The sequence below is a fragment of the Dipteris shenzhenensis genome, chromosome 8 (genome assembly GCF_047967505.1).
Source record: "Dipteris shenzhenensis isolate YYH24624 ecotype China chromosome 8, Dip_SZ_1.0, whole genome shotgun sequence".
In the NCBI taxonomy this organism is placed as follows: domain Eukaryota; kingdom Viridiplantae; phylum Streptophyta; class Polypodiopsida; order Gleicheniales; family Dipteridaceae; genus Dipteris; species Dipteris shenzhenensis.
In genome coordinates this window covers 53,410,382-53,554,560 of record NC_141603.1, presented here as the reverse complement: position 1 = coordinate 53,554,560, position 144,179 = coordinate 53,410,382, and the positions used below count along the sequence as shown (strand labels likewise).

Genomic DNA, 144,179 nt, shown 5'->3' with positions numbered 1-144,179 from the left:
TCCCCTCCTCCGGCGATACACGTCAGTAGAATTGGATATCCCAAACAAGTGCAATGTGGCCTAAAATGCTTCAAAACACAAATAGGCCAAAGGACATGCTATCAGGTTTGATGCTGTGTATTATGAAATGCAATGACCTTTGGCATGTTTATGAGCCATATAGCAAGCAATTGCATGGAAAAAGAAACAATTCAAAATTATAAATAGTGTTTGATTTATTAAAGGATCTTTGCACATGCACAAATTGTACTTTTTTAACTTCTTCCATTTTAGGGTGAATCTAGATACCAATACCACCATGCAGTAGTCCCACTAGTTTGGATTCCAAATTTTCAATCCGTTTTGGTTTTCAACAAATCAAAAAAAAGTTATGGAGCGTGCCCTCAAATGGGTATGCATCACTTTAGCACAACATTGGAGGCCCGTTAATCCATGCCTAATGTTCTCATTTAGGTGTGTCCTTGGGTTGATGAGGAGCTCATGTAGTGTAATTTTGAATGATTACTTGGTTTCATGTATGTATAGAACAAAATTTTAATGTTTCTGGAATAAATTGCTATGTCCTATAGTCTTCAGCATGCATGCTTCTTCACATGCAACGTAGCGCTTGTAATGCTTTAATGGTCTCTCGTTCCAAATCCTTATTCCATACTTTTTTGCTCTCATGTTCAAGTTTGGAATGTTTACTACAACTTGAAGACACAGTTTGCCGAATTCTGTTGAGCAATGCATAAGTTATGGGTCATGCAAGATACCTATATACAAAAAATTCCTTGAACCTCACAAAAAATGGCTACACCCAAGCAAACAATGACCCATCCTCAAGATGATTTTTATTTATTTAAATGGTGTATTTTAGTACAAAAAAAGGGTGTAGATATACACCGTCTTTTTAGATAATCTCCATCTTATACTATATTTGTAGTTAAAAATGGGCATTTAAAGTAGGAATTTTGTAATAGTTTGATGCCTTTTCTTGTAGCTATCCTCACAGAGACTTCCATATGTTTTCAAAACTAAGCTTGTTTCTCTAGCGCTTAGAAAATGGTAATTTGAGAGTAATTTACACAAGTCCAAAATTGTTGATTAGTATGCTATTGGTAATTTCAGGTATGAGAGTGTTAAAGACTGATGGTTTCACCAAATATAAGAGGTTGGTAATAACGAGGTAATAACAAACCTAAAAGCTAATTAAAAAGTCCAAGATATACTATAAAAATTTACAAATGTGGTGCTTTTGAAAATTGAGATTAGTCATGATAGTGCTAAAGCAAGCAAGGCCTAACAATTGATCGTAACACTTGAAATTTTAACAAATGGTAGCATGCATTAAAAATTATTCTAACTTCATTGTAACTGTAACAATGTTGATCCCCCTCACTTTCAATGAGTTTCATGAATCTTCACCAAGAAGATGATTGTAATGACAATGTCAATTCCCCTCACCTGCAACGAGTTTAATAAATCTTCAACAACAAGAAAAAACAAACAATATTACCATCATAACAATATCATGGGCTTTGGACTTTTGAAAGTACGGCTAGACATTCAAACTCCATGGATGCTAATGCAAACGGTGATTAGTTTTTGAAGTACATGAATATGGCTTGTGGACGGCCTTGTGGACGTGGATAATCCAAGTGGTTATTACAAGAACATGCCTTGTGGGGGAAAGTTGTCAAAAAAGCTTACTTGTAAAAGGGTTTAAATAGGTAAGACCATTTTGGGGGGGGGGGGGAGGCAGATGTCACCTAGCCTAACATAATCTACTATTTATTACGTTTCAGACCTTGTCATAATGTCCTTTGGTCTCATGAACACTCCTTATATATACAACAAATTATTGATAGTTTGATTCTCTGAAGCTGCTAACACAATTAGCAAACCATGGGTCCAATGACCCATGAAAATGTTTCAAACATTCAAAAACCTAAATTGTGCCTCCTTGAACTCTCCAAATGCTTCACATGTTTGACTTTAGGTTTAACTGTTCGGCAATTTTCTGACCCAATGTTTTGTCGGCCTGTATATATGACGCACAGTTAGCTCCAACTCACATAGGACTTAAAACTAGGTCAGCAACGTACAATTAAGACTATAGAGAGTTAACTTTCATGGCTAGTATTCTTGAAGTCCATAGAGCATCGATACTCACTTGAGACCAGTATGACAACCAGGTATTACGGACATCACGAGTAACCCTTGCATTAGAAAGTGCATTTGCCCATATATTGACAAAGCGCCCTTGCCTGAAATATTAAACCAAATAACTCAACAAGTAACATTTTGATGATGCACCATAGTCACAAATAATTTTCTTGAAGTATTTACCTGTCTGCAGGCCACGATCTAAACCTTGCTCCAGGTTGGGAGAAGTTATTTTCCTTATCAATCACCACCTGACGCAAGGACCATGATAAAGGCTCTTGAATTTACAACCCCAAACTTGTTATGAATCTTTAAGCAATACATCAAACTCAACATAAAAGTTTTCATCATCTACAAATAAGAGAGAAATAAGATCAAACCCATCAACTTAACTTAAACTAAAGCTACATCATTTACCCTTTCACGATGACCCGTAAGAACATTTACTGGAATTGGCACTCTTTCAGCATGGCGAACTGGATCGAAATGAGATGGGAAGTAATTGACCTGAATAGAAAGAAAACTTCAGAAAGGTTTCAAGCATCATCTGTAAAGTAACAGTTGTCTATGCAAGGAAAAGAACATGCCTCTTCATCCCTGTGCATGAAATTCATGAACCCTTCATGATGGTTATTATGATGTGCACACTTTGCGGCATTAACAGGTAGCAGAAGATAGTTCGGCCCTAGCCTATGCCTTTGAGTGTCTGCATAAGAGAAGATCCGTGTCTGCAAAAGTTTGTCATCGGTGTAGTACACACCAGGAACGACTATAGCTGGGCAGAAGGCAAGCATTTCATTCTCTGCAAAAAAGTTGTCTATGTTTTTATTCAACACCAGACGCCCAACAGGCTGAAGAGGGAAGAGGTCTTCTGGCCAGATCTTGGTCACATCAAGAGGGTCGAATTCATATCTGTCTTCATCAGCCGGATCCATTGTTTGTATGTACAGCTTCCACTCTGGATAGTTGCCCGCAGCAATCGTATCGTAAAGATCCTTGGTCGCATGGCTGTGATTTGTCCCACCGACGATTACAGCCTCTTCTCCGATCAAACACTTGACACCACATGTTGGCTTCCAGTGGAACTTAACATATGTCGCCTTTCCTGCTTTATCAACTAGAGAGAATGTGTTTACTCCAAATCCCTCCATGTGACGATAATTGAAAGGTATGCCAACATCATCAAACAAGAAACTGAACATATGCAGACTCTCAGGGTGATGAGAAAAGAAATCCAGAATCCTCCATATTTCCTGGATGTGTGTCTTGGGGTTGGGCTTCAATGCGTGCACCATATCAGGAAATTTCAGTCCATCACGAACAAAAAATACTGGAAAGTTGTTTCCGACAAGGTCGAAATTTCCCTGGGAAACAGAAACACATGCCATTTATAAGTCTCTTAAAGGAGTGCATTTTTCCTTTGTGTAGATTGACTAAAACATTAAACAGAGGAGCGGCTGTCCACATCGATGATCGTATCATAACTTTCCTCCTAAAAATTAGTACCTTCAACTAACATACCTCCCTAGTGTAGAACTTCACAGCGAAGCCACGAGGGTCTCTCAGTGTCTCGGGGCTTCCTCGCTCGTGAATGACAGTAGAAAATCTCACAATTACAGGAGTCTGTACACCTGGTGCACGCATGAAATCTGCACACGTTAAGTGTGAGATATCATGTGTCATCTCAAAAAAACCCTTGGCACTGGCACCTCTGGCATGCACCACACGTTCCGGAATCCTTTCCCTATCAAATTGAGCAAGCTTCTCAACTAGATGATAGTCTTCTAGAAGGACAGGGCCTGCAAAACGTGATTGCTCACATCGGATTAACAGCGAAGTCGTCCAAGTTCTAAGAGTATCCAACAAGATATGGCCTAGTAACGACTGCCGAAAGAAAAAAGTGACGCCAAAAGTACAAAATTACGCTCTGAAAGAAAACACAAAATTGAAAACAGAGAGGGGAGGGAGGTTATACCTCTGGTGCCGACCGTCAAGGATGAGTTGTTGTTCCATACTGGAGCTCCCGAGTTGGTCGTGAAGAAGGAAGAATTGTATGCACTGGAGGGACGGAACTGTGTGGGCATCAAAACTTGTATCAGGAATTATTGCAACCAGCTTTGTCTACGTCGTAGTCTTGTAACGTAAGCCGGGCGGTTTTCGCGCGTACCTTGTAAGGGTCCATAGTAACAGCTGCGCAGGGGTGGGGATTTTACAAACGGCTCCAAGATCGCAAGCAACAGCACCGTGCAACCTACTTTGCATGACCTTGCAGAGGGACCGATCTGCACATCCACAAACGATTCAAACTCGAAAAGCTTGACGAAGCTAGAGTACAGTATTACCGGCACTATCACACAAGAAAGGAGAGAACGATAACAAGACAATTTCGACGTAAAGGTGTTTCCAAAGGGCTGAATGTAAAGCGGAAACACTGAAAGCCTCGAACGCAGTCAAATTATTCTCCGAGGATTTCTGGTAGATGTGTTTGTATTTCTATGTTTGAGTGACTGCGCACGTGGGTAAGGGTGATGGCGTGTCAGCGATTGCTTGTTTTGATTTCGACTCGGTTGACGTAAATCTAATCAAGATTGATGAGTACAAATCGTCGTGCGTGAGTCTATGGACTCAAATCTGTTCGTCAACCTCCTCGAAATTCCGACCATCGATTTGTACGTGGAGTCCATGGACCCAAATCTGTTCGTCAACCTCCACCAAATTCTGACCAACAATCTAAGTAAATGATTTCTAAGAGAGATTTGACGAAATCGTTGGGTGCCCAAGATGCAGGAAATGCATCTAGGGGCGGGCAATCTTGCTCGCCCATGAGCCTTGGTCATGCCCACGGGCGGGCAAGTGTGTAAACACTCTCATAAGATTTCCCTAGAAAAGGCGGCAGTGGCGGTGGTTGCAAGATTCAAATTTTGTGACACGTGCATTGGTATCTCCAAGGTTAGTATGCACATTTACGGTCATAGAAAAAGGCATTGTAGGCAACTTGTGGTAACCAAGATGTCGGCCGACCAATTCAACATCAAGGTCCAGCCGCAAGTCAAAGGTCGTTTCAGATGTTGAAAGGGAGACCTTCTGTTGGTACAAAAAGCGACCACAAATCCGTTTCTCACTGTTTTGCTCGTCATATTGGCTAGTGGCAACCTTGATCCAATCCTTTTAATTTATCAATTTTCACTGATCAACCATGTCAAATTCATACGGGAAAATGGTAGTTGACATTATTTCCAGGACAACATATTCATTCATGGGAATGTGTAATGTAACAACTACGTAAAGGAAAGTGAGATCGCCAAGATAGAGAGTGTAGAGAGCGCATTGAGGATGAGAAAACTAGCGTCAAGCAAGATCTGCCTTCTTCATATGCATATGCATATGTATATGCTTCAAGCCTATAGGCTTTGCAAATTCAACTAGTTAAACACACATTTGTTTCAAAATAAAGGAAAAGCCTCGAGAAGCATATAGGCTTGAAGCATATGCATATGCATATGCTTGAAGCTTTAAATCTTTATGCATATGCATAAAGCTTTAACATATGCATATGCATATGCTTCAAGCCGTTAAAGCTTTATGCATATGCATAAAGCTTTAACATATGCATATGCATATGCTTCAAGCCGGGCATACAACTTTTAAGCTTTAAGCATATGGATATAGATATGCTTCAAGCCTATTTCTATTCAAACAAGCATAAAATTGAGAATGCATTTTATGTAAACAAGCATGTTTTCAGCTTGTTTTTAGACAAGGCGATGATGTCAAGAAACACAATGGTGTAGTCTCCATCCACTTCAGCACTATGTTACTTGGTATCATTGCCCTTGAATAAATCTTGCCATAATTTAGCCTATGTCCATAAAACATACATTCAAGCATATGCATACATTCATTTTGAAAGAAAAGGAAGGGGAGGGGAAGCCTCAAGGAAGCACATAGACTTGAAGCATATGCTTAAAGCTTTAAAGCTTTATTAAAGCATATGCATAAAGATTTGAAGCATGTGCATAAAGCATATGTTTAAAGACTTAAAGCTTTATGCATATGCTTCAAGCCGGGCATAAAGATTTTAAGCTTTAAGCATATGCATATAGGCTTGAAGCAAATGCTTCAAGCCTATAGGATTTGCTTCAAGCCTATAGGCTTTGCAAATTCAACTTATTAAACACACATTCATTTCAAAAGAAAGGGAAAGCATATGCTTCAAGCCTATTTCTTAAACACATACGTTCATAAAGCCTAACACGCATTGCAAATTTAATTAATTAAACATATATATAGCTTGAAACAAAGGGAAGGGGAGGGGAAAATGGAAGATTAGAAGATTGGGGGAGGGAATGAGTAAGAAAAGTTGGAGAAATAAAAGAGAGAAGAAAAAGGAGAGGGAAAAAGTAGAAGGAGAAGATTTATGGGAGGGAAAAGGGAAAAAGGGAAGGGAGAAAATGGAGAAAAGGGGGAAATAAGAAGAAAGAAAAAATAGAAGGGAGAAGAGGAAGAAGGAAAGGGAGAAGAGAGAAAGGGAAAAATAGAAGAAGGAGAAAAGAGAAGAAAGAACTTAGGAGAAAACAAAAGAAAAGGGAAAGGGAAGGGAAGGGAAATGGAAGGGAAAGGGGAGGAAAGGGTAAGGGAAAGGGAAGGAAAAGGGAAGGGAAGGAAAGGGAAAGGGAAGGGAAGGGAAAGGGAAGGGGAAGGGGAAGGGGAAGGGGAAGGGGAAGGGGAAAGGAAAGGAAAACTAGAGAAAACCAAAGAAAATCAACCTACCTCGTATAATTGGATGCTTGCAAGATGTGGTCATTGTCCCTAGTTGTGGAGAGGTGCTTCCAAGCTATGAAGGTCATGACAAGATGTCCATGAAGGATGGGAGAGAAGAATGAACACAACACAATATGGGATTGGGTTTTAGTTCCCATAGCATCGGTATTACCATCGATATTACTATTGCTAAAAGTGTCCAAAAATGATTGCATCTTTTGGTGGGGTTTTTTTTTTGTCTCAAAATTTAAATGCTTGTCCTTGTTTCAAGTATCCACAGAGTTGGTAAGATGATAGCATGAAATGGTTTGTGAAGTTTTGAAGCCTATGAGCATTGTCTTAGGGTCCATATACCATTTTAATTGCACCAAGATGTTGTGGGTCCAAGATGTCAGTTTTCCATGCATTACGAGAAATTTGGGCTCAAAAAGGGCCTCTTGCATTAGGCCCTTAAGAATTTGGATTAAGTTACAGGCTAATGAGAAGGCTCTAGCATTAAAACCATGGAGGATGTTTTCTCCTTCCTCATTGGTGGACAAAAATGGTTCCACTCTAAGTATTTCAAGTTACATGGTAAGAGGTGAATATGAGTCAATGGATCATATATGGTCCATGGGATCATATATGATCCAATGGCCATGGGGAGTTGAAGATTTGATTGGCATCAGGACTTAAATGCCAACAGCGGTGATGACAACCGCTTGGGTTATAACCATTAGATCTTCCCATGATCTAATGGCTCACAAAAGTTGGAGATCACGGGCCCTTGGATGAACACATCAATACCACAGTCTAAGGTCCGACACTTAACATGTGCATCGATGGAATTCTAATCATGTGCCCATGCGGGTTTAGAGGCTTGGAGGAGGCTTGTGTATAATTGCTCTCTGCTGCATCAATATGAATTGTTAGATCTCATGAAGATCTAATAGGTAGAAAATGGCACTATACACCCTTATATCAAGATAGGAGATCGGATGGTGGAAATTCGGCACTGCGTGCACATCGTCGATTTTCTTAAGATCCAATGGCTTGGAGTTCCTTACGATATGGTCAGATGCCACAATGCCACATGTCATAACGCACTGCCACAATGCCACATGTCCTTACGATATGGTCGAATGCCACCATGCCACATGCCACGATGCTACATGTCTAAGGGCTCCTATTAGGTGTGATTTGTGAGCCCTTGGATGAAACAAGATCTAAGGGCCTTTATTCATGCACATAGTCGAGGCATTTTATCCCTTAGATTAGAACTTTGATGCATCTCAACCATCCAATCTTAGTTTTAACACCCATAAGTCGTAAATCTCTTTCACTTAATGCATTTTACATATGGATTTACCCCTCAAATTTGAAAAATTTCCCTCAAATTAAGGAGATTACCCTATCCCTAATCCTCCCCTCATGAGGCCCTGCCATGTTCGGCATCCATTCCTGAAATGGGATGAACGTTGGCAGTCTGCTAATTCAAAATGGTACAAATATTCTTGCTAGCTATTCTTTCATTTGGTGTTAGAAAATGGAATAATTTGAAGGGGCCGTAAGACTTTTTCACCATGTATAAAAAAAATGCACTAGGGGTCTTCTAGTCATGCCATGATACTTTGCAAGGCACTTAAACTCACCTAGATTGAGGCTCGTGAAAAATATGATGGCCATCGGTTCCCCATGAAAATGGGACCCGATTGCCATGATTCTTTGCAAGGGATCTAAAATCACATAGATTGACACTCGTGAAAAATATCATGGCCATCGGATCCCTTTTGCATGGTCAAGAATGAACATCTCCATGTTTTTGCCCATGAATCCTCTCTAATGCTTCAAAAAATGCACCGGTGGTCTTCTAGTCATTCAAATGATCAATAACCATGATACTTTGCAAGGCCCTTAAAACCACATAGATTGAGTCTCATGAAAAAATTGTTGAGATATCGAGCTCCACTCGTGATATGCCAGGGTGATCGTTGTTCATTTATGTCACCGACTTGTTAGCTACAGATGCGGTTGGTACACAGCCCATGAATAATAGCTGGATGACAGCTATCTTTATGTACTCTAGTTAGTGGCTCAGTTAGTATGCCACCTAGGTTAGTTGAGTTTGGTTTGAGACCCACATATAGGGTTCATCTATTCCTTTTTGTAAGAGAGAGAGTTTTTTGGCTTTCACAACTAAGAAGAGGAAAACTGTTTTTAGCCTCCACCTTTGTGTGTATTCCCCCATTATGTATGTGAGAAAGCTGCAAGTGAGACTCCTTACCTCTCTCCCACTCTCTTCACATGGTATCAGAGCTCGGTTCGTGGTAAGGAGCTCAAGGAAGCAAACCAAGTTCGCAGTGTCTTGGTAAGAGGATCAGTGTTGCTTTTCTTTTTCGAGTTTGGGAGCAAATCTCTGCAGGTAGCACAGCCGGAAAGTGCAAGAGTGCACTGTCTCAAATTGAGATGCCCTTCGCGGTGCGGTGAGAGGGTAGTATATGCTACGGGAGAGGGCCCATTTTGGTGGTGGAAGTTTTTCCGCAGGAACTCAGAAAAGTGGCATGCTTTGGCTGTGCGACCATTGTTCTACAGGTCCGTGAAAAGTTGCCATAGAAATTGCATCGTATGCCTATGCACAGAGATATTGGGAGTGACAGTATCATTCTTATTGCCTGTTGATGCAAAATCGTGTGGTCAAATACCACTTTCGTCAGTTTTGCAGATTTGGCTTATGAGGCAGAATTTGTGTTTTTTGCAGTGAGAGAATATTTTGCAGCGTTCTGTAATGGCGTCTGACTCTCTTTCACAGATTGTCACTGAAAAGCTTGACAAGAACAACTTCCAAGCATGGAAGTTTAGAATGACGAATTTCCTTATGGGAAAAGGCTATTGGGAGTTCATTACAGGAAATGAAGAAGAACCAGTTCTTCCAAATGTTCCCAATTAAAAGGAAATGCAGGCATTTAAAGCCTGGCATGAGAGACCCAGAAAAGTTATGTACTGGCTGTCTATCAGTATTTTAGATTCTATGATTGTGCATATTCAAGATGCAAGCACGCCAAAGGAGGCATGGGATACTTTGGCAAAAATGTACACAGCACAAATATGCAAGCCAGGAAAATGCAGCTCAAGCAGGAGTTGCACAATGTGCAGAGAGAAAATATGAGCATCAATGACTACCACATGAAGGTGAAGAAGATTGCAGATGCACTTGCTTCCATTGGGTCGCCAGTGGAAGATGATGATTTAGTTTCTGTGACCTTGAATGGTCTAGGAAAGGATTATGCACAGTTCCGGACATCCATTGCCGTCCATGAAAAATTTCCTGATTTTGAGGAGTTGATTGCTCTTCTAATTTCTGAAGAGCAGAGAAATGGTGGTGCATCTTCTTCAGGAGGAACTTCAAAAGAAACTGTCTTCTACTCAAATACTGGAAGAGGTAGAGACAGAGGTAGAGCAGGCCCGTGGCAGAAATCAGAATATGGAGCAAACTCAAGAAAACCAGTCCTATGGAGGAGGAAATGGTAACCTTAGAGGCAGCAGGAGCCAAAGAGGTCGTGGTGGATGGCAGAGAGGCCAAAATGCAAACAGCAATGTTGAATGCTACTATTGTGGTAAAATGGGTCATATGGCTAAAGACTGCTACAAAAAGCAGAATGACATTATGAATGGAAAAGTGCAGTAAAGCAATTATGCATCGTCTAGTACACACGGTGATGACAGAAATGAGCATTTGTTTATGGTGCAGCACATGACCAATTCTGTGAGAAGTGAAGAAGAAAGCAATGATGTGTGGTATGTTGACTCAGGTGCGTCAAACCACATGATAGGTCATGCAGAATGGATGCAGCACGTAAGGAAAATGGAAAAACTAGGATTTGTGGAGATTGGTGATGATACTGCACATCCTATTATGCAGATTGGTAAAATTCCTTTGTCTATGCAGGATGGGAAAAAGAAATACCTCTCTGATGTATTTCATGTTCCGAACATCACCAAGAACCTGGTTTTTGTTGGTCAAATGGTTGAGCAGGGCTTGCAAGTCAGATTTAATCCTCATGGATGCTTTGTTGAGGATATGAAAAATAAAGGTCGCCTGATAGCAAAAGGGAAGAAGAATGGTAGGATGTTTACGTTGGATGCAGACATGCCTAAATTGAGTGCAGCAATGTTTGCACATGGGACCGGTGTAGTTGTAGATATTGAAATATGGCATAAACGCATTGGTCATGTTAATGTACAGCCACTTAAATTAATGCAGGCCCAAAATATTGTTGTAGGATTGCCCAAGTTCAAGGTTGCAGAAATGCATAAGATATGTGAAGCCTGTCAATTTGGAAAACAAGCAAGGAAAGGAGGCTATCATTATTTTGTCACTTTTATTGATGACTACAGCAAAAAAGTTTGGGTGTATTTTATGAAAAAGAAAGTGAAGTGCTTGGGCATTTCAAAGCTTTTAAAGCTATGGTTGAAAAAGAAACAGGCTTGCAAATAAAATGCCTAAGGTCAGATGGAGGGGGAGAGTATCTCTCAAATGAGTTTGCAAGGTTTCTGCAGGAGCATGGCATAAAGAAGCAATATTCATGCCGTCATACTCCACAGCAAAACGGACTTGTAGAAAGGGAAAACAGGCATATTGGAGAGGTATCTCGTGCCATGCTCAATGAAAAAGACCTGCTAGATTTTTATTGGACTGAAGCTGTTGCTACAGCAGTCTACATAATGAACAGGACTCCCACTACAGCAATACATGGCATGACGTCAGAGGAGAGGCATACTGGTAGGAAACCAGATATTTCTCATTTGAAAGTTTTTGGTTGCATTGCCTATGTTCATGTGCCAGATGATTTGAGATCCAAGTTGGTTCCAAAAGCTGAGAAGTTCATCTTTATTGGTTATTCTCTACAGCAGAAATGGTATAGATGCTATAATCCTTCTACTCGTAAGTTTACAGTAAGTAGAGATGTTTTTGATGAGATGAGCAGCTGGTATAAACCAATAAATGTGGTTGATGATGTAGATGCACAAAATGGTAATGCTACACATAATTCAAAGTAGCAATCACAAAATATTAGTGGACTTTAGTGTCCTCTAGTAGTGGTTCACATACTTTGCCATGGACAGGTAGATTGAGATCAGGAGAATCTCTTAAAAGCAATGCAGATAGTGGTATGCAGGTATCACAAAAAGGAAAAGAGAAAGTAGATCAGCCCATGGTTGATGTGAATGCATGTCACTCTTATGTGGATGGTGAATCTAGTGGCTCAAAACATAGCATTGATGATTAGTTGGGTATTCCTTCTATTGTTACACGTGGAATAAGGAAGACTAGGGATGTTTTGAGAGCACTTGGTAGTGAGCCTATTTTGCGCAGGTCTACCAGAGTTAAGTATCTTGTGGGTCTATAAGGTGAAGCACAATGCAGATGGTTTTATGAGTAGATACAAGGCAAGATTAGTTGTCAAGGGGTATGCACAGACATATGGCATTGATTATAAAGAAACATTCAGTCTAGTTGCAAGGATGGCAACTGTAAGAGTAGTCATTGCTATGGTTGCATTGAAGGGATGGTGTTTACATCAGATGGATGTAAAGAATGCCTTCTTGCATGGTGATTTGCAAGAAGAGGTCTGTATGGAGCAGCCACCAGGTTATGTGCATGATGTTCATCCTGAGTTTGTTTGCAGGTTGAAGAAAGCCTTGTATGGCTTGAAGCAACCACCTAGAGCATGGTTTGACAAGATACGACAGTATCTTGTCACTATTGGCTTTCAGATTTCCACGGCAAATTTCTCACTTTATGTGAGAAAAATAGAGAAAGGTATTATGTTGCTCGTCATTTATGTTGATGATTTAATCATCACAGGTGATAGTGATGAAGATATCCTTCATGTGAAAATGCTATTGAAGCAAAAGTTTGAGATGAAGGATTTGGGAGAGCTGCGTTACTTCTTGGGTATTGAGGTGATTAGATCCACAAGTGGGATATGGCTCTTGTAGAGGCAGTATGGATTGGACATGCTGTCCAAATATGGGATGATAGGCTGTAAGCCTATTTCAGTTCCTTTGGAGCAGAATGTGAAGCTGAGTGCAGATGCAGGTGAGCTTCTGGAAGATCCCACTATGTACAGACGCATAAAAGGAAGTTTGATTTATATGACTATTACTAGGCCAGATTTGAGCTATGCTGTTGGGTTGGTAAGTCAGTTTATGCAGGCTCCAAGGAAACCGCATTTGGATGCAGCTAGACACATACTGGGGTATGTGAAGTCCACATACTGGGGTATGCAGCTAGACACATACTGGGGTATGTGAAGTCCACATTGCAATATGGACTATTTTATGAGACTGGGGTTTAGATATAGTTGCATGGATACACTGATGCTGATTGGGCTTATTTCTGATAGACGATCTACCAATGGATATGTGTTTTCTTTTAGGAGTGCTGCAGTCATTTGGAGCAGCAAGAAACAGCCTACAGTTACCTTATCGAGCACAGAGGCTAAATACAAGGGTGCAGCAATGGCTACGTGTGAGGCAGCTTGGTTGCATAAGCTGCTTTATGATATGCATCAGTCTATAGATGGGCCAGTTGTCATTTATTGTGACAACATGAGTAGTATACACTTGGCAAATAACCCAATCTATCATGCTAGAACAAAGCACATTGAGGTGCATTACCACTATGTGCGAGAGAAGGTTCTAGTAGGCTTTATTGATCTAGTTTTTGTCAACACAGAGGATTAGGTAGCTGACATATTTACAAAGGCATTGGGTGTAGAGAAGCTGCGCAAGCTCAAAGACCTGCTTGGTGTGCAGGAATTGGGATTGAGCTCGAGGGGGAGTGTTGAGATATCAAGCTCCACTCGTGATATGCCGGGGTGACTGTTGTTCATTTATGTCATCGACTTGTTAGCTGCAGATGCGGTTGGTACACCACCCATGAATAATAGCTAGATGACAGCTATCTTTATGTACTCTAGTTAGTGGCTTAGTTAGTATGCCACCTAGGCTAGTTGAGTTTGGTTTGAGACCCACATATAGGGTTCATCTATTCCTTTTTGTAAGAGAGAGAGTTTTTTGGCTTTCAGAACTAAGAAGAGAAAAATTGTTTTTAGCCTCCACCTTTGTGTGTATTCCCCCATTGTGTATGTGAGAAATCTGCAAGTGAGACTCCTTACCTCTCTCCCACTCTCTTCACAAAAATATAATGGCCATCAGATCCCATTTGTAGTCAAGAATGAACATTTCCATGTTTTTTTCCCATGCATCCTCTCTTCTGGTTCAAAAACATGCCTTGGTGGTCTTCTAATGATTCAAATGGGACCTGATGGCCATGATACTTTGAAAATACCATACACTCACCAAGATGGATCCTCATGCAAAATATTATGGCCATCAAATCCCATTTGCATGGTCAAGAATGAACATTTCCATGTTTTTTGAAGTTAAATTCTTGTAGAAGTAGAAGCCACCTAGTTATTTGACTAGTGGTACATGGTCAATTAGCTAGATAAAAAAAGGATTGATGATTAGTGTTAGAATACAAATTTGATGGTCAATACATAATATTGGAATTTCTTCACACTGTAGACCATTGCTAGGGATTCTCTTTATATGGTGTGTAATTAACCTCTGTATCATTCAATTTCCTACCTACAAAGTATTTTGGGTAGTCTTTGTTGTATTTTCCAAGTTGACACAGGACACTCCCCACTACATAGTTGGAACCATAGTTGAATTTTACTAGTAGCTTATATAGGGATCTTGCAATCATGGCCTACCTAAGGATGAATCTTCCATAGTATCTTGGATGGCCTAGGAATACTTGGACACCCTTACCATTTTGTGGAAGGGGAATTTCCATGATGATCTTGATTTTATGCATGTTGGTAGCAATCCCATGTCTATAGACTATGTGTCACAAGACTACTCCATGTGTGACTAAGAATTGGCATTTTAGAGGGTTCAAGGAGATCTAAATTGTTTTTACTACACTTGAAGGAATTTTAAGTTATCCTTTTAGCTTGAATGCATGCAGAAGCCATCTAGGAGGACTTGTAGAAATCTATTGAGAAATTCTTTGAAGGTAGTGTACAAGACCCTTTGAAAAGTGGTTGGGGCATTGATAATTTAAATGGCATGACTCTATATACAAAAATACCCCATTCTATCTCCAATTCTGCTATGGCTGACTACAATGTTTCTATTTTGCTCAATCTTGAACATGATTTGTGTTTATATCCATCAACATAATCATAAGCATGATGTAATGTCTCAAAAAAATCAGCCAAGTTGCTTTTGGATTTTTCCAATTTCTTAGATGAAGAAGCTTTTCTCAAACCTTGGATGATGTAATACAATTCTTCAACCAATTCGACAAAGCAAAAATACTTGCATTTATCCCCTTTTCAACATGGTTTGCTCAAATATGAACATGTGGAAGTCCTATGATCCTTTTGCAAACAAAGACTGCATTTTTTTCCTTTCCATTTCTCCAAAAAACAAAAAACATTGAGGTTAAGAAAAAACTTAAACAATTGATGCAGTAATGACCTTCACTCTTAGTTTTCTACCTTAGAAAATTGTCTGAATTATGTCGGAACATTGTCTTCCCTTCCAACACAGGTAAAGTTCATGCCAAGGAGGTAGCTCCCCTTCTAACACAAGTAGAATTGCTGCAACTATCGACAAGATTATGAGCAAAGCATCTTCATATGCTACAATCCTTTAATGACTAGCCAAAGTTCTTTGGGTCATATGCATCTCCAATCTTTTTTTGCTTCAACTTGAACCAAACTATGATCCACTCCAAACCATGCTCAAGATTCAGAATTTTCTGGAAGGGTGTTGGAGGCATTCAAGCTCTCTTTCTTTAATTATGAACTTCATCTTCAAGATCTACATTTTTTTTAAAGATGTAGGAAGCTCCACAATGATAGCAACCACATACATTAGTGCCCAGCTAGCCGCTCTACTTGCTATCTTATTGGGCTCTTTGAAAAAGATTCTCTCATCTCTTCACTTGTTGGAGAAAAAAAAGGACTATGCTTTTTTGTCCTTTGCAAGAGCTTTTTCGTTTTTGATCACCAAGTCAACCAAGGCATCTAAAATTCAGAGATACTCAATGGAGGTGAATGGGGGAATTAATCGAGCAATTGATAGTAGAGGGTTGTTGTACTTACTCAGACCATTTGATATATACTCGTCAATCACTTCTGATAGTGCCAAGGCTTTTATTCTGAATCATGCAAAGGCTAAGAAGTGGTTGAAGGATCTTCATATTTCTCAGCTATTGATAGTTCATATGGAGCCATTGGAGATATCCAAGTCCTTCGTCAATCACTTCTGATAGTGCCAAGGCTTTTATTCTGAATCATGCAAAGGCTAAGAAGTGGTTGAAGGATCTTCATATTTCTCAGCTATTGATAGTTCATATGGAGCCATTGGAGATATCCAAGTCCTTCCTTCACAAGTATTTTGATTTGGAAGGCAGATGCTTCAACTTAGCTCTAAGAGAGAATAGAGACACAAGCATTGCCTCTATTGCTCCAACAGAGAAGTTCAAACACCGCCTCACTGGATGACATTTTTCTGTCTAGACTCAAAGATGCTTGGCTACTCCTTGAGGTACTAGTTTCTTTGTTGAGTATGGAGCATTTTTAGGCATTGCTAAAAACTACATCTTCTCATTTTTCATAGAAGCTGGCAAAATGAATTAACGGAGCTTGGGAACAATGAAACTTCCAATATATCTTCATGAAGCAATTCTTGCTACACAAACCATCTTCAACTAGTTGCTTATATTCCACCATGCATTGGGCTGTGTTTTCTTCATACTCCCAAATTCTTCAAAGACCTCTCCCCAAGACAAAGTCCTATCCATTTTTCTTAATGGAAAGGCATGAGTTCAACCAGAAACAATGGGAATTTGAATAGCAAAATTGCCAAGGTGTTGTAGCTTGCTACATCATAGAGAAAACACTGGGACATGGAAGAGGGAGGAGAAGGGGGAAGCACCATTGCATTGCTTACTTGTTGGAAGAAGACGCCAGCTCCCCAAAAGATACAAGTCCCAAGAAGATACCCCCAACAGTTACATGTACACAATCTCCAAGATGCCCCACAACCCATGACTATTGTAACTTCCTCCACTACTCCACTAGTGCTAGGACCTTTGACCAAGACCACAGTCGTACTCTATGTCTGTCCTAATTGTGGTGCATAGAATCTCCTTAACACTACTACAAGTAACCACACTCAAATTTCTTTTCTCTATTTTACTTTAAAGCTCTTGAAAGCAACACTTTTTAAAGTCCTTACATAAATTGAAACTTCTTTTAGCAAAATGTATGGGGTTTCCTACACTTGAAAATACACACATAAATGTGCTTTCAAGCATTGGAAAGAACACTTGGGAAGTAGAAAGAGCTAACAAACACCTAAAAGTCCTTCCAACTAATCAAAATTTCTTTCATGCACCTCAAATTCCTTGGAAGGGATTCCAGTCATTTGAAAGTGCATTCAATCATCTGAAAGTTCTCTTTCTTTATTGTTCATAGCACTTGAAAGCACTTACATATGCTAGCATGCATGTTTTAGATCTTAAAATCACTTCAAAGTGCTTTTGGCCCAATTCTGGGCACTTGAATGTGCTTTGATCATCTGAAAGTGCCTTTTCAATGTATTGGAAAGCAGGGCACTTGAATGTGCTTTGATCATCTGAAAGTGCCTTTTCAATGTGCTAGAAAGCACAATACTTGAGCATGCACCTCAAATTGCTTGCAAGGGATTCCAATCACATGAAAGTGCTTCCAATCATCTGAAATTGCTTTTTTTTTATTGTTGTTCATAGCACTTGAAAGCACTTAAATGTGTTAGCAAGCACGTTTTAAAGCTTAAAAGCACTTGAAAGTGCTTTTTTCCCAATTCTAGGCACTAAATGTGCTTTCAACCATCTGAAACCGCCTTTCCAATGTGCTTTCTGCACATTAATGTGCTTGAAAGTGTTTTCATGCACCTCATATTCCTTGGAAGGGATTCGAGTCACCTGAAAGTACTTTTAATCATCTAAAAGTGCTTTTTCTTTATTGTTGTCCATAGCATTTGAAAGCACTCAAATGTGCTGCCAAGCACGTTTTAAAGCTCAAAAGCACTTCACATTGCTTTTGGCCCAATTTTGGGCACTTGAGTGTATTTTCAATCATCTAAATGTTCCTTTTCAATGTGATTGAAAGTGCTTCAAAGTGCTTAAAGCATTTCGAAAAAACTTGAAAGTGCCTTTTCAATGTGCTTGAAAGTGCTTCAAAGTACTTAAAATACTTCAAAAAGACTTGAAAGTCTTTAAAGCACTTTAAAGCACTTTAAAGTACTTGAAAATGCTTAAAGTACTTCAATGTGCTGCAAAGTACTTAATGTGCTTCAAAGTACTTGAAAGTGCTTTACAGTAATTTTGAAGGTGTTTGCAAGGTACTTAATGTGCTTCAAATTACTTTGAAATTGCTTCAATCCACTTTGAAATCACTTTAAAGAACTATGCAAGTCTCATTAGCACTTTGCTTGTTTTTCTCAGTAGTGAGTGCAAAGTGAAATTCTTTATCTGTTCTTTCTCTTTGATCATTTCTTATATTTAATATGCCTATGTAGAAAAGATATGAAGCTACTATGGCCAAAGTTACTGATACAGAGAGACAAGTCTGTTTATAGAAGCATTACTACAATAGCTCAAGGTTGGTCACATGTGTAATGTAGAGCCCATACCATTTTAAAAAACTATGCAGGTCTCATCAACAATTTGCTTGATTTTCTCAGTACTATGTGCAAAGTGAAATTCTTTATTTTCTCCTTCTCATTTCTTATATTGCCTATTTAGAAAAGATATGAAGCTCCTATACAAAGAGATTTGGTAAGCCAATTAAACACAACAACATACTTAAATCTAGTAAATCAAAGAATTCAAGTAAGTCAAGTAAATCTGGTTGCCTCTTGGATACAACAAGCCATAATTGAATTCAAACACATAAATTAATTAAACAACTCAACCGAATTTGATAATGCAATCAACTTTAAAAGGTTCACACTATAGATTCATATCAAAATCATAGAATCATACCTAATTATACATATGCAAGCCCGTCAGCCACATTCATAAGGGCAAGAGGGTGACAAAGGGAAGGAGGAAGCACCTATGAGTTGGCCAAGGGAATATAGAGTGCGCACGGAGAGAAAAGGAGGCATCACACTGGTTAACCATTCAAAAGAGAAGCCAAGGCAAAAGAAATAAGCCAACCTTGTAACTATAAAAGAGAAACCAAAGAGTAATGACCCACCAAGAACATAAGGGTGGTGGCGGTGGACATTAGGTGGCTCATGGGAGGAAAAAAGGCCAAAGGATTAGTCTATCGAATGGTTAGTGGGGATGAAAAAGTTAAAAAATAGGGGGGTTTTTAAGAAAAAAATTAAGCATTTTTATAATTAAAGGCAAGGGAAAAGATAGGGGGTTAATGGGGGCGGGGGGGAAGATATATAATGCAAATAACCAATAGTCATGTAAAGCATCTAACTATTTAAGAGAAAAAATATAAAGAAGCTTAACAATAAATTCAATACTGATTTATAGTGTAAAAATAATGTAAGAGGCGAGGAACTAAACATTTAGAAAAGGGAGCAGAAAAAAGTTTATCTAGAAGTCAAAAAAAACCTTAAAAATAAAAAGGGGGGAATTGGTTAATAAAATATTAAAGGGGGTTGGAGGGGGGGGATAGATAGTACTTAAACTAAAAATATTAAGGAGGGGAAATTTTATTGACTAGGAATTGGTTAGGGCGGCATTTAAAAGGGAGAGGAACAAAGTTAGGGGGGGTTTGCAAAGACAAGAAAGTTACAAAAGGGGGGTTGGGGGAAGGGGGAGGGGGGGGATGTGCTTGTGTAAGAAAATTTTAATGGAGAAAATTTTGTGTCTGTGTGTGTTAAAAATTAGTCTAAATGATTTTGGGGGGCAAACAATACTAGGGAAATTTGTGTAGACATCATGAGTGTAAGCATAAATGAGACCTAGGATGTGTGTGTGTGTGTGTGTGTGTGTGTGTGTGTTTGTCCTATCAAACAACTATCTTACTACACTACTGGACCAGTTTCCAATGTCAAAATAAATCAATTGTAAACATCCACTCTTGCCCTTTTCAAACACTTAATGAGAGTAATCCTTTGTTAACCAATCTCTTAACACTGCCTAAGTGAGAATAATTCATATCATATCATTCCTTCTAACAAAGTTAGAGAGTGAAAGTCAATTTTTATACTCACATTCATGTCAGAACATTGCAAAAAGTACAACAATATTGATGGCTAGTCTCCAATCGAATGTTTAATCTTATTTACTAGTACTTGGAGATACTTGGAGATAATCCGTTGTAAAGTACACTTTGAAGTTGCCAACACCATCTTCATGGCTTAGAATTTTCAATGCGAATCTGATGGAGAGGTATGCCGACTCACTTGCATCCATCCACAAACATAGCATGTTAGAACATGTACACTATGAATTGTGGGACTGCAGGCTTCAATGCCGGCACACAGTTGTTATCTGTGTCACTCGATCTAGATTAGCATAATCAAATCTTGGCATTTTACTATTCAATAGTAATTAGAGGTGGGCAATTAAAGATATGAAGAAATGTATATACAATGTTAATGAAATCCAAGTAATAAGTGGTAATCTCAAATAAACCATAAATATGGGAGTTCCAGCCAAGTCCAAGGGAATTCCCAAGGTCGAAAAATCTAGATATAGCCTCAGTATAGTTATATCTTTTCTTGATTTCCTATTGGCACTTTCCAATTACCAGTATCATAATTAAATTTATGCATACATCAAAATTATAACAATGGGAAGTACCATGAAAATGAGGTGTTATAAAATCCCAATTATCAATATTTAGGCTTAATGCCTCCTTAACGTTGGTGCTTGTCCCTCAACAAAGAAAATGAAATAAATTCCCAAGGGGAATTCCAAAGGTACTTTTGCAAAATACAATCCTACCAAAGTCACCCAAATCCTAAACCTAACAAAGTTATCAATCTCTACAATAAAGGTAATGCCATCTTCATACTATTCTTTTCGAGCAATGGACTTCATGTTTAAAGTATAGGAATCCCAAGTAGAAGGGTGCCTTAGTGCAAGTGTATGATTCCCAACAAGTAACAAATTATAGTAAGAGAGTGTTTAAAAGTGAAATTTCCCTTTTACCATAATAAACTTGCCCCACTTGCATATACTTATCAGTTTCGGAAAGGGATCTGCTAGGAAACCATATAAGAAGAATCCAATGGTAGGGGACCTTCAATGAGACCCTTACATCCTCTTACATAATCATGCTCAAAGGCTTAGGTAATGGCATGAAGCCAAGAGGTAAGATGCTTGAGTAGCTAAAGGTCAGGGAGATCATAATTACATTTCATTACAAAAGAAATTTTCCTCATACTTCAAAGGAATCACAAGGTCCTAATTCCTATGCTTAGGAATTTTTCTAACGAAATCTTTCTAATAAAGAAAAATTCCTAATTACTTTTCTCAAAATCATATATTTATGAATGCCCAAAATATACCAAGGACTAATCCAATCCAATGATTCTAAAATAGATTACCAAAATGTCAAAGTGCTTGCTACATAGTCAAGGGACCTACTAGGTAATCTACTATATCAATGAAGTCAAGGGACCTACTAGGAAATCTTCCATATCAATGAAGATTACACATCCATATTCCTTAAAGGAAAATTCCCATTGGGACTTCCTTATGTTAATGGAGGCTTTTCTCTTTTACTCCTTCCTTTTCCGTGCTCATAAAGCACAATTCGCTAAGAACTTAAATACTCAAAACTAAAAATCTATGGGACTCCACTGTTGTCAAAATGGGCCACAATAAACATGCTCCATGCAATATCCCCTAGAGTAAATATGCTATCAAAAGTGAACTAAGACACCTACATTGGAGCTCGAGTTCTTTTAGATCAGAGACCATACATTTTAAATTATCAAGTGTTTAGAAAAATGCATACCCATAAGACAATGCTCTCTTTTGTCTCCTTTCGAGATGTCCACTAGAGTGTCCCTCATGCGAATGCAACTAATTCCATTTACATGAACTAGTCCAAAATGGATCTACTTATTAATCCAACCCTTCTTCATGTTCATGTAATAGTATACAGTCTCAATCTGCATTCAAGAGGGACAGCACCAAGAGTAATCTATAGTTTCAACCCACGTTCAAGAGTGTCCCTTGCTTTCTCCTTTTTCTTGAGCGAGTTAGCTTTTATTTTCTTTTCAAGGCAGTTGTGGAAGCTATAAGCTTCTAGCAAGGTTGAGAACTATGACTTCAAAACAGGGTATTGGAGCTGCTCTTATCTTAAGCGACTCAGCAGCCAAGAATAAGCTAGATAGAATTGGTTGTAGCTAATACTGTCCTTCACAGACCCCAAGCCTTTTGCGATAGTAGTGGTTGCAGTGAATCCAAGCTTTTTTGGTGTCTCTTGTGGAAATTTTTGTGAAGAGAGTGGGAGAGAAGTAAGGAGTCTCACTTGTAGCTTTCTCACATACACAAAGGGGGAATACACACAAAAGTGGAGGTTGAAAATAGTTTTCCTCTTCTTAGTTGTGAAAGCCAACAGAACTCTCTCTTACTACAAAAGGAATAGATGAACCCTATATGTGGGTCTCAAACCCAACTCAACTAACCTAGGTGGCATACTAACTGAGCCACTAACTAGAGTACATAAAGATAGATGTCATCCAGCTATTATTCATGGGCATTGTACCAACTGCATCTACAGCTAACAAGTCGATGACATAAATGCACAATGGTCACCCTGGCATATCACGAGTGGAGCTTGATATCTCAACACTCCCCCTCAAGCTCAATCCCAATTCCTACACACCAAGAAGATTTCTAAACTTGTGCATCTTCTCTACACCCAATGCCTTCGTGAATATGTCAGCTATCTGATCCTCTGTGCTGACATAAACTAGATCAATAAAACCTACTAGAACCTTCTTTCACACATAGTGATAATGCACCTCAATGTGCTTTGTTCTAGCATGATAGACTGGGTTATTTGCCAAGTGTATACTACTCATCTTGTCACAATAAATGACAACTGGCCCATCTATAGACTGATGCATATCATAAAGTAGCTTATGCAACCAAGCCGCCTCACATGCAGCCATTGCTACACCCTTGTACTCAGCCTCTGTGCTCGACAAGGCAACTGTAGGCTGTTTCTTGCTGCGTCAAGTGACTGTAGCACTCCCAAAAGAGAACACATATCCACTGGTAGATCATCTATCAGAAATACTACCAGCCCAATCAGCATCAGTGTATCCATGCAACTATATCCGAACCCCAGTCTCATAAAATAGTCCATATTGCAATGTGGACTTCACATACCTCAATTTGCATCTAGCCGCATCCAAATGCGGTTTCTTTGGAGCCTGCATAAACTAACTTACCAACCCAACAGCATAGCTCAAATATGCCCTGGTAATGGTCATATAAATCAAACTTCCTACTATGCGTCTGTACATAGTAGGGTCTTCCAGAAGCTCACCTGCATCTGCGCTCAACTTCACATTTTGCTCCAAAGGAACTGAAATAGGCTTACAGCCTGTCATCCCATATTTGGACAGCATGTCCAATCCATACAGCCTCTGCAAGAGCCATATCCCACTTGTGGATCTAATCACCTTAATGCCCAAGAAATAACACAGCTCTCCCAAATCCTTCATCTCAAACTTCTGCTTCAATAGCATTTTCACATGAAGGATATCTTCACCACTATCACCTGTGATGATCAAATCATCAACATAAATGACAAACAGCATAATACCTGTCTCTGTTTTTCTCACATAAAGTGAGAAATCTGCCTTGGAAATCTGAAAGCCAATAGTGACAAGATACTATCCTATCTTGTCATACCATGCTCTAGGTGCTTGCTTCAATCCATACAAGGCTTTCTTTAACCTGCAAACAAACTTAGGATGAATAGCATGAACATAACTTGGTGGTTGCTCCATATAGACCTCTTCTTGCAAATTACCATGCAGGAAAGCATTCTTTACATCCATCTGATGTAAAGACCATCCCTTTGATGCAGCCATAGCGATGATTGCTCTTATGTTTTCCATCCTTGCAACCGGACTGAATGTTTCTTCATAATCAATGCCATATGTCTGTGCATACCCCTTGACAAATAACCTTGCCTTGTCTCTGCTCACAGAACCATCTGCATTGTGCTTCACCTTATAAACCCACTTGCAGCCAATTGCATTCTTGTCTTTAAGTGAAGGCACCAATTCCCATGTACCATTTTCTTCCAAGGCATCCATTTCTTCATCCATGGCTTTCTCCCATTTTTCTTTTCCCATGGCTTGCTCAAAAGAAGTGGGTTCTAGTTCTTATATCACTTTGACCATATAGGCATAGTGAATGGCTGTAAATCCATCATATTTCAGCCTATCCATAGGATACTTAACTCTGTAGACTTGCACAAAATAGGCTCACTACCAGGTGCTCTCAAAACATCCTTGTCTTCCTTACTCCAGGTGTAACAACAAAAGGAATACCCAACTCATCATCAAGGCTCTGTTCTGAGCCATTGGATTCACCATCCACATAAGAGTGACCTGCATTCACATCAACCATGGGCTGATATACTTTCTCTTTTTCTTATCGTGATACTTGCATACCACTATCTGCATTGCTTTGAGGAGATTCTCTTGATCTCAATCTGCCTGTCCATGGCGAAGTATGTGAACCACTGCTAGAGGACACCACATGTCCACTAATATTTTGTGATTGCTATTGTGAATTCTGTGCAGCATTACCATTTTGTGCATCTACATCATCAATCACATTTATTGGTTTATACTAACTACTCATCTCATCAAAAACATCTTTGCTCACTATAAACTTATGAGGAGAAGGATTATAGCATCTATACCCTTTCTTTTGTAGAGAATAACCAATAAAGATGCACTTCTCAGCTTTTGGATCCAACTTGGATCTCAACTCATCTGGCACATGAACATAGGCAATGCAACCAAAAACTTTCAAATGAGAAATATCTGGTTTCCTACCAGTATACCTCTCCTCTGGCATCACACCATGTATTGCTACAGTGGGAGTCCTGTTCATTATGTAGACTGCTGTAGCAATTGCTTCAGTCCAATAATAATCTGGCAGGTCTTTTTCGTTGAGCATGGCATGAGATACCTCTCCAATATGCCTGTTTTTCCTTTCTGCAAGTCCATTTTGCTGTGGGGTATGATTGCATGAATATTGCTGCTTTATGCCATGCTCCTGCAGGAACCTTGCAAACTCATTTGAGAGGTACTCCCTCCATCTGACCTTAGGCATTTTATTTGCAGGCCTGTTTCTTTTTCAACCATAGCTTTAAAAGCTTTGAAATGCCCAAACACTTCACTTTTCTTTTTCATAAAATACACCCAAACTTATCTGTTGTAGTCATTAATAAAAGTGACAAAATAATGATAGCCTCCAATAGATACAGCTTTAGTAGTCCACACATTAGAATGGATTAATTCCAATGGCCTCTTACTCTCTTGAACATGTCTAGGAAATGGTTTCCTTACCTATTTTCCAAATTGACAAGCTTCACATACCTTATCCATTTTTGCAACCTTGAACTTAGGGAATCCTGCAACAATGTTTTGGGCCTACATTAATTTAAGTCGTCGTACATTAATATGACCAATGCGTTTATGCCAGATATCAATATCTGCAACTACACCGGTCCCATGTGCAAACATTGCTGCGAAAAACTTCCGCCACCAAAACAGGCTCTGAAATGGCCTCGAATTTGAGTGCCTGCGAAAAACTTATGCCACCAAAACAAGCCCCAAAATGCCCTCTCATCGCACCACGAAGGACATCCCAATCTGAGATAGTACACTCTTGCACTTTCCGGGTGTGCTACCTGCACAGATTTGCTCCCAAACTCGAAAAAGGAAAGCAACAGTGATCCTCTTACCAAGACACTACGAACTTGGTTTGCTTTTTTAAGCTCCTTACCACGAACTGAGCTCTGATACCATGTGAAGAGAGTGGGAGAGAAGTAAGAAGTCTCACTTGCAGCTTTCTCACATACACAAAGGGGGAATACACACAAAGGTGGAGGCTGAAAATAGTTTGCCTCTTCTTAGTTGTGAAAGCCAACAGAACTCTCTCTTAGTACAAAAGGAATATATAAATCCTATATGTGGGTCTCAAACCAAACTCAGCTAACCTAGGTGGCATACTAACTGAGCCACTAACTAGAGTACATAAAGATAGCTGTCATCCAGCTATTATTCATGGGCGGTGTACCAACCGCATCTACAGCTAACAAGTCGGTGACATAAATGCACAACGGTCACCCTGGCATATCACGAGTAGAGCTCGATATCTCAACAATTTTATGCAAGGTGTCGTATTCATCGTATTGGAAGTGCGAGAAAGAAACTTGCAATCATCGTAGGGAGGCAAGGACCAAAAGATGAAGACCAATGCGGTTCTGTTGGCTCCTTGACATCCAGTTACTTAGGAGCATTAAGTGGAGTCATAATGCGAAGAAGGGAGTGTCTAACATGAGTGCCAGCTACTAATCATTCACAAATGCAAGCAGGGAGTATCTAACAATCAATAATAGCAAGATTACAAGCAACGTTGAAGCCACGAAGTCCTGGTGCATGAAGCTGCTACACACCGGCATGCCCATAGCTATCCGATACCACAGCTTACCAAAGGCCACGACATCATATGACTTGTAACATAAGACTAGTGCAAACAAGGAGACGACTTGAAGCATCCGGATACCACTGATTGTCCTCATACAAGGTCTCTACAAGTTGCATAGGAGGTTCGAGCTCTCTCGTAAAAACTTATGCATCAATTCTTGGATCCATGAATCACAAATCTCGAAGGATTAGTGAGGACAATGTGTCTCTAGAATGTTAAAGACGTTGCTATAGCAAGGTAGGAACTTGGAAGAGCAACTAGCTAAGTACATGGTTGCCTGCTCGTTACGAAACTACAGGTAAGCCGCATGACCTACGTTTAGTACAAAAACCATGGCGGACTCTTGGTTATTGCCCTCAACATTCTAACAATAGCTATGAGGGTCCAAACTCCAGCAACAAAAAGAACCGAAAAAGAAATGATTACCATACTTGCAATGGGCTCCATTGTCCACGACTCATCAAGAACATCTCGTGGGGTTCCATTGCTTCATGCTACGATGTTTCAAGGGCCGTCATTTCTAAGTTCATCACTCCCTTTTGACGTTCAGCTTCGATTAGGGACCATTGCTTCCATTGGTGAGGTTCCATTGCTTCATGTTATAATGTTTCAAGGCCTATCACTTCCGAGTTGCTCATACCCTTCAGACATTCAGCTTTGATTAGCTCTGCCTTGTTGCTTGGGGGGAGGAATTCCCCACCCAAACCCATATTCTACTCTAGTGGGAGCATCTTTGAGTACCTTTCTCGTCCTTTATCATCATGAACGCTAAATGTGGGAGGAAATCCATTGTCAAGCTAGCCAAATCCACTATGTCCATAGCCTTAATGGTGTTTCTTGGTTGTAAGTGAGTACTAATGGTTCCTTCACATTCTTAGTCTAGTTTCTAATGTACCCACATAGTGAGCTCGAAAGATCTCACATAGCCAACTCTTTTGTGGACCACATTTCTATTTAGCTCTTTTTGTGGACCACAATGAGAAGAAAAGGTCAATGATCAATTATGCTTATGTCCAAAGTACTCCAAGCATTCTACTTAAGGATGCCTTTGGCATCTCTCATAAATTCAAAACTTTAAATGCTCTATCTGTCCAAGCACTTAAAGCATCCCGCATTTCACGTATATATTCATTAAATGATAGTAAAAAATCCCACCATTTTATTCCATTATTGTCACGTATTTCTTCTTGGATTGATCCTAGCCTCTTTTTCATTATAATAATGCCCAAGTATAATACTCCCTTCTATAGTGTTTCAGTAGAAGAAGCGTGTGATTTACTTGTTGAGTCCTTGCTTAACCCGCCATGAATTCTCTCAGTGGTCCCAACACACTTCAATCAAGTGGTGTACTTAGTCCTCTCCAATAATGGTCCAAGGGATATCGTGGATCCAAGTGGATATTTTGGTATCCAAGGTCCGATAAATATCCCATGCACATTACACCTTTAATACCACAATATATTCTAATGAAAATGTTTATAACCTCACTTATGCCATTGATATTCTTAAGGATCTCCCCATGACCATGGGCATGCATGGTTGCTCATAAGGATCTTCCCATGACCATGAGCATGCATGGTTGGTCATAACCTTTTCCAACATGATTAAACCCCCAATGACAAATCCAAGTTCTTTTTGTGGGGAACGATGCCAATAATGTATCCCAAATTCTTCCTCTAAAGTGTTCTCATGCATAAACGGGATGAGTATGCATACTCAAAAATCACAAGGAACCCCAAGGAAATGTGTGTGTGTGTGTGTGTGTGTGTGTGTGTGTGTGTGTGTGTGTGTGTGTGTGTGTGTGTGTATGTATGTGTGAAAAATTAGTCTAAATGATTTTTTATTTTTATTTTTATTTTTGGGGGTAGGGGGGAAATATTAGGGCAATTTGTATAGACATCATGAGTGTATGCATATCTGAGACCTGGGAAGTATGTGTGTGTGTGTGTGTGTGTGTGTGTGTGTGTGTATTTTTAACCTATCAAACATCTATCCTATTATACTACTGGACCAATTCTCAACGTAAATGTAAATCAATTACAAACATCTACTATTGCCCTTTTCAAACAACTAGTGAGAATAATCCGTAACCAACCTCAATACCTCATAAGTGAAAATAATCCATATCATACCATTCCTCTTAACAAGGTGTCAAAGTGGGAGTCAATTATTATACTCACATTTATATCAGTACATTGCAAAAAGTACACCGATACTAATGATTAGTCTCCGATAAAGAATTCAATTATATTTAACAATACTTGGAGAAAATTCTTTGTAGAGTGCTTCTCGAAGTTGCCAACACCGTTTCTTCATACCTTAGATTTTCTAATGCAAACCTGATGGAGAGGTATGCCAACTCACCTACATCCATCCACAAACATAGCACATTAAAACGTGTACACTATGGATTGTGGAACTGCAGGCTTCAATGCCAGCACACAGTTGTTATCCGTGTCACTCGATCTGATTAGCATAGTCAAATCTTGGCAGTTTACTATTCAATACTATTCAATAGTAATCACAGGTGGGCAATTAAAGATATGAAGAAATGTATATAAAATGTTAGTGAAATCCAACTAATACATGGGAATTTCAAATAAACCAGAAAAAAGGGAGTTCCAACCAAGTCCAAGGGAATTCCCAAGGTCAAAAAATCCAAATATAACCTCTGTATACTTGTTTTCCTTGATTTCCTGTTGGCATTTTCCAATTACCAGTATCATAATTAAATTTATGCATACATCAACATTATAACAATGGGAAATATCTCGAAAATGAGGTGTTATAAAATCCCAATTATCCATATTTAGGCTTAATGCCTCCTTTTTGGGACTTGTCCCTCAACAAAGAAAATGAAATAAATTCCCATGGGGAAATCCAAAGGTACTTTTGCAAAATACAATCCTACCAAAATCACTCAAATCCTAAACCTAACAAAGTCATCAATCTCTACAATAAAGAAAATGCCATCTTTATAATGTTCTTTTCAAGCAATGGCCTTTATGTCTAAAGAATAGGAATCCCAAGTAGAAGGGTCCCTTAGTGCAAGTGTATGATTCCCAAGTAACAAATTGTAGTAAGAAAGTGTTTAAGAGTGAAATTTCCTTCTTGACATAATAAACTTGCCTCACTTGCATATACTTATCAGTTTTGGAAAGGGGATCTGCTAGGAAACCATATAAGGAGAATCCACTGGTAGGGGACCTTCAATGAGACCCTTACATCCTCTTCCATAATCATGCTCAAAGGCTCTGGTAATGGCATGAAGCTAAGAGGTAAGATGCGTGAGTAGTTAGAGGTAAGGGAGATCATAATTACATTTCATCACAAAGGAAAATTTCCTCATACTCCAAAGAAATCACAAGGTCCTGATTCCTCTACTTAGGAATTTTTCTAACGGAACCTTTCTAACAAAGGAAAATTCCTAATTACTTTGCTCAAGATCGTATATTTATGAGTGCCCAAAATCTACCAAGGACTAATCCAATCCAATGATTCTGAAATAGATTACCAAAATGTCAAAGTGCTTGCTACACAGTCAAGGGACCTACTAGGTAATCTTCTATATCAATGAAGTCGAGGGACCTACTAGGCAATCTTCCATATCAATGAAGACTATGCATCCATATTCCCCAAAGGAAAATTCCAATGGGACTTCCTTGTGTTTCCCAAAAGAAACTTGTACCTAAATAAGTCATGAACAGAGAGTAAAAATTATATAGATATATGTCAACGGTATGTACTTGGAATAGGCTAGACAAATAAGTTCTAGAAATAACTATGAAATATGAAATTCCATTTCCTTTTGATCGTGGCCTTCTATAGTTCAATGGAAACTTTCTATCCCTATGTTGCTTACATACCAAGATAAAAAATAAAGGGACATAATAAGAATAGAAATATCCAATACCAAAAAGGAGACCATCATAAAAGGAAACTTCTAATAAAAGACATCTTCTCCTTTTTGGTCCCATCATAACTAGGATCATAGTCTTAGTACTAGCAAACTTTTGGAACATATCCAACTAAATGGAAGCTTAATAGATAAGGGGCTCCCCAACACTTTTCTCTTAATTAAAAAGCTCAAATTTAAAAAGAAAATTCTTGCATGTCAAATCTTTTAGGGGAGCTATGATAACTAATAGCGAAACATAGCTCTTTATAAAGTCCCTCGCAAGTACTGTTGAGAGTTGTGGTGCCATGAGCACATGTAGAGCAAAGGTATGAGCAAAGGGTAAGCTGCCACATGGCATGGAGGAGATATCCCACATGTGAGCAAGCAAAATGGATGTAAGTACCCTCACCTATAAAAGGGAGGTTCATTTGAAGGAAATCAATCAAGCACTTTGCACTATCTCAAGATTCTCTTTATGAGTCCAAGCTAATCTATCTTGAAACCTAATTGACTTGAGATACATGTCATGAGCACTCTCTTCATCATGTCTCCACACAGGTTTCATCCACCTTAGAGCGTTCTATAGATCCTGAGGCACACATGTTTTGTCATGGTATCAGAGCTTAGGTCTAGTCTTCTAGATTAGTTGTAGGCATGTCTTAGGAGCTCATGTTTTTTCTCCTAGGTTAGTTTTAGTTGTAGAAGGAGAGTTCTTATGAAACTTCCGTCTTCCCATTCTGAAAGAGAGCAATTCCTTCATAATCTTCTGTGAGAGAGAGAGAGATAGAGAGTTCCTTTTAAAGATCTATTTTGTGAGATAGATCTGTGAGGAGATTGTTGAGCCTCAGAGGGTGTCCCAGCAAATAGACAATCATGAAGGCAGCATGAGTAGAAGCAATAGAAGAGTAGCGGGCTACAAAAGCAAGCTCCCACGACTGAGCCAAGTAGAGTTTGAGAGTTGAGCAAGAAAGCTTGCAGGGAAGCATGGGCTTGTGGAGAATGCAAGAATAGCCACGAGTCCATAAAGACACACATGCAAAACAAGGCTTGACTGGGAACAACTAAATAGAAGAAGCCTCAAACAACGATGGACAAGAAGATCTAAAGCACTGAAGTAGAAAGATCCGAATGATAGCAGCGACCATCGACCTTCATCCGTGACCATTGTTCTCTTTTTCTGTAGCCCGCTAATGTAGAAGTCGTTGATTTCCAAGACTATCCAAGTTCTACAGTCCACAGCGCAACCCCTCAAGCGGATGGCTCATGAGCATCTATGCCATCAAATGCCCACGTAGATCTGTAGCCGATCGAGTTCAAATGAGTGTTCTATTAGCAGTGACGCCAACATAAAAGACCATCAGAGCTTTAAAGAGACGGCTGGATCTCAAGGCTTTCCAAATGACTCAGCATTGCTCGGACTGCAGTAGCCTACCTCTACGAGCTTCACGAATAACCTATGGTTCAGCAAGACCCAGCAACCTATCTCCGATGCGACTGATGAGCAGCACCCTCAAAGCCATGAAAGCACTGCGCCATAGCCTCTCCATCGGCTACCTCAACTTCTGCTCCACTGACTGGAGCTTCAACTACAACAGCAACCAAGACTCACGCGGCCTCTCCACCAGCGACAAAACAGATGTAAACGACCAAGACTCATGTTGAGCATTTGAGTAAGGCACGCTTGCAAGGGCGAAGGAGTTTCTTGCACCGAAAGTCAAGGGGAGAGAGCAAAGAAAACTGAAATCGCAGCTCCGAATTGCGATTTCTGAAAGTTGAGACGAAGAAGCAATGCAAACGTTCCTCAGACATTTTTCAAAGGTTTCTTCTCTAAGGTTCAACCTTAAGACACGTGGCAGATAAGATTTAATCATGGTCTGGTTAACTTAACTCACCATGGTTAGAGTAAGTGTTGGTTAACTACCACATAAGCATGCACAGTCAGCAGTGCCACCTAAGCACAGAGTCCCTTTGTAAGCACAGTATGGAATTCAGCATGTGAATCCCTGTGCCACATCATCAAAGGCCCTCTTCTTCACAGAATCTTTGACAAGCCATAACTTGCAATCCAAGGGGAATTTGCACATGCTCCAAAAAGGAAAAGTGATCGTCTTTTTGACCTCTATGCGCCTGTCATGTCATAATCATTGTATGCAATTAGACACTGCCAATATTGAAAGAAATCAATTGGTAAGACCTTTGCAACAAATGACAAACAAAGCATGAATGCACACTTCGTCATCATAAGTATGCCAAAAGCACAAGTGCATGAGATGACCATAGCACGAAGCATGGCATCCACACATAAAGCATCAAGGCACATGGAAGAACAAAACATCATGCATGAAGCTACATCGAGTAAAGATGCGAATGCCATCGACATGAAACATTGAAAAGCAAAAACCTTGCCAGTCTTGCCTATGTTTTGTAAATCAAGCCTGACCACCTGAGAGTAGCAATGAAAGCACCCAGGGGAGGTATTGACATGTAAAAACCACACTTTACCACCTTAAGTAGCAATGTATGCACTAAGAGGAGGTGATGGAATGTAACTCACATCTAACCACCTTGCAGTAGCCAAAAGAATCATGGCACCAAGGGGAGGTGTTGAGAGTTGTGGTGCCATGAGCACATGTAGAGCAAAGGTATGAGCAAAGAGTAAGCTGCCACATGGCATGGAGGAGATATCCCACATGTGAGCAAGCAAAATGGATGTAAGTACCCTCACCTATAAAAGGGAGGTTCATTTGAAGGAAATCAATCAAGCACTTTGCACTATCTCAAGATTCTCTTTATGAGTCCAAGCTAATCTATCTTGGAACCTAATTGACTTGAGATACATGTCATGAGCACTCTCTTCATCATGTCTCCACACAGGTTTCATCCACCTTAGAGCATTCTATAGATCCTGAGGCGCACATGTTTTGTCAAGTACTTCTTGAAAAACTATAGGAAAGGCCCTCGTAAGTACATATTTAATAGGGAGATCTTGTTTCCATTTCTCGATATACTATATACATAAAACCCTTTTAAAGAGAAGTTTCCTTTCTATATATCCATACATAAGTGCATTGATATATCAAGTCTAAATCTTCTCATAGTCGATCCACCCTTCTACTTTCCACTTATAATACCATATATCCAACTAGTCTATGAATCAACCAATGTGGCATAAGTAACTCTGGTCAGCGATAGTGGCATAAGCAATATTCGACCTCATATGATAGTATCTTTGAGTAGGGGTTATCCTAACTCACTTCAGCAAGAAACACACGTCAACTGGTTCATATGCTTGCATACCAAGGATTTCAGAATATTGAGCTCGTCCACCCAACTCTGCGCATGGATTTGCATTTGGTGTCATGGTAGGAAGACAGTCAATGGTCCATTAGCAAAGCTAAACCCACAAAACTACATTCAATCAATTATCACTACATGCCTACGTCCTCTGATAGTGCTACTGGCTTCAGCAGACGCATGAAATATTGCATTATTGGAAGCTTCCAAGCATAAGCAACCGAACCCATAAGGTCCATAGCTCCCTTAGTCTGTCCACAAAATGTCTCCAAGAATGATTGGCTCAACTATATTGCAAGGTACTATCAAGGGAAGGTACAACGGTCAAGCCCGTTAACAAGAGTTAGTAATGCAACTCGATATATCAACAGAGAAGTGAAAAACCAGATTTGACAAGGCCAAAAGCTAGAAGTAGAACTGGGCAATCATCGACTCAAATGGACGACCTGAGCAGACATATAGTGTATAGATGACACGGCTGGACGGCTTGCCAGCCACAAAAGAGGCTCAAAGGGAATACAAAGGTTAGTTGGGTGGCGACTATGCAAGTTAGTCCCAAGAACGCCATCAAAGCTCATATGAGAACGAGAAAGATAGCACTAAGGTACATGATACCCAGTATCTTGATATTGCAAGCACAAAAGGGGACGCAGTGGACATGATACACAGTATGTCTGAGAGGTACACAGTGGACTCGGTCCATATCTATCACAGGGGAGAAATAGCGCAAAGAGATCCATATCTACTTCAGGGGATAAACCTGCACCCATCTATCCTTAGCCTCTGCCACTGATCTGATACCTCCTGGCATTACTTACAATGTGACGAAAGAAGGGGAGGCCCTTCTCTCGATACCCATCATCAATTCATCCCACTCTCCTGGGTCCCACCACAAATATTTTATTGGGGCAGCACCATAGAGCCACAATATCCATGAACCCAAGGCCAAGAGGTAAGGTCAAGCTCTAGGCACCACTGAGAATCCAAGCCATAGTCTACAGAACCAATGACCCCGATGGGCTAGAAAGAAATCTCCAAAAGGACACCATCTGAATCTGAGGAGTGGCATCCAAAAAAACAGCAGTGTCATTTGCTAGCGCATAGTCTCTGAGTTTCTCATTATGTCTTAAGGGAAGCGTGAGCCCAAAATATCAGCTTTTGCAATCTAAGAAAAATGCTTATAGCTTCTGCCATAGGTATACATGCGGTGCCACTTTAGCTATAGCCCCTTGTTTGTTCTCTCTCTTGATCATCATCTTTATGCACAGTTTGTGTTATTGTCTTTCTTGCTTCATTTGTCACTTTGCAAGAGGAGCTTGTGGCATCGAGTCTTTCGGTGGCTTGGGTTGTTGCAGCAGCTATCAACACTATAGCACAATTGTGTGAACTAATCTAGGTTGACCTTCAATGACCCTATATCAGACAAAGGAGGAAAGTTTAAGTTAAGACATAAAGGTGGTCGGTCATAAGATGAGACGATATTAGAGGGGCTTGATCAGAGGTCCTAGTTAGCAGAGTGAGTGGCGTTGCATATTCATGTTTTTATATTTCCTTCAATAAGATTTAGATATGAAACATCTTCTTGGTTGGGTGGGGATGCCATGCTATGGAATATTGCATTGGCAGTTTCCCAATCAAAGAGAAAAAGAAAAGGGACGAGAGGGCAGGACTGATCCAAAAATCTAAAATCTATCTCCCCTGGTTCCTCTCATAAAGTAACTGTCTGTGGGCTGAGCTGTACAAAGAGGAGACCCGTCTAATGCATGCATCTGAGAATCCAAAACAATGAAGCCTGTCTTAAGAAATCCCAATCTCCTCTATCATACCAAGTCCAAAAGTAGAATGGCTAATTTCTAGCAAATTTGCATAGCCATTCGGAAAATTCAAAGCTCATTTTAGTGCCTTCTAGCCCAAAAAAAAAAAACCCTCGGAGGGGCTACGTAATGTAGGAAAAAATCACAAAAAAGGAGGACATAGGAAGAAAATCGAGCTTGCATTCAATAGGGATATCTTATTCATTTATTATATCTCACGTACAATTTTTTGGTGCAAAATTTGAAATTTCTGACATCGCACATCCAAAGCAGGCCAAAACCCCTAGAACAACTTTTAAAATGCTTAGAATGGACACCCGAAGACTCGAAAAAGGCCCGAAAAACAATTGTATAGCAAATCGTGATTTGGCCAGTTGGACAATCTAACTGGCCAAATCGTGTTCTTTTGTACAATTTTTTAGGCGCCTTTTTTGGCTTTTTCGAGCCTCCGAGTATGCATTCTCAGTGTTTCAAAAGTCGTTCTACAGGTTTTGGCCCGCTCTAGACGAGAAATATCAAATTTTGCACCCAATTTTCAAACAAGTGGCACGTTTACTTAAAATACCTACCTTGTCAGTTTGCTTTTAATTTTGCTGATGCCAATCCGAAGCTTCCCAAAAAGAAAAAAATATTATCATGCTCCTTTGATGCCCAAATCCCATCTACATGTCATGGATGAGATCCAAAAGATAGGACTGCAACTGTAGGCTAATTGTTTTTGCTAGATTTTATATAAGGTGTCCAAGAGAGTGATAGGTCTCCACTGTGACACCAAAATTTGGCAACTCCCTTTTGGAATGAGATGGGTGAGACCCTCTGTAAGTGATCTAGGCATAGTACCAAAGTCCCAAACACCCTCTGGAGCTACGGTAATGCGATCTCCAATCTCATCCTAACGGGCAATAAACGATGTTGGGGAAAGCCCATATTGATGAAAGGTGCATCGAGCAAGATCCTAATGTCATGTTTCACCAATAGTGAAATATGAACCGTGGCATCATCTTTGACCAATGAACCCCATCTAAGTCAATGATCTGAGTGACACTCTCTACACACTCTTCATCCTCTTCAGAGACCAACTTCAGGCCCTTTTCCAAACTCCTCTCATACCTAAGGCCATAGGTGTCTCACGGCTTTCATTCATGAGGCAGTTCGACATAGTGAGTGTCTCATCAAACCATAGAGAAAGGGATGGGAGACCTTATCGAACCCATCTCAGAGTGCGATCATGGAGTTCTTCTAGCCAGAGCACACTGTCCCCACGGTCACAGTTAGCAGGGGAGACAAAGACCCCAAGACCAAGATGCAACACACTCGTCATAGGACAGATGTGCATATCACGCTTATTGACATCTCATCTATGTTTAGACCTGAGACACATCCGACTGGACTTACTTTAGTGCTAACCATGCGTAGAGCCACCTCCGAGAGATTACAAGCAGCTACACTTCTAGACTATAGAAATCGATCCATCACGAGGTTTTTGCCTACACAACCTAGTCCGTCAACGAGCCTGCTCTGACGTTTCGTGCCGCATATGTAATATACTATGGTGACACTGATGATCATGATATTGACTATGTCCTACACAGTTCTCTAACATGGGTTAAGATACTCGTTTAATAGCTCGACCCTTTTGCTCATTGTATCAAGTTTTCTATCAGTCTCATAGACACAGTCTCTTTAGTCATTGTACATTGTATCAACTTTTCAATAAACTTCTTTTCTTTCTTTCTTTCTTTATACTATGTCTCGGACATGTCTGAGTCCAAAAAGGGCTCTCCTACATGGAATTCATACTCTGCTCTCTCATTTAGCAATGTCTTCTGAAGAGCCCTTGCTACATCAAGGTGCTTCTGAATCGAAGCATCTCTTGCCTTTTGTATTAGCGACTGAATGATAGAAGTCACAAATATCAGAGGGGGCTACTGCCACATATAAAGGGAATGACACTACACCCTGCATATGAGAAACCCAAATCTTTAAAACTGCCTCGGTGAGGTTCTCCTTTGCATATAAGGCATCTGGAATCGTGAGACTTGCCGAGTGATATGTCTTATGAGGCTCGAAAATCATCACCACCACTGAAAATTGGTCAGAGGTAGAGACCCCGACAGCAATGCATGTCAAACCACCTCTATCCAAAGCCCAATTAGCAACATAGAATTACGATGGGGATCTTTTGAGGAACTCTTTGGAGATTGTTTCTTGTAATATAAACATACACGAATTTCACCCCCAAAGAGAGAGTGAGCGTGTGTGCATGCGTGCGTGTGTGTGTGTGTGTGTGTGTGTGTGTGTGTGATTATTTGCCGCTTCTTCCCTGGTCTTTCAAGCATTTGGCTTCCTATATGTCCCAGGCTATGGAGATATTTTGGAAAAGCAAATCTCACAAAAAGGCTTTGCGACTACTTCCAATGCAGTCCGTTTGTTCTCCTAAGACTCATGGGGGACTGAATATTCTCAATCTTCAGTTTCATACGTTGGCAAGAAAGAGCACCATGATTGCTGATTTTTTTCAGAAAAAACAGCCATGGGCTATTATGCTAGTAGCTATGTGTGGTAACATGAAGTCCCATGCATATGGGCATTGGATTACAGATCACTGGGAAGCAGTCATGTCCACATTTCAGGGGAAAATTCCTGGTTGTCCTGTTTCTACTGCTTTTATTCATGATTGGAAGAGAATTCTCTCTTATGCTAAATGGTCAGGTGCTTCTTCCCATCATGGTAATTCTCTTCGCTTGGAGAGCATCTATTGGAGCAAGGTGTTTGAATCTCCTCTTGCTTTACAGGATCCTATTAAAGCATATAATCTTATGAAATTGGGCATAAGATTTGCCAGAGATGTTGTGGATCAACATGGTTGTGCTTTCATTTCCACAAGCTTGCAGGACATTCCCCTTGGGTCTGCATCATAGGCCCATTTGGAGAATACTTACAATTATGTTGCAGCCATTTGTTCCTGTTCCTCCACTGTTTGTACAGGACAGATTACTGGACTGGAATCTGACTTCCTTGTCTCCCGATATCTGCTCACTTTCAATGCATAATCTGGCCTCCTCGATGGTTTACAGATTTCTTCTTCCACCGCCATGGGTTGATAAGCATGCCAACACGCTTTGGAATTTGGATAGACCTTTATCTTGGTGACAATCACAACTCGAGAAAATTTGGAAAGCTAAATTGCCATTGAAACAGAGGCTTTTCTTTTGGAGATGTATTGTGGGAGCTTTTTCTATTGGGGTGAAATTGGCAGCACGTCGCATTGCTTCCCCTTCCTGCCCCCGTTGTTCTCATCACCGTGAGACAGTTCCCCATTTGTTATGGTCTTGCCCGCACTCTCAGATATTGATCACTCATGTCTCTCATTTACTGCGGCTTCGATTTCCCTCTATCAGATTCGAGAAACTCTTCTGGATGTTTGGATGCTCCTCAGCTCAGATGTCTCCATTCCTCCTTTTCTTTCACTGGGTTCGTTTTTGGGTACTATGGACTATTTGGACACAGAGATTGCATTCTAGGATGGGACAACAGTTTCCTTAGGCATATGCTTTCTTCAGAATGTCCCTCAAGCAATCTCTATATATAGAAGACCATAAGTAGTCAGCAAAACAGAGAAACATAGAATTATAGTCACCCCAAAGCAATGGCACTTTTGTGGTTTGGTAAAATTACACTGACAATATATCAGTTGTTTAGAAAAAAATGGGACCTTGCCAATTGGCCATGGCTATAATATGGTATCGTAATGATACAATTTACCAGGACTACTGCAAACGTGTTCCTAATGCAGCTCACCACAAAAGATAGGACCACTATTTGTTCACCCCAATGACTCAAGTTCCATTTGCTGTGATGGACTAGGAAAACTGTTGTGTGCTTCTCATAATCCGCAGTTGAACCAAACATTATCCTTAAATTTTCCCTCCAAATTTTGATCGCCACATTTCTCAGGAGAACAGGAAAGTCTTGCTGTCCGTTTGAGAGATTCTAAAACATGATGTCACGTCTTCTCCTACGACCAATCGCGAGACTGAATTGCTTGGCCTGCTTCAGAAACAAAAGATCAGCAGCACTCAATACCATGCCATTGTGCATTTTCAAGAGAGACTAAGGTTCAGAGTTGTTATCACATTGAAACGATGCTTCAGTGCCTTTTGAAGAGAGTGGAAAGTTCAACAGACTGGCCAGACACATTACCTTGACAGTGATCTTTGAAAGTTGCATTAAGATTGCTGACAGAACAATGCTGACAATTTATGTACTTTCACATTTATGATCTTGTGATCGCAAAGATACACAGACCAAAACAATTTGCCACAGGTGTCCATGTCATACCCAGAGGAATCATATTGTGGAAATGCCTTGGCAGATAGTGATGCATTTTCTCTTACAGGGCTTGACAAATATACAGACATACACCATAGTATTTAATAAAAAGACAGTTTGAGAGTGGCTGTCAAAAACAGGTTCCCGATTCCACGCATAGATGATGTGTTGGATACATTGAAGGGAGCCAATATTTGCAGCAGGACTGATCCAAAGAGTGGCTACCAGATTCATCCCAGGATGTAGTTGCAAAACTCGACTTTAGTAAACTATCGAAAATAATGCACACCTCTTCATTCCACAACATACAAACTACCAGACTTCCTTAGTAGAATGCTTCTTAATTTAAAAGCTTTACATGGAAAAGATAGACGCATAACATTGTGGCAAAATAATCACGAAGATCTCCAAGTAACCTCCTCAGCCATAGGCAATCTACTGTTGCAGTGAGGCTGCCCTCTACTCTCAGAGGTAGAGGTAGCAACAGTCGGTTTGTCTCTTACTTAATCAAGATATGCATGACTTGCCAAGAAATAAGCTATTCCCACTCGTCGGCTGTCAGGTATGAAGATCATCTGCCCAGTCTGAGTCACTAAAAGCATATAACTGCAAGCTATCCCCCTTGGTGAAAACAATCCAAGATTCTCTGTATCATGTGGGTAACGAAGAATGCGCTTAATTGCTTGCCAATGCTTAATACTGTATTTGATTGCTAGCCTAGGAAACAACAAACTAGATGTCAAGTCTAGTGTTGCATAGATAGCTAAGACAACCATGTTATGTCAGAGCCTAACCAAGACTGGAGTGCCTAGAGTCAACAGCCCTTGGAAATTCCTGGTAATAAATGGGAAAGCATTTCCATGCATTTTATCATGGGATTGCCACGAACACGCAAGGGTCATGATTCCATATCGGTTGTCGTGGATCGCTTGACAACGATGACTAGATATCTACCTACTAGATCAACCGTTACAGCTAGTCAATTGGCTTAGCAGTTCGTCCACCAATTGTTTCTTTTTTATGGGTTGTCGGCTGACATAGTGCCCAAGACAGGGACACATTTTATGTTAATAGACATCGTTCGCCTAGAGTGTTCTCTATTGGAACGATGGTATATTTGTGTATTCCCACCAAGAGCCTGAGTACAGGACAGGTTAGAAAATTATCCCCCAGATATTGTGGTCCATTCAAGGTTATCCGAAGAATTGGCCAAGTTGCATATGAACTGGAATTATCTCCCAATGTAAGAATTCATCCAATCTTTCATGTCAATAGACTGAAGGAGGTGTTGGGTGCTAAGGATCAAGTAGTAACTCCTCAAGAACTTATAGAGGTTGGAGATTTGACCTTTGTACTGCACGAACCAGAAAGTATTCTTAGATTTTGTGAACGTCAAGTTAGAAATCAGACGATCACGGAATACAAGATTAAGTGGAAGGATCCTGTCGAGGAGCTAACCTTCAAAGAGAGTTTCCAGACTTACGAACTCAGAAGTGACTTCTTAGAGGAAGGGCAGTATGTTATGAGCATGGATCGTATCTAACGAGTGCTTAGGCACATGGGACTAGCTTTGATAGCCTAGGGAAGCTAGGGGCTAGGCAGGCGATTCTCAGGTTGGGTTGCAAGGGCCCAAGGGTTCAATTTTCATTCATGCAAGTCAGAGCAGGTTTAGGTCTTCCTTGCCAGTCTGGATCCTAGATCGTGTCGCGGATGCACACCTTCTTTCTAGCGTAGCTTGGATTCCCAGTGCAGGCCCTATGGGCGCCTCTTGGTGGTATGGGACGCCAGGATGGTTGTGGACTGGATGGATGTAGATGTTCATGCCAGCAGCCAAGCCTGCGGCTCGGGGGGATGCTCGGATTCTACGGGTCATGGACTGTGAGCATCACAATTGGGTGGTGAGCATGCATGCGCCTCTCTTTGTGGGTCTATGATCGATTGTTTGTGCTTGTGTGCAGGTCCGGATTTCCAGAGTGATAGTGGTTGTGTCACAAGGAATCTAGTTTTTCACACTCATACCATGCACATTTAGAAATTAACCTTATATTAGAGAGAGGCTTCATGCAGGCGAGATCACATTGATCTATTGCTCTACACAGGACAACGTTCTTAATCTATTCACCAAGGCACTGCCCAGAGAAAAGTTTGAAGCTTTCCATAAACCTTTAGAATTATTTCCTTTCGGGTTCACACTACCGGTTTGTTAGATTATGAGTAGTGTAAACACACCCTTGGGGAACTTTTCCCTCTAGTTAGGAGGGTTTTCTCTCTAGGGTTAGTTTCCTTTGTAGATGATATTCTTCATTTCTACTATTAGTTGAAACACAACAATTGTTGCATTCTCGATACAACATCACATTTTGGTGTTCTCTTCTCATTCCTAAACACAACAGTTCCCATCCATAATGAAAAGCTAATGTAACTTTAGACCTTATGGTTGTCCATTTGGCAATAGGATCTTCATAATCAAACCTTCATTTAGGTTCTTTGCAATCGTCGATGCTTTGATTTGACTTGTCCTTAAGTTATATGAATTTTTTGTGGCTTCTGACAAAGAATCTTGGCAAAACCGTTTGTTACAAGCATAGGCGGCTTAGTGACAAGATAACTACGACAGACATTGTGACGCATACAAGACATTGCAAAGCATGGACCAAAGTTAATATCATACATTGACAATCATAAATACCTTTGTAAGACTAGAATATATCCAATCATATAAATTTGGATTTTTTGTTGTCCTAAAGTCCAAAAATCTACACAGAAAATAAAATGAGAAAGCGAAAGAGAAGAAAAAAGAGGAAACAAAAACTTTTTGAAAAACAAAAGGAAGGCATACTTAGCTAGCAAAGCAACACTTATGTCATCATTAGTACCCAAGCATAAGCAGCCATACTGGGTTTCTAAAGAAAACCGCGGAGTCTCTCGGGCAAACCCAGAGCTTACTAAAATACATCAAATAAACAAAAGAGAAAGAAAACAAGAAATAAAGAAGAAAGGAAGAACGTGACTATCATACCTGTTTGCGTGTTAGAGGTATGCAACACACCATTCACGTCAACATTACCACCCCAAACTTCTCTCTTTTGTTGGATGTGATCATAATGCATTCTTTCTTCATACAAATCCCTAAGGGCAAGGATGCAATGTAAGATTCTAGATACAAGGTGACTCATAAGGTTCAACATACTAATAAACAACTGCAATATATAATTTTATACTTCCAACTCCTACTAGTTGAAAACATGAAAACCTATACCTAGATGAATCCATGAACATTCCCGAACTCATCCTCTAAAAACAAGATAGTGCAGTTTCAATCTCACGATAGTCACTCATAAGATTGAAAACCATAAACTCCATCATGCATAGCAAGGACTAGCTACTATGACATCCCCACTGACGTCGTAAGCGCCCAATAGTGGGTATAGAGTCTAGACCATAGTATAAAAATATGCTCTCACACATACAAATCCACACACCCGCACATACTTGAGCAACCATTTATACAAAGTCTTCGTACTGAGTTTCTGTCGGCACTCCGGAGGTAAAGGGCAGACTCAACCATGACGAAGGCTAGTTTCAAAACATGAAAACCTACTCATTTTATCCAACTACTACTCATTTTTGTCAAAACATGAAAACGGAGAAGACTAATAAATACTTTGGCTATATGAAAAAGAAAATTAAAAAATTGACTATTTTGTAAGATGCAGTTTAGTTACACACTACAGCCAACAGAATGTCCATGCAATCCATGCATTTCAACTTCCACATTCCTATACCTAGATGAATCCAGAAACATTCCCAAGCTCATCCTCTAAAAACACAACATAGTGCAGTTTCAATCTCACGATAGTCACTCATAAGATTGAAAACCATAAACTTCATCACGCATAGCACGGACTAGCTACTATGACATCCCCACTGACGTCATCAGTGCCCAACAGTGGGTGTAGACCATAGTATAAAAATATGCTCTCACACACACAAATCCACACACCCACACATACTTGAGCATCCTTTTATACAAAGTCTTCATACTACGTTTCTGTCAACACTCCGGAGGTGAAGGGCAAACTCAGCCATGACGAAGGCTAGCACTAAAGGAGAAGGCTAATCAAAAAGTAGTCCGAAATCTCTTCATTCAAGCTACAACTGCTTGTGAAGTCTAAACGATTTCATTTTAGTTTCTCCCAAACAAGCATCTAAATCTAGCAGATAGGGCAACGCACCATTTAAGATAGAAAGTATTATCACTATACCAACAGGCCGCAACTTGGATGAAAACTTCACAAGGTGAAATTTGCATGTCCGTTAATACGGCAGAACCATATAGATGAATCCGGGAACATTCCCGAACTCATCCTCTAAATGAGACAATTTGGGGTCTCTAATATGATAGATATTGTTGGTGGACAGCCAAGGGCCTCCCATTGTTGCCCTATACATCTCTCTCACAAACGGCACCGTGATGTATTTATTTTTTTGTTTTAGACATCACCTTTGGGATATGGGTGTGGCCCCACCCCTTGCCTTTGGTGAACCTGGATACCCTCCATCGCCTCTATACACCTGGCTCTCCAAATATGCCAAGCTGCAATGCTAGCCGAAATCTCCCAAGGCGTGTCTATTGAGGCATGAGCAACTCTGAAAGGAGTGAGGGGAACATCCTGTAGGCAACAAGACTCCACTAAGCGTCGCCGTACAATGAAAGCTGGATCTGAATCACGTCCCTCCAAAAACACCTATGGGCCAGTAAGAGATAACCAAGCCATTGAACCCCAAGTCATATAGAAAGGTGATGCATGAAAGATGCTAAATGTCACGAGGACGTGAAAAGTGATGTAAAGTATCTTCGTAACTCAACCTACACTTACCCAAGGTTAACCATGGTTAAGTGTTGTAATGGTTTAGCCGTGAGCGACTGGCTAGAGGAAGTGCATACTTCCTAGAAGTTCCTAAGGGCAAAGTCTAGGTGCACCACCAGGTCCTAGGGGCAAGGCAAAGGCTTTAAAAGAGGGGTCTAAAAGTTGGGCCCAAGGACAACCAACGTTGTCCTTGGTATGGGGTTAGGACTTTAATGAAGGGAAAAATGGCAAGGAGGAGATGCCATTTGTCATGCATGTGTATGCATGCCCTTCCCCCACCTTCCATCTCTCTCCCCTCACTCTCCCACAGCTGTTGGACGTTTTCAGTTGTTCTTGTGCAGTTTTTGAGCTGTTTGAGCTGTTTCAAGCCTGTTTTCAGCCATTTTAAGCCGTTTTAAGCCTATTTTGACTGTTCCAAGGCTATTACGCACTTCTAGAGAGTGCCAGAAGTCATTTCTGAACTTTTTGAAAATTTTCGTATGGACTGTATGGACGTCTGTTCGGTTGTATGGAATCGATACATACGTGTTCAGCTGCTCCAGCAGGTGCCTTGGGTTGTCTTTTGCTGTGCTGGACCTTTGGGCACATGTTTCTAGCTGCGTGGTGGCTTCTGGAGCTGTTCTGGAGCTGTTCTTGACCAATGCAGGCTACAGGAGGAACTTTCCCTACTGCTTTTGGCACCCTCTCTTAGGAGGACTCAGGCACAGATCTCGAGGCAATGATTGCGGGACAGATTTGTGAACCATCTTTCCTCTACAGCTCTTTCTTGTTCACCCTCCGCTCTCTACCTTCATTTCTCTCTTCTCCTAATTGTTGGAAGACACTTGCACCCTGCGGGGAGCCTGGACAGAGGATAGGTGTGAGGAAGAAACTCACCCCTCTGCCACAGACAGTGGGAGTTGGTTCCAGGTTCTGTTTTTCCTTGTTCTTTCTTGCTTTGCAGCTATAATATCTCCCACATTGAGATCAGTCAAGGATAGTCCCAGACCTCTGTCATCAAGTGAACCATCTGTCTCGTATGCTCAAAAATTGCCACCCTGTTTGCTCCTTTGGTGCATGTGATAGCCTTGAGGCTGCCTTGAGCTCACTTTGCCAGTGGTTTGAATGACTGAATGCCTCTAAGTTGTGTCAGATCAAAAGTGAATGCCTGAATATGCCTTGCTAGTGGAAATTCTAGTGGTGCACTTGGATTAGATGCCTTGAAGACAAGTAGAGGATTTGCAAAGAGGAACAGGGCAGGGTTGAACCCTTGTTATAAAGCATTTCCATTCAGAAGCATTAAATAAATACCGTAAGGGGCGCCAAGGCATTTGGGGCCAGTGGGTGCACTGTGTACTATTTTCATTGAGCAGGGGCATTCTAGCCTCACCTTTGTTGTTCTTAAAGCTTGTTTCTAAGTTGTGCTAGGTGATTGAAGTGACTGAAGCTTGCATTGTGGCCATTTATGAAGTTTATGACTGAGTAGAAGATCACTGCCCTTTTATTTATCGAAGGCCGATTTCACTGAAAATCCTAGCAACACCTTTCCAGATCGTCCTCGCCTGTCTGCACTCCCAAAGGCAATGCTGTACTGACTCAACTGCCATGTGACAACGAGGACAAGTAGGGTCAGCCCTGAACCTGGATCTCCACAAGTTCACTGCAATCCCTCCATGAATAGAAAGCCAAAAGAAAAGAGTGATCTTTCTATTCCTGAGCGATTTCCAAAGCCTATGCCAAAAGTTCTTCCGCACAGTTGCGGAAATCTGAAAACTATCCCAATGTGGCGCTCTGGAGGGCCTCCAACCTCTACTGTTGAGCCGAAACCTCTGGGCATTTTTAACTGTGTAGCAAGAGAAGGGAAATCTCTTCTCTCGATGCCCCTCAACAATCCATTTCCACTCGCTAGGTCCCACTACAAGAACCTAATAGGGGAACCACCATATAGCCAGAGTCTCCAAGACCCCAGCGCAAGGAGAATAGGATCAGGGTCAAGATACCACTGTGAATCCCTGCCCCACTCCATGAATCCTGCGATCCTGACAGGCTGAAATGCAACCTCCAAAAGAATATCATCAGAAGATCTGATAAGTCTGCCTCCCGACCGAACATCAAAGACAAGGGTATCCTCAAGTGCATCCTGCAATGCAATGATCTGTAATGGAACGCCCGTCCCTGAGAACGCTCAGCCATATTTATTCACAGCACCACTCGCAAATACCTCTGTCAAATAGTCACAATCACACCAACTGCAAGCCAGAAAGAAGCAGTCATAATTATTTCCGATCCACATCACTTGTTGTTGGATGTGTCAATGTTGGTAGAGGAGGGAGCACAAATGGCTCGAGCCATAGGTGGGAGTTCTTGAAGATACTGGCAGTGAGGATAGTGAAGACTAGGTTATGGATAAAAGCATACTCTGGCTCATGCAATATGAGATATTCCTACCCATATATTCAAAAAAGCATCGATAAAAGTGTCAAAAAATTGCTTTACAATTTGACACTTTGTGTGTCATTGATGGGTAAGAGACTTTGCACGGCTCTTAATCTTACTCACATGAAGGCTTTTGCAAAGTATCATACCCATTGGATATCTTTTGCATGGTTGGGCATGCATACTTCTTTGTTTCTTACCACACATCATGCATGAGCACCTTATGGACAGAGAGAGAATCCAAGCAAATAGCAGAAGCAAAATCCCTATCAAGACATGAATTTACATACGCAAAACTAACAGCAAGAAAAAGCGCACAGCAATGAAATGGAGGATAGATGATCAAACAAGAAAGGGACGTGTCCAAGGAGGGCACTTACCACGGTTCACTTAGGGAGAGAACACCCTAGATGGGGTTTGCGCAATAGAGCCAAGAAGGACAGAGATGTAGGGAACAGGGGTCACACAAGGAATTTTCCACAGCCGAGAGGCTTTCAAGGTGGTCACGCAGCAAGATATGAAAGTTGCCTAAGAGAACCACGCGTAGGGTCTCAAAAAATGACGCAAACGGAATGAGAGAACCCCAAAGGGGTCACACCGTAGGCAATGAGCACCCCTAGTAGTGCCTGAGAGAGAGAATCCCCATAGCTCACCTCACAAACCTCACCACACCAAGCCATCGTGTGTGCATGCCGGCACACACACATACATGCTTTTTTTTGTGAAATCTTTCTTTTATAGTACAAAAAACAATGCCCAGATAGGGGACATGCAACTACAACATCAGATTGGTCTCATTATATGACAAGATCCCAAGCGTGTTGGCAGTCTAAGAGCGATTGCCGTAAAGATGCCCAAAAAACTGATACTTGGCAACGGACCCTATGGTTTTGGTCCTTCCATAGAGTATATAGTGCCCAATAGCGAACCCATTTTAAGAATAGATCATACCCCTTCTGACGGGGTGAATCCGAAACACGTAGAAAAGCCTGCCAAAGCAAGCACTAGAAAAACGTGCCTAAAGATATTGCTGCCGTAGAAACAACAAGAAGTCACAAGTTTCATGGCAATGCCAAAAAAGATGAGGCATAGACTCCCACAGGGATAGGCATCAGCGACAAGTAGTAGAAGCGATATGTCAATGTGCCAAGATTAGTCTAAACGGAAGCACCCCAAGCAAAACTCGCCATAAGAAAATCTATTGACAGAGGAGGACTTTGCAAGCCCGAATTTGCAGCAACCTTTTCCTCCACCACCTAGAAGTACAATCATAGACCAGATATGATTTGCATCCGTAGACCCAAGGAGGAGGCAGCAAAATCTTGTACAACTTTGCAACAGTGACATCAAGCACCAACAACGAATGACAAGAAGGATCATCCGAGTGAAGGGTCCAGTCCTTGAGGTGGTGCATGCTTCAACACGAGATATTGGCTCAAAGCCATGAAGCATATGTGACAATATGTAGCATAGGCATCTATAATGCTGTTCAAACCAAACTGTCTAACTACTTCAGGAAAGATAACATCATACCAACATCATCAAGCACATTATCCACTAGGTGTAACACTTTTGCCCAAATAAAATAACAGCAGTGAGGCTCCTACAAGGTCAATGGTTGTACAAACACCTGTGACCAATGAAAGTACTCAGCACACAAAGAGTTTCCAACAAGGGCATTCCTGCCTTTCCGTTTAAGATGAGAGAGTATGTGCTTCCAGACAGAAAGCATGCGAGTGACAAAAGGGCATCCCTTAACTCTGCCATCAATGTGTCCTTAGGAGAAAATCCCAATGAGTAGGCTATCAATGACCAAATGCAACAGTAGACAAATGCAAAAGCAAGTGATGCATCATACACCATGGCTAATCCCTGCATAAACTAAAGCATCATTTTCCCCATATGTGGTAAAATGTACATATAAATATTCAGAACATTCAATCCCCCATGCATCTTTGGCGAGCAAAGATGATCCATAGAAAGTAAGCTGAGGGCTTTACCGCTATGATGCGACCACCAGAAAAGCTTCGTAATAGCGGACATGAAACACGAGATATCCTGCTTTGCAAACGGAAATGGGTTCTATATTCAGCTCTAGGAAGGGTCAACCAGCAGCAATTTCACCTTGATTTGCAGCAGGGGAAGGGCACAAGGTGGTCAATGGACAGCCATGAGGAGGAGGGTGGCAATAGGAGCAAGATTGGGGTGGGTAGTAGCAGCAGGGGGCTCTAGGAAGTTGCACGACCAGCCTTGCAGGGCAATAGCCTATTGCTACAAGAGGAATGAGCAATGGAATGAAGGAGGCTTCTATTTATGTAGAGGATGTTGAGGACGTTGCAGTGAGGCTCATCCACAGATGAGGGAGTGACATGCACAGTCTACATGATGCCTTTTGCTGAGATCCTTCCCTTTTCCTCAACTTTAAAGTTGTGGCCACATGATTTGGTGGCATCTTTCACCTTGAAACGAGCTTCAATTTGCATGGCCTGATTAGGAGACAGAAATGGACTATCATATTCTGTCATGCAGACATTACAGCATGCGACTGGGAAACAACATACCCATCTTGTTTAGCATAATAGCTAGCATGGGTCTGAGCCAACTATGCCCATGAATAGGTCCAGCTACCATCCACATTTTTTAACCTGGCAAATAGTGTCACTTGGCCTCTTACAATGCAAACTTTCAAAAAATCCTTGGAGGAGCAGCCTTTATCAGTGAAATCCCTCTGCTCAACCCTGGTTTCCCAGTTCTCAACCTTTGTACGGCCAATACATTGTAAAAAATGTCTAGCCTGACATAGGCAAATAGCCTCAGCATTAGATAATTCCTGAAAGTGACTGAATTTTTTAGCCTTGGCAACATTCTCCCTCAGAGTATGCAATATCAATGTGACAGTGTGCCAAAAGAGAGCAATGGCATCATGCACCATGTCTTTGTATGCCTCATGATGCAAGTAGCTATTATTTACAATAAACAGCCTTTTATCCAGCAGCCTGTCATTTTTCACTTCTTGAAAAGACAGCTTTAACCAAAGTGGAGCATGATATGAATGCGGGAATGCATCATCAGCCGACATATAGCAAGTGGATGCATCATATCATTGCCCATTAAGCATATACCAACAATCCAACTAGGCCAAGTAAGCCGACTGCGCATTATGCTGAAAAGTATAGCTAGGAAGCAAAGCCCGCGTGGCTTCCCAAATGTTGGCAAGACCCAACTGGAGTAGTTGAGTCCACTGCACACGCTTTGAGGCTAGCAAGTGTGTATGACCAGACGTATAGTCTCCTGGCTGCAGAGAATTATTGAAATCCCCACAAAAAAATGCATCGTGGTTCCAACCATATTGCTGCATAGCCTGCGAGATTAATGCTCTATGATGCAAGGTTTGTGTTGCATAAATAAAGGCAAATCCAATCATCTCTCTTTGCAGAAGACATTGCATGACAATCCATCGAACTTCTCGGCCATTGAAGGCCACAACAGGCTGAAGGGCATGTCTCACAAGAACTACCATGCTAGAAAACGAGTCGCATAGAAAATATGATATCCTGCAAAGCGCCGTGTCTGGCCTACATAACCATGCTAATTATAACGACGGCCACTTACATCCCCATACAATTTTCCATTTTCATAAGTCACAAAACACCTATACATTGTAAGTCAAGCATTTTATTTGTGCCAGCATATTCACAAATATGTATACACTCTATCACACAAAGGAGCACAATCAAGACTGCAGGCAACAGATGGTACATGCCTTGGCTTAGTCTCCCACCCGAGACTATCCATTGCTGATTAGGCATTGCTGTCCGGTGTGGGTAGAAGTTGTGGATGTTTCCCAACGCTCGAAGAAACTCTTGCAAAAAATTGCAGCATCGTTGGGAAAGGTGGTGTGTGTGCACCCCAGAAAAATGTGAATTCTAATAGATTTTGCATATTGTGAGACATGGATGTCCCCACACGGTGTCCCATCAGAATCATGTCTTGGATCCTGTGGTAGACACATAATAAAGAGGAGAATCTTCCAAAAGCATTTGCTTATGTTGTTCATCTACCATAATAACTTCCAAAAACCGCTTGGTTGCATAATGCACTTTTTACACAAAACAACCCCAAGGTACACGTCAGCCAATATTCCACATCTACTACAACAGGCATTCGACCTGGGGAAAAGATCAAAATATATCCTGACCGGATCCACAATTTCATCAACCTCAACTGTGATGGCCACTATTGGGAGGACAGGCTCCTTCAAATCTTTCCTAGCGTCTTCAACGCCCTCATACATAACCTCAAAAACCAATTGTGCATCGTGCAAGACATGAACAGGACCATCCAAACCCACTACATACTTCTGCTTCTTATTCTGAGAGACTCTTTCTCTGCTATATGTCTTGATTGGCAGCCATCTTTACATACAAAGACTCCTCAAACAGAGATAACTACACACAGTCTGGGAACAACAAGGTATGAGAGGGTATAAACAGCAGATTCCAGAGACCAGCACACAGCAAGCAGAAAAAAGCAAGGAAAATCGGCTCAAAGCAGAGCATAAGAAGGATGCTGCAGGGCGAGTATAATAAGGTGCTGCACCAAAACTACTCAAATCAGGGGTAAAAGAGGGCTGTGGGGATGCGAAAATGTGCAGACAGCAGAGAGAAACAGGAAAAGGAAAACCCCCTCTGAATTCAAGTATGAAAAGACTCCAAAAGCACACCAAAAGTGCCCCTAACACACACACACACACAGAGCAGTCCATACTCACACACACAGTGAGCAGCAGGAAAAAGGGAAAAAGGGAGGACAGTTCACATGAGAGGGAAAGCAGGCTGGCGATGCTTGCAAGGAGTCCCAAGGATTGCTGTGTGCCGACCTGTAGGCACCAAGGGAGGGCCGTACAGCAAAGGAAGCAAGAAGAGGCTATCCCAAGGGACTCGCGACAGGGCTGTTCAGAAGCTGAAGAGATGGCAAAGAAGGAGGGCATCGCAGACATCACACACGCGCACGCACACACACATGGCTGAGTCTGCTTATACTATGGTCTACACCCACTGTTGGATGCTGATGACGTCAATGGGGATGTCATAGTAGCTAGTCCCTGCTATGCATGATAGAGTTTATGGTTTTCAACCTTGTGAGTGACTATCATGAGATTCGCTCTATGGCTGATGTGATTCATGATGAAGGTACCATTATATCTTTTCCTTTCGCTACCAGACAATATGGTTTAGGGATGCATTATCGCCCTCTATGGCAAAATATTACTCAAATGCTTTCTTTGCACACAAAATAATTACTCAAATGCTTTAGACTTTTCTGCTTGTGCCACCACTTAAGCTTGAGGATAGGCTTGAAGATTAGACTCTTCATTCCTCCCCGGGTTCATCAGCCTATCCCTTGAGGCTGTCCCATATTACGGTACCTACCTTGTATAAAGTTTTGCTACCCCCACCTTGGATTTCAGATAAGGCAAATCAACTCTGGCATATGAATCACCCGACAAAGTGGTGGCGGAAGAGATTGCGACAACTTTGGAGTTCAAAGTTCCTCTTCAACAGCACGTTTTTTTGTGGTGGGTGACGCTCGGGGTTCTTCCATCTAGGCAACTCTTGGCACGAAGACATATTGCTCCAGTTATTTGTCACAAATATTTGGCTCCAAGGGAATCTGTGCCTCATCTCCTTTGGCATTGTCCACACACTCGTGATTTCTTGGATCTCCTTCCGTAGCTTTGGAGAGCTAGATTTTCTACTGCTACCTTTGGGAAGCATTTCTAGCTTTTTGGAATTCACCCATAAGGTAGCATTTTCCAAAAGCAAATGAAAAACCATCAATTGGGTTCGTTACAAGGCCCTCTAGACTCTATGGAAGGATCGAAATCATAGAGTCTTTCGTGACCCTACGTTTTACTTTCCCTTTTTTTCTACGCTCTCTGCAGCAATCTTTCTTTGATTCTCATTATATATATACCTAGATGAATCCAATAACATTCCCAAACTCATCCTCTAAAAACACAACATAGTATAGTTTCAATCTCATGATAGTCACTCATAAGATTGAAAACTATAAATTCTATCACGCATAACAAGGACTAGCTACTATGACATCCCCACTAACGTCATTAGCACCCAACAGTGGGTGTAGACCATAGTATAAAACAATGCTCTCACACATACAAATCCACATAGCCACACATACTTGAGCATCCATTTATACAAAGTCTTCATACTGAGTTTCTGTCAACACTCCGGAGGTGAAGGGCAGACTCAGCCATGACGAACGCTAGCACTAAAGGAGAAGGCTAATCAAAAAGTAGTCCAAAATCTCTTCATTCAAGCTACAACTGCTTGTGAAGTCTAAATGATTTTACTTTAGTCTCTTCCAAACGGGCATCTAAATCAAGCTGATAGGGCAACGCACCATTTAAGATAGAAACAATTATCGCAATACCAGTAGGCCGCAACATGGCGAAAAATTCACAAGATGAAATTTGCATGTCCACTAATATGGCAGAAGCATATATCTAGATGAATCCAAGAACATTCCCAAACTCACCCTCTAAAAACACAACATAGTGCAGTTTCAATCTCATGATAGTCACTCATAAGGTTGAAAACCATAAACTCCATCACGCATAACAGGGACTAGCTACTATGACATGCCTACTGACGTCATCAGTCCCCCAACAGTGGGTGTAGACCATAGTATTAAAAAAATGCTCTCACACTCCCACACCCACACATACTTGAGCATCCATTTATACAAAGTCTTCATACTGAGTTTCTATCGGCACTCTGGAGGTAAATGGAAGACTTAGCCATGACGAAGGCTAGCATTAAAGGAGAAGGCTAATCAAAAAGTATTCCAAAATCTCTTCATTCAACCTACAACTGCTTGTGAAGTCTAAATGATTTCATTTTAGTTTCTCCCAAACGAGCATCTAAATCTAGCTGATTACAATGTACACTTGTCATATACTGAGATCTTTTGTTAAAGTAATGTTGATCTCCTCATTATATAGACTACAATGTACACTTGTCATATACTGAGATCTTCTATTGAAGTAATGTTGAGCTCCTCATTCAGGGGAAGCTTCCGTGTAATATAAAGCATCAAAAATTTCACCAATATGTGTGTGTGTGTGTGTGTGTGTGTGTGTGTGTCTCTCTCTCTCTCTCTCTCTCTCTCTCTCTCTCTCTCTCTCTCTATATATATATATATATGTGTGTGTGTGTGTGTGTGTGTGTGTGTGTGTGTGTGTGTGGTATCAGGTCTGTCGTCGTAGGTTTGTCGGGCGTAGGTCTGACGTAGGTCTTCGTAGGTCCGTTGTAGGTCTCTCTCTGCGTCCGTCATAGGTCATAGCCAAGTCGGGCGTAGCACGACTCACACGAGGGCGTAGTGCTTTGGCTAGACTAGAGCGGCAGTGTTTCCAAGCGCACTTCCAAGATCCACCGACGAAGGGCTAGCTTTTCGACACAGTAGTGCGGCCGACTGTCATGTATGCAGCACCTTTCTGGGGTGCGATCTTCCGAGGACAGACTGGAGGAACTTCGAGCGGCTACAAGTGACGATGGGATCCAGGATGACCCGATCTAAGCCCTCAATTCCACATGTAAGAGTACAGGCAGAGTTCGCCATGACACCTCTCCAGGTTGATGCCATCTTTCAGACAGTGACTTTCATCCACAGAGTCTGGGACTTACCCCATTGGAGACTTCCGAGGTTGGCCCTAGAGTCATCCAGACGACTTGCAGAGAGCGAGGCAGACACATGGTATGCACGCATATCTACATGGCTTGCCAGGCACAATATCCAGATGGACAGGCTTCCGCCCTTTCAGTACAACATGGATGCACCTCCTGAGTCGATCCCGCACAATGAGATCAACCGTATCATACGGTTAGACCTTCTCCAGCTTCACACATCCCGGACTTTGGGAGGGACCAGGAGCTTCCCACCAAGAGTCGGATCCAAGACCCAGTTTTATCGCGACCACTTCCTGAGAGTATCAGAGGAGGTATTCATTATCAGACCCCAGTATCTTGAGGATAGAGGAGCATCTCACGCACCGAGGATTGCCATTGGTCAGATGCGGGTTTCATCCCATCAGCTGAGGCTTGAGGCAGGGAGAGCAGCGGGTATACCTAGAGAGTAGCGGGTCGGCACGCTATGTACGTTGGGGGGGGTTGAGGCAGAGGAGCATTTTCTTTGTGTTTGCCCAGCCTACTACGAGATTCGGGGACGCTACCACTGTCTCTACCTAGAGGAGAGTGGCTTCGGTCCCTTGTCACAACTGATCCATTTCCATGACTAGGTCTGTATCAGGCTTTATCTGATGGAGATGCGGCGACACAAGGAGATACTTCTACGATAGATCAGAGAGCAGTAGGGGATGGTCAGACCACTACAGGACATAGAGGGTGATCGGGCACAACGACACGTCACAGACTTCTATACATTTGAGTCAGCCCTCGAACACAGTGGAGTGGAGGAAGAGGAGCTAGCCCATATGAGAGCAGCCTGGATGAGCAGCCGGCACAATACCACCAAGAGAGGGGCGCAGAGGCCACATGTGCGACAGAGAGCCCCCAGAGTACACTCTATTGAGGCCGACCTATCACAACTTTCCTCAGGGGAGACCGACAGAGACGAGGGGTCACTCTAGACATAGCCCAAAGAGTCTAGAGAGCAAGGAAACCGCGCCCCCCACCCCAGCATGAGACAGCTTGACAGACGCAAATACGAGACATTTTGCAGCCCACCAAAGAGCCATCACTATACTAGGCTTCCGTTTCGTCCTAGCACCTGGATAGATTGATTGATATGATTATGATTATGATTCTGTTAGTATAGACTAGTACTCAGTAGTACTCAGCAAGGGTCCTAGCATACCCTTTGCTTCAGCCCATTAAGGCTTGTATGAGTTTGCTATTCTGTGCACTTTGTCCCATAGACCCGCGAGGTCTCTCATGGACGTTAATATATCTTTCTTTCTTTCTTTCTGTGTATGTGTGTGTGTGTGTGTGTGTGTGTGTATCTATCTCTATTGGAAACTGGCAACCTGGCCTTTGCACGTTCGTCTTCGAATAGTGCAGTCCATCCTTGTGGCATATATTCAATTTTACTTGCCATTGATCATGTTCACTAAGGCAGATCTTACATCTTTCATGTCTGTCTTTATGGAACTCTTCTCGCGATCCAAACATGGCAGAAAAAGTCTTAGGCTGCTTTCAATGCATCACATTTGTTCTCCCAAGATGCATGGTGGATTGAACATCATGGATATTCATGTGCATATTATTGCCCACAGGGGAAAATGTTGCTGCAATTTCTACAAGGTGATCAGCCTTGGGCTCTTATGATTAGGACTCTGGTCACTCATATCAGTATTTATGCGTTTGGTCATTGGCAACTCAATCACTGGGATTTCTTTTTTGGCTGCACTGATGGCACTTTACCTGGATGCCCTTTTGTCTCCCGCTTGCTTCTTGACAAGAAGCATGTTCTTTCTCATCTGGAATGTAATAGACGGCAATCTTTGCTTGGAAATTCTCTAAGAGCTGAAAGCATTCACTGGTCGAAAGTCTTTCAGCCTCCCTTGGCTTTACAGAAACCTCGACGTTCCTACTTTGTCTCGTTTAAAGGCATCACCTCGGTTGCTGATGTTATAGATGATGCTGGTACTGTGCTCCCCTTTTCTCTAGCAGCTACTACATATGGATTGGGCTCTCATTATCGTCCTTTGTGGCGACAAATTACTTCTATGCTTTCGCCCTTTGTTCCGATTCTTCCTTTGGAACTCCAGGACCGACTGAAAGATTGGACTTTGACTTCTCCAGGGTCCTCTTCTCGTCCTTTGAGGCTATCTCAGATTACTGTACCTGCCTTGTATAAAATCCTTTTGCCTCAACCTTGGGTTTCCGAGAGAGGTGATTCTGTTTGGCGAATGCATCGCCCAGCCAAGTGGTGGAGAAAAAGATTACAGCAACTTTGGGCCTATAAAGTACCGCTTCGGCAACAGGTTTTCTTTTGGCGAGTTCTTTTGGGAGTGTTTCCATCTGGATAGCTATTAGCTCATCGACACATTGCTCCTGCACTTTGCCATAGATATTCTGCTTCTTCGGAGACTGTACCTCACTTGTTTTGGCACTGTCTGTGCTCTTGTGAGTTTTTTGACCTGCTTCAACAGCACCTACGAGCGAGATTCCCATCTGTTCCGTTTGGGAAGTTCTTCTGGCTATTTGGGTTTCATCCATCCAGCAGACCGGAGTTTCATCTTTTCTTCGTTTGGGTTCGCTACTCGGCACTATGGACTTTCTGGACATATAGGAATTGTAAAGTCTTTGGTGATCCTACTTTCTCTCTGTTTGGCTTGATGGAGGAGATTAAACCGCCAACGAAGGAGCCAGCTAGCAGTGCAAGACCAAGACAGCCTCAATCGATGCGCTCTGCAGCATAGATCATGAGGTCTTTTTGGCATATACTGAAATTTTCAGTTGATGTAATTGTGGCACCTTTTTTTGAGGTTGCTAACTCATATAATATAATCAATCAAAGATTTCACCAAAAAAAAGTGTGTCTGTCTGTCTCTGTGCGCGCGCACGTGTGTGTGTGTGTGTGGCCAGCATTGTGCATGCGTGCGTGCGTGCGTGTGTGTGTGTAGCCAACATTTAGAGGAAGCTTCCATGTAATATAAAGCATCAAAAATTTATGAGTTCGCTATTCTGTGCACTTTGTCCCATAGGCCCGTGAGGTCTCCCGTGGACGTTAATATATCTTTCTTTCCTTCTTTTTGTGTGTGTGTGTGTGTGTGTCTCTGTGCGCGCGCGTGTGTGTGTGTGGCCAGCATCGTGCATGCCTGCATGCGTGCGTGCGTGTGTGTGTGTGTGGCCAGCATTCAGAGGAAGCTTCCATGTAATATAAAGCATCAAAAATTTCACCAAAAAATCTCTCTCTCTCTCTCTCTCTCTCTCTCTCTCTCTATGTGTGTGTGTGTGTCTATCTCAGTCTTCGTGCGCGCGCGCACGTGTGTGTGTGTGTGTCTAGTGGTTGCTCTAAATGATTGTCAAGGTAGATGGTTGATTATCCAATGTCTTATACAGGAGGAAGTTTTTGAGTTTGCTTCAATTTATGCGCCACAATCCTCTCATATCAAAGGTTTGATTTGGGCTGATATGCAAAGTTATCCCTGGAAACAACATGCATTTATTTGTGGAGATTTTGATAGTGCTCCTCAACCAGGTGATAACACATCAGGTCATACTCATATGTAGCATCTGAGCATCAGCATTGGTCTGCTTTATTGACTCAGCTCCCTCTTATTGATTTGTGGAAAGAATCACAGCCTATGCTGCCTGGTTTTACCTTTCAACATAATGCTCAGTCTGCTTATCGGGCACGTTTCGATAGATGGTATAGAGTTGATCCTCAGTATTATGATTCTCTCACTGTCAATTTATGGGTGGATTACACATTCACACATTCTGATCATGCCCTTTTGTGGTTGAGGATTGCTCTCCATGAGATACCTGATGACAGGCTTGTTCACAAAAGATTGCTTCTTGTCAACAACAGTTATTTGCAGCATGAAGCATACAAGAATCTAGTTAAAGATGCGCTTCAGCCACTATCTCGACAGGCTACCATTGGTATTGATTTTGCCTAGGAAGCCTTTGTTACATGAATGCAAGCTGTCATTCATAATTATGAAAAAAGTTATATGAAGACCTTGAGGGATAATGTTGCTCAGGCAAAATCTCAGTGTCAGTCTTTGACAGAGTTGAGTCACCTCAGGAGTCTTTCTTATCAAGAAAATCAGATTTTATGCCAGGCAAAATATTATTTGCAATGCAATGACAATAGGAAAATAGCTAAATGGGAAACACGTGCAAGACAGAGAGCCTTTTTGGATAAAGGCTGCTCCTCTAAAGCCTATTTTAAAGGGCTGCCCTACAGAAGGTCTTCTCAAAATATTTGCAGGGCTTTGTTATCAGATGGTGTTTGCACTTCTTCCAGGGCAGAGCTTGCTGCAGCTTGTGTTCGACATTTTTCTTCTCAGTTTGGAAAAGCAGATTTACCCTCACAAGAGGTTATTACAGAGAGAGGAAAATTATTACATGTCATTCCAATTGTCTCTTTGCGCCTTGGACTGAACTAGAACTAAATGATGCTGTTAAATCCTGTGGTAGATGGAAATCTCCTGGTTGGGATGGTCTCACGGTGGAATTTTTCTTGGCATTTTGGGATCTGCTGAAAATGCCTTTGCTGCAAATGATTTATACTGCTTCGCAGAATCAATGTATGCTGGCTGATTGGAAGAAAGGGTTGGTTAAAATTCTTCCCAAGAAGCCCATTTGTGAGTCCTTAGCTGATTGGAGGCCCATTACTTTGATGCCGATAATATATAAGATCATCACCAAAATGGTGGTTGATCGGATAAAGGAATATTTACATGATGGCCTGCACCCAGCACAGTATGGATTTATTCCACCATGCCATATTACTGATAACATTGCAAATTCTTATGTTGGAATTGAGTATGCCAAGTATACACAGCAGGATGTGCTTATTCTGTAGGTAGGTATTGCAAAGGCATTTGACACCATTCAATGGGACTTTATAGCTCAAACCATCCAGGCTCTGGAATTTAGTCAAAAATTGCAGCATGTTATCTTTTGGCTTTATCTGGATGCCATTGATTTTTTTCACTAAGAAGGATTTGTCTTCCTTCATGTCCACCATTATGGAAATTTTCTGGCGGTCAAAGCATGGCAAGAAAATCTTGTAGATTCTTCTAGTACAAAGATTGTGCTCTCCCAAATTGCATGGAGGGTTCAATATTCTTAATATACATGTGCACATTTTAGCTCATAAAGGCAAGATGATGCTTCAGTTTCTTCAAGATTATCAGCATTGGGCTGCTATAATGCGTTCCTTACTGGTTAACATCACCACTACTACATTTGGTTTTTGGCAACCCACACAGTGGGATTTTCTTCTGGGCTGTATTTAAGGCAAAATCAACGGTTGCCCTATGGTTTCTCAGATGTCTTTTGCTTGAGACTCTTTACAAGGTAACTCTTTGCGAGCTGAGAGCACTCACGGGCTTTCTCTACTCCCTTGGCTTTGCAGGAGCCTCGACGCTCTTATTTTCTTAATTCAAAAGGGATTTCAGTTGTTGCAGATGTTATCAATGATGATGGCATTATTTTATCTTTCCCTTTGGCTGCTGCAAAATATGGTTTGGGCATGCACGTCCAGTATGGCAGGTCATTTCTCGAATGGTTCAGCCATTTCAGCCAGTACCGCCATTAGAGTTTCGAGACAAGCTTTAGGAATGGACTCTTCTTCCTTTATATTCATCTATTCGTCCTTTGAAGCTGTCTCATATCACAGTCTCTTCTTTATATAAAGTTTTGTTATCACCACCTTGGGTGTCAGACAGAGCTAATCCGATCTGGGCATTGCACTATCCACTCAATTGGTGGAGAAAGAGATTAAAGCAGATTTGGCACTCTAAGCTTCCTTTACGCCAACAAGTTTTTTTATGGCATGTTCTACTACCGGTTATACCATCATGACAGCTTTTATCTAGCAGACGTATTGCTCCTGCTATCTGTCATCGGTGTTTAGCACCCCGGGAATCTGTATCTCATATCTTTTGGAATTGCTCTGAGACATAGAATTTCTTGGGTATTCTTCGCGACAGATTGAGATTGAGATTCTCTCATGCTGTTTTTGGCAAGCATTTTTTGTGGATATATCCCAAACGACCATATTTTGATTTGTTCTTTACCTAGGTTCGCTACTAGGCACTCTGGACTCTCTGAAAAGCTAGAAATCACAGAGTCTTTGGTGATCCAGTATTTTCTACTTTTGTCTTTTTCCGTCGTTCCTTGCAACAATCGCTCTTTGATTGTTTGCAAACTCACTGCATAGATCAGGATGTATATTTGTCCTACATGGACATCTTTGCTTGATGTACTATTTCCGCTTACCAGTTCCCAAGATCTGGGTTTTTTGTTCAGTCGCTCTCTTCCTACAGAGTCTCTCCTTCACACTATTTCTTAAGAGCAGCAGCTTGGTGTTTGCCTCTATTTTATGGGACGAATCATGAATCCAGTTTCGTTGCATGCTTTGACTTCGACTGCAGTTAGTGTTGAATGAATTGGCTCCTTTGTTTTTCTGGGAAAAGGCTTTTACTAAGCTACTTGTGCTGATGTAGACACGGTGTATAAGCTCGTAAACATGGGAGGCGTCCCTGGTTCAGGATTTTGGATCAATTGCGCTTTGCTCTAGTAGGCCCTGGATCACCTAAGACTGGCCCCTGGGTAAAAACGAATTTCTCTAGCACACCTTGGATCACCTGTAACTAGCCCCAGGGTAGAAACGAATTTCCCTAGCAGGCTCTAGATCGCCTGAAACTGACCCCTGGGTAAAAACGAATTTCCCTGGCAGGCTCTGGATCACCTGAAACTGACCCCTGGGTAAAAACGAATTTCCCTGGCAGGCTCTGGATCACCTGAAACTGGCCCTTGGGTAAAAACAAATTTCCTTGGCAGGATCTGGATCACCTGAAACTGGCCCACGGGTAAAAACGAATTTCCTTGGCAGGCTCTGGATCACCTGAAACTGGCCCCTGGGTAAAAACAAATTTCCTTGGCAGGCTCTGGATCACCTGGTAAAAAGCAATTTGACTCTAGCAGCACCTGGCAGGCTCTGGCAGCTCCAAACTGATGATCTGGCTTCTCTGGAATTGATTTTGGTCAACTGCATCTAAAAGAAGGACTCCCCCCCCCCCTTTTTAAGCCCTAGGCTTCAAATTTTTAATTGCACCACTCTTTTTGGCTCCTAAAAGCAGTTTTTAATTGGACCACTCTTTTGGCCCCCCTGTTGCACACTTTGGCCCTAGGAGCATGATTTAGGCATTTTCTCTAAATATCAGAGAACCCATGGAGGCCACGGTGACTGAAGGACAACTGGAATTGCCTAGTAAATGGGCGCACATTCACTATTCCCAAGGGCCCACTAGGAATTTCAATTCCCCACATCCCGCCCCATGGCCGGACCCTCGCGTCCCAGAGGCTCAAAGTAGTCACGCGCAAATTACAAGCTTTGTCTTGCAGTTGTTCAGCCGTGTTTGGCTGGTTGGGCACTTGGTTTTGTGATTGCAGGAGTGGTTCAGAAAGTGGATGCTATTGGGGTCTCTGTTGCATGCTTTGGTTGGCTGAGGATACAAGACTGTCTAGTGACTAGATGCCGTTCACTGTTTGAAGTTGAGTAGGGAATTACAGGGTGGGTTGGACGGAGAGTCTGTGGGCGTTGGTTTGCCTGTGGTGCAGCTTCCCAGAGACCTTTGTAATCAGCCGCTTGGCTTCAAATGAATGTTAAATAAATACCGCAAGGGGCGCCAACGTTTGGGGCCAATCGGTGTCCTTGTTTCTGAGTAGGAGCGTTCTAGCTCCCCTGTGATTTGTTTTGTGGTGCATATTTACTTGTCAATTTACTGTGTATGCTGTAATCAAGTGGATCCTACCACCCTTTACGTTGTTGAGGCTGGTTTCAGCATCCCACTTAGTCAGCTGCCCATATGTTTCAGAGAACATGTCCACCTAGTGTGTATCTCACATCTTCTGGCATTGTCCTCATTCCAGTGATTTCTTAAACTTCCTAGGGCAACGTTTGCGAGCTCGTTTTCCTCGCGCTACTTTTGGGAATTTCTTCTAGCTTTTTGGGATACACCCCCCTCGACAGGAGTTTGATCTGTTGATCTGTTTTTTCTTTGGGTTCGCTATTGGGCACTATGTACTCTATGGAAGGATCGTAACCATAAAGTCATTGGTGATCCAGCTTTCTCCAAGTTTTCTTTTTTCCGGCACTCTTTGCAGCAATCCTTGTTTGCTTGCTTGCGATCGCACTATATTGACTATGAGGTGTACTTATCATATAGTGAGATTTTCTCATGACATAATTGTGCTGCCCTTTTTCGGGTTAGCTTCTCTGTAATATAATCAGTCATAGTTTTCACCCCAAAAAAAAAATGTGTGTGTGTTTGGGGGGGGGGGGGGGGGGCGGGGCGGGGCAGCATCCCACTTAGTCAGCTGCCCAGATGTTTCAGAGAACATGTCCATAAGTGGTTGCAGTTAATTTCCATTATGTGGCTTCGCAGCTGTCATGCACAAAGACCACCCTCAAGCAGCCACTAAATGGACTTTTGTATGTCCATAGGTGGTTGCAGTTAATTTCCATTATGTGGCTTCGCAGCCGTCATGCACAAAGACCACCCTCAAGCAGCCACTAAATGGACCAAAAGTCTTCAAAAGCTTGTGTGCCCAAAAAACCTTTACATTATATATAGATGGCAAGCTGAGTTTGAGCACAGGCTGGGGCCATAGATCACGCAAATCCCCCTGTCCCCCAGCCAACCTACACAATCACTACATGTGTGCTCGTGCTCATGTTCGAGCCCGAACTTAGCATCACAAAAACACACACGGTTCATAGACCCTGACATAAAAGAGTTCCACTCTCAAAGCCTCAAAGCAAGAGCCTTGACAAGCCTAGCTTCAATTATAGGCTATGAGATCCATACTTAATCATCTGTGCTCAATGCTGTCTGCAGCATGGCATATCCATGTAGTGCTTATACATCCAACTTCAAACTAACATGTTGATTCTATCAGTTATTCAAGACAACGGCAGACTTATCTATGACAAAGGCTGGCACTTTTTTCCTTGAATTATAAAACTTACAGAGACGAAAAACAATAAGATAAAACCCGTCCAAAGGCCAGTGAGAAATAGATCTGAGAAGCACACTTCCTTCCAGTTGAAAATAACCCAACAAATCCAATTATGTTAAAACTTTTGTGAAGACTTACGCTAAATCAGCCAGAGTCTGACATTTGTTCACAGACTTTCCCTCTGGCAATTCCAGACAAGAATGATGCATGATCATCTGCTTCAGAGTGTGTTTTGTGCTCTTAATATCATTGTCCCACAGAAAGCACTGCATAGAGACATACAATTGTGCAGGCTCAGATAACAATCACTGAAATGAAATTCCCTAACCAGTAAGAGAGAAGGCCTCAGTAGGAGTGCCTCCAAAAATGAGCCCAAATTTTAACTTCTTCGAAATTGATACTATGTTCATGAAGACAAATAACAACGGCTTTCACAAGATGCTACATGGTAGAGACATGAGAACTGAAAACATGGCTGTTACATCTGAAAGCCTCTTTATGATTCTGCATGGTGATTGTGGACAGTCCAGTCCAGTTGACATTTTTTCAGGATGGACAGTCACAACTATTCTGCCTATTTATGATTCTAGGACAGTCCAGTCCAGTTGACATTTTTTCAGGATGGACAGTCACAACTATTCTGTTCACTGGAGACTTTCACAACCTCAAAATGTATCAAAAAACCTGCTGCATCATTTAACATGCAGCTACAAAGAATCTTCCTTGGTTAGTGCCTGCTCATTCTTTTTCAAAACCAAAGAGGAAGTTTAAGAGCAAGAATACCTTTCTTAGATACATCCGTTTCACTTCCTCCCAAGGTAATTTCCCATCCTTCCTAAAAATAGAGGCATTCCAACAAGCTCCCCGTGCCACCATTACAGATGAAGCACCTTGACCAAAATACCAAAACAGGAATTTTTTCAAAGTTTGAGGCAAAACATGAAGAAAGCATAAATATTGCTGCCTTGCATTCACCTATATAAAGTACTCAAAGTTTTAGGCCAAACAAGAAGAAAGCACAAATATAGCTACTCTGCATTCATGCCCAATGATAAACAGTCTACATATCCAAATCCAATCTCCGCATAGAACCGATAAGGATTTTGAGCTCAATGCTGCCCTTAATTAATGTCAGATTTAGTCTTCAAAAATTCCATACTACAATAAAACTTCTTTTGGTGGCTGAATTACTCAAGCAAACCAAGGCCAAATATTCAGTCTCCAACGGAAAGAAAAGAGTACTGGTTATATATATGAAACCATAAAAATCAGAAAGGGATTTCTAAAGCTGAAGAGTATGTCTAATGCCATTCCCCTTGAAAAGGAAAATGAAATTGGAGAGGTCGTGTATAGGTAAATGCTTAACCAACACAAACTAGTCACAATCTAGCAAAAACCTGCCAATGATGGCAGCCCAGTGGCAATGATGCTAATGGTAAAATCACATAGGGGCATCTTGAACATTCTTTAGGACCTCTCCATTATCTAAAGAGTCCCTTGCTAATAGTAACACCTAGCAACGTCCTCTTGAACATTCATGAGGACCTCTTCACTATTTGAAGAGCCCCTTGCTAGAACACGTGAATAGCTCATATATTTATACACATTGAGGAGTACCCAATTGCTCAATCAGCCTCCACAATCTTACCAATGTGCTCCATTTGTTACTAGCACCACCCTTAAGGCAGCGGTAATGGAAATGTATTGCAATGCATGCCTATTCTTTTCACTACATACTTCATGCCTAACTTTTATGTGTAGCCTCCTTTTTTCCACTAATCCCTTTGGCTTATGCAATGCTCCCGGTATCCCGTGCCTTTCGTTAAAAATATTCATATTTCTAAGGTAGTGTCCAATGTCATAACAGGTAGGGGCATTTTTTCCCTTTATTAGGTTTTGCCCATTGACCTCAGTTAAAGGTTGAGTTCGTGGCTGAGTTAGTCACCACACATGGTTTGACCCTAGTTAGGGTGCATCCTAGGTTTTTTCTCTATGACTACCCTAGCCTTGTAGTTCATTCTTGTTGCTGCAATTTCACTTCAGCTCCATTCTCTCTTGTTCATTTCCAACATTAGGTATCAAAGCGGGTTGCCTAGCCCACTGTTAAAGCCAATACTTGGCTCCGGGATGACCCTCTGAAAATCATCTTCATCCTGAACAAAACAGCAAATTGCAGAGCCCAAGTTCCTCTCAAGGATATAACGGGTGAAGACGGGAGGCGACCCAAAGCGCAATGAAGTAAGGGTGGGAGGCTTTTGGTTGTATGGTTCAACAAATGAGCTGTCCATTCACAAAACTGCTTGAAACAGTCCGAAACAATAACAAGACAGCTCCAAAGCTCAAAAACAGTCACCAACACGGTCGACCAGTAGGCTGAAGTCAAACCTGATCTGAAAATGACCTCGGAATGCAACAAATGAGCTGCGCCTTCACAAAACTACTTGGACAACCCATACATCTCGTGAGTTAAGTGTAATGATAGCATGACCTTTAGACTCTGAGATACGAGTTGCTCTAGCTTCATCATCATCAGCAATAGCATCGTCCTTGTCAACCGTCCAATCTATGTTAGGTATGGTTGCTTTGACATGTACTACTTGTACCATCCTTCGAGGAGTCCCCCGATTCTGATTTCAAAGCATTATCACGCCTAGCTGCATGTTCTTTAATCTCTTCCTGAATGTCAGCCTTATTTACCTTTGCATCAAACCCCACAATCACTTCCTTCTTAATGGTTTGTACTGTTAGATATGCTCAATGCCCCACCCTCCTGGTAACCACCAGTGGTCCAAGGTGCTCAAGTTGTAAGGCCCCCATATGAGGAGAAGCCACGTGTGAGCCCGAGACACTGGATGGATCCTGACTTGCATGTCAGATGACGTCTATCAATGAAACTATTGATGGTAGAAAGGTGATTGTGTGGGAGCCCCTTATTCTTGCTGGGGCCTGGGGGCTAGCTGGCCCCAGCTGGGGGGTCCTAGGGAGGCCCCCCTGGTGGGGGTTCCCTGAATATTCCATGGACGACTAGTCAGTTCCACCGACTAGGTCGACTGGTCAACTCCACCAACTACGTTGATCCGACTACCGCCTCATAGCTATAAAGAGGCGACCTCCCCAGTCCATTGTATCAGATCAGATCTTCCAGCTAGTAGCTCTTCACCTAGTATCTGTCTAGATCGCCATCTAAGCTCCACTGTGGGAGTGCACCGGTGGACGGAGCCATCATCTGTACTACATCAGTATTGAAGGAAAAGTTTGTTCCTCTCCAGTTTGCTGTGTACTCTCTATTCTTTGTTCAATTTCTGTTCTGTTGCACCGTGTAATTTAACATGTACTTCAGTGTGAACTATATCTTTGACTGTGGAGACTAGTTGGGGGGTAGGGGGGGAAGCCTTGCACGACTTTACAACCTCATCGATACTGCCTACTTACTAGGTCCTTCTAGAACCTGAATTCTAACTACAACATCCACCAGCTGCATCTTTAACTCTGCAACCTACTCCTGTAAAAATCTGTTCATGGTGCCCAATGATGTGCCGGTCCAGACCTCCTGTGTGCACACAGAGAGGCTGTCTTGGCTGTAATATATCGAGCATTCGCATACAGAGATGGTGTTGTAGCTGCAACTGTGGCCTATCGGGCCCTGTTGTTTGAGGTTGTTGGGTTGAGAGGGGGATTTTTTTTTTATTTTTTTTTCAAAGAAAGGAACCTTCTATTAATGCTTGAAAGATTTCATACAAGACAGCAGCCCCAAAGGTGCTGAGTATGGAAAAAACCGAAAAAGGCTTAAAGAAAGAAACCAGCCTGCTCCAGAGAAGCCCAGCGCACTGCCTAGGGGATCTCTGGAACTGGGGCTAACAGCCAAGTGGGGGGACTATACAGCCAGCAAATCCCTCGCGGAGTGAAGATGTAGAAAACACCTGCAGGCCAAGCCTTGCAGAAACGAGCACGCCTCTCAATAGTCGCCCTAGAGCCTGGAGTCCCACACTCCCAAGTGCACCGTAGAGTGTAGATGATATCTTGCTAGATGGCAACTAAGGTAGCCGAGGGTGGAACCGGGTGCTCTCCCATCACAAGACTACAGCGAGCCACCCAAATGTTCCAAGCCGTGATGCTGGCTACCACCTCCCAAACACTGTCCTCCCTAGTAGGAGGAGGAGGAGCTAGTGTGTCAGGGGGGGCTGCCTCGTGGAGTGCAATCCTCTCGATGCTTTAACCCTATATCCGGTAGGTTGGGGAGACTCTCCTCCCTAGTAGGAGGAGGAGCTAGTGTGTTAGGGGGGACTGCCTCGTGGAGTGCAATCCTCTGGATGCTCTGACCCTGTATCCGGTATGCGGGAGATCTCATCAATCTGAACCGCGTGTCCTCCCTCTATCAACCAAGCCACCATCCCCCAGGTGTGGTCTCTGTGAAGACTCTACATACGTGTCATGATCCTGAGTACTCTCATCCAAATCCTCGCTGCGCTACGATAGCTCCATAGGCAATGCGGGATAGTCTCCATGAGACCATCAGACCAACAATGGCACTGCCCCTCTACTCGCATCTGCTCCAACCATGGGCCGATGGGCAAGCCTCCGTGGGCTGCCAGCCAAAAGAAGTATGAGATCCTCCTCGACCGCAAGCTGAACCACAACCGCGTCCATAACCTGGAGCGCACATCCCGAGGCACTCTCTGAGTCACCAAATGTCTCTCCCTCGAGGGGGTCCACCTCGACGAGTCCATCTGAAGTCTCCTTCCAATCCGTGTGGTGTAGGAAAAGAAGGGCACCTCATCCACCGTCACAGCTAGGTCGCCCCTAGAGGGCCAGAACCACTCCCCCAGATCCCACTGGACCTCCCTAAGAAGTCTAGCCAAAGGGGCCATCTAGAGGGGTCCTGCTCTGAGCTACTAGGAGGGTCAATATGTCACTCCTTCCCCAAACGTCCTACCACTATGATCATCTGCCAATGTATCCCATCAAGACTCCCATCCATCTTAGGGTCACTCCCATTGAGGGGCTGAAGTAGGCCTCCAGGTCCTACACAGAAGAAGCCGGGGTGCGTGCTATCGTGCTGCATCAATATCCTCAAGGAAACACCAGTACGAGAAAACTGCCCCAACCATCTGCTGTCTCTCCAAACGTGAAGTCCTTCCCACCAGGACTCAGGAATGGCTAAGTCGATCTCTAGCTGCCACATAAGGGGCTGGCACTCAAACTCCTCTCTGCATCTGGGCTAAGCACGGAGGAGACCCCCTGCTACTCTCTGCCAAACCCTGTGAAGACTCCTCATCAGGGGGGAGCCCTTCCCTGTGAGGGGGGCCTCTGAGAAGATCCATCTATGTGAAGGTTGCCACTGTCCCCCAGTGCGTGGGGTGTTCCTCAGAAGCCCTCGCTATAAGAGGAGCTTCCAAGGCTCTGCACCTGGCGTGAGGCCACGAACCACCAACTTGCCCAGAAGGGCCTTGCTCTGCATCTCCGAATCAATGATACCCAAGCCTCCCAGTGCCTACAGCATGATCACTGTCTGCCAAGCTACTCGGGCTCTAGTGTTCCTCGTGCCGTCTGAACCTGCCTAGAGGAAGTTATGTATCAACCGTCGGAGCTGCCCAATGCATCCTGTGTGAAAGTACCAGGAGGAGGCAATATACCAAGCTGTGGCGAGAAGGACCTAGTTTGCCACTAAGGCGCGACCTATGAGGGAGAGTTTGGCCGAGCTCCAATAGAGAAGCTTGCGCCGAACACTCTCAAGGATCGGGGCAATCAGCTACTCTGCTGTGATGTACCCACCTAGCATCCGAGGTATCTCGCTGTCTGGCCCTGCGGTATCCATCTGAAGCCAAAGTAACTCCCCCACTCACGGATCTCCTGTGTCTCCTCAAAGCCCGTGAAGAAGCCTATGGATTTCATCCAGTTGATCCATACCCCCGAGGCCTCACAATAGATAGCCAAGGTGCCTCTGACACTCTCTAGACTCGTTGTGGTGCCCTCAACATACAAGGCCGTGTCATCTGCAAACTCCGAGTCAAGGAGCTCCTCCTCTTGTCTGATTGGGAGCCTCAACCCTGTGAGACCCGCCACCTGTGATCTCAAATAGTAGCCTAGAGCCTCCGCTACAAACAAGAAGAGGAAGGGAGCTAGTGGGCAGCCCTGACGGACCAAGCGAGAGAGAGGAAAGGCCTCACCTATATGTCCTCCGATTAGCATCTCACTAGAGCTCCCTGCGTACAGCGCTGAAACTCCTCTGACCCATCTGTCTGAGAAACCCAATCTCCTCATAGTACCCTCCAAGAAAGACCACTCCACCCTGTCGTAGGCATTCTCAAAGTCCAAGAGAAGGACAGCCAGCAGCTGTGACTCCTCCCTGGACCAATCCACTGCCTCCCAGAACGTGAAGATGTTGTCGAGGATGCTGCGCTCCTCGACAAACCCAGTCTGTGTGTCATGGATGATGTCAGTAAGATGAGGCCGTAACCGCAAACTCAAGACCTTGCCGAGGATCTTGTATGCAGAATCAAGCAGAGTGATCGCCCTCCAACTTCGCATATCTTACCTATCTCCCCCTTTCAGGATCAAACAGATCCACCCCTTGCTCAAGGACTGAGGGAGAAGGCCTGTGTCAAAAATCTCCTAGCAAGCTAAACAGAAAGGGGTGGAGATCATCTCCCAGAAGTTCCGAAAGAAGGCCGGAGTCAAGCCATCCTCCTCCGGGCACTTCTGGGTCGAGAGAGCCTTGAGGGCTTCCCAGAGCTCCTCATCTGTGAAAGGCTCCTCAAGTCTGCTGCATAAGTCCTGTGAGACTACTATCAGAACATGATTCCAAACTAGCTCTCGGGCCATAAGACCAGCTGGGGTCACCCTCTCCATCTGATCAGCCCACTTCGTTGAGCATAATTGGGCATTTTTTGCTTATAGAGCTATGATACCTCTTGGAAGAAACGTGGTATTTCGATAGTGTTGCATCCCACCATATCAATTCACACTACTTGACACGTTATCCAAGAGAGACTTTGCTTATGGCCATGGATGACTCAGATCTCTGCATCCAGGATTTTTTGTTTGTCCCTAGGATAAAAAAGAATTTGTTTTCAGTGTCTTTTTCACAAGGAGAGGCTTTCAAGTCATCTTCAAAGATGACAGATGTACAGTCCGTGGTATATATCACAATCTCGTTTTCAAAGCCTGTTGAAGGATTTGTGGTTTGCATATTGTCTGACGTGGGGCCTCATTCTCTTCCGAAAGTATTATTGAAAGCCTAAGGCCACTAATGTGAGGGGACTGCTTCCTACTTCATGACACCAAGAAACAAAGAGAGATGCAATAAGTGTGATGACTGCACAGGTACAAGAAGCGACCCTATAGTATGGGTGAGTAGGGATGTTGCCATATGACTGCGTAAAGAAAGAAATGCAATGAGTGTAGTGATCAAGTGTATTAGGACTCCAATGGCATGAAGACCTAGAAGGAATGCTTCAGGAAACAATCGTAGAAGGACTACAAAGAACATACAGAGAAAAGAGCACACCCAAATCCTACACTAGTATGAAGAACCAATGCTTCAACAAACATAAGTCCATCCCATTCACCTTGCGACACCTTCACCACTACACCGAAAGCTCCTAGCTATAACCTCTCTCCTCTTCTTTGTTGAATGACGGTCTCCTCCACCTTCACCCTTGCCTTCATCCTTGCTGGATGCATCCCTGGCCATCATCTCAACCTTCTCTCCCCTCCCTACATTCTCATTGGTTCTCCTATCTCCCTTAACCGCTCGTCTCCTAATGGCTTTGGCGACTTTCTGACTGCGCCATCCTCTGAGTCTTCGGTGCTACCTTAACTACTTCATATGCACCTCCTAGACCGGGTTAGATCACATCGATTGACACAACTTACCATCCTTCATGTGCACTGCCAATGCTACCTTAACTCATACATGTGCACCTCCTAATGGCTCTGACTGAAACTGAGATAAGGCACGTCCACGAAGCCCTAAAACTTTTTCATTCTTAAGTTCCCAAGCTTGCTTTCTCTCTCCTCATTATTGGTAGGTCTCCCTTCTATACCAAACACATTCCCCCCACAGCCCTTTCTCCATGAACAGAAGATGCACAAATAGCTGCCAAGAAGGGAAATTGCAACCATCAAGGCAAGGCAGTCTAGGAACATTTGTTCCACATATCCATTTCTACTGTCATTGAAGGATCTGCCAACACAATTCAGTAAGCACGTCGATTGAGCAGTACCTTTCTCCTTCGTGCGCTACGTGACCTTCTAAGAACGATGGGTGCCTTAACAATCTTAAAACTAGGAGACATTCAGCAAATAGTAGTCCTTGCAGTAGCTGGGGTCCTCAAGCGTATGAGATTGTTGCTTCACACTGGCCAACAATCAAGCGTCACTTTCCCTACCACGATCAAGTACCTTCGTGTGATATTCTTCACGTTTGTCAGGCAGACCAATCATATTCTCTCACGTTCACAGCGCCGACTCCTACAGAGATGCCTTAGCTGCTTCAACGCTGCACCACACAATCTCTATACACTTCACGAACCCTCTAAGAGTATCTACGGCTCTTCTCACCTACTCCAAGTTCACTGCGGACATAAACTTTTCGACCCTCACGCAATTCTCAGACAAGGGGATCGCAAATCCTCACGGGTACTCTGGCTCACACACACGAACTGTTCAGAATAAATTTGAATATAAAGATGTCGATGGAAAGCCACAAGAAGTCATGAAGAGAGCCACAAGAAGTCGTGAGGAGGCAAAGGAGTATCACCAGCAACCTCGAACCAATCATCCATCGTGGTGCTTCTTCCACACGTCATAGATGCCCTCTTCATGGATGCGTAGGGCTCCAACTCTCATGGGAAGCCAATCAAAGAGCCGCCTCAGAGTCGTCCATCCAAGATGGGAGTCACCATGTAAGAGCATGCATGGGATAGTGCCACATGGCATTAGCCTTTTCACCCCTCCACAAACCTTAGAGCTCTTCACCACCCCTTAAAGGTTTCCCACACACGCAACACAAATGCTAAAGCTAATAGCATCTGCTACCACTGCAGCCACTTCTACCACTTCTGGTTCACTACTCCCACAATGCCTGCCACCGTAGATCCTCTAACACCCGAACAGATTTGTTGGGATCAGCGAGATGCACAGGCACATGTAGTGATTGCTATGAATAGCAAGAGGAAGGTTATTCCGCACATTCGGTCTTGCAAGACAGCCAAGGACGCATGGGATACTTTGGCCAGCCTTTATCAGATTCGCAATGAGGCCCGAGTAGCCTATTTACGCAGGAAAATGGATAATGTTAAGATGAACGAAGGGGACAACATGAATGCCTTTCTCACCAAGATTAAGGATTTTAAAGAGCAGCTGATCAATGTTGATGAGACTCTGCCAGATTCACATATAGTGTCTACGACACTTGATGGGCTCCCCAACTCATACCATAGATTCACTACGACACTGAGGCTAGTGGCCATGAGTAACCCCAACCACTATAGCTTCAATCAGTTGTTGCCCTCCTACTGCAGGAGAAGCAGAGCTACTCCAAGTGTCACGATCTGTGACGTATTCCTTTCTCTATTTCTAGACTTATGGATGGTTTGATGAATGGACACTTGTGGAAGGGTATGCCCTTTCGACGGGACACTTCCTATGAGGCACAACCCTTCACAAGAGACATCCTATTGAAGAGACATTCCTATTGTTAGGTACCCTCTCATCAAGGGTCACACCCTTCACAAGGGGTACACACCTCTTCATGCACATACACTTTGGAGTACACACCTTTTCATGTGTGACTCTTCACTCTCTATATAAGAGAGGCCCAATTGTATGGATGACACAACATCTACCCTACAGACATTCAAGCAATACAATTATTCCTTGTTCTCTGCTATTTCTGTCTCCTTTCTGTTCCTTAGCACATTTCTAAATATAGTAAATCTAGGATTTCTTACAGTGGTATCAGAGCAAAATTGGCTCCTGCCTGTAGGAAATGCCCCCCACCTTCTAGCGCCGATCTGATACATCTTTTCCACTAGAAGGATATCCGTGCACATTGTGCATGGAAGAGATGGAGAGGATGAGCGTAAAAATTTTTCGCGCCAACCCTGCCTAAAGTCATCTATGGCCTCTCCATCTCCTACACATCACGAGTTGATGTGAATGGACACGACAAAAATCGTGTCTTTTCAGGTGCTTGGGCTGTCCCAAAACCAAGGGACGCACCTTTTCCACCATCGGACACACCTTTTGATGAAGAGCCTCGACTCCTCATTCAAGGGACACACCCCATCGTGGACAAAAGGACACACCTATTCATGTAGGGACACCCCTTTTAAAAACAGGGACACACCCCTTCATGAAAAGGTGCACCTATTCCAAGGGTCACACCCTTTCGAATAGGCACACCTTTTAGGCACCAAGCACCTATAAAAGGGTACCTAGAGGGGTTAAAATGGAAAAAACCCAGCCCCAAACCTTAGGTTTACCCTAGCTACCCTAGGGTTAATTAAACCCCCCAATTAAATTTTTTGGGCAACTACCCAACCTTAGGCAGCCCCCAACGAAAAAGAGGCGCACCTCTTTGATGTTCCGTACGGATTTGCACGGTACGGATTTCCACGCAGCAGCAGCAGCCGCCTCAGCCATCACCATTTCGCTGGCAGCCCACGCAGGATCTGCCCGCCTCAGCCCTCGCCATTTCGCTGCCAGCCGCGCAGGTTCACTGCCTGCCTCAGCCCTCGCCATATCGCTGCCAGCCCGCTCAGATTTGCTGCCGCCTTGGCCTCGCCATCTCGCTGCCAGCCCACACCACTTGCTGCCAGCCTTCACGCACCATTTCGCTGCCAGCCCCTCGCCTTTTTCGCTGCCAGGTTCCTTTCCTTTGCAGCCCCGCTGGTTTTGCAGCCCTGCTCCTTTCCAGCCTGCAACGTGTGCAACACCAGCATCGCCAGCCCTTTTCTGTTTCGCCAGTCCCCCATGACAGCAGCAGCCTAGTGCGCCAGCCTCTATTGCGATCCAGAATGGGTTCCTGCAGCCTGTTGCGCCATTGATAGCCTCCTCTCCTTGCCAGGTGGAGTCTTTCCATTCTGCTTTTAAGGATTCTCTTGTCATTATCAAATTACAGCAAATGAAAGACGCTCCCTTAAAGCATGGAAACCCCTGGTAATTCACCCGGCCTTTCAAGGACACCTCAGGCATCATTTACCACACAATATCGTGTTCAGATTGCACAACCAGCCCATTTCGGAGCTTTTGCATCGTGGATCTTCTGTGTCACGTGCCCTCCTAGTGATTTGGACCACATCCTCTATCTTCTGCGTGAGGCACCTCAGTTACATTACTTCCTACTAGGATTTTAAAGAGCAGCTGATCAATGTTGATGAGACTCTGCCAGATTCACATATAGTGTCTACGACACTTGATGGGCTCCCTAACTCATACCATAGATTCACTACGACACTGAGGCTAGTGGCCATGAGTAACCCCAACCACTATAGCTTCAATCACTTGTTGCCCTCCTACTGCAGGAGAAGCAGAGCCACTCCAGGTGTCACGATCTGTGACGTATTCCTTTCTCTATTTCTAGACTTATGGATGGTTTGATGAATGGACACTTGTGGAAGGGTATGCCCTTTCGACGGGACACTTCCTATGAGACACAACCCTTGCCCTTTCGACGGGACACTTCCTATGAGGCACAACCCTTCACAAGAGACATCCTATTGAAGAGACATTCCTATTGTTATGTACCCTCTCATCAAGGGTTACACCCTTCACAAGGGGTACACACCTCTTCATGCACATACACTTTGGAGTACACACCTTTTCATGTGTGACTCTTCACTCTCTATATAAGAGAGGCCCAATTGTATGGATGACACAACATCTACCCTACAGACATTCAAGCAATACAATTATTCCTTGGTCTCTGCTATTTCAGTCTCCTTTCTGTTCCTTAGCACATTTCTAAATATAGTAAATCTAGGATTTCTTACACCAGGGGGGCTGCCTTCATTCATGTAGATCACTTGTCTGGTGGGAATTAAAAATCAAAGTGCTGTAATTATTGCAAGAAGCCCAGTCATGACGTCTCAAGATGTCGCAAGTGCATTGCTTCAGAAAAGAAAAAACAGCAAAAAGGTCTTGATGTCACAAATGCTCCTGCTGCCCCTGAACACACTCATGAGGTAGCAAACATGGCTCATGATCACTGGGCATTTGTTGTGACATGTCAATACCATCCAGAGAAGCATACTTCAGCCTTATCTGTTTCAGATTCTTAGTCACATTGGTATTTTGACAGTGGTGCATGTAAGCACATCCATAGTTTTTTCCATATGCATATGGCATACAGGTACGGAAGTATGATTGGAGAATGGTTCAACCCCTGGGGCTGCATCATACGTGACCCTAATTTTACAAAAAAAAAAAGCAGGAAAATATACATTGAACACATTTAATTGAGAGGAGCTACAAAACTTTCAGCTTCAAACTTCAAACTTACAAAGTCATGATTCATGGAAGAGTCCAGGGACCAGAGTCATCTGGATTCGCATACATAGGGATAGATCAATACAACACCAAAACATCATGATCAAAGGTAGCAGATACTAGATACTAGAAAATTGAAAGTAGCCTATAGGTACTACACCAAAACATCAAAGACAAGCTGCAAACATCATATAAGAAACTAAAAAGGCTGTCAACCTTCCACAGCCGGGAAACAAAGTTGAGATGCATCACAACTGATGAGGCTCAAGCCTCAAGCTCGACTCCTTTTCCCTACAGTACTCATCACTCACAACCATACGCCACAATCCATTGTAGATTCTGTCATCCAACAAGTTTAGCTCCCGATGAGGCTGAGGAAGAGGAGCTAGATGAGATGAGGGCATCATGGATTAGCAGTGAGAGTCAATGCCACTATGCTACCAAACAAGAGACACACACTCCACATTTTTGGGGACGGTACTACTGTATATTTGAAAAGGACTTCGGGTTTGGACCACTCTCTCGGCTAATCCACTTTTAGGACCAGATTTGTGTCGGTCTCTATCCGATGAAGATGCAATTAGCACAGAGACACGATAAAAATATAAGCAAACTGATTCTATGCGAGTTTAGCCAATTCCTTCTTGTTGAAAGTTCTATATATAATGCTAACCGGTATGCTTCCGAGTAACAAACGTCACAATCATGTAGCAACACAATTCTGAATAATGCTAACACTGTGTGCTTCCAAGTAACAAACATCACAATCATGTTGGCATGTGCTAACACTGGCTTCACCCAAGCAAGCTATCCAAAGTCCTCAAACAAGAGGTCAAGGCAATGACATGTGCATCTAGTATAGAAAATATGGGGCCACTCCTCTACCGATTCTCTTGCTCACACACAGTTAGATGCATTGTCCATGCACAACTGCACCACGAGCAGAATCTGAGACTGCAAAAGCTAAATCATGCAGAGTAGGATTATAATGACACTCCACAAGAAATGCCCACTCATCGTGAGCAAGATTGGTTGCCTCTGTATTTGTGACATGAGCAGATGGAGTATTTGTGAAAGCAAGACCCTTGTTGTTCTAGCTGTCCCTGCTGCTGCTTCTCAGAAGCAATACGCTTTCAGCACTCAGAGATGTCATGACCTGGTTTCCTCCAATAATTGCAACGTTTCTTCTTCTTCCCATCAGAAAGAAAGAAAGAAAGGAAGTTTATTAAAGTCTTCAGAAGACCGATGGGTCTATGAGACTGTGAAATCCTGGTACAAATGAGCTGTGAAGGTGGAGCTACTAAACGAGCATCCACACCAATGCAAAATGCAAAGATGCAAAATGGTAGTACTAAGTACAACATAGTCATGTCAGTGGTCGACTACATATCAATCTCATCATCATCATCATCATCATCATCCCATCAAGGTGGATGAGGCAATGGAGGCATGAAAGCGGTGATAGAGTGCTATCGGCCGCTCACGGGTGCGGCCCTATGACGTCTCCTGGTCATAGCTATGCACCTAATAAGGCCTACAATAACCCCTGTCGGCCACGCTCCGACTCTGAACAGGGAGGGGATATCCCCAAGTATAATTTTCGTGTCAACCCTCTGTCTAAGTTGTAGAGTCACTGGCTCCGGGTCCGATCATGTCAAGGCCTCGTCTCGTGGGATCTCGCAGGAAGAACTCCGTGATAGAGCTTTGAGAGGGATCTGCCAAGAAAGAAGTCTGCTCCTGTCTCCATAATCGAAGTAGCATCTCGCGGTGCTTGACTTCCTCATGAATGAAAGCCGCCAAGCATCTCTGGTCTGGATAGGAGAGGAATCCGGACAAAACCCCAGAGCTATCTCTGAAGAGGCAATAGAAACGTCCTTGGATCTCGTAGTAAACAGGACACCTAAAGATGAAGTGCTCCTCCGTCTCAACCTCCTGTATGTCACATAATGTGCATAGGCGCCTCGCCCTGCGTAGGCCCTCTGCTCTGCCACTCTCGATACGAAATCTATGTGAAGAGAACTAAAACTGCACAATAGAGATCCTCAGTGAGTGGGGTAAGTGGATCTGCATGTATCCTAGTGGGTCAATGAACCTCTCCTCTCTGATATGCAGGCAATGATCCCTGTAGAAGCTGAGCTTCACTAGAAGCTCACTCGGTCCCAGCTAGGTCCGGAATGTGTGTAACTATAAGAGATCCTCATAATAGTCTTGTAATTCTTCGAGCTCATGGGATCCTCTACCTTGTGGATAGGTGAAATAGTGTTAATGGTCCAGGTGCATGGAAACCCCAAACAAACAATTTCATCGCTAAGATCGCGGCTAGGAGGTTAATCCCATGTGCAATGAACTTAGTGCATTGTTCCTCAAGATCCTTCGCTTGGCCATTATGAAGTTTCATTACGGGGTCCTCCACTCCCCCGTGAAGAGGGTACAGGAAGTGGAGCGTGGCAAATGTGAGAGGTCAGGGACTCGCTGATTTGGGATGTCATATAGTGTGCGTCCCTCTAGAAATCTCCGCCAAAAGTCCTTAGAGTTGTTACTAAACAAAATGTTCAGTAGTTTCGACGAACGAAATCTAGTTTCTTTACCAACCAATGATACTCGCATAGCGTCTGTGATTCGCTTGGAAGACTGTTGTTGGTTTTGAATCTGAGCTGACGGCATAAAGCCTTACACTCATCATCGTACCAACTATTACAGGGTACGGTCCCACATGATGATGGGCGGGTGGAGCGAGTGGTGTGAGGGAAAGCGTAAAGAACAGCCTCGTGTAGTGAGCGGGTGATCAAGGCAGCGCGGTCCTCTGATAGGGGTATGAAGTCAATATAACGAGAAGTATGTACAGACGGCCTAAGTAAATAGGTGAGTGGTCGCGGTCAAAGCATATATCATGATAGATGGATAGAGAGTGCTATGCGACGAGGAGTGTAAATGCTAAAGAATAGGTAGGTATGATCAGCCCTTGGAGGAAGAGATGCTACAGTAAATCAGTGATGCAAGATGTGAAGACAGGGGATCCCATGATGTAATCAACAACGCTAGAACCTCCCGCATGTGAAAAGCATGTGAGACCACCTGAGGCAGGCCATCTGTCAAGACCATTATAAATAATGAGATCATGCATCTTGCCGAGGTCTAATAGGGTTTGCTCATAAGATGTGACCGGACCTCGTCTGTCAGCCGAAACCCATAGCATATCTGCACCCTCAAGATCAACATCTGGCAGTAGAATAAAATCCTCCCTAAAGTCGAGGAGTTGCTCGCGTTGCACCCGCGGCTCGAGAAGTCAACAATGGACTGATAAAGCTTTGGCTACAAAAGGAGATGTCTCAGCCTCATCTCAAATATCTCTAGCAAAGTGGGATGTCTTGGGAGGGAAGTAGCATACTGCAACAAACAGATCCCGGTTGTCCATGTGTCGGATCCGGATCCAAAGAAACCTGGAATGTGTGTAAACTACTCGGTGCTTTCTATCAATTCAAACAACAGATTTTGTAGAGGCATTTGAATGAAATGATTGCGAGTTGTCAAACACATATACTTGAACTTAAGAGATTGCAATTAAGCTGGAATTAAGACTTATACAGCTTAAACACAAAGTGACATCATTGGAAATTGCAATATGATTGAGGGGCCAAGACGGCCCCCCCCCTTTATCCAGGCTCACTTTATTCTTGAAAAATGGAGATACAAGACCAAGGTGTAATACACCATCCAAATTGATGAACTCAGTGAAAGCCTAGGACCTAGATACAAGACTCAAGAGCATATGTACAAGGTAAACAACAAAAAGGAGGACTCCAAGCTCAGGTTTCAACTCTTGGCTTGCCCAATCCACAAGGAAGAAGCCTGCAACAATCACCACTTACATCCAACATTAGAGGCAAGCTCTAGTTTCTAGAAAGATAATAGAAACAACATGAAATAGTGTTGTAAATGAGATAAACTTGACAATACAGACTCCCTTCGTGACTTGACCCTTTTGTAGATGAAGTCCTTAATGCCTCTGAAGCTCCCTTGGGTGAGGAGAGTGTGGAAATGGGGATGGAATGAGAACAGGTCAGAAAAACAGCCTGTAGGCTAGAGAGAGAAAGCCTTTATGGAGTGATAGCTGTAGAGAGAGAGTGCCAATGCTGACCCCAAGGGAGGGGATGTAAGAGAGGAGCTGCTGCTGTTCCAGAGGTGCAGAGAAAGGCAGATTTCTGCAAGGGGAAGGAGCTGGAACAGTAGAGAGAGAAATTCTGCAGTAGAGAGAGAAAGACTGCAGCAGGAGAGAAAAAGGGGCTGTGGCTGCTCCAGGCTAGGAGAAGGAGAGAGGATGCTGCTGCTGTTCCAGAAGAGCTGAGAGGGGGCAGATTTCTGGAGAGGAGGGGCTGGAACTATAGAGAGAGAGTGTGTTCTATAGAGAGAGAATGGCCTGGGGAGAAGCTGGCTGCACCCAAGGAGCTGGAGAGGTTTTGCTGCATCAACCAAAAGGAGGGAGAAGAGCAGTGACAAATTTTCTTCCTGTAAGGAATGAAGGGGAGAGGCCGCCTTTTATAGGCTCAGCCCCCCCCCCCCCCCCCGGCCCAGAGTAGAAGGTAGACACTTGTCCCAGATTTTTGGTGGGCTGCAGTCCCAAAGAGGACAGCCCACAACCTGTGATTTGGGGCCAGACACTTGGCCTGTATGCCCTGCCATGCATGCTGCCACATGTGTGGGACAGGTGGACTGACCTGCCAGCTCAGATTCCACGTGGCAGTCTGCCACGTGTCACTCCCAAAAACCCTAAAATTTCAAAGTTGTCAGAATTCAATTCTGATCGCACCCACGGGTTCCTAACAGCTTGGACTATCTACTGACGTACTCTAAGGTCATAATTGAGCCATAACTGAGCTCATTTGTTTGTCGTCTTATCTTGTATCTCCATTACTCATGGCATGCAGCCAAGCCCACACCCAAAGCTCAGGGAACATTCTCTTGAATGGTTCCTAGGTCGATATATAATCGGTGCATTTGATTGGTCCCATGTTTGGGTACTCAGGTGGGGTGTGGTTTCCAGATGTCCCTCTCAAGGAGAGGCCATCACTCTTGTGGATCACTAATGCCCATAACCCCAAGCAAGGGAGTCCACCCTCAAATGCTAGACCTAGTCCCCATTGACCATAACTAAACAGTAGGAAAACATTTCATTTCTTAATAAGCATACTATTGAAAAACAAAAAGAAATATTACCAAGCAAGTGGATACATGTTGTTGAAGCAGGATGACAATGTGTATCTCTCTGCTCTACTAAAATGGTCCCCGAAAGGGTGGATCTATAAAGAACTTCTACACCTGTGTCCCTAGTCTCATCTCTATAAGCGGACTCCCATGTGTACCCGCTGACTACTGGTAGAGGGCGCTCTAGACTCTAATGTGTATCTGTGTAAAAGACTTATGTCGCGACCTGTATAAGATTCTGAGAAGTTCTTTGGTTCTGACCATAAGGTACCATTACAGTTCCAAATGGTGCAAGATAGGGTCTTGGAGATCTGCGTCTCATACACATCGCCTCCCTATATGGGTGGGGGGATTCATGCCCGACAAGGACCTGTAAGAAGTCATCCATCTCGTACTACTACCCACTTCCCCTCCTTGCGGGCATGATCCCGCTGCTATGGCAAAGAGCGTCTCTCCTCAACCTATAGTGGGGTGAGGTCCTCATCCATGGAGATCGCTGGTTGGTCTCGCAAGGCTGACCTGCATCGTAAAGCCAAAAGTCGTGACTGAGCGTCATGGAGATCAGGGGCTGCTCTTGGTTGGGGTCTCTCCTCACCCGCCATGCCCTCAGCTACACCCAAAGTAGTGGTCACAAAGGTCGTCGCATCTGTCATTGGTGTAGCCTCAGCGCGCGGAATCCCACGGACTCTGATGTTGAGTCTTATTGGCTCTCTATTGTTGCTCCATGAGGGTAGCCGAAAAGGTTGCCCTCGCAGGTTCCCGTTCGGCCACGTCGACCCATCTGGAAGTTTCCTCAATTACAGATTGCATGCTCGCAGCTACTATGCGACAAAGAAGAGGATGAGGTACCAGATGTAGGTTTTGGCTTGCTGTACTTTTCCTTTGCCCCTATGATCAGTAGCAAAGGCTTGATCTGCATGAGTAGAAGCAGCACTGTTTTGACAACTCTGCTCAACCTGTAGGAGTAGGGAAAAAAGCTGATCAAAACAATATTGGTTGGAGTTACCTATTGCCACTAGTCTAAGTGTTATAGCAAATCCTTGATATGAGTTAGGGAGTCCATCGAGTGTGGTGGACACAACTTGTGAGTCTGGTACAATCTCATCAACATTGATGAGCTACTTTCTGAAGTCCTTGACCTGTGTCAAATAGGCATCCATGCTGCCCCCTTCATTCATCTTAACATTGTCAAGCTGCCCGCGCAAATAAGCAACTCTGGCCTGATTGTGTACCTGATAAAGACTGGCCAAAGTGTCCCATGCAACTTTGGCTGTTTTGCAAGACCGAATGTCAGTTATAACAACTCTCTTGCAATTCATGGCAATCACTACATGTGCCTGTGCATCTCACAAATCCCAACAAATTTGTTCTTGTGTTGGAGGGTTGACGGTAGGCACTGAGGGAGTAGTGGTAGATGAACCAGAAGTGGCAGAATTGGCTGCGGTGGCAACAGGTGCCTATGATGAAGAGACAGGTCTAGCCTCTGATGCAGATACAATTTTCCAAAAGTTCCTGGACACCAACAAGTGGCATACCAAGTACGACCACATGGGATAATTGGCTTTTCTCAGTAGCAAGCATCCCAAAAGGTTCATGATTTGCCATTGCAAATGAAAATCCCCAAAAAATAAAAAATAAAAGTGCATGCAAATGTCAGTCTCAAGGCTACAATGCGAAGAGCTGGCTGCCCAAGTATCTGACTGCTAACTGCAAATGCAGCAAATGTCTACAAGTGTCAATGCCAAAACAGCTGCTCAAACACTGAGAAAAATGCACAAGCTGTCCCAAAAATGGCCTGCAAGAAAATGTATGTCCAATCAAAGGACCCTCTCGCAGATAGTTGTCCTGCAAATGACCAGCCCAAATCAAAGGGCAAAAATCAGCAAATCTGTCCAAGGCAAATCTAAGCTGAATCTGTCCACAAATAGTGGCTTAATGTCCCTGCAAAGCAACTTCCCAGGCACGAAAGCCAAATGCAATGCACAGGAGGCAAAAGCCCCAATTTTGAAGGGCAAATTACCTAGATGAAAGGGCAAATGCAAGAAAACCCCAAATTTAGCTGAATCAAGCAAATGTCACTACAAATGAAAGGTGACCCAATCTCACTGAGTGTAAAAATGCCACAGGGGGGGTGAGTATATGTCCCATGAATTTTCAGATTTTTTAGCAGCCTGGGGCATAATTTATCAATGCAGAGTGCCATACACAACTATGTGCTCAACAGAGTACCCACACGGGCATTGAAGACCATTACTCCCTATGAAGCATGGACTTCCCACATGCGGGTGTTTGATGAGTATATGTCCCATGAATTTTCTGATTTTTTTGCAGCCCAGGGCATCAGTGCACAGTGCCATACACTCCGCAACAAAATGGGCTTGCAGAGCGTAAACTTGGACAGAAATGGAAATGAGCAGATGCGTGCTTAGGGCAAGTCTTTGCCAAACAGATTATGGTTGGATGCCATTTTGTGTTCCAACTATGTACTCAACAGAGTACCCACGCAAGCATTGGAGACCATTACTCCCTATGAAGCATGGACTGGCCAGGCCTGTGATTTCCCACATGCAAGTGTTTGGGTCATTGGCATACGCACATGTTCTATCTCAGCTGAGGCATAAGCTATAGAGGATAAGGCCATCAGATGCATTTTCATTGACTACAGTTCACAAAGCAAAGGATATCGGATGTATCAGCCCAGCACAGGGAAGAATATCATCAGCAGAGAAGTTGTTTTTTCTGAGAATGCATCGACTTCACCAAAAAAATTGTGCGTGCATGTGTGTGTCTGTGTACATGGAAATCACTTCTGACATCTGAATAAGTCTCTTTCTTAGTGGATGTCTTTCCCCTCCTTTTATCGGTCTCTTCAGGATGATCATTCCCTTTGAGGCCTTCCTCCAACCTAGTTAGAAGTCTTTATTACTGCTACTAGTTTTGAGTAGTAGATGTTCCACTTGGGACAGCTACGTAGTATGTTTTTCTAAATGAAATATCTCTTTTTAAAAAGAGAGAGAAAGAAAGAAAGAAAGATACATTAACGTCTGCGGAAGGCATCGCCGGCCTATGGGACAAAGTGCTAAGCTCACCAAAAGGGAAGAAACCCATACAAGCCACAAAGGGCTGCGCGCTAAGGCCCTTGCTGAGTACTATGCTGAAATTTAAAAAAAGCTCCATAGCTGAAGCAAAATCCAGTACAAAATATATATCACGGGAATGGCGGAAATTGGAGCTAGGCTGAGACTGGAGCTGGACTCAGAATCCGAAACCCGGCACTGTGGTGGCACGCCTATGATCTCTGAACTCGCTGAGCTATGTGTGTGTATGAACGCGCGCGCACGCACACACATACACACACAATTACGGATGCAGCTTAATAAATCTTACAAAATCAAAGACTGCATCGAGACTTTCTACAAGTTGTTGATCAAGTTGGATATTCAAGAAGGTGACAGTATGCAAGCTATGAAGTTCATAAATGGGCTGAAAGAGTCAATTCAAAGGGAGTTGATAGTGTTTGAGATTGATACTCTTGAAAGGACTTACCAAATGGCCTTAAGACTCAGGAGAGGCTTCAGCATGAAGCTAATCAAAGGGGCAGAAATAATATGCGTGGAAGAGAGAGACAACATTCACAAGCAAGAAGTCAATAACAAAGTGGAGGAAGGAAAAGCATGAAAGAAAGAAGCCTATGCAAAGATATCAAGGATATCAAAGAGGCCATATGCTATAGATGTGGTAAGCATGGTCACAATTCTTTTGAATGCCAAACAAATAGATGCAGATTGAATTTAAGAAAAATATCATAACAGTTCAAATTAGAAAGATTTAGAATCGCCAGCCTTGTATCAACTTAATATGCAGCGAGCAATAAAACTTTAGCATCAGAAATGTCATGCTCACCACAGAAGGGAGGCTAGCTTACTTGTTGCAGCTTTGAGTCGATGGAAGTCCATATATTCAAACACGTCCCCATTAGCAATTACAGGAATTGATAAGGCAGATACAAGGTTGGCAATCCCATCCCATTGTGCAGGATCTTTTGGCCTGTCTGCTATCTTTCTGTGCTTCAATACAGCAAATCCAAAAGCCACAATTACTGGTACAAGACCATAAGAATGGATTTAGACATCATTCCTAGTCTCACAAGGAAAAGGGGTATGTTGCTGGGGAAAGTGACAGGAAGTTGATGCATTGGGAGTCACATTGCCACAAGGTATACCTCCCATGAACTGCAATGGCAGAAACCCCAGCTTTCTCAATTCTTCTAGCAAGCTCAACTGTATCTTCTGGTGTCTTTAATAGACGTATTTTGCAGGTAACGGGTATGTCTAGATTCCTCTTCAAGGTCGTCAAAATCTGAAAACTCAGAATGCCTATGTGTTAATCATCTTGACCTCACATAAGGGATATTATAAACGTAAGGCACTTTTAACATGTGTCCATTGTGTATCAATTCTACAGATAGCTGACCCAGACAGTTCTCAGTACATAAGGCTCATAATGAACTAGGTGGCAAATGATAATGAACATTAAGTTCGAAAGGATCCAAACAGATCTAGAAAATTACATCATGTACAGCCTCAGGTCGAGACAAAAGTGCTGCACCCATGCCTCCACTGATTGAGAATGACTTGGGACAGCCCATATTCACATCAATAGCAGCAACATCACGACACCTGCAAGCAGATGTTATCATTCAAAACCATCATCTTTGTAAACAAGAATAATGTGTGACCAGAATTATTGCCCAGATCCGAAGTGCACAAAAACAATTCAAAAAGTATATTTTAAATAGTGTTTATTCTTTACATGGATGATATCTAGAAAGTGAAACTTCAGCCAAGAAATTAGTTCTATTCACCAGATAGATCGGGGGGAAAAAAAAAAGTATTGAAAGCAAGATGCAGGCATGAATACCAGATTGATAACGCTTCGCACATCCACAAGGGTGTTCTAACACCCCCTTCAGACTGGCTTTGGGGGTGATCCTTGGTGTGTTGGGCAATGATGCTTAGCTTAACGAGGGCAAATCAAGAGCACGTAGTGTTTCACTGTGAGGCAGATGTGATCTTCAGAACTCCTAATGTATAGGTTTAACACTATCATGCGCACGGATTGGTATCTGACGTGTATTGGGGTACACAAGACTAGCTCCAGTAGCCCGGGGAGGCTTAGGGCTAGGCAGGCTTGATTCTCAGATTGAGTGGCAAGGGTACGAACCAGTTAGAGGTCTTCGCTATTTTTGGCACATTGGGGCCGTCCTCTCAACGCATCTTCAATTTTTTCTGAACACGACTCTGCCGGCCGGTTTGCACGACGTTAGCTAGCAAAGGGCTATCTCCTATAGGCCTGAGTCTATATAAGGGGCCCAAAGGTTCAGTTCTCAGAGAGCCGATGGGAGCAAGTCTAGTTCCCTAGTGCTAGGTCTAATCTTGGATTGAGTCGCGGACGCACGCCTGCATCTTAGTGTAGCCCAAGGCCCAACAGCAAATCCAAGGCCTCTAGGCACCACCTGGTGGTATGGGACACCAAGCTAGTTAGGATCTGGTTGGGAGTTCGTGCCAGTAGCTCAGCTCATGGCATGGAGGGGACATATCCTGATTCGGAATCGTATCTCGTAGATGTCATGGTTGGGTGGTGAGTAGCCTGGGCCTCTACGATGATTTGATTACAAAGTTTGCCTTCAGTGAATTCACCACCGCTCTCGACGAAAAGTTTGAGCCGGTTAATGCGAATCAAACGGGGTTGATGCAACAACTCCAAGGGATTCAGGCTTCTATCACACTTTTGACCAGGCATGTGGATGTTGTAGCTTCAGTGTTGGGTCTGAATATTACACCAGATTATCTCGGTGATCAGAAATCCAAGACCAAGGAGGTGGTTGACACTTGGTTGCACAAGTGGCAAGTACTCCAAATTTCACCCTTATCCCAATGAGAAGAAGATGCAACTTGCAGTAGGGTATTTATCAGGGAAGGCTTTATTGTGGTGGAAGAAACTCCGACCAAAGCCTGCCACATGGATCAAATTTGAAGAGGTCTTCAGGAAAGAGTTTCTAAAGAAAGGAGGAGGACTATGATATCGGAGGCAAGCTCAAGGCCCTCGATATGTCCAAGCTGAATTTGACTTTTGAAGTCTATCTTCAGAAGTTTCGTGATTTGTAGACCAGAGCTACAAAGATGGATCCCGTCAACTTGTTAGGTTTCTTTGTGGATGGTTTGCCTCACTCGTACAAGATTCAGATCAAGAACAACAAGTGTACTACTTTGCACGAGGCCATGAACTATGCGTGCATCTACGATGATACTATGGCCAGTGTAAAGGGAACCACTACTGCCAACACGAGTGGGAAGAACAAGAGGAAGTTCTTCCAATCAATAACTGGTACCGGGGAGTCGAACTCAGTTGACAACGCCTCCAAGAAGAACTTGACTCAAACGAAGAATGATCGATCCTGTTTCCTCCGCACCCTTAAGCTCAAGAAAGAAGGACGTTGTTTTATTTGCAAGAAGCAGGGCCACACTCGAATGATTTTCCTAAGCGCAAGAACCAGATGCAAGCGCCAGGACCAAAGCTCCATGCGAGACAAGGCACCAAAGCTAAGGGAGCTAGCCAAGCATCAATGACAAGTATTTTTGTAAATGTCATTACCTGTCCACTTTCTTGTAATTACACTTTTAATAAATTGTTATTTGGCCCCAATGACCTTTTTTGAGCTTATGGAGAAGTAAGGGACCAAAGCGTTCACATTCTCTTTGATCCGGACAGCTCTCACAATTTTGTGAACTATAAACTTGAGGATTGGGCTGTCCACGACATCTAGCGATCACACCTACGAGGTGCAGCTTTCAGCTTGGAAGCACTTTTGGGATCGTAAGGCTGACAAACTTTCTATCCGGATTCAAGACTACACACACCTCTGGATTTTAAGACAGGATAAGCTCTATGCCAAGATGAGTAAATGTGACTTCTTTATGAAGGAGATCATTTACTTAGGACATAAGATTTCTTCTGAAGGTATTAGCATTGATCTAGATCGTATCCAGAGGTTTTGGAATGGCCCATCCCTCATACAGTGAAACAACTTCTTTCCTAGTATTTACGGTCTTTCTACGGAAGTCTGTGCGTGATTATTCGCACATCACGGCATCCTTGACCAACATATTGAAAGGTCGTGGACACAAGTCTACCCAGCCGATCTCTTGGAATGATGCATTGAACAAGGCTTTTGAAACCTTGAAGCAAACTATCAAGGAAGCCCCTGTTCTTCCTGCCCGGCCTTATGTTTTAGAGGCCGATGCGAGTGATTTTGCGATTGGGGTAGCTTTATTCCAAGAGGGCAGACTTGTAGCTTTTGAGAGTAAAAAGCTAGACGACACCCAATATCGTTGGCCCACACTAGAAAAGAACTGTACACAGTTGTGTATGCTCTAAAGGTTTGGAGACACTACTTGTATGGTTCCAAGTTTCTTGTATTGACAAATATTCAGTCAATCAAGTATGTGTGTGACGCGTCGGAATTGAGGGGAAGAAAGGCTAGATGGGTAAAGCTAATGCAAGATTTTGATTTTGAAATACGTTATTGAAAGGGTTCAATGAATAATGTGGCGGCTGCCTTAGGTCGAGTCAAGTTTGTAAATGCTATGTCATTTACGGAAATATCCTCAGACCTGTTTCAATCCTTGAGAGGGCTTTGTGCAACTCATAGTCATTTTAATTCTTATTGGCAGAAGGTCCAGGATGGGAGCTCCATGGTTGACCAGGACTCAAGGATTGTGTCACCTACGGTACAAGCAGCAGGAGGTCAGCGGATTATTTGGAACGGCTTGCTGTTCCGGAATGCAAAGATATGTGTGACAGATGTTTTGGATCTTCTATCCAAGATTCTCTGGGAGTGTCATGATGCTCCTAGTGCTGGACAATCAGGTATACATCGGACTCTCTCTCTTGTGAAACATACCTTTTCTTGGCCTAAGATGCATGCCTTTGAAAGCTATGTGGTAGGTTTCCGGGTTCGTCAGGTTACTAAGGCAGAACGCCTTAGAAGCGTGGATTTATTACAACCATTGCATATTCCCGATGATAAATGGGAAAGTATTTCTAGGATTTTATTACCGGTTTGCCTAGAATGCACAAGGGTCATGACTCCATTTGGGTCATAGTTGACCGTCTCACAAAGATGGCTAGATTCTTACCTACTAGATCGACCATATCAGCTGTTCAGTTGGCTCACAAGTTTGTGGACCAATTGTTTAAGCTATATGGTTTGCCTTCCGACATAATCAGTGACTGGGACAAGTAACTTCTAAACACTTGTTTTTTAGAAGTTAGAAACTACTCGGAGTATGAGTTCCGCAAATCATGCACAATCTAATGGCAGTACAAAGAAGGTCAACCAATTGGTTGAAAATATGCTTCGGGCATATGTTTCTAAGAGAGAGTCTTCATGGTAAGATTATCTCCCCATGATAGAATTTGGTTATAACAGTGCAAAGCATTCAAGTATTGGCTACAGTCCTTTTATGCTTATGTACGGATTTCAACCTAAGTCACCAGTTATGGTTGGGTTCAAGAGAATTCAAAATGATGCTGCAAGGACATTCTTGCAAGACATGCAAGAAATGTTGCAGGTTGCCAAGGAGTCTATTTGAAGTGCCCCAGATTGGGACAGATTTTATGCTAATAGACATTGTTCACCCAGAGAATACTCTGAAGGAACGATGGTACATTTACATATTCCCAAGGAATCCAAGAGCCTAAGTACTAGTTTGGTTGCGAAATTACCCCCCAGATATTGTGGTCCGTTTAAGATTATTAAAAGAATTAGACCAATTGCATTGCCTCTTGATGTTAAAGTACATCCAGTTTTTCATGTTAGTAGACTGAAAGAGTTACTGGGTGCGGATGATCAACTTGTTTCCCCTCAAGAAATAATAGAAGTTACTGATTTGACTTTTATTCCACACGAACCTGAAAGTATTCTTGAATTTTATGAAAGACAAATCCGTAATATAACTATCACAGAATACAAGATCAAGTGGAAGGATCGTGTTGAGAAAGATGCAACATGGAAGACATTACCTAACCTCCAGAGGACATTCCCAAGTTTTCTAGCGAACTCGGGAGTGAGTTCTTAGAGGAGGGGAAGTATGTCATGTGCACGGATTAGTATCTAATGTGTACTAGGGTACACAAGACTGGCTCAGGTAGCCTAGGGAGGCTTAGGGCGAGTAAGTCGAAACATTGAGCGACTACGTTCAAGCGAGCCCAGAGTTCGAGCGATGCTTGTGAGGAACTTTGTCTAAACCTATTGTAGCAATAATTTAAATGGTTGAATCTACATGACATTATCAGAGATTGTTTTCTAATTGGTTGAAAATATGCTTCGAGCATATGTTTCTAAGAGAGAGTCTTCATGGGAAGATTATCTCCCCATGATAGAATTTGGTTATAACAGTGCAAAGCATTCAAGTACTGGCTACAGTCCTTTTATGCTTATGTATGGATTTCAGCCTAAGTCACCAGTTATGGTTGGGTTCAAGAGAATTCAAAATGATGCTGCAAGGACATTCTTGCAAGACATGCAAGAAATGTTGCAGGTTGCCAGGGAGTCTATTTGAAGTGCCCCAGATCGGGACAGATTTTATGCTAATAGACATCGTTCACCCAGAGAGTACTATGAAGGAACGATGTACATTAACATATTCCCAAGTAATCCAAGAGCCTAAGTACTGGTTTGGTTGCGAAATTACCCCCCAGATATTGTGGTCCGTTTAAGATTATTAAAAGAATTAGACCAATTGCATATAAACTAGAATTGTCTCTTGATGTTAAAGTACATCCAGTTTTTCATGTTAGTAGACTAAATAAGTTACTAGGTGCGGATGATCAACTTGTTTCCCCTCAAGAAATAATAGAAGTTACTGATTTGACTTTTATTCCCCACGAACCTGAAAGTATTCTTGAATTTTGTGAAAGACAAATCCGTAATAGAACTATCACAAAATACAAGATCAAGTGGAAGGATCGTGTTGAGAAAGATGCAACATGGAAGACATTACCTAACCTCCAGAGGACATTCCCAAGTTTTCTAGCGAACTCGGGAGTGAGTTCTTAGAGGAGGGGAAGTATGTCATGTGCACGGATTGGTATCTAACGTGTACTAGGGTACACAAGACTAGCTCAGGTAGCCTAGGGAGGCTTAGGGCGAGTAAGTCGAAACATCGAGCGACTGCGTTCGAGTGAGCCCAGAGTTCGAGCGATGCTTGTGAGGAACTTTGTCTAAACCTATTGTAGCAATAATTTAAATGGTTGAATCTACATGACATTATCAGAGATTGTTTTCACTTATTTTTACAAAGATAAAACTTACTATTGGATAACTCATAAATCCATGCAAGTCAGCAATCACTCAATGAATACCAAAGTTGGCAGCATACAAAGAGAAACCTATAATTTGATAAATAATAAATCCATGCAAGTTAGCAATCATTCAATGGATACAAAAGGTGAAATGTTGCAATGTCTACACCTTGAGGCGATCACTCAAAAATTATGTAAGGTAGCACGTGAGTTGAAGGGGTTTCTTTATTTTGTGGAGTTACATACAAACAACAATAGTCCCACCCATGAGTTGAGTGGCAAGGGTACGAACCAGTTAGAGGTCTTCGCTATTTTCGGTGCATTGGGCCCAGAGGTTCAATTCTCAAAGAGCCGATGGGAGCAAGTCTAGTTCCCTAGTGCTAGGTCTAATCCTGGATTGAGTCGCGGACGTGCGGCTGCATCTTAGCTAGCCCAAGGCCCAACAGCAGATCCAAGGCCTCTAGGCACCACCTAGTGGTATGGGACACCAGGCTGGTCACGATCTGGTTGGGAGTTCTTGCCAGTAGCTCAGCTCGTGGCTCAGAGACAGATTTTGCATATCCTCTCCTCCCTTGGGATCTTAGGTATAATCCATCTACGCTTCTCTTGTGAGCTGGTCCTTATTTTGCATATTAATTCCTTTTGACTATTGAGATGTCCTCTCCAAAATATTTATGCATTGCATATCTGTCCATCAGGTTGATTTTCTGCTTGTAAGAATTGCATTTTTGTACCTAGATTGTGCCATATTTGTGTATCATTTTCAGCGTCACTGTGTTCCTAATTTCACATGATTCTTCAGGTATATCAGCCGCCTTTATCCCCCGTAGTTCCATCCACTCCTCCCCATCTTTGTACCAACCAGTGGTCTTAGTGGCTTCCATTGCTTTATGTGGTATCCCGTGTGCATCCATCTTCTTAACCTTGTTGAGGTATCCCAGATAATGGCATAGTGCTTCACCTTCCAGTGGTATCATACTTGTTTCAGCTAACAAGATGGGATACGGTGTCTGTGTTTTAACTCCCAACTCGCCTACAATAGAGCGTTTATGCACTGTTTCTATCCTTGGAGAGCCCGGGCGCCTAGGCTGGATATCCAGAGAGAACCACTGTTTGCACAAGCCTGGTGTATAAAAATTTCCTCATCTCCCAATTCCACAAATGTGCCTTTCTGTATTTATTTTGGAAGTTGTACAATGCTTTTAAACCTCCCAGAATCCTACGTTCCACACATGCATTCCACTTGTAATTATCCGCTCAAGATCTATAGCATGGCTAGCCACTATTAACTAATAGTGGTTCTTTTACATCCAGAATGAGTATTCACACCTTGCTTTTTTGTGCTCTCTCATCTTTCTATAGTCTTTTTGCTTTCACCCAAGGCCTAAAAGAAGTTTCGAATCAGCAATCTAATTGCTCTCTCTTACAAATTTGCACCCTCTTCCTGCTGCTCCCCTTGCAAATTCGCCCTCTTTCTAGGCACCTTCCTTGTTATCCACTTGCCCTCTGGCAACTTTGCTTCGCTCATCTACTGCTCCATGATCTCCTTCTCCTATTTAACTTGGTGATTTGCTGAAATTCTGCTTCAGCTTGCTATTTTCCCACTTCCCACACCATGGACAAGCTTCAAAGTAAGTGTAATTCCCAGATTTAGCCTCCTACTACAAGATTCAATTTCAGGCTGTTTTTCTCTGTTACAAATTTCGTTTTTCACTTTGATCACTTCTAAAAGTGAATTCTTTTATTTCTAACCTAACTGACTTGAAGTATAAGAGATTTGGTCATGTTTTGGATGAAAAAAATGATTTTCAAATTTTAAAAGTGACTTTTAGATTTTGTTTTTCACCCGTGGGCCTTTCTAAAACTAGCTTTATTTATTCCTAGCATTTATCCTTAGAATTCTGAAGTTGCTAACCATGTTCAGGTTTGAATACTAATTATTTCTAATTTGCAATATGCATTTAGAGATTGAGAGATAGAATGGTGCCAATTCAATAATTTCATAGATCTTCTACAGTTTTATGTGTTGAGTTCTCCCATTTTTCATTCATCGGGGAGATCACGTATTCACGTCCTAGGATTTCTAGGTTACCCTCGGTTCTGTCCGAGGGTCTGCATTACTACTGTAATTGAAGCTGGGCATCATTGTAATAGAGAAATATACCTGGGATTAACCTAGGTAGGGGGTGTACTTCATCCATACCTCATCAGGTGCTGGACTCTTTTTTCTTCTCTTCATGACCTTTTTGTGAAGTTTGAATGATATGTGTGGATGTTCATCTCAAAATAATAGCTATTTGAAATTGAACTAGAAATTGTGCTTATGCATGACACAGAAGGTGATTCGTGATTTAAGGTTGCTTCCAAACAGCCATCTAACAAGCAAAAGGATGATGCAGGCAAAGCAAAGAAGAGAAGATGCCCATTATTGGAAGAAGCCAGGTTGTCATAACAATGAATGTAGGAAAACATTGGAGAAAGAGAAGAAGCTCTAAATTTTCCCCAAGAATATCATTTCCCAATTTAATGTAATCGTAACACCAAGCCTCCATCTAGAGAAGAATCTCCAAGAAATAGATGATTTGGAAAGAAATGGCACATGGTAGTTAATATGCTTCAATCGAAGCTCGATATTCTCTGAATTAACAACCTATGTATCCTTATCCAATTGCTGAAATTAAACACCAGCTCAAAAAACCATGATTGTTTTAACAAAAGAAGAGAAACACTCAAATAAATTTTCATTTGACTTAAGAAGCACCTTATGTGCTTTTCTAGAGCTTTCTCTTCAGTGTCCAATCACTTTCTCTCCTCCATATCAATGTTACTAGAAGAAGAAGAAGCTGATTTACACTCTCCTTTAGAATGCAATGCCAATTTTTCTTCCTCAATGCAAGTCTTTTTTCTCATATCTATCCACAAAGGATAGTTTTTTCTCTAGATAATAAGAACATGTATACATGCAACATGCTACAAGATTCATCATTGTCCAAGCTCTAAATATTGGATGCAAGAAGTAGAACTACCTAAGCTCTAGCAATGAAGAAGGCACAATAGTTAGGAGAACATGAAGAGACATTGATACAAAATGGTAGAGTATTATTACCGAAATGTGTGCAGCAAACCCTCCACTCAAACAGGCCAACATAGCAACTGGTCTCATTGTGAAGATCGGGCATGAAAAGAGAACTCCATGTATGTATAAGATGCATCTAAGAACCGAGAGTAACTTTATCATTAAAAAAACAAAATTCCTTACCTTCAACATCTTTCTTAAGTAGGTACGATTGATTGATCACGCTCTTCTTTTGCAAGTGTAGAAGTCATCTCTTTTCACTTCTCATCAAATTAGCCTTCCACCTTCCCTACAATTCAATCAACAAACATGCAATAGAGTTTTAATGCATCGCAAATATTATCATCAATGAGAAAGGGTATAAGGCATAGCTCTAGCCAAGGTGTGAGTAGGGTTAACCGTGAATCCTATAAGCATTGTCCATCACATAATACGTCCTAGTATGGCAGCTATTAATGGATCCCGAGCTCTTATGCCATTATTGCCTCAATTTGTCTCGCTTGTTCCAAGCTTTGTCTCTATTCCTTAGTAAAGCTCTTCATAAACTTTTCATCACAAGCGTTCATGTTATACAAATAGTCCCTGAGGTTTCTAATACAATGAGTTTATGTGATACAAATAGTTCTTGAGGTTTCTAATACATGTGTTTATGTGATAGAAATACTCCTTGAGGTTTGTAATGATATTGCAACTTCAACTTCATTCAAATTGCAACATATTAAAAAATCCAAGAAGTTTATAAAGGGAGTATGCAACTGACTAGAAGTGATCTTTTACACAAAACATACAAGTAAAATTCAATATTGCACTCAAATATTGATACGTTGGAGAGCATCCACCAAAAACACTCATCTTCAAATTTGGCTCAACGAATTTTGCCAAAACTCTTACATGTCTCACCTTGTTGTTTGTATAAAGTTCAGCTTTACTTTCCAACCAAGCTATAGTCATATGATTGGCTTTCATAAAGAAAAATATTTCACCTGAAAGAAATTTCCAATCATCATCTTTCTTGATCTCATTCTCAAACTCTTCATTTATCTTGGTCAAACATGGATCCACTTGCCACCAAAGACAGCTCATCATCAAATCTTGGCTCAATAAAATTGTGACTATTGTAGGCTTCTCTCCTACCGCCATTGCTCCCCTCCCCCTCGTCTCCCTCCTCCTTGCTTCAGCCCCCCCCCCTCCCCCCCCGCAGGGCCTCCTTCCTCCCTCTCGCTTCCTCCTCCTCTCCCTTCACCTCAGCTACTTAGGCGCCCCACGACCTCCCCTCCCACTCTGTGAAGCCGCTCTTGGCTGCAGCTGTTCGTAGCAGCAAAGGCAGTCCTTCCCCCCCTCCTCCCCCCTCTGTGCTCTTGGCATGCTCTTTGGAGAGGCCAAAGTAGACGCGGCTGCTGGCAAGCAGTTCATGCTGCTCCTAGGCAGCCTACGGCTGCTCCCAGGCAACTTGGGTCGTGGGCTCAGCCCCCTTCGGGCTAGGGGTGGGTAGGCGCAGCAGTTTGCTGCCCCAGACCGCCTCAAAGGGTTGGTGTCGAGGGCCCCTTCTAGTAGGTAGCCCTCACGGGCCGGTGCTTTTCTATTCGAGTTTGCTTAGTGGGCGTTACCTGCCACAAAGTGCTTGCTTTTATTTGGCATTTGCTTCAAGGAGCTCCAGTTTTTTTTTTGGTGCTCGCCCCAGCTAGCTTCACGGCTGGTTTTTTTGCATTTGGAGAGTTCTTGGCTGGGTTTCAAACAACCTTTCATCTTCGCATTCCCACTAGGAACATTCCTTTTTGCTGGCCTCTTTCATCAGCCTTCAGGAGGTTTTGAGAGGGCGCCTTACCTCTTTCAGCCTCCTTTTTCCTTTTTCCTCCTCTTCTCGCAGAGCAGCAGTTGTGTATTGTCTTCTAGAGACCGAAACTTCATAGTGACCGTTGGTCTGGCCAGAGTGGCTCGCATGTCATCACCCTCAACTTCCCAAGCTGTTAAGGTTCTTATCTCTAAAAAGGACAAACAGCAGGTGAAGAAAGCCATACAGTCACTTCAAGATAGGGTAGTGGCAGGCAGGATAGTTGGCCTCACGCCAACCACGAGCCACGTTCACGATTGGATTCAGGTGAGCTTAACATTGGATAGAGACCCTCCCTTTATCTACCTTATCCCTTGGTACCATGGGTTCACGATTGATGATATGGATTTGACTCATCATGTGCCCCACTTCCCGATGAAGCTCCGATTTCCAGGGCTCGACCTATGGCCCTCCTCAGGTGGTTTTACTTGCTTCCCACACGGGGGGGGGGCACTAGTGTAGTAGATTACATCATGGGATCCCCTACCTTCACTTCATGTATCACTAACTTCACCGTAGCACCACTCCCTCCAGGAGCTGATCACACATACCTATTCTTCACTATTGCCACCCCACGCTTAGCCACACCACACACACCACATAGGAAGCACGACAACAACATACGCTTTGATCACAGCCTCTCACCGGCCTACTCTAGACGCCTAAACAGACTCCTAACCTACATCGATCACATACCACTCATAGAGGACCATGCTGCCCTGATTAGTCGCACACTCCACGAGACTGCCCTCCAAATCTTTTCCCACACCACACGGTCCACTAGACCACCACCTCTTGGTTCTGTACCCTGCAACAATTGGTACGATACGGAGTGCAAGGCTCATCGCCGACAGCTCCGACTTGAAACCAGATGTCACCTCCCGAACACACCAGACACGGTACGCAAGTACCAACGTCTCGTACCTCGAAAGAAGCAGGCATTTCTTCGTCAAAATGAGGAGAAGCCGCTGCAGATCTTGTACAGCAACAACTCTAAGGATTTTTTGCGGAGATTCCTTGAGCGTAGGTCCCCATCACCCCTCACCGACACGAGAGTCTGGCACACGTGTGCACACCATCTATATGATGTCCCACACCAGCCCACTCCAAACCTCATACACACACCTCGCCGCACCACTTGCACGTTGTTCACCAGAGGGGGAGTCAAGGACGCAACATTGAAACTGCAGAATGGCCGACCTAAGGATCACGAGGGGCTATGCACAAAGTTTATCGCATATGGGATCGACACGTTAGCCCCGATCCTAGCAAAGCTATTCAATGACGCTATTTGCATTGGCTTCCCCCGCACTTGGACACTCAACACCATCACCCCCATCCACAAGGTAGGGGATCCCATGGATCCAAGTAACTACAAGACTATCATGATTGGACATGTGATGTCTAAGATCTATGCACTGGATGCATTGGTCAGCCTGTTCGCAGAGAGGAGAGGGCAGAGCAAAGGGTCAAGCTGGTTTCAGGCGAGACCATGGGACTATGGATCACATACTCACACTCAGGAGTGTCATTGAGGAGGCCAGATCACGGAAGGAGAGGGTATACTGTTGCTTTGTGGATTTCTGCAAAGCCTTTGACACAGTACCTCGAGCTCCTCTTATCACACACCTACAGACACTGGGATTTGAACAGGAGATCATTAGGGCAGTCATGGCACTGTATGAGAGAGTCTCAGGCCGAGTTCGTACAGGCGCAGGTTGGATAGATGAGATCCTGAGTACCATAAGGGTCAATCAAACAGGGTTGTCTCTTATCACCAACCTTGTTTGGCCTCTACATCGATGAGCTTGAGACTTTCATGGGGACGTTCGGAGGGACCGGTTGCTCACTTGCCGGGATCATCATCCGGATTCTTCTTTATGCAGATGACGTGGCACTCTTGTCGTCCACACCTGAGGGGCTCCAGCGACACTTGGATGCACTGCAGGCTTTTTGTTTATCCCATGATTTGGAGGTCAACCTTGGAAGGACCAAGGTCATGATCTTTAACACCTCTCGAGCAAACATGCAATGGAAGCAGTTTACTTTTACTTTGGGTGGGTCACCAGTTGAGATCGCATCCTCATACACTTACTTGGGGGTCATCTTCTCCGGCCCGATCTTCACAATGAGACCAGCGATGCAGGCCAGACTGAGCATGGGATACGCCTCACTGGCTCGGCTAGAGAGACAGTGCTTTCACTCCCACTTCCAGGACCCTCGGAACAAGGCTCTTCTCTTCGACTCCTTGGTCCGACCAGCCGGTATGTATGGCAGCCCTTGTTGGGGGCCTGACATGTCAGAGATAGAGTGGACACAAGTGGAGCGCTTGCAGATCCTCATGCTCTCACAGATGATCCGGGGGACACTGTCTTCACCACATCACATCATTCAGGCCGAGTTTGGTGCTTCTCCACTCCATCTAGATGCAACCTTTCAGACCATCACATATCTACACCAGGTTAGATCATATGGGGACTGCACATCAGGGAGATAGAGGTTGCCATGGTTGGCTCTCGATTCCTCCATGAGGTTGGCAGCAGAGGGAGACGAGCGATGCTGGTATGCACGGACTCACAGATGGTTTGTGAGACTAGGGTTCCACATCGATAGGATACCTCCTTTTCAGTACAATTTAGATGCCCCTCCGGTACTCCCACCCACCATCCCGATTGGGCCACATACCAACCAGGTCATTCGAGAGAATCTCCTACAGCTACACACCTTTCGGACCTGCTTGGAGCCGAGCGAGCTTCCAATGAAGCTGAGTTTCTACAGAGATTACAGTCTTCACATTTCAGAGGAGGGATTCATCACACCACCAGGGTACACTGAGCTTCATATGCCTCGCTCACTACAGATCTCCATCGGACAGTTTTGGGTATCATCACACTGACTCCGCATAGAGAGCGACAGAGCAAAGGGGATTCCTAGGGAGCATCGCTTATGCATATTGTGCGACTGTCAGGAGGTTGAGTCGGAGGAGCATTTTATTTTCAGCTGCTCAGTGTACTATGAGATCCGAGGTCGCTACCACTGCCTCTTCAGAGACAGCTCCGGGCTCCTTTCCAGATTCCTCGCCTACCCAGATCAGAGATGCCTCGCGGCCTTCATTCATGAGGGAGTCCGACATAGAGAGTACTTACTTAGGTGACGGGGCTTGGCCACATCATCAGACACCTCTCAGAGCAGGATCACAGAGTTCTTCCCATCGAGTGACATTGATCGCACAGTCTCTAGCCGCAGACGTGACAAAGACCCGACCCGATGATCGCAGCATGACACACGAGACATCGAGGGGACACACAAATCACTTTGGGGGACCTCCCGTCATTGTTTAGACCCGGGATACGTCCCACGGGAGTCACGATGGCTCTGGTCTTGCGTCAAGCCTCGTCCAGGAGACCGAGACGCACGGCACCCCTTGACAGGCACCAGCGTCCCATTACCGGCTATGCACCAGCCAGGGCGACATGACATACGGAGGATTCCGCTCCGCTCCAGTCCTTTTCTTTTCATTGTTACATCCAAACGTATTTGATTATGTATGATCAGACTTAGGATTCAGCACGGGTGATGATGCTCATTTCAGTAGCTCCACCCTTACTGTGATTTGTATCAGGTTTTCTTTCAGTCTCATAGACCCATCGGTCTTCCGAAGACTCTAATAAAATTTCTTTCTTTCTTTTCTTTCAGAGGAGTATAGACCCATCCTTCACTCGATTGGTGGGGCCTTCGGCACGGTAGTGGAGCCACACCCGCAGACGGCAACATCATAGCAGATGATGGAGTCCCCCAAACTCAAGCTGATCATGGAGTGTCTAGAGTCTCATACGGTCTTCAGACTTTGGAGTAGAGATTTCAGGTTTACCCGAGCAGTGCTTGCGGTGTAGGCAGATTGGAAACCTGGCTAGCGATTGCAAGAGAGGTCAAGGTAGGGATCCCCCTCAACCGCAGAGGACTGCTTGTCCAAAGGATGTGCAACATGTGATGGGTCAAAGGATGGAGTCCCAAACACCCTGGGTAGAGCCTTCGTGAGGGGATTGAACTAGTATGAAGCAAAAGAAGCCTAGGAAGAATGCCTTAAAGCAATGAAGACAAAGCGCTAGGCAACGAGAGCAGAGGAGGATAGAGCAAGAGACCGCTAACATAGGTCTCACTGGTTTAACCTAGATGTGAATGACCCTTTTTCTTTTTAGACTTAGAAGGGCTTTGCATAAAGTCAGCAAACTTTGGGTCCTGAGTAAGATGAGCAAGTGCTCCCACTGCACATAACAACTATGCTTTGAACAATGCATTAGCCTCCTCTACATCTTCAGCATCATTAGACTCTCCAAATTGTGTTTCATTCACATCAAGAGCATTTACATCTCACTGTCCATCATCCATCTTGCTCATCCTGAGAGGACTCCTCCAATCTTCATATGTGAAAGACATCCTTGCTGTAAATCAACTACTTAACACCAGAGACAACTTTACACTCACCTCCTTAAAGAAGATTGTGATGACCCAGCAACGGAACATGAATCTGACCTCAAGGCCAACAAGAGGGCGGTAATAGACAATTAACCAGCCAATGCTCTCACATTAACAAGTCAGCAAGTAATGAACCAATGGAATGGGAGCTAGAATCCTCCTGCTCAAAAAGAAAGACACACATTGGTCCAAACCTTGGCGATTTTGAAATCTCAAAGCAATGCTTGTCCTCCTGGTATACCGCCCATTTTCCTACTTTCTTCGCTTCTTTCACTTTATTGAGTCCAATGGATCTTTACTTGAGCTGAGTCAGAGTAAGTTCTTCAAATATCCATATCTTCGTGCCCTTCAGCTTATGAGTTTGTTGTAAAATCTTGATCTTTGCTGCCTTGTCATTCATGGAGACTTGTATCTGTGTCCTCTTTTGCTGGATATTCTAGATAGCCTCTGGATCCCATCCCACTTGTGGGATCTCCTCCTTGAGGGAGTCTATTTTGTCTTATGTGTATGTCCATGTGACTTGGCAGCCATCCCTCACGCATAAGATCAGCTTGTTAGCTTCTTTGGTTTCCTGTTCTTTTCACTTCTTTGTATAGAGGTCAGCTTTGTTCACTTTGTTGTTCACATGTGCTGTCATCTTTTGTTTCAAAGGCTATGTGTGTGTGTGTGTGTGTGTGCGCGCGCGCGCTTGTGTGTGAAAAATCAAATCATAGGACTGCAACTTGGAAAGTATAGCTGAACTTGATACAAACAATAAGGCGAGACATGTAAGAGTTTGACACAATTCATTGAACCAACATTTTGTCTTCGATGGCTGCTCTCCGACGTTTCGACCTATAAGTGCTTCCTTCAATCTTACTTGTATGTTTTGTGTAAAAGACCACAACTAGCCATCTGCATATTCCCTTTATAAACTTCTTCCGGTTTATTTCTGTGTCTTGCAGATTGAATGAAAGATGCAATTATCATTACAACTCACATAAACACATTGTGTTCTTGTGATAAAAAGGATTTTCTAGAAAGCATTAGTGAGGAAGAGAAACAAAGCTTCGAACAAGTTGGACAAATTGAGGCTAATAATGGGAGAAAAGCTTATATCCATTAACAACTACCATACTAGGATGTATGATACTTTTGTGATGATGCCTGATAAGATCCATGATTAGCCCTACTCATACCTCGGCTGTTGTATGTCTTGATCCTCTTCTTCCTCCAGCCACGTATAAAACATTTATTGCATCTTTGTTGTTTGAATTGTAGAAAAGGTGGAAGGCTGGTTTTGATAGAAGTGCAAAGAGATGACTTCTACAATTGCAAAAGAAGAGCATGATCAAGCCATCAAGCATGTGACAAACTGGTCAATCGTATCCACTCAAGAAAGAGGTTGAAGGTAAGGGTCTTCACAAACGATAAATTTACTTCGGTCCTCTCTCTCTCTCTCTCTCTCTCTCTCTCTCTCTCTCTCTCTCTCATATCATGATTTGGACATGTCATGTCCAAGATCTATGCATCAGTACTTGATAAGGAGTCAGCCGATTCGCAGAGATATAGGGGCTCAAAGCATAGCGGCACGCCAGGTTCCGACATGACCATGGGACCATGGATCACATACTTACACTCACGTGTATCTTCGAGGAGGCTAGGGCATGGATCCAAAGGGTTTATTGTTGCTTTGTGGATTTCCGCAAAGCCTTTGATACAGTACCGAAGACCAAGAGATTATTTGGTCTATCATGGCACTTTATAAGAGTCTCAGGCATAGTCTAGACAGGGGCTGGATGGACAAAGGAGATTATGAGTACTATTGGGATCAAACAAGGGTCTCCTCTCTCACCCAACCTGTTTGACCTCTACATAGATGAGCTCGGAACTTTTATCAAACTTTGGGAGGGTGATTCAGATTTTGCTGCATGCAGATGATGTGGTTCTTTATCCTCCTTTGTAGAGGGCCTTTAGAGATACTTAGAGAGATACTTAGATGCATTACAATACTTTTGTGAGTCACATGATTTAAAGGTCAACCTTGGTAAAAACCAAGGTTATGATCTTCAATACTTCTTGAGCAGCCATGCATAGAGAGCAGTTCAGCTTCGATGGATCACCAGTTGAGATTGTTTCCTCTTACACATACCTAGGGGTTCTCTTTTCTGGCCCTAATTTTACAATGAGAACGGCAATGCATGCTCATCTGAGCAGAGGGTATGCTTCTTTAGCCAGGCTGGAGAGGCAATGCTTCCAATCGCATTTGCAGGATCAAGGCCCTATTATTCGATTCCTTAGCCTGACCAGCAGGGACGTATGGCAGCCCTTGTTGGGGGCCGGATCTCTCAGATGCAGAGTGGGCTTGAGTGGAACATCTCTAGGTTATCATGATGATTTGGAGTAAGCCGTCATTTCCCCACCACATCATTCATGCCGAGTTTGGATCATCTCCACTACAGCTTGATGCCGCATTCCAAGTCATCGCGTATCTATATCGTGTCAGGGAATACAAAGATTGCACTTCAAGACGTTGCAGACTGTTGGTATGCGCTCACAAGCATGTGGTTCAAGATATTGGGGCTCCACATGCATAGACTTCCCCCCTTCCAATATAGCCTTGACGAGCCATTTCTCCCACTTAGGTATCACGAGGTCAACCAGGTCATACGTGAGGTCCTCCTGCAACTACACTAAGTGAGCTTCCGGTGAAGCTCGGCTTCTACAAAGATCACGTAATTCTAATGAGGGTTTTACTGATCATCCTAGATATACTCAGATTCACCTCCCCCATTCTCCGAGGATATCTATTGGAAAGTTCCGGGTTTCTTCACATGAGAGTGGACGAGCTAAGGGAGTACCCAAGGAGAGGCGATATGGCCTTTGTGTGAGCTACAGGAGATCAAGTCAGAGGAGTATTTCATCTTCACATGTCAAGTGTACTACAAGATCCGAGGCCGCTTTTACTATCTATTCAAATATTACTTCAGGCTCCCGCCTCCTTGCCTTCCAAGACGAGAGATGTTTGGTCACCTTCATCCATGAGGCAATCAGACATCGAGAGCACTTACTAGGTCACAGAGACAGGGAGGGGCACACTAACAAACACCTCCCAAAGTATGATCACAGAGTTTTTCCAGCCAGACAGCACACGTTATCATCCTGCAGGCCTCCAACACAGACGTGACCTAGAGCCAGTGACATGACATACTCAATAGAGGATAGACACGCATATTATATTTGAAGACATCCCTTCCATGTTCAAGGGTTGGAGGGCCAACATAGGTCACCATAGCCCTAGTCCCACACAGAGCCTTTGCTAGAAGATCACATCAAGCAACGCCCACAGATAGCCGACAGCACTCTATCTCTGATTTTATACTACCACTGTCCCACCGATCACAGGGTCCTCCATGATATTCGACTGGGTTTTGTTTTGTACTTTGATAACACATATGATGATAGTGGTGATGGCGAGGGTCATACTGATGTTATGTTATGAATTTGTATTGGTGTTCCCACAGCTATGTAGCATATAGCATGTAGCATGTGTGTTGATGCTCGTTTAGTAGCTCCGCCCTTTCAGCTTGTTTGTATCAGGTTTTTCCCAGTCTCATTGACCCCTTTAATAACCTCTCTCTCTCTCTCTCTCTCTCTCTCTCTCTCTCTCTCTCTCTCTCTCTCTTCCAGGATCCACAGACCAAGGGATTGCTGTTTGACTCCTTGGTCCATCCAGCGGGGATGTACCACAGCCCTTGTTGGGGGCCGGATCTGTCAAATATAGAGTGGGCTCGTGTGGAGCGGCTACATGTTCTCATACTATCACGGATGATCCGCGGTAAGCCATCCGTCCCTGACCATATTATTCAAATTGAGTTTGGGTCATCCCCACTACAACTGGATGCAGTATTCCAGGTTATCACGTACCTATACCGGGTCAGGGGGTACAAGGATTGCACTTCTGGGCGCAGTAGACTACCTTGGCTAGCATTGTCCTCTTCTATGGCACTATCAACATCAGGTGACCACAGATGATGGTATGCATGCACAGAGAGATGGTGTGAGCGATTGCGGCTCCACATGGACAAACTCCCTCCCTTCCAGTACAGCATTGATGCACCGTTCTCTCCTCTCTTGTCACGCGGGGTCAACCAGATCATCTGTTCTCTCCTCTCTTGTCACACGAGGTCAACCAGATCATCTGCGAGGATCTCTTACAGGTTACACACATTCTAGACTTGGTTGGGACCAAGCAAGCTTCCAGTGAAGCTCAGCTTCTACAGGGATCATTGTTTACATATCACAGAGGAGGGTTTCATTGACCCACTAGGATACAAACAGATCCACTTACCCCACTCATTGAGGATCTCTATTGGGCAGTTTCGGGTCTCTTCACATAGACTGCGCATTGAGAGTGGAAGGGCAGAGGGTCTACCTCGAGAGAGGCGCATATGCACATTATGTGACATACAAGAGGTCGAGTCGGAGAAGCATTTCATTTTCAGGTGCCCAGTCTACTATGAGATCCGAGAACGCTTCTACTACCTCTTCAACGACAGTTCTGGGGTGGTCTCGGTTTCTCTCCCATCTAGACCAGAGATGCTTGGCATCTTTCATCCATGAGGCAATCAGGTACTACGAGCATCTACTCCGGGCTCGAAGACAGGAGCAGACCTCCGCCTTAGTAGACCCTTCTCAGAGCTCGATCACGGAGTTCTTCTAGCCAGAGCATGTGGACCCCCATACTACGAGGCCCCGACATGATAGCCAGCGACACGACAGCTCAGACAAAGGGTTGACGCACAGATTACACTTGGGATATCCCCTCTCTATTCAGAGTCGGGGCTCAACCGATAGGGGTCACTCTAGCCCTTGTTAGGCGTAGAGCCATGACTAGTAGACGACACAGGACCACGCCCACGAGAAGTTGACAGTACTCTATTGCCGACTTCATGCTTCTGCTGTCTCATCCACCTGGATAAACTCATGATGAGGATGAGGATGATGAGCATGATGATGATGATGATGATGATATTGATGTGTAGTCGATCGCTCTGACATGACTATGTAGCACTTAGCACTAGCTTTTTACATTCTACATTGTGGATGCTCGTTTAGTAGCTCCACCCTCACAATTTTTTTGTATCAGGATTCTCACAGTCTCATAGAACCATCAGTCTTTCGAAGACTTTAATAATCTCTCTCTCTCTCTCTCTCTCTCTCTCTCTCTCTATGTGCTCCGCCTCCCCCCCTTGCTACTCTTTCGTCCCCCACTGCTCGCTCCCTAACCTGCCCCATAGGCAGCCCACTGCCGGGCTGTTGCTACAGCCCCTTCTGTCCTCCCTCTACGAGCGCTCCCACCTGCAGCCCACACCCCGGGGGGCTGCTGCTGCAGCCCCGACCTCGCTTGCCACACCCCCTGCCTCGCCCGGGCTTATTGGACACCCCACCGCTTGACGCTCCTCCTACCTCCTACCTCCTACCCTACCGCCCGCCCTGCCACCTGGCCTCCCTTCTGCAACAGCCTCTCCACCCAGGTAGCCCCCCTCCCTTCCGTCCGGTTGCTCCTTCCACCTCCTCGCAGCCTCTCACACCTCTCCCACCCCCTCTCACACCTCTCCCACCCCCTCTCAGCATTGGTGCGTCGTTTCTCCCACTTAGGTATCACGAGGTTAACCAAGTCATACGCGAGGACCTCTGCAACCACACATTCTGGACTTGGTTGGAACCGAGTGAACTCCCAGTGAAGCTTAGCTTCTATAGAGATCATTGCCTACCTATTTCTGATGAGGCTTTTATTGATCCTCCTGGACAGACTTGGATTCACCTCCCCTATTCACTGAGGATCTCTATTGGGCAGTTTCAGTTTCTTCACATTGACGTCGTATTGAGAGTGGACGAGCTAAGCGAGTATCTAGGGAGAGGCGCATATGCACTCTGTGTGAGCTACAGGAGATTGAGTCAGAGGAGCATTTCATCTTGAGATGTCCAATATACTACAAGATTTGAGACCGCTTTTACTGCCTCTTCACACACCAATATGGGCTACTCTCCATTTTCCTTGCCTTTCTAGACCAGAGATGTTTGGACACCTTCATTCATGAGGCATTTAAACATCGAGAGCGCTTACTCAAATCACAGAGACACGGGCAAGGTGCATTGGCAGACTCTTCTCAGAGTATGATCACAAGGTTTTTCCTTCCCGTGGGCCTCTAACATGGGCAGGACCCAGAGTCAGCGACACAACATACCCGACAAAGGACGGACATGCAAATCACGATTGGAGACATCCCTTCAATGTTCAGGGTTGGGGTGCAGCCGACTGGGGTCACTGTAGCCCTTGTCTAACGTGGAGCCTTTGCCAAGAGACCACACAGAGTTGTGCCCACGGATAGCCGACAACACTCCATCTCTGACTTTATTCTACCACTATCCCACTGGTCGCTGGGTCCTTCATGATATTGGGCTGGATTTTGCTTTATACTTTGATGACATATGACGATAGTGGTGATGGGGAGAGTCATATTGATATTGACATCATGTTATGACTTTGTATTCATGTTCTTATGGCTATGCAGCATGTAGTATGGGTGTTAATGCTTGTTTAGTAGTTCCACTCCTTCAACTTGTTTGGACCTGGTTTCTCACAGTCTCATTGCCCAATCGGTCTTCCGAAGACTTTAATAAACTTCTTTCTTTTATTTCTTTCTATTTCTCTCTCTCTCTTGAGTTTTGAGCTTATTAGTTTGGAGCTTATTACTCAGCAAGGATCCTAGCGAGCCCTTTGCCTCAGCCCATAGTAGCTTGTATGAGTTACTCTTAGATTGTACTGTCTCATAGGCCCGTGAGGCCTCCCAAAGACATAAATATGTCTTTCTTTCTTTCTTTCTCTGTGTTACTCATTGTACCTTGTCTCATAGGCCCATGAGGCTCCTTGAAAACGTCAGCCTCCACATCATCATCATCATCATCATCACCGACATCGACCACACCATCTATGGAGGGGACATCAAAGAATGTGACAACGTCACCAGCAAGATACCATGAGCATCAACATGTCCCCATGTCCTGTTAACCCGACCGGCACCATACCACTCTATGCCCCATTGCTGTACGCCTCTTTTCTGTCAGCATTACCCCTCAGCCAGCCACCTTTCATCTCTTCAATCGGACTCTACACCTTTTCAGCCCATTATATCCGGTTCTTTCAGTCTCATAGACCCTTCAATCTTTCGAAAACTTTTAATTCTCTCTCTCTCTCTCTCTCTCTCTCTCTCTCTCTCTCTCTCTCTCTCTCTCGATCCCTTCCTTTCTTCAATGTCCTTCATCTCTTCTGTCCATTATGGGTCTTTCCCTTCTGCCGTTATGTTAGGGTGAGTTTTTGTATCCATAAGGTTGGTTTCTCTTGCATCTTTTGGTGTCCTCTTTGATCCCTTCCTCTCGTCAATGTCCTCCTTCATTTCTTCAATTCATAATGGTTCTTTCCCTTCTACCATTACGTTAGCGTGCCTTGATCCCATTCCTGCATTGAAATGTCCAGCTAGAATGAGTGCATGGTCTTTTGTGTACTTGGCTATATCCTCAGAAGTTTGTTGGGCTTGAGCTCCCTCTCTCCACCCTCCTCGCTCAACCCCCTGCCACCCTAGCTACCCCCCCGCTACCCCCTCGCTCCTCCGCTCTGTCTGCTACCCCCCTGCTAACCCCCTCCGCTCTGTCTACTACCCCCTTTGCTAACCCCCTCGCTACCCCCTCCGCTAACCCCCTCGCTACCCCCTCCGCTCTGTCTGCTACCCCCCCGCTACCCCCTCGCTACCCCCCCCGCTACCCCCTAACCACCCCTCCGCTCTATCTGCTACCCCCCCCGCTACCCCTCCGCCCCCCTCGCTCAGCCCCTCTGCCACCCTCCCTACCCCCTCGCTCAGCCCCCTACCCCCCCCCCTCCAAACTTTTCCCAGCTCTCTCTCTCTCTCTCCCCCCCCCCCCCAACAGCTCTCTCTCTCTCTCTCCTCCCCCCCCTCTCCTCCTCCTTCCCCATAATGAAGGGAATAGGGGGATGAGGACAGGAGACTAGGCGGGAGACCCTTTCGATCCAAATTTACATACGCGTGGAGGTGGGGAAGGCAGGGACTCCCTATTGGCTGAGATACACAGCATGTGGGCCCGTCAGGCAGAGCTAACACATTACACTCAAGAGCAGGGCCGATACACCCATGAGCAGGCCCGCATTATACACGAGCAGGCACCCTTATCCAGGGGCCTCAGGCACGACATCACACAGCTTCAAGAGCAGCTCAGGACCCTGAGAGCAGCGCCTGGAGGGATGGAGGCACAGATAGCCACGATACAGTCGGCTATAGCAAAGACGACTAGATGAGTGGACGTGGCGAAACGGGAGCCCGCAAAGGCAACCATTTCAGCCGCCATACAGGAGCAGCAGCAGAGGGCTTCGAAGGCCCTCAACATCCGGATACGAGGGATCACGCGAGACAGCACAAGCACCACTACGACGCCCATGGAGGAGGCGATCACCTTTCTGACCATCACCATGGAGGTCCCCGACCATGGCATAGAGGGAGCATGGCGTGTTGGGAGAGACCCCAACAGAGAGCAGCCCCTAGTCATTCGCTTCAGAGATTCACATGCTCGACTAGCAACACTCCGACGTCGAGCCACTCTACGAGAAAGAAAGAAAGAAAGAAAGAAAGTTTATTAAAGTCTTCGGAAGACCGATGGGTCTATGAGCCTATGAAAATCCTGATACAACGAGTTGTGGTAGTGGAGCTACTAAACGAGCGACCATACCAATGCAAAATGCAAAATGCCAAAAATGCAGAATGGCAGTACTAAGTCCTACGTACAACATAGTGATGTCGGTGGTCGACTATATATCAATCTCAGCATCATCATCAATATCATCATCATCCCCAGCAACAGCAAGATATCAGGATGGATGAGGCAGTGGAGGCATGAAGTCGGCAATAGAGTGCTGTCGGCCACTCAAAGGTGCGGTCCTGGCATGTCTCTTGGTCGTAGCTCTACGTCTAACTAGGGCTTCTGTGACCCTCGTCGGTCGGGCTCCAACTCTAAACACGGAGGGGATGTCTCCAAGTGTGATATGTGTGTCGACCCTCTGTCTGAGCTGTCGGGTCACGGGTTCCGGGTCACGGTCATGTCGGGCCTCGTCTCGTTGGGGTCCATGTGATCTAGCTGAAAGAACTCCATGATAGAGCTCTGAGAGGGATCAACCGAGGAATAAGTCTGCTCTTGTCTCCGTGCTCGGAGTATCCTCTCGCGGTGTCTAAGTGCCTCATGAATGAAACCTGCCAAACACCGCTGGTCTGGGTAGGAGAGGAAATGGGCTAAAATCCCATAACTTTCTCTGAAGAGGCAGTGGAAACGTCCTCGGATCTCATAGTACACAAGACACCTGAAGATGAAATGCTCCATGGACGAGGATTTGACACCACTATAGATTGAGGAGTAACGAGTTCTTCTGCAACAGCGGGATGTTGCCCGCAAGGAGGGGAAATGGGCCGTGGTCCGAGATGGTAGGTTGTTGACTGGCACCTATCGGGCTCCCACCCGTACCCCCTAGGGGGTCGGGGCCTATGAGACTCAGGTTTCTGAGACCCTAGCCTACACCATTTGGAACTGTAATGGTACCTTATGGTCAGACCCAGGGAACTTCTCGGAGTCTTATACAAGACGAGACATAGTCTTTTACACGGAGACACACCAGAGCCCAAAGCGTCCACTACCGATAGTCAATGGCTACACATGGGAGTCGGCCTTCAGGGATGAGACAAGGGATACAGGAGGAGTCCGAGGATCAGGCAGGGTCGCTGTATTGTACAGGTCTTCCCTCGCTGGAGCCATCTCCATTGAGAGGAAGGACGCACATTCCCGATTCATGTGGATCCGGATCCGACACACGTGACCTTTTCATAGCAATATGCTACTTCCCGCAGACACATCCCACTTTGCCAGAGTGGCACGAGTGGGTGAGACATCGCCATATGCATCCTTACATCAGGATATCCCAGACCTTTCAGCCCGCGGGGAGGTTCTCCTTGTTGGGGACTTCAACGCCAAGACGAGCACGCGCCGGGCACCACTCCTGGACTTCCGAGACGACTCTATCATGCTACCAGACGTGGACCTAGACGGAGCAGGTATGACCAGGACCTCATCGGACCAACATGGGCCTATTACACCATATGGACACGCGCTCCTAGCTCTGGGCGAGATGCATGATCTTATCATCTACAACGGGCTGGACCTATGGCCCTCCTCAGGTGGTTTTTACTTGCTTCCCACACGGGGGGGGGCACTAGTCTAGTAGATTACATCATGGGATCCCCTACCTTCACTTCATTTATCACCAACTTCACCGTAGCACCACTCCCTCCAAGAGCTGATCACACATACCTATTCTTCACTATCGCCACCCCACGCTTAGCCACACCACACACACCACATAGCAAGCACGACACCTACCACGACATACACTTTGATCACAGCCTCTCACCAGCCTACTCTGGACGCCTAAACAGACTCCTAACCTACATCCATCACATACCACTCATAGAGGACCGTGTTGTCCTGATTAGTCACACACTCCACGAGGCTGCCCTCCAAATCCCCACACCACACGGTCCACTAGACCACCACCTCTTGGTTCTGTACCCTGCAACAACTGGTACGATGCGGAGTGCAAGGATTCGAAAGAAGCAGGCATTTCTTCGTCAAAATGAGGAGGAGATGCTACACATCTTGTACAGCAACAACTCTAAGGATTTTTGGCAGAGATTCCTTGAGCGTAGGTCTCCATCACTCCTCACCGACACGAGAGTCTGGCACACGTATGCACACCATCTTTATGATGTCCCACACCAGCCCACTCCAGATCTCATACACACACCTTGCCCCACCACTTGCACGTCGTTCACCAGAGGGGGAGTTAAGGATGCGACATTGAAACTGCACAATGGCCGACCTAAGGATCACGAGGGGCTATGCATTGAGTTAATCGCATATGGGATCGACATGTTAGCCCCGATCCTAGCAAAGCTATTCAATGACGTTGTTTGCCTTGGCTTCCCCCGCACTTGGACACTCAACACCATCACCCCCATCCACAAGGCAAGGGATCCCATGGACCCGAGTAACTACAGGACTATCATGATTGGACATGTGATGTCCAAGATCTATACAGCTGTATTGGATGCGTCAGTCAACCTGTTCGCACAGATGAGAGGGCTCAGAGCAGAGGGTCAGGCTGGTTTCAGGCGAGACCACGGGACTATGGATCACATACTCACACTCAGGAGTGTCATTGAGGAGGCCAAATCATGAAAGGAGAGGGTATATTGCTGCTTTGTGGATTTCCGCAAAGCCTTTGACACAGTACCTCGAGCTCGTCTCATCACATGCCTACAGACACTAGGATTTGATCAGGAGATCATCTGGGCAGTCATGGCACTTTATGAGAGAGTCTCAGGCCGAGTTCAAACAGGGGCAGGTTGGACAGATGAGATCTTGAGTACCATAGGGGTCAAACAGGGTTGTCCCTTATCACCAACCCTATTTGGCCTCTACATCAATGAGCTTGAGACTTTCATGGGGGCATTCGGAGGGACTGATTGCTCACTTGCCGGGATCATCATCACGATTCTTCTTTATGCAGATGACGTGGCACTCTTGTTGTCCACACCCGAGGGGCTCCAGCGACACCTGGATGCACTGCAGGCATTTTGTTTATCCCATGATTTGGAGGTCAACCTTGGCAAGACCAAGGTCATGATCTTTAACACCTCTCAAGCAAACATGCAATGGAAGCAGTTCACTTTCACTTTCGGTGGGTCACCAGTTGAGATCGTATCCTCATACACTTACTTGGGGGTCATCTTCTCCGGCCCTATCTTCACGATGAGACCAGCGATGCAAGCCAGACTGAGTAGGGGATACGCCTCACTGGCTCGGCTAGAGAGACAATGTTTCCACTCCCACTTCCAGGATCCTCGGACCAAGGCTCTTCTCTTCGACTCCTTGGTCCGACCAGCCGATATGTATGGCAGCCCTTGTTGGGGGCCTGAAATGTCAGAGATAGAGTGGACACGGGTGGAGCGCCTGCAGATCCTCATGCTCTCACGGGTGATCCAAGGGAAACCGTCTGTCCCACATCACATCATTCAAGCCGAGTTTGGGGCTTCTCCACTCCAGCCAGATGCAACGTTTCAGACCATCACATATCTACACTGGGTTAGATCATATGGGGACTGCACATCAGGGAGATAGAGGTTGCCATGGTTGGCTCTCGATTCCTCCATGAAATTGGCAGCAGAGGGAGACGAGCGATGCTGGTATGCACGGACTCACAGATGGTTTGTGAGACTAGGGTTTCACATCGATAGGATACCTCCTTTTCAGTATAGTTTAGATGCCCCTCCGGTACTCTCACCCACCATCCCGATCGGGTCACACACCAACCAGGTCATTCGAGAGGATCTCCTACAGCTACACACCTTTAGGACCTGGTTGGAGCCGAGGGAGCTTCCAGTGAAGCTGAGTTTCTACAGAGATTACTATCTTCATATTTCGGAGGAGGGATTCATCACACCACCAGGGTACACTAAGCTTCATATGCCTCACTCACTATGGATCTCCATCGGACAGTTTTGCCTCCGCATAGAGAGCGCCAGAGCAAAGGGGATTCCTAGGGAGCATCGCTTATGCATATTGTGCGACTGTCAGGAGGTTGAGTTGGAGGAGCATTTTATTTTCAGGTGCCCAGAGTACTATGAGATCCGAGGTCGCTACCACTGCCTCTTCAGAGATGGCTCCGGGCTCCTTTCCAAATTCCTCGCCTACCCAGATTAGAGATGCCTCGCGGCCTTCATTCACGAGGGGGTCCGATACAGAGAGTACTTACTCAGGCGACGGGGCTTGGCCACATCATCAGACACCTCTCAGAGCAAGATCACAGAGTTCTTCCCATCGAGTGACATTGATCGTCTAGTCTCTAGCCGCAGACGGGACAGAGACCCCGACCCGACGACTGCAGCACGACACACGAGACATCGAGGGGGGACACACATCACTCTGGGGGACCTCCCGTCATTGTTTAGACCCGGAATACGTCCCACGGGAGTCACGGTGGCTCTGGTCTTGCGTCGAGCCTCGTCTATGAGACCGAGACGCACGGCACCCCTTGACGGGCGCCAGCGTCCCATCACCGGCTATGCACCAGCCAGGGCGACATGACATACGGAGGATTCCGCTCCGCTCCAATCTTTTCCTTTTCATTGTTACATCCAGATGTATTCGATTATGTATGATCAGACTTAGGATTCAGCATGGGTGATGATGCTCGTTTCAGTAGCTCCACCCTTACTCACATTTGTATCAGGTTTTCTTTCAGTCTCATAGACCCATCGGTCTTCTGAAGACTCTAATAAAATTTCTTTCTTTCTCTCTCTCTCTCTCTCACACACACACAGAGGGCGCCAGTAGGATACCACACAAGGTGATGGAAGCTACACAAATCATGGGCTCGCACAGAGAGGGAATGAAGTGGATGCAATCATGGGGTATAAAAGCCGCTGATATACCAAAAGATGCATGTGAAATAATGAGATTGTGACGCAGAAAATGCTACAGAAACTCTGGCAAAACTCGGGTACAAAAATGCAGTTTTATAAACAAGGAATTAACTCAATGGACAGCCACGGAATGCAGAAAAGACATATCAACATTTAAACGACATCTAATCTGCAAAACCAGAACTAGTTCAAGGTAGAGAAGGGTAGATGGGCAAGGCCACGGGTTCCCAAAGAGGAAAGAACCTGCAAAATCTGCCCCAAAGGGGAGGTGGAAAGTAAACAGCATGTACTTTGAAGGTGTAGAGCATTAGCACACATCAGAGAAGGCTATGGGGACAGAAGAGATCTAATAAATCTGCTGGAGCAGCCAGCCAAAAAGCTAGGAAGCTACCTAAAACAGATTTTAGAACATTGCAATAAGATTCTAGGTCTAGCACACAAGCTAGCCCAACAAGTACTCGATACATGACAAGTTTGTCATGTTTTCTCTCACTGGATGTAAGGGATAACTATTAGTTAATAGTGATCACCAGTCCCATAGATCCTGAAGGGTCTCCCACGGACTTTAATACAAGCATATCATATCATCTCTCTCTCTCTCTCTCTCAGTACATAGGAGAAGGTACTCACACTATTTGTGATGCAAACAAGGCTCTTCTTGCGTCTGATGTCCCAATTTGACAGACTACACGATGTTTCTCCTGGTCACAAGTTCTGAAGACAACGTCTCTTGATAACTTTTCAATGAAATCAATGGTTCCCAGCACCTCTGCCGCCATACAAACACCATATGTGGTGCATCAAAATCATTTATAAACAATAACAGAGTGTAACAGTTTCCAATCTATAACAAACGAAGGGGGAAGGGGAAAGGATTCGCTATGGCCTGAAGAAAAATAAACAATAAGGAAGAAGGGTCACAAACTAAAATGACATGTCAAGCCAAAACCCAAGTTTAAAAAAGATCTCATTGAACACATACAGAGACCGCAAACCTGTCAACATCATTCAAAGTTCCCAAGCATCAATCAACACAACCTCAGAGAGACTGTTTGAATCCTTTATCAACAAAGAGGTAATTATATTCATTTTTTAAAAGAGAGAGAGAGAGAGATCAGGAAAGAAGAAAATGGATTCTCCATAGCCTGAATAAAAATAAACAATCAAGGGAAACGGTCAAAGATTTTGTTTTTAGAAAAGCAAAGGTACTAATACATGTCAAACAAAAATTAATATTAGTATCCTATCGCTACAAAACCTAGTATCATATCGCTACAAAACCAAGAGGGGTAAGTTGCAGCACCACATGCATCACAAGAATCCAAACCAGCCATCAAAGTAAAGTTCCTAAGCACCAAGACAAAGCAATCTCAGAGAGACTGATTCACAAACTTTCTTGGCCCAAGACCAGAAAGAGTATATGGCAACAGCCTAAAGCAACACCCTGAACATTCTCCTGCAGCAGTCCTGAAGCTCCTGAGAAGCAGCACAAAACCTTCACTACAAGAAACGAGAATTGCACACTTGCTTGTATGACAAGCTCAATAGCATCTTGCCTCCAATGCTAAGAAACACACCTCAACAATATTGTCTCCACCCATAAGTCCGGAAGCATACCAGTAATTTAAGTTCCTTGAAAGCACCTCTCACACTGAACTTTCAACTTTTGAATTCTACCTCATGACTAATTATGTTTCCTCTTTCCTAGTGACCTCTGCTGTCAATACAATAAGATACATGGTGCATCTAGTTCCATTATAAAAAATAACAGAGTGGTGACTATCTCATGTAAAAAGAAAGAGAGCGGGGAAGGGAGAAAAGACAAGCAAGGAGTCAAGGTTCTGTTGCTGCTTTTCAGCAGCTTCAGGCCTGCTGCAGGAGAACTTTCCTTCTGTTTGTTTTCTCCTTTAGACTGTTACCATGTATAAAACAGCAAAATTTGTGCCAAGACTGTCACTTCAAACAATGTTGCTCCTGCCAGATAGATAACCTGCAAGTAAAAGGGGGAGAGAGAGGGTAGAGAAAAAATAGAACCATTCTCTATTTTAATCTGCCAGTTATGAAGGGCCCTCAGTTTCTGATGTTATCGGAAAAAAAAATAAGCTCTATGCCGACAACTCGACAATATTGCCTCCATCCAAGTGTTCACCAATGAGTTCCAAACCATACATGTAACTGGAGTTTCTTGAAAGCACCCACATACTGACCTTTCACCTTTGAATGTTACCTTAGAACTAATCATATTTCCTATTTCCTAGTGCACGTGCTGATGCTCCTTGAGATTTGCTAGTCCAAATGGAACTGGAACAAATTTCAGCCTTAAACAACCAAAGCATCCACTGTTGCATGCAAAATCCTTTGCTTCAGATATACATAAATGACATTTTTAAGCCCAAAACAAAAAAACAAGGTGGGAGCAAGCTAGAGACAACAATACCAAGTGTTAAGAGCCATTAGTAAGAGATGAGCTCAGAAAGCTCTAAACATTTTTCTTATATGCAACACAATTCGTGGACCCCATGCATGGTTTCTAGAAATCAAATGGATCTGGATATAGACCGCATCTTCTCTATCAAACTCCATCCTTTGTCAAGGTGTTCGGAAAGTTGTTACAAAGATTACATCTTGAGAGCAATGCTCATGTAGTGCATAGACCAGCATCTAGCTTGGTGTCAACAAGCTATTGAGTTATATCCATCCATACAACATGAGGCTACAAGCCCTTTATTTATCATCCATTAGTCAGCCCCAGATCACAAGAATCTTTTCAACTGAGTTGAATCCAAATTGATGGCCCTGGGATCCCCGATTGCACTGGGAATAGCATGTAGTAGGAAGGAGGAGCTACATTGCCGTTGGGTGGTGCGGTGACCGTGACAGTGTAGAGATGGGGGCCTACATTTGTTCGCGCTACAGCCTTGAGATGCAGTAATCGTTGGCCTTGCGCAAAAGAGTGTGTAGAGAAGGGTGCAGAGATGAGGTTCATCTCGATGGACTGCGGGTTGGTGGAGATGGAGAAAATTACCTGGAAGACTTGGCCGAAGGTGAGGGTGTACGGAGCCTACACGATGGTGGGGTGTCTGGAATCGAAGATGGACTCCCCATAGGGAGGTGTCCACGCCTCCACACGGAGCTCGGTGGGAAACGGCCCTGTAAAGGTATAGAACTGGTGCGAGTTACTACCGGCAAAATCAAGCCCTTGAATTCCAAGAGCAAACCTTCAGCCTAACGAAAATATGGGACATTCAACTTGGGACCTAGACAAGTTTTCTTCAGTTTTGTAATCATTCTTCGAATCTATTGTGGAGGAGAACAGCTGGTGTAAAGGCCAATTGAAGGAGATTAGCCATAAAATTGTTGTGGATGACTTAAGAAAGATGGGAAAATGAAGAAGTGTACTTGTCGTGCGTGACTTAAGAAAGATGGCAAATGAAGCTTGGTTGGAATGAGGCCTATGCGAGGATCCCCAAGAAAGAAGACATCAAGCTGATTGAGGATCGCAGACTGATCCTCTCTAAGTGTTTCCTATAAGATAATTGCCAAAGTGCCAGCTGAGAAATTCGACCATGTCCTTGGGTAAAGTGTTTGGATTGCCTCATGTGGGCCAAATAAACCAAAAGATGTGGCCTTTGTAAAGACTTTGGAAGGCCTATGATGGGGAAGAATGGGACACACACAGCCTAGCTTTAGGCTGAGTCATATAAGGCACTGAACCAGAGGCATTCCCATTGTTCAAAACTTGAGCCTTTCCCTTATCCGGTGCTTCGTTTACAGGTTTGCTGCATTTATTTTTCTCTCCAAAAGCATCATTATTTTTCACTAGAGAAGGCATGGCATCCAGGGGAATTTTATACAGAACCAAAGGACACTGCGAAGTTATATGCCCAAACTTTTTGCACTCAAAGCATGCTCCTGCAAAAAGACCCCATTTCAGCCTATCGAAAGCACTTCCCATAGTCACATTATTAACTGTGACTGAGTAAGATTCTGAAGTGGGCAAATCCGTGTCCCAAAAAATACAAAACCTGTTAGAATTTCCATTTGGGCAAGATGGACATACCGCCTTTCCCAACGATGCTGCAATTTTTGGCAGTAATGAAGCAAAGCACTGGGGAAAATCCAATACCTCTAACCAAACGGGGCAAGTTGCAATGATGGCGAATCAATGCTTGGTAATCCCGAGTAGGCGACCAGGGCAAGACAAGCACCATTTACTGCCCATTAAAAATTGGAGAATGCTCCAAGAGCATTTGTTTATGTTGCTCATCTGCTATGATAACTTCAAAAAAAACTTTTGCTGCATAATTCACTTTACGGACAAAGCAACCTCCTAAAGTCCGTCTCAACCAATTGCCCACATCGGGAAGAAGATAATGACAGCATGCTTGGCATGTTCCCCTACCAGATCTACTATCTCAAGACTTGCCCAGCCTTGAAGGAGGCATTCTAAATGGGGGTTGCCTTTTATGTTCATGAGTGTGTTGGGAAAAGTGGAAGGCAATTATCCTAACTGTTGGAAAAAGTGATGAGCTATGGACTTAGTTTCCAAGTCAATTAAAGGTCAAAAAGAGTGGTAGTGCCTATTTTACAACAAATTTCAGCATCTGAGGTCACCATAAACCTCAGTGAAGATATGCCAATGTTTTTGAGTAGTTATAAGGCCATACAAATTCTCGTCTTCAAGTATTTCCTTCTAGCCTCGTTATTCGAGAATGCTTGCCTAAACCTAGTGGTAAAGAAAGCGCTAATGTAGCTATGCGAGAAAGCCTTAATATCTCAAAACCAAGCAAGTCTAGCCAAGCTTACGAATCATGGATTATTGACTCTGGAGCCTCCAATCGCTTCACTCCGCACGATGAGTGGTTCTCTCACTTAGAGAATAGCAATAGTAGCCATGTAGAACTAGGAGTAGGGTATTGGTAATATACCAATACGAATGCTGAATAAAGAAATTTGGATATACATAATCTTTTGTATGTTAGTATGAAGAGAAACCTTCTTACTAGTAGTGCCATAGTAAACTAAACAAGATGGTGAACTTTGATGAAGGGGAATGTCTCATTCAAGACAAGGCTGATGATTTCAAAATCAAACCCAAGGGTATTGAGAAAGAAGGCTCAAAGAAGGTCTTTATAAATTGACATCATCTATACTTGACTTTAAGGCACATATGTCAATTAAGCAGGAAAGAAATACTATGGCATGAAAGTTTTGGCCATTTGAACATGCAAAGTGTAGTCCTCATGAACAAGAAGGATTTTGTGAATGCCTTGCCTAATCCTCGTTGCAAAGGATCATGGGAAAGCACAACGATGAAAAGTTTCCAAAGAAAAGCTCAAGGAAAAAAGATATACTTGAGCTCATATATTTTGACATATGTGGTCTTTTGAATGTCCAATCAGTATCAAACTTTGTGAAGCACATGGATCTTCCTCACCTTAAGGCCTCTGCAAAGTATCATACCCATCAGAGACACACACGTATGGTGGAAGCACACCAATGCATATCATTTAATACTTATGCATTAACTGCATGCATGTTAGTTTATAGGCATACGATTTTCCTCACACATGACAAAGTCTAACCCATCCCTCAAAATGACAATCTTGTTCCTGCTAGTCTAGCTCCAACAAGGCTAGTCACTGCTTTAAGGTCCTTATTTTCCACCTTGACAGCAAACACAAAGCCCTGCCTAAGCTACCACTCTCCTACCTTTGGAAAGAGGGAGAGAAAGGGGTCCCATACAAGAAGATAAAGTACAGACCCATATTTGACACTTAATGTACGGGGTTTGTGTGATGCTTCTAAATGGAAGACAGTCTGGGGGTATCTCAATCACTTACAGCCAGATGTGATAGCTTTGCAGGAACATAATCAGCATGTGTATGCTGGACAGCATGGTCATTTTCACGGTTATGATATTTTCTATGCTGGACAGCATTCTTTTTCGGGAGTGATCTTTCTCATTAGGCATGATCTTCATCTCTCTATGGCCTTCAATGATTCACAAGGCAGATGGATGGTTATGCAATGCATTGTACAGGGTGATATCTTTGAATTTGCATCTATCTATGCTCCTCAATCCTCCCGTCCTCGAGAACAGATTTGGGAAGATATGCAGAGGTATCCATGGAGGCAGTATGCTTTTCTTTGTGGTGACTTCAACAATGCTCCTCAGCCAGGGGATAATACATCTGGCCATACACATGTTGGCCTCTGAGAGGCAGAGCTGGTCTAAATTGTTGCTTGATTTCAATTTTGCTAATCTTTGGACAGCATCTTATCCATTGCTGCCTGGGTTTACTTTCCAGCACAATGCTCAATCTACATACAAAGCTAGACTGGACAGGTGGTACAGAGTTGATCCTCAGCAATCTAATATTTTTACTACTACCTTGTCAATTGATTATGCATTTGTGCATTCTGATCATGCACCTCTATGTTTGAGGATTTCTCTGCATGACATGCCGGATGATAGGCTTCCACATAGAAGGCTCCTCATGGTTAACAATAGCTATTTGGATCATGATCATTTTAAGGCCATGGTGTATGATGCGTGTCAACCTCTTTCACCTCAGAGTTTTATTGATACTAATTATGCTTGGGATGCATTTGTTGCTTGTATGCAATCAGTTATTCACGATTATGGCAAAATTATCTCAAAACATTGAGGGATATGGTTGCTCGGGCAAAATCTACCTGTCAGTCTTTGACTGAACTTAGTCATTTTTGGTCTTTGTCTCTTGAAGAAAGCACATCTTTATGCCAAGCTAGACATTGTTTGCAAAGTAATGATCATAGAAAAATTGCCAAATGGGAGACAAAAGCTCATCAGCGAGCTTTCTTGGATAAAGGTTGCTCGTCGAAGGGTTTTTTAAAGAGCTTACATCATAAGCGACAAGCTACCAATATTGTCATACTCTGCTTTCTGATGGACATTGGACTTCCTCTCGAGCTCAACTTGCTGCAGCTTGTGTTCATCATTTTTCCAGGCAGTTTGGACAGGCTGATCCTCTTTCTCCGGCAATATTGGCAGCTCGAACTCAATTACTGCAGCATGTTTTCCCTATTGTTTCGCATGCACAAGCTCTTGAGCTTGAATGCTCTTTCACTCAAACAAAATTGACCAACTGCTGTCCGATCATGTGGTAAATGGAAATCTCCTGGATGGGATGGCCTTACAGTGGAATTTTTTCTTGAATACTGGGATCTTCTAAAGCCCATTTTGCTGCGTATGATCAACCATGCCTGGGAACAGCAACATATGCTAATTTCTTGGAAAAAAGGGTTAGTAAAGCTTCTTTCCAAAAAGCAGATTTGTGAATCATTGGCTGATTGGAGACCCATTACTCTTATGCCTGTCATTTATAAAATCATCACCAAAATGGTGGTTGATCGTATTAAAGGATACTTGCATGATGGTTTACATCCTGCACAATATGGTTTTGTCCCTCGCAGGCATATCACTGATAATATCGCAAATGCTTATGTTGAAATTAAGTATGCCAAATACACAAAGCAAGATGTTCTTTTACTGCAAGTTGATATTGCCAAGGCTTTTGATATTGTTCAATGGGACTTCATCTCTCAGACAATGCATGCTTTGGGATTTGGGCAGAAATTGCAGCATATCATATACTGGCTTTATAGTGACAGTCAAGCTACTTGCATTCTTTCTAGGGATACCTCTGAAGCATGGACTCTTCGTTGTTCGGTGCGTCAAGGCTGTCCACTTAGTGCGCTCCTGTATGCTATAGCCACACACCCTATGCTTCAGTATATGGATCATCTCGTAGCTACGGATAAGCTACATGGTTTGGAAATTCATTACAGTAAACCATTGCTTGCTCAAGCTTATGCACATGATTCTTTTTTCACTCCCCGCAATACAGAGCACGATCTTTCTGAGCTAATGCAAGCTCTTTCTTTATATGGTTTAGCTGCTGGGCTTCATGTAAATTTTCAGAAATCAAAATTGTTGCCTTTGCATTCCAAGGAATGGCACTCTCTTTTATGGCCTGGAGAAATCATCCCACCAACTCAATTGGTTCGTCATCTTAGCTATCCTTTGAGTTGGACACTTTCTCCTCGTCAACAATCTGATTGGATTCTCGCAACTCTCAAGAAAAAGCTGGAGTACTAGAAATTGGCAACTTAGCCTCTGCACGTTCGTCTTCGAATTGTGCAATCTATTCTGATAGCGTATATTCAATTCTACTTGCCTCTTATTATGTTTAGCAAGGCTGATCTTGCCTCTTTTATGTCTAAGGTTCTGGAAATCTTCTAGTGTTCTCGCCATGGCAAAAATAGCTTGCGTTTGCTTCAGGTACAGCAACTTTGTTCTCCAAAGATGCATGGAGGTCTTAATATTCTCAATATCCATCTGCACATTCTTGCCCATAAGGGAAAACTCATGTTGTAGTTTTTGCAAGATTCTCAACCATGGGCTGCCATGATTCATCATTTACTCTTGCATGTTGAATCTCCAACTTTTGGTCATTGGCAACTTTCCCAGTGGGAGTTTCTTTTTGGTTCTGTGATAGGCAAAATCCCTCGCTGTCCTTTGGTTTCCCATTTGTTAATGGATTGGAAACATATCCTTTCCCACTTAGATTGGCATGGCAGTGATTCCTTGCAGGGCAACTCTTTCAGAGCTGAAAGTATACATTGGTCTAGAGTGTTCGCTCTTCCTTTGGCTTTGCAGGAGCCTCGACGTTCGTATTTTCTGAGTCTTAAGGGGATTCGTTTGGTTCAGGATGTTGTTGATGATGCTGGATTTCCCCTTACTTTTCCTTTGGCCGCTGCCAAATTTGGCCTTGGAATGCATTATCGCCCACTTTGGCATAAGATTAATTTGATGCTCCAACCTTTTCAGCCAGTTCCTCCATTGCATCTACAGGATCGTCTTCAAGACTGAACGCTTTCTTCTGTGGGCTTGTCATGCCGTCCTCTACAGTTTGCACAAATTACTGTCTCTTCTCTTTATGAAGTTCTACTACCTCCACCATTTATCTCGCAAAAGGCAAATCAGCTTTGGCATCTTAATCGTCCTATGAAATGGTGGCGGAAACGTTTGAGACAGATTTGGCATTCTAAGATTCCTCTCCGTCAGCGGGTTTTCTTGTGGAGAGTTTTGTTAGGTGTTCTTCCTCATGGACAGCTCTTGGCACGACAACATATTGCTTCCTCTATTTGTGGTAGATGTCTGGCTCCCAGAGAGACTGTGCCTCATCTCTTTTGGCATTGTCCTTCCTCTTGTGCTTTCTTGGACTTCCTTCGGCAGATTTTGAGAGCTCCGTTTCCTCAAATTGCTTTTGGCAAGTTCTTCTGGCTTTTTGGTGTACATCCACCCAGACAGGAGTTTGATTTCTTTTTTGTTTGGGCTCGGTACTGGGAACTCTGGACTCTCTGGAAGGATCGCAATCATAGGGTCTTTGGTGATCCTGTTTTTTTCAATTTTTCTTTCTTCAGACACTCTTTGCAGCAATCGCTTTTTGATTGCTTGCAATCTCGTGTCTTTGATCATGATGTATATTTGTCCTACAATGAGAATTTATCTTGATGTATTATAGCTCTCCCTTTTTTTGTAATATAATGACCCAAAGATTCCACACACAACAAAAAAGTTAAAGTGTGTTTGTGTGTGTGTGTGTGTGTGTGTGAGAGAGAGAGAGAGAGAGAGAAAGAAAGAAAGAAAGATAAATTAAAGTCTGCAGGAGGCCTCGCGGGCCTATGGGACAGTACAGAATCAAGTAACTACTGTGGGCCGGGGCAAAGGGCTCACTAAGGCCCTTGCTGAGTACTAAAATGCTGTGAGAGAGAGAGAGAGAGAGAGAGAGAGAGAAGGAATGAAATTTGAAGTAGCTTACAAACCACTTTTTTCCTTTGTTCTTTCGCTTGTATTATTAAAAATTTAATTTGTAAGATTGGATATATTCTAGTCTTATGGAGGTATAGTATGAAACAAGATCCAAGTTCATTGTCTATCTTGAGTCCTTGCCATCATCTTACAAATGGCTCCACGAACATTACATCAAGGTAGCAGGGCTTCTATAATTAGGTTGGCCTGGTTAGAAAGTTCATGGAGTTGCTGCACCCAGTTAAGCCCAGCATGAAGAAGATAGAAAAACGGCTAATTTCATTAACTTTTGCATATACGCTACGAGAAAACCCAGTGAAAAATGGTGACCACTGAGACAATTCTCAGTTTAATAACTGCATGCAAGGCCAAATTTTCATGGAAGGCTCTTTCGAATTGCAAACTACAAACCACCTCAGCTCACCCAGAGATTTGCACATGCTTGAAAAGTTGCAAGGATGTACAGTTCGAGCCGAAGACGACCAACTAGGGGAGATTCTGTGACAGAGCACTTGCAGCAAATATGAGATCCTCTATATTGATGTATTTACTTGACCATACAATCGTTTGTACTTATAAACTTGTAGTTTTGCAAGGGCAAAGCAGTTGAGCTGTTTACCTTTACTTGCATCTGGTATTTTGTATTATTTAGCTATAACCATCTCTGGCTTGGGCCAAATTAAGGGATGAATACTTTTGGAACAAGTACGTTTTGGGAATGGACAACTTGGAAAAGGGAATGGGAATGCCATGTCATATGACACGTCATATGGCACATCATCATATGACAAAAAACTATTAGAACATGAAAGAAACTAACTGTTTGCAGCTGTTTACAGCTTTAAACTCTCCATTTCAGCTCTAGAACTTTGAAAAACACACATTTGGAACCTAGAAAGAAACTAAATGTTTGCAGCTGTTTACAGCTTTAAACTTTCCATTTCAGCTCTAGAACTTTGATAAACACATGCTTGGAACCTATGCTTCCTGCATAACTAAATGTTTTCCTATTACAAGAGAAGACAATTTCAATATCCCTAATATATGAGGATAAATTTTCTGAGCCACCAAAAGAATGGGATGCTACAGTCTTTCCGGTTTCCCCTGGCTTCACGGAACGGCGTTCCTCCTGTTCTGGAAGGCAGAACGAGGTTTCCTGGTAGCTATGATTATAATATCAAATTCTTCTGAAAAGAAATCATGATTTTCAAAGAGACAATTATGCATCTTCATTGTTTGTGCAAAACTCCGCTCATTTTTCAACCTGACTTCATAGTGCAAATAAGTTGCCATGGCCAATATACCCAATAGTCCAGGATCATATATCACACAGGCACTATACCATTCACTTCACGAGTGCATTTGATCAACTTATGGTCCACAAGCTCTTCTCCATATGTGATATCAGCACCATAGTCAGCAGCCAACAGTCTAAATGGTAGTGTTCCCTGCAACCATCACAACTAAAAGAAGTAAAAATTTCTTTCATAGAGCTTGTAGTATTTGTTTGGTTAGAACAATCTGTCCAATTGAAATTCCTTTACATAAAACGGAAGCCAAAGAGCCGAAATTTTCTGCTTCAGTCTTACAAAACACACTGAAAATTGGGTGGTTGCAAATGTGGAACAGATCCTTCAGAGGTGGTTGGGCATCTACTTCATTCTCCCTCAATAAACAATCCAGGTAAATGTTACAAGATTCAAAGGACAGTCTCAACAAGGTTCATGGCCCTACAATAAGCCCTGCCTAGACATTAATTGTCACACATGAATTTTTAACTAGAAAAGAAGATGGTATAATAAAACTATTTGCATGCATAGAGCTCTTATCTTGCATCATGTACGTGACCATCCTGTCTCACCCGAAGCAGCAATACTAAACAAAACTATGTTCAACATACACTACTGAAGGACTTGAAAATGCAATGGAATAAACAAGACCAAACTAAACAAACCTACCCAAATCAACACATGAGGCAACCTCTCCAAAAACAAATCGGGTGCTCCATGGACAGTATGAGTCTGGGAACCCAATCAAGACTATCAATGATGCTGAAGAATACATACCTGTATCATATTACCTTCCTTGCAGCCAGTCTTCAAGTCCCAAGCCGCTTCCTAAACTCCACTCACGTCACGCAATCATCTCCACTCTCTTTCAGGGTGGGAAAAGATTAAAAGTAACCCTTAACTCTGCTTACCTAACGCAATCATCTCCACTCTCCTCCAGGGCTCTTGCAAGGAAAAGATTAAATGTAACCCCTCACAAGGCTAAAAATGTTCAACTCACGAATTCAGAATTGTCGAAAAACAAGCTTAGAAGAAAGGATAAAGTCAGGCTTTACATAGCACGGTTGGTCATCTTTTACAGGTCGGATTGGGGGCCAGATCCAAGGTCAGAAGTCCATAGACTGCTGATCGGCCTGATTAGAGCCCTGGTCAACCATAAGAGGGAGTTGGACAGACTGCCCCCCCTTCTTTGTGGATATTCATGGGAGCTCAGCAAGAGCCACTAAGAGCACAACAAATTGCACATCAGAGTGCATAGTACGCGGGTTATCCAGCACCTGAAGGAGCTAGACATTGCAGCACTTTGCTGCAGATGTGAGCTCACCTGAGGGTGGTATTTTGTACATGATTTTGTTCCGTTTAGAAGCAATACATTGCATATCTTCAGTCTACATTGTGTCCATCTCTTCTTGTGTATACATTGTCTAAAAAGCATGCCGGAGTGTTGCTAGCAATCATCCTACAGCCAGCCATGGCCTCTACAGGTAAAAACTTCAGGCTCTCCATGGACGACAGGGATCATGTATACAGACCCCTTCTGGAAAGGACCCCAGCAATCTAACTCAAATCACAGCAGATCTCAAGAATTCCCAGCATATCTATTCACTGGCAGCAGATTCTCTTCACTGACCAATTCAAATTTCAGAGTTCACAAGGAAACAGATGCCTTGTCAGTTCCTCTGGTGGGAAAACAGCAGTGATTTTCTCCTGCCAATCAAATGAACTGAAAGAGGGGGAGAGGGAAGAGAAAACGCATACAATAGGGGCCAGAAATAAGGGCTGCCCCCTATTGGGAAGTGGGAGAGAAGATGGACATCATAGAAGAGAGTGTGGGAACCAAAGAGCAAAATGTTCCATTGATTTAAGAGGAAATCCTCTCTTTTATAGAGTGAGAGAGAGGGTGGCCTAGATCATAGGCACCTCTCCTACATCATAGGCAATCAGCCCTATATCATAGGGACTCTTAAATCTAAGGCACCTCCCCATGTGGGGGCCTTTGCATTACATCATCACTTATATCATGATCTAGACACATCATAGACACCCATCGATGTGTTGAATGTATGAGTCACTAAGTCCCAATGCTATGATAGCAAAGGCCTTTTAATATTGGACTATCCATTGTACTTCCCTTTTTTTCATGATGGTGAACTTCTTGTTCTCCATAATCTTCTTAAAATGTCCAAGCTTTATCTTGGTACCACAACATATCATCTTGATCATATCACATCCAAGCTCATCACTTACAATCTTTTTAGACATCAAGATCAAGGTAGAGCACCCAATGAAAAGTGATGATCTTCTATATATGTCACTATGAACAAGTAAGTACCTTTGGTCAACTTCTTCACCTTGTCAAGACATGATAAGTTCGTCAAACGAAGATTGTGTCGGCACGCACGGTAGAGGCGAGCATTCTATATTCCTCTGAGCCAGAGAGTTGCCCCAAGTCAAGGATGCCTCAGCTCAAAGGGCTTGGCAAATGGCGCAGCAAATCAAGAGAACAAGGCTAAGCAAAATTTGATGAAAACTGATGCAAAAGGGAAAAGAAGGTGGAGAGTGAAAAAGAAGATTATGAGGTGGCAATTTGAAGCTTAAATGGACTAAGGGCTCAAGGAGGGTAGAAAGGCTCTAATACCACATGTTGGGAAGTGGGAGAGAAGATGGACATCATGGAAGAGAGTGTGGGAACCAAAGAGCAAAATGTTCCATTGATTTGGGAGGAAATCCTCTCTTTTATAGAGTAAGAGAGAGGGTGGCCTAGATCATAGGCACCTCTCCTACATCATAGGCAATCAGCCCTATATCATAGGGACTCCCAAATCTAAGGCACCTCCCCATGTGGGGGCCTTTGCATTACATCATCACTTATGTCATGGTCTAGACACATCATAGCACTTAGCATGCTACACACACACATGATCATAGGACAAGCCCTTGATCACACGATTCCCAACCCTCCCCCACCAGGTTTTTATTTCAGAATTCAATAGCTTGAAAGATGCCAGAATGATCGCAAATACAATAGAACTGCATCGCTCTCAAAAATCACCTCCTATCTAGTAAAAACAAGCTGCCTTCTAAATTTGGCACTTTTTACACGTGTGGCTCCTCTAGCTGTGGACGTCCACTTTTTGCATGCCTCTTCCCATTAAAATGTGGGGGATTTTGCAACCACAAATAAAACATTACCAAGCACATTTCACTCGTTAAAGGTCACTCAAAGCATGCATTCTAGTTCTCTAGACTAATCCTAGTCCTCTGTAGGCATCCCCACCATGCGACTAAGCAAAAACATATGGAACTTTTCTAGTTGATAAAAGTCAAGTCACTTTGACCATGGTCAATACTCTTTGACCAGATTCAATTTTCTTTGACCAAAGTCAAAATAAAATGTTTTGCTCTTATTTCTAGGGAATACATGACTTTGTGACATAGAAGACAACTCACTTTGACCAAAGTCAATACTCTTTAATCGGAGACAATATTATTTGACCAAAGTCAAAATAAAAGATTTTCTCTTCATTTTTAAGGATAAATATGGCTTTATGGCATACCCTCGGATTCTATTAAGTTGTCCCCAAATAAAAGGCTTCTTTATACATCTGTAGAATTCTGAGAAATAGTCTTTATCACCCCACTTAACATCAAGTGTTGAACAATTTTTAGACATGACAAGATATATGCAGGTAACCTTGCCTCTAGGCCCTTTCTTTTTTGTGTGGTAGACAACCTGTTCTGGTTGAAGGATCTCCTCCAACTCGTCTACCTCTGGTGGTCCTTCCAAAATTGGTTCAATTGGCTCAGATGATCAGCAGCAAAAGTTTCATCCTTTGTCGTCTGGATGGGTGGTAGGGTTGCAGCACCATAAATTACCTCAAAAGGTGCCTTTTCCATGGAGCTCTGGACAGTATTATTGTATGCAAACTCCACCAACAGAAGATACCTTTCCCACTCCGCTTCTAGTCAGCCACATAACATTTCAGCAAATCTAATATTGCGGAATCGGCGATTTCACTTTGCCCATCAGATTGGAGATGAAATGAAGCCAAAAGATAATGTTTCCAGATGGTCAAAGCGTAAATTACAGCCAACAATTCTTTTTCACTAAAACCTACAAGTGCTTTTCAGCATCACGTAACCTCCTACATTCATAGGCCACCACATGCCTCTCTTGATGTAGAGCATCTCCAGTACAATCCTCACATGCATCACAGTCCACATCAAATGGTTTATACAAATCAAGAATTAGACAAAGCACTGACTACCTACCTGGTGCTGGGACTGCCACTGGCTAAGGTCTGAACTATGGGCTGAACTGCTCTAGAGGGTGATCCCCAATGATTTTTGGGCGTGCCTTGTTTTACATGTGATTTATGCGTCATTTTGCAAAAAGTGCAGCACACGTCTCCTGAAGACGTGTGCATTCTTGTGGTCAAAGGAAGGGCATACCATTTTCATCTCAATAAAATTAACTCATGCCTCAAATTTGGTGTGCCCACATATTAATATTGTGGAATGACCACAAAATATTATCATCCATGCTTTCAAAAAGTCACATCATTACTTATCTGGGAGCAAGATCCAAATCAAGACAGACCACAAGACTCTCATAGACTTTCTTACACAGCCTAGCTTGCCAGTCAAGCAAAAGAGGTGGTAAGCTTCGGTGCAGTCCTATGACTTTTGACAATGAACACAGGAAGGACAGAAAAAATTTGGTTGCCAGGGCCCAAACTATGCATCCCTACATGAAAACCAGCAACAAGAAGACCATAATCGAAAGCTAGAACAGCCCAAGCAATCAGTTGCAGTCTCCACTTTTTACCACGATTGGGTACACGATGTTGGCAGTAGCAGCCATATTTTATAAACTTCTGGAACCTGTCATGCCAAAATCATCATGAATTCAAATTTCATAATGGTCTATTGCGGTTCCACACAAAAGTTACTTGGTTCCAATCTCACAATATATAATCTTGGTGTTGACAGAAATGCATTCTTCTCCTACAGCAAGACATAAGAACCTAACAAAGACCTATAAGCAGAGTTCCTATTGAAGGACTTTCGAACAGCTGAATACCGCTGCAAGGGATATAGGCACACTAGGTATTAACTATTTGTGACTTTACCTCACTGATTTACCTTAAGTTGCTATGATGGATGAGAATCAAGAAACCAAAGTAAGTTTGGTTGCCGTTTTGTCCTACTTGATTAAGATGTGTTTAGATTCTTCCAGACAGCGCAAGGGCTTCCCTAGCCATAGGCGCACGAGGTGTTTACTGGTTATGATTTTATGCCCTTACTTCTTTTGCTTGATTTACCCTATGCTGCTATGACATATTAGGTCTTTACCTGTGCGAACCACCCGTTTAGATTTTGAAGTTGTTAACGCTACTAGGATGAGAATCGAGAAGGTAAAAGTAAGTTTGATTTCTGTTTTTCTACTTGATTAATATCAGTTCCGGCAGTCTCCAAAGCTGTGAACGATAAGATAGTCAATGTCTATAACGCAGGTTCCCTTTTCACCTAAACTTTACTAACGTGGTATGAGACAAAAAATTCAAGCACAGCAGATTTACACAATGATTTGCGGAATTCCTTGGAACTTAATGCTTACAAATTATAGGCTTTCTCCAAGGCCTCCGTAAAATATCAGAAGCAGTCAAAAAATCGGAAAGAACAGTGTAGAGGAACCCTTACCACTCTCACCATAGGAGCTAAAATATGCTTGCCTTTGTAGTCCAGCTCCATGACATGATCCATGGCAGGTTTCTTTCTCGTAAAAAGAGAAAGGTTTGTCGGAGTAGTTACTTGGTCTCAAGGTTACCTCTTCGCCAATCACGTCATATTTAGACCATATCATCCTACTTGTATGAATACATTCTTTAATTCATATAATTATTCAATACTAATGTATCTATTCCTTTGTGAATGCTCCCCATTAGAATGGTAATGTAGTTCATATAAACTATTATTTTAGAATGATAATTGTCTCAATAATCCATTCCTCTCCCTTTTCGGCCCTGCAAAGGGTCTTAGGGATCGAGTGGATTTTTGGGAGGTGGGTTGGGAAAGTGGGGGTTTGTGAGTAGTTGGTCAAGTTGACTGGGTTAGTGGGGGACTACGGTCCAATCCTAAGTTAATGGTATAGTTAGGAATGTTTGACCCCGTTAGTAACTTTCCTATATAGGAACTTTCTTGTAGCAAGTTTCATGCCCAAATTTAGTAAGTTTCTTGCCCATTTTTCACTCTGTGTGTTAAAGGAATGATGATCACTCTAGTTACTAGGCATACTGGTTATGGCATCCATCCCAACACATCCCTCTCTTGCCTTTCCTCTTGCTCCTACTCCTGCTCCCCTCTTCTTCGACTCCACCTCCAGTGCAGAACCCAGCCCTCCTTTGTGTAATTGTAAGTTCTCTTCCATTGATTCGCCTCAATGCCTTGCTTTCTCTCTTTCCAAGCTTAATCCATCACATTCACCATCGTAACTTTTTGCAATCCACCACAGTTGTGCGGTTTTGTCAACATTCATTTTGAGCGATTCATCGCAATTGTTTTTCCTTGTTTACCAAATCAATTTCTAGCCAAGTGTGGTGGCAAGGATGCATTCCTGACATTGTCGTTTTTTGTGTGGCCAATAGGCCCTCCGACAAAAGAAGTCAAGCTCATTTCCCTCACTATACAAATTACTAATGTGATAATGCTCACAACCCCTTTGCACGAACAATTGTATCCGCCAATGTAGAGTGAAAAAGAAAAGAAACCATAAGCATCCGATCATACGCTCAAATGGTCCGACAAAAATATCTACGAACCCTGTAAAACTTGTCTGACTATCTATTATCTGCTCTATAGGACTCCAAAGATCATACTCGCATCCTTCTCTTTGCTTCATGGGAACATCTACATCCTCTGCTTGTTTTGCTTTCTACCTTGTTTTCTCTTCTGCCCTTCTACTTTCCACAACTCCCATAGACACAAACTCTTCTAATCTTTGTGCAGAGTGTGGTTATCTTCGTGTCCTTGTTCCTAACATCGCTAGTTTTTGGGAGTTTGTAAATTGTTTCGACCCCTCTAATGTTACAGGATACTCAACATCGATGTCTTCACGGAGGCTGTTTAGAATTTCTCCTTCACAAAATTCAACTTCAACCTGAACAAGACTGGCCCTGGATACGACGCTGTGATAATTGAGTTGGCGAATGAGGTACGTGACCTAGACATTTCAAAATCTTCAATGCACACAATGGATTGACTCAGCAAATTCACGACCCTGTTTCTTCCCGTGCTACGAAAAAATATTATGGACGTATTGATGTCTGCTACTGCAAAGCGAATACCGTGTAGTTGTTCGAGACATGACAATTGGAGCATAGTGGGTATCGATGGTGAACTTCAGCCAACCATACCTTCAATCTGGAATTGTAATGGTGGTAAAGGCTAGTGGGCAAGAACCTGCATATTCACCGTGGACATTCTTTTTCATACCTTTCACAGCACAGATGTGGTGCACCGAGATCAGATCATTTGTGCTCATAGGAGTATTGTTGTGGCTGTTGGAGTGCAACACTCATCCCCACCAGATAGTCGCTTGGTGAGCCTCAACAGCGCTCTCAACATTTTTACTTGAATGCACCATTAGTAAGGGCTCCCAAAGTACCCACTAATAGTTAAGTTTTGTTGAATGCACCATTAGTAAGGGCTCCAAACTACCCACTAGTAGTTAATTTTTGTTTTGTGTGTATTTGGTCAACATGGTTTAAGTGTGGGTTAATAGTAGTTAAGGGCTTCTAACACCTCTTTTCTCTCCTCTCTTTCACTCATCACCTTTCCCCGTATTGCTTCACCTTCACTTGCTTTTTCTCTTTTCCTTTCCTTTCGATTTACACCTATCGTTTCCCTTTTACAAGTTATTGGAATTATTTATCAAGTAAATTTACACTTACACTCCAAGAGGCAGGGTCTTAGTGGGATCCCACCTTGTTTGCATGTCATTCTTGTGTAGTAGAATAATATATGGATGGATACTGTTGAGAATTTGGTATGTGTCCATTGTGGTGGCTCTATGCAATAGCCGCAAGTAAGAGTAGTTTATACAATGGATAGGCAAGATGGAGTGTGCACCTAGTGGGATCAATATTATACATGAGGGAGGTATTGAAGGACAGATGATGCAAGATAGACCAACATGTGAGGAAATGTACAAACGGAATGACAACTACATGGAAGAATGGCCATAGTGAAGATGACTACAAATGAGAACTAGATGGAAGAGGGGCCATGGCGAAGAGCGGGTAGGTAGAAACACCATGGGCAAGGTAGGGAAGAGCCCAATACTATAGCCTATGAGGAATGAAATGTCTACAATGCTAGCTTAGAATGGAAGGGTATGTCGCATCAAAGGAAAGCTCTCTTTTACAACCAATCTCCCCATAATGAATTGGCATCCCACATGTATAAAGTGGGTGGGGGCCTCTTCAAGTGAACATATGAAACAAATGCCCTCAATTGTGTGCTTAACCTCCTTGTCCACATAAATTAAAACCCAAACTCCTATGTTAAGATTACATGACTCGTAGGGGACTCGCATGCATCGACTTTAGCTTTAGGGTTAGGGTTGTGGGCAATCCCTAATCCTACGTGGTAACACCTCTTGAATATCTTCCTTCCATGCACACCTGCCGCCTTCGGCTTCGTCACAAGCAGCGCATAGCATCTTGTGAAGCTTCTAGACTTTAATAGATTTATCATCACATTCTTCTTCTTGTTGAAGGAGAAATCCTACTAGCATGTGAGTTCCAAAATTTGGATTGATGCAAAAGGTTTTCATCCAATCCATGTTTCAAAGAATGTATTTATTGATCTACAAGAAGACTTTATCACAATTTTCATCCCCCACAAGAACCCTTTGACATCTTTGAGCAGTGTAGTCATTGGGTCAAACATCATGGCATGCTAATCCATGAATGGACAGCAATACCTAGCAATATTGATGAATAAATGGACTTCCATTCTCAAAGAGGCAAGAGGAACTTTAAGGATTATTGGCACCTTTCATGATTTTGGTTTACCTGTGCTTCGCACCTTCTATAGACACAATGTGCCCGACAAGGCATCCTAGGCGACAATAGAGCATTTCTCAAAGTTCAAGCCTCCCTACGTATCACATCAATTTTTTGAAAAGCCAACTACACCTTTTTTGCAGCATGTTCATTTCTTTTAAAATAAACACAAAAATCATCCTACAATACCTCCAAAAGGTTTCCAAGATATGAAGCAAATATCATTTCCATCAAGCAGTTGATGCATTCATGAGGCCAAAATGCATAACTTTGAATGTGTAGTTGTCCCTTGGTGTTGTAAAGGTAACATTCAAGACATCATCATTAGTAATCTAACTCTAGAAGAATCTTGAATATCCAAATCAAAATGTATGCATTTCAAGTCCAATGACCTTCTCAAAAATGATGGCTTGAAATCAAAGTAGGAAGTGGTCCTTTTGGTGTATTCAACTTCTTCTAATTGATGCATACCCTCCATTTGATGTTTTTATTTGGGATCACTACTAATAGCAACACCCATTTTTTATTTGCACACTAGCACTGTGAAATAAGCATCCAACAATTTGGATGATTCTACCTACAAGATGTTAGTTTGCATTGGGCCTAGTCATTGATAGTGTTGCACCATTGTCTTGGCATCTTCTTTTTGCTCTATCTTATGCTTAATCAGGGTGATTCTCTCAAATAATGGTAGCTCAATAAAACTAGGTAGGGAAAATATTTTCTTTCAATGTAAGCCTTTCAATAGGAGAGAGATTGGCAAATAGCATAGAATTTAGGTGTTCATCGGAGGTGGTTGCCATGTCTTCATGAGCTAGAGTGGTCTCCATGATGCAAAATTCTTCCTCAAATACTTCCCCCCATCTATTTTATTAGAGATTCTTGAGGAAAAAGAAGAAGTCGTTTTATCAAAAGCAAAGTCTTCAAGTTCCTCAAGTTTTGAGTCTCTTGATTGCATAGAGATTTTCTCCTTAGATGGGCCAAATCACTTGTTCTTGGTCCTCTAGTAGCTAATTGAATCACCAAGGCTGACCTAGAATATTAGGGTAATTCCTTCTGTCCTCAATATCCACCACATAGAAGATGACTAGAACTGGTGATTCCATTAATTATCATTAGTACGTGAAAGTGGTTAATTACAACATCTATTATGTGTGGATGGCAATATATATCATCATGCATGGAAGAAATCTCTCATACTTTTCCCTCTTTCTTTGACTTCTTAGTGGAAAGTCCTTGTTGTATCTCCCAATGTGCTCATGAGCTAAGTGCCAAAAGTTGAGGAAGGGTAATGTTTAGTGATCCATGAGTCAATGATCCTAAACTTCATCTTGCAAGGCCTTGGTATGTTTTCTTTCTTAATTGGTTTTCTCTCGCAAGGCCTTGGTTTACTTTATACCTTTATCATATTAGCGTCTAGGGGAGTAGGGGACATCTTCTTATTTGATTTCTTGGGATGATTGCTTATAGAGAGCTTAGTTTCTCTTCTGCTTTTTTCCCATACCATGGTCTCTAATTGGCATCCTTGGATTCTAGTTCACTAAGGAGGTTCAATTTGTTAAGCATAAAATAAATTGAATATTATTGAGGGGACTATAAGAGCATATAATGGGTAAATATGTACATATTCTTCCTTGCAATAGCACTCCTCTCCCTAATTTTCACAACATCATATCAAATTTTGAGCTACTACCATATGTTAGTAGACTTGTTGCACATGCCCCTTTCATTAGCTTGTCTCTATTGCGGCCTATGCATGACAATCCACAGGTTGTTGCCACATGCATGGACTTCAATGTGGCTATTGCACCTGTCTAATCCTTTTTTTGGAAACTTCTACACCTATGCTTATGTGTTGTATGCAAGCTATACCCCACCTGCTTGCAAATATTTTGTTGCCATCCACAACCTACTGCTACTCTTGTTCACTCCAAAAGAGATCATTGGACATAAATTGGGAGATGACATTTTTTATAAGTTGGTGGTCACAATCTAGAGTACACACATATAGACTCTTAGTTATGGCACTAAAGGTATGGCAATCTTAATTTCAGATGCATGCAGTTGTTTGAATGCAAGAATACAGTGAAAGGAATCCCATGAGCCAAAGAGGCAGATTTATGTGAAGGATGCCTTTATGGAAAATAGCATAGAGAATATTTTCCCAAGGGTTAGGCCACAAGAGCCAAGAGACCATTAGATTTGGTGCATAGTGATATTGCAAGGTACATGACCAATATGCGTCACTATCTCTCCCAAGTCCAAGTTCTGAGGGTGTTGGTCACCTACAATCGTGTCGCTATCTCGTTGTAGCATAGGTATTTACAAGGGTAGCATAGGTCCATGGCTTGTATTCCGATGAGAGGTGAAGGCTAAAAAAGCATGGAAAGTAGAACTAATACACACGTGGGTGAGAAAGAAGGTTTGATCACATGTGGAGGCTCTTGCCTCCATGGGAGTTCAAGGGGGGGTTGTAAGGTTCATAAGGGTAATAGGGTTGAGAGACCTATCTAGGAGTTCCAGGGTTCAAAGAGGGTTGCAAGGTTTAGGAGGAGTCTAGGGTTGAGGAGCAGAGAGCTAGTCTCGTTTGTGACTTCGAGGGGTAAGGGTTGAGGAGTAGGGATAAGGAGGAGGAGGAGTAGGGATAAGGAGAAGGAGGAGTAAGAGGAGGAGGAGGGAGGGGGGGGAGGAGGAGGGGGGGGGACGAGGAAGAAGGGAAGATTCGAAGGAGGAGGAAGAGGAGGATAGAGGAGGAGGAGGAGGAGGGAGGAGGAAGAAGGGAGGAGGGGGAAGGAGGAAGGAGTACAAGGGTAAGGGCATGCTAGAACACAGTAGTGTAAGGAAGCATGGATGCAATGGAGATCAATCACATGAACACAACAGTGAGCTTGAACATTGAACCCCAAAGAGTGGGAGCTTCATTCCATTGAGAGAGATTTATACATTTTGGGGGGACCTCTTAGATCTCTACACAAAGTATTCTAAGTTTTGTGCTTATAGAAGACTTGCATCTTAAACAATTAGATGTGAAGATAACTTTTCTTCATAGGACCTAGAAGAAGAGATTTATATGCAACAGCCATCAGGATATGAGGTCAAAGGAAAAGAGGAATTGGTATGCAGGTTGATGAAAAAAAAGTATGTATGGCTTAAAGCAAGCTCCAAGGAAGTGGTATTTGAAGTTTGACAAGTTTATGGATTGATGACATGCTTATTGTAGGCTCTAACATGCAGGATATAAAAGTGCTCAAGGGGGAGTTGGCAAACACATTTGCAATGAAGGATTTGGGTGCTACAAGGCAAATCCTTGGCATGAGTATAGCAAGAGATAGGAAAAACTGCTAATTGACATTGTCTTAGAGTGAGTATATTGAAAATATATTGGAAAGGTTTGAAGTGCAGAATGCAAAACCTATTTCTACACCTTTGGCTAATCATTTCAGATTATTCAAGGATATGTGTCCATGCATAACACCAAATATTGCACATGTAGTGGGAGTTGTGAGTAGATTTATGAATAATCTAGCTAAAGAACATTGGATGGAAGTAAATTGAATTCTCATATATTTGAGAGGTATGATTGCTCATGCATTATGTTTTAAAGATTCAAACATTTCTCTATAAGGATATGTTGATTCAAATATGGCCGGTGATAAAGATGGAAAAGAGAGTATCACTAGGTTTGTTTTCACTATAGGTGGAACAACAATAAGCTAGGTTTCAAAGTTGCAAAAGGTTGTTGCATTTTCTACAACAAAAGCAAAATATGTTGCAGCAATTACAGAGGCTAGTAAAGAGATGATTTGTCTATGGAGGAACTTGGGAATAAGTAAGAAAATTGCAACTTGTATAGTGATAGTCAGAGTGCTATAAATTTCACAAATCCTACAAACACGTTGACTAAGGTGGTAACTATGGAGAAGTTGAGCTCTTGCTCAATTTCAAATTGTCTTCAAGAATGGGGAACAATATCAGGGGCAACTAGATCCAAAGAATTTCAAGAAATGTAGTAAAAATAGAGTTACTATGATCAGTCTCCAAGTGGGAGATTGTTGTATGTGGAGCCTATTTTTTTTTCAAAGATTGTTTTCTGGTTGTGTTTTGGACCCAGGCATGTTTATACTCATCCCATGAAGGGGGGGTAGGGGGGAGCAACCCCCCGTGGTACTATCATCAGGGGGTTCCAAGGGGGGGCCGGCGACATGCCTTAGGATCCCCTTGGTGGGGGTATCCCTAAAGCCAAAAATACATGAAAATTGGTGCATAAGATGCTCATGAATTTGTGGTCAAAATTGTAAGATAAGGGTGTGGCTCACAAAGTAGGAGAGCTGTGGATATACTGCTTGTATCTTGTATCTTCTCACTTGCTCGATAATAAAAACATAGGACTAGCTGTTTCTCCATGGGTGTATCCCACATTGAGTGAACCATGTATATCAGTGTCTATCGCTTCCATTCCGTGCACTTTCTATATTGTGTATTTTACACGTTTCGCTTCTCACATTGTTGCTCCTTTATCGTGTTGCTCCTAACAGATGGGAACTCAAGTACTATGCCAAAATTGCCCCCTATCGAGGCAAGAATGGAACTCTCCCTCGGGAGCCTCGACAAGTAGAGCATCACTGGGAGCTCCATGGTGTGCCGTATCCACATCATCCATCGTGAAGCTTTGGTACCAAGGCATAAGATAAACCAAATGTGGGCCCAAGAAGATTGGACTCTACTCCATGAGAGGCTATGAGGTGGCTGGAGATCTCAGTTGAAGAAGAAAGACACCCTTCCCATAGATAGTGACCTCTTGAATGTGGTCACCCTCTATAACCAAACTTTCCTGAAGCCATTCTCGAATTTGTCACCTCGAGGGTGTCAAACATATAATATATCCTACCACTGCTTTGTCCAGAAGAGATTGAACTACATACTGAACCTGTTGTTTATTTGAGGGGGAGAGGCAAATTGTAATAGCTTTGGGAGTCGAGGATGCTGCCATGAGAGCTCCTCTCGCCAGACCACAGGGTTACCATCAAGACTTAGCTCCCCAAAAAACAATCACTAATGCTCTATTGCCACAAAGAAGGAAGGAAGGAAAACAAAGAAAAACCAACCTGCTAAGGAATCGCAAGTTGAGAGGGCTATAAGTGCAGTCCAAAAGGAAGCTTGCAATGCCCAGGCTCAAGGCAATTAATGTATCCTAGAATCTTGAAGTACACGTTGCACTATCTTCCGCCAACTCGAATTGATAGCAACCTAAGGTGCAATCCCTACATATGAGCACGATGGGCGAGGTCTTTCATGAGGCCAAGAGCCTCTCGTGGGGTTGCCATAATGATGATTAACCTTAGGGGGTCCTCGCCTTGCCACTCTATAGTATGGCAAGCAGAGGGGGACTGATGGCCTCCCACCCCTAGCGGTTGGTGTAATGATGATTACCTCGAGGGGGGCCTCGCCTTGCGACACTGCAGTACGGCAAGCAAAGGGGGGGGTTGATGGACTCCCACCCTTAGCCACCTCTTGTAATGGGGGGAGGTCGTAGCTCCTCAACCCGCCTACACAGACGCTAGGTGCAGGTGGGACTACCCATAGCAAAGGTCGCACACACGTTAGGCGACCAATGCAGGTGGGATTACCCTCAACAAAGGCCACACGGGCTAGGCAACCAATACAGGGTTGGAGCATCCAATGCGGGCTGGAGCATCAAATGCAATAAGGCGATCAATGCGGGGCTAGAGTGTCCAATGTGGGCCTTCATGGGCTAGGCGACCATAGAGCATCCAATGCATGCCTACCAACGTTGCCCTTGGTAATGATGATGCATGCGAATGGGAGCCAATCCACCGAGCCAAGTGGGGGGAGTAAGGCGAGGTAGAAAGGAAGGGAGAGGCATCAAGGAGAGAAGGGGAGGAGTGGAGGAAAGGAGGCAGAGGGAAGCATGAAAGAAGGGAGTGGCGACAGTGAAGGAGGGAAAATGTGAGTAGGAAGGGAGGTGAGGCTATGGCGAGGGGAAGCGAGGTAGTAGAGCAAGCAGCAAGAGAGGCAGCATGCTATCTATTGCTTTGTTCTCTTCATTTTCATGTGTAATTATGCAACACTACTCTACCAGGGATTAGGAAGGGTTAAGGAAGAAAGCTTAAGTAACCCAAAGGCAACTATTAGGTTTGTATGGAAGCAGATTTAGAAGGGGACTTCAAAGTACAATCGTGGAAATATCCAAGAATACAACCTTTTATCTTTGTGACTTAGCAAATTCTTGATTTGCATGTGGGTGTAATGGCCATATAGTCAAAGACTGTCCTACCAAGAAGATGGAGCCCAAAAGCTCTAAGTAGATTGCTCGTTGGAAGGATGCCAAAAAAGATCAATAGAAATGGGAACCAATGAGTACCCATAGGAGTCAAGGTATGATACCTGATTCTCAAAACAGGTCAAATAATATTGTTTACTAGAAGGAAAAAAGACAATTTGTCCTCGAGAATGCATTTATAACATCATAGGATGGAAAAGTAGAGGAGGGTTTAGAGGAAGTTGATATATACGACAATGCCTTGAAAGCAGAGAGCAATGCAAGAATATTAGAGGGATGGAGCTTAGAATTTTAGGCAAAATAGACAAGTTAAATGCAATGATTGAGAACCCGTCTCCTTTCAGCAAGGTTGGCTTGGTACCCTCTCCATTTGTCAAGTTTCCTTTTGAACTTTGTCAAGAAACCATTGCCGCCTTTTCTACATAAGAATGTAAAACCCCATAGGAATGCCTACCAATTTGAAAAACTTACCTCTGGGAATCTTCTTGCATCATAGTTGCTCTAGGGCACCTCCACTCATAGTGGCATATCCTATTTCGCATTGATTTATCACAAACCCCGAAGCTTAACAAAAAAAGTTTAGGCATTCAAGCACCTCTCTGACATCTAATTTTGTATTGCTGAATATATAATACAAACACCTTTGTTGCTTAAAAAAAAGAATCGAGATATAATGCAGGCCGGCCAAAACCCTAAACCAGCTTTTGGAATAAATTGTGGGCGGGGAAGACCTAAGTAATATTTTGCAATAAATCCGTGGCGGCCAAAGACATTTGAAAGTTGGTGGTAGCTCAATTGGTGAAGCGAGTGCCTCCTCTGGTGATACTTGCACCCTCGTGTTGCAGCAGCCAGAAGAGCCACTCTCTCCACCATTTGGGCCACACCTCTCGCGAACTTGCTCCCACATGCTTGCATCATTGCTAGTCTCTCGTTTCCGGATGCTCAGCTTTGCTTTGGGATTTCAAAATCTGGTAAATACCCTATGCTTGACCATAGCTTGTCGCCGTACAAGAGAACTTTTAAAGGTTTTTGCTCATCGTTGCATCGAACGTCGTACTACTGAAGCTCAATCTCTGTGAATATGGGTGGGTATGAATCGTAGTGCGTTAGTGGGTGTGGGAAGATGCTCCTCAGGGTCTATTAGGTAGCCTTCCTTGTTCGATGCCTCGTATGACGCTGGCTGTCGGTTCAGAGCGTCGGGTTGTTGGTGGAAAACTATACGTCTCAGGAAAAAACTCTCGATAATGTAAGATCCACATTAAACCAATCGTTCGATGCAGCCCAGATGCTCTCTCCACGTAGCCATGAGTGCTACGGTGCAAAGGACCATAGATGGTATTGGTTTCCGTCGTTAGAGAAACGGATTTTTTTTTTGTTTGGGTGTGACTCTAAATGATGACTTCCTTTGTCAAGCTCGATGCGGGGAACCAAAGGGAACATTGGTCTTCTCCCCCATTTCAATCTTTGGAGCCGACTCAACACTAGAATGTTATGTGAACCCATCATAGCTCACAGTGTGCTAGATGGGCTGCTCTATAACGCTTGTATCCTCGCTGATCAGTACGTTACAACAGTGAGTCTATTCCTGGGCTACACTGACTGCTCTTCATATTAGCAATGGAAGTGTGGGCATCATTGAGGGACTGGTTGCTTTGAACGGGAATCTTTGGGTCATCGAGAACATGGAGGTTGTCACAATTGTGGTGAATAGAGCAAAAAGTGCAGCCTATTTATTTTGTGTATCGTTAACATGCACCAGTGTTCATTCCAAGATGAATTTTTTAACCTGCCATCTACTATGGGCTTAAGTTATTTCGTGGCATAACCTGAGTGTAAGCTAATGCACTTCAGAGTGGGAATTTTGGGGCTTTTTGATGGATTCAAGCGAGATGACATATCCTAAGCAAGCAAGTAGGCTTTGTATCAGATCTGTTCTTCATAAAGAGTGCTTTGGAATGCGCTTTAATCTCATCTGTAAGGCCTCATAGTAGGCCGTAGGCCTTGTATTCCGTTGAGTGCTTTGGAATGCACTTTAATCTCATCTATAAGGCCTCAACAGACTATTGTAGGCTAGCTTTACTTGAGAACTACAGCTTTGTCAAATGACAATTCTAGGTGGCAATTTTATATTTGAGTTAGAGGCTTTTTAAATTGGTTGGCTTGACCTTGCTTGCTCTATCATCTCTTGTAGCTTGTAGGTCGTGTTAACAATATAGAAAACCGGGTGGTACCACCCAAGAATGACTAAAGGTTGAGGCAAGTGGTTCACTTGACATTGCTTGCTATATCATCTCTTGTAGCTTGTAGGTCTTGTCAACAATATAGAGAACTGGGTGGTACCACCTAAGAATGCCTAGAGGTTGATGCAAGTGCATGCATGGACTGTACCTTGGGGGCTAGCTATGGCCTAGCAATGTTCAAAGAACAGACTACAAAGAAGGGTGGAGAGACTAAAATGCAATCGTGTAGTCTTCACAAGCAATTGTTGATCTTGTTGTAAAGAAGGGGAAAATTATTATGCTAAGTTATTGTGGTTAGCACTAGGGGAAAATTAGCCAAAGGGTTGCTTAGGAGGATTTAGAGGAACA

General features: G+C 43.3%; 2 protein-coding genes across 5 annotated transcripts; both read right to left on the bottom strand.

Annotated features, from left to right (window-relative positions):
* Nucleotides 1–1,855: 1,855 nt before the first annotated feature.
* Nucleotides 1,856–4,469, bottom strand: LOC147899676 (catalase-3-like). The gene is made up of 8 exons (XM_087377901.1): nt 4,316–4,469; nt 4,124–4,220; nt 3,670–3,947; nt 2,736–3,512; nt 2,566–2,655; nt 2,332–2,399; nt 2,156–2,249; nt 1,856–2,023 (listed from the first exon to the last, which is right to left on the bottom strand). The coding sequence occupies exons 1-8, from the start codon at nt 4,328–4,330 to the stop codon at nt 1,964–1,966; spliced, it is 1,479 nt and encodes a 492-aa protein (XP_087234027.1). The 5' UTR covers nt 4,331–4,469; the 3' UTR covers nt 1,856–1,963.
* A 34,875-nt stretch (nt 4,470–39,344) lies between these two features.
* Nucleotides 39,345–132,074, bottom strand: LOC147899675 (Aldolase-type TIM barrel family protein). 4 transcript variants are annotated; one of them, XM_087378355.1, is made up of 10 exons: nt 131,926–132,074; nt 126,276–126,381; nt 115,705–115,843; nt 86,317–86,425; nt 85,969–86,105; nt 85,672–85,808; nt 64,836–64,942; nt 64,191–64,318; nt 43,038–43,147; nt 39,345–39,739 (listed from the first exon to the last, which is right to left on the bottom strand). In XM_087378355.1, the coding sequence occupies exons 1-10, from the start codon at nt 131,986–131,988 to the stop codon at nt 39,705–39,707; spliced, it is 1,071 nt and encodes a 356-aa protein (XP_087234481.1). In that variant the 5' UTR covers nt 131,989–132,074; the 3' UTR covers nt 39,345–39,704. The 4 variants fall into 4 exon arrangements, with proteins under 4 accessions (XP_087234481.1, XP_087234482.1, XP_087234483.1 ...); XM_087378356.1 differs by having other exon boundaries at nt 39,345–39,736; XM_087378357.1 differs by lacking the exon at nt 43,038–43,147 and having other exon boundaries at nt 39,345–39,736.
* Nucleotides 132,075–144,179: the final 12,105 nt, after the last annotated feature.

Bases quoted from the DNA above. Each gene is read 5' to 3' on its own strand.
- LOC147899676 (XM_087377901.1), bottom strand. The intron at 3,948-4,123 runs GTATAACCTCCC...CACGTTTTGCAG, and splicing joins CTTGACGGTCGGCACCAGAG to GCCCTGTCCTTCTAGAAGAC. The intron at 2,024-2,155 runs GTGAGTATCGAT...TCATATATACAG, and splicing joins GGTTGTCATACTGGTCTCAA to GCCGACAAAACATTGGGTCA.
- LOC147899675 (XM_087378355.1), bottom strand. From the start codon at position 131,988: ATGGATCATGTCATGGAGCTGGACTACAAAGGCAAGCATATTTTAGCT. The intron at 86,426-115,704 runs GTGAGTACCTTC...ATCTGCTTGCAG, and splicing joins TTGTTTGCATCACAAATAGT to GTGTCGTGATGTTGCTGCTA. The intron at 85,809-85,968 runs GTATACCTTGTG...ATTGAAGCACAG, and splicing joins GCCATTGCAGTTCATGGGAG to AAAGATAGCAGACAGGCCAA.